General features: G+C 42.0%; 11 protein-coding genes and 2 long non-coding RNA genes across 15 annotated transcripts in view; 8 read left to right on the plus strand and 5 right to left on the minus strand.

Annotated features, from left to right (window-relative positions):
- Positions 1–1,250, plus strand: part of coq10a (coenzyme Q10A) — a 3,639-nt gene extending 2,389 nt beyond the window's left edge. The window contains exons 3-5 of the mRNA XM_088292198.1: positions 419–611; positions 749–850; positions 932–1,250. Of these exons, the coding sequence (XP_088148324.1) occupies positions 419–611; positions 749–850; positions 932–1,099 (463 nt within the window). The 3' untranslated portion in view covers positions 1,100–1,250. The remainder of the gene's footprint in view (positions 1–418; positions 612–748; positions 851–931) is intronic.
- A 2,703-nt stretch (positions 1,251–3,953) lies between these two features.
- Positions 3,954–17,256, minus strand: cs (citrate synthase). The gene is made up of 11 exons (XM_088291550.1): positions 17,077–17,256; positions 14,034–14,084; positions 12,755–12,862; positions 11,716–11,781; positions 11,232–11,363; positions 9,910–10,098; positions 8,321–8,520; positions 7,676–7,805; positions 7,488–7,589; positions 6,947–7,156; positions 3,954–5,470 (listed from the first exon to the last, which is right to left on the minus strand). The coding sequence occupies exons 1-11, from the start codon at positions 17,125–17,127 to the stop codon at positions 5,300–5,302; spliced, it is 1,410 nt and encodes a 469-aa protein (XP_088147676.1). The 5' UTR covers positions 17,128–17,256; the 3' UTR covers positions 3,954–5,299.
- On the plus strand, positions 14,979–25,293 carry LOC148339947 (uncharacterized). The gene is made up of 4 exons (XR_015842575.1): positions 14,979–15,100; positions 15,696–15,773; positions 23,605–23,694; positions 24,422–25,293. It is a non-coding gene; the product is annotated as an uncharacterized LOC148339947 (long non-coding RNA).
- Positions 18,093–53,470, minus strand: LOC148339948 (inactive dipeptidyl peptidase 10). Of its 2 annotated transcripts, XM_088291547.1 has the most exons (26): positions 53,338–53,470; positions 53,090–53,193; positions 42,863–42,977; positions 42,331–42,426; positions 40,437–40,531; positions 38,284–38,355; positions 32,267–32,319; positions 31,709–31,790; positions 30,552–30,672; positions 30,296–30,450; positions 29,782–29,879; positions 28,655–28,778; positions 28,323–28,364; positions 27,731–27,838; positions 27,214–27,305; positions 25,757–25,804; positions 24,442–24,560; positions 23,807–23,854; positions 22,761–22,859; positions 21,620–21,686; positions 21,322–21,516; positions 21,190–21,244; positions 20,999–21,098; positions 20,705–20,763; positions 19,727–19,799; positions 18,093–19,629 (listed from the first exon to the last, which is right to left on the minus strand). In XM_088291547.1, exons 3-26 carry the CDS (start codon positions 42,921–42,923, stop codon positions 19,412–19,414), a joined length of 2,280 nt encoding a protein of 759 aa, XP_088147673.1. In that variant the 5' UTR covers positions 42,924–42,977; positions 53,090–53,193; positions 53,338–53,470; the 3' UTR covers positions 18,093–19,411. The 2 variants fall into 2 exon arrangements, with proteins under 2 accessions (XP_088147673.1, XP_088147672.1); XM_088291546.1 differs by lacking the exons at positions 53,090–53,193; positions 53,338–53,470 and adding an exon at positions 51,551–51,723.
- Positions 53,471–53,563: 93 nt separating this feature from the next.
- Positions 53,564–60,482, plus strand: racgap1 (Rac GTPase activating protein 1). The gene is made up of 17 exons (XM_088291548.1): positions 53,564–53,742; positions 54,687–54,791; positions 55,487–55,689; positions 55,791–55,933; positions 56,165–56,234; positions 56,326–56,379; positions 56,452–56,529; positions 56,680–56,800; positions 56,999–57,141; positions 57,294–57,458; positions 57,706–57,801; positions 58,000–58,198; positions 58,313–58,418; positions 58,506–58,638; positions 58,944–59,067; positions 59,151–59,250; positions 59,832–60,482. Exons 2-17 carry the CDS (start codon positions 54,707–54,709, stop codon positions 59,902–59,904), a joined length of 1,893 nt encoding a protein of 630 aa, XP_088147674.1. The 5' UTR covers positions 53,564–53,742; positions 54,687–54,706; the 3' UTR covers positions 59,905–60,482.
- A 304-nt stretch (positions 60,483–60,786) lies between these two features.
- Positions 60,787–64,147, minus strand: LOC148339950 (uncharacterized). Its single transcript, XM_088291552.1, has 5 exons — positions 63,878–64,147; positions 62,476–62,581; positions 62,105–62,211; positions 61,144–61,356; positions 60,787–61,109 (listed from the first exon to the last, which is right to left on the minus strand). The coding sequence occupies exons 1-5, from the start codon at positions 64,032–64,034 to the stop codon at positions 60,850–60,852; spliced, it is 843 nt and encodes a 280-aa protein (XP_088147678.1). The 5' UTR covers positions 64,035–64,147; the 3' UTR covers positions 60,787–60,849.
- bin2a (bridging integrator 2a) lies at positions 62,621–70,913 on the plus strand. Its single transcript, XM_088291551.1, has 13 exons — positions 62,621–62,789; positions 65,406–65,501; positions 65,577–65,657; positions 65,777–65,831; positions 65,902–65,996; positions 66,760–66,855; positions 67,125–67,232; positions 67,316–67,401; positions 67,470–67,545; positions 67,637–67,719; positions 68,193–68,754; positions 69,611–69,670; positions 69,774–70,913. Exons 2-12 carry the CDS (start codon positions 65,418–65,420, stop codon positions 69,644–69,646), a joined length of 1,362 nt encoding a protein of 453 aa, XP_088147677.1. The 5' UTR covers positions 62,621–62,789; positions 65,406–65,417; the 3' UTR covers positions 69,647–69,670; positions 69,774–70,913.
- A 724-nt stretch (positions 70,914–71,637) lies between these two features.
- smagp (small cell adhesion glycoprotein) lies at positions 71,638–73,895 on the plus strand. The gene is made up of 4 exons (XM_088289667.1): positions 71,638–71,918; positions 72,945–72,989; positions 73,241–73,294; positions 73,380–73,895. Exons 2-4 carry the CDS (start codon positions 72,953–72,955, stop codon positions 73,550–73,552), a joined length of 264 nt encoding a protein of 87 aa, XP_088145793.1. The 5' UTR covers positions 71,638–71,918; positions 72,945–72,952; the 3' UTR covers positions 73,553–73,895.
- A 708-nt stretch (positions 73,896–74,603) lies between these two features.
- On the minus strand, positions 74,604–82,539 carry dazap2 (DAZ associated protein 2). The gene is made up of 4 exons (XM_088289666.1): positions 82,351–82,539; positions 79,139–79,257; positions 78,817–79,065; positions 74,604–78,338 (listed from the first exon to the last, which is right to left on the minus strand). The coding sequence occupies exons 1-4, from the start codon at positions 82,361–82,363 to the stop codon at positions 78,210–78,212; spliced, it is 510 nt and encodes a 169-aa protein (XP_088145792.1). The 5' UTR covers positions 82,364–82,539; the 3' UTR covers positions 74,604–78,209.
- A 2,147-nt stretch (positions 82,540–84,686) lies between these two features.
- pou6f1 (POU class 6 homeobox 1) lies at positions 84,687–96,150 on the plus strand. The gene is given in 13 exon segments (XM_088289665.1): positions 84,687–85,064; positions 85,628–85,710; positions 87,752–87,787; positions 87,789–87,831; positions 88,575–88,755; positions 88,843–88,964; positions 89,670–89,898; positions 90,579–90,844; positions 90,932–91,060; positions 93,041–93,274; positions 93,343–93,478; positions 93,564–93,732; positions 94,181–96,150. Coding segments are annotated over 12 exon segments (1,917 nt in total). The 5' UTR covers positions 84,687–85,064; positions 85,628–85,684; the 3' UTR covers positions 94,527–96,150.
- A 654-nt stretch (positions 96,151–96,804) lies between these two features.
- Positions 96,805–110,787, plus strand: tfcp2 (transcription factor CP2). Of its 2 annotated transcripts, XM_088290906.1 has the most exons (16): positions 96,805–97,119; positions 97,343–97,526; positions 98,763–98,911; positions 99,510–99,586; positions 100,382–100,487; positions 100,749–100,855; positions 101,017–101,169; positions 101,261–101,371; positions 101,710–101,798; positions 101,874–101,922; positions 102,316–102,409; positions 102,533–102,623; positions 102,718–102,824; positions 109,109–109,251; positions 109,761–109,812; positions 109,900–110,787. In XM_088290906.1, exons 2-16 carry the CDS (start codon positions 97,405–97,407, stop codon positions 109,935–109,937), a joined length of 1,488 nt encoding a protein of 495 aa, XP_088147032.1. In that variant the 5' UTR covers positions 96,805–97,119; positions 97,343–97,404; the 3' UTR covers positions 109,938–110,787. The 2 variants fall into 2 exon arrangements, with proteins under 2 accessions (XP_088147032.1, XP_088147034.1); XM_088290908.1 differs by lacking the exons at positions 109,109–109,251; positions 109,761–109,812; positions 109,900–110,787 and adding an exon at positions 108,562–109,099 and having other exon boundaries at positions 102,718–102,842.
- Positions 102,902–103,510, minus strand: LOC148339956 (uncharacterized). The gene is made up of 2 exons (XR_015842533.1): positions 103,337–103,510; positions 102,902–103,243 (listed from the first exon to the last, which is right to left on the minus strand). It is a non-coding gene; the product is annotated as an uncharacterized LOC148339956 (long non-coding RNA).
- A 732-nt stretch (positions 110,788–111,519) lies between the features above and the next one.
- On the plus strand, positions 111,520–121,624 carry csrnp2 (cysteine-serine-rich nuclear protein 2). Its single transcript, XM_088292059.1, has 5 exons — positions 111,520–112,112; positions 115,133–115,303; positions 115,391–115,653; positions 116,718–117,014; positions 117,902–121,624. The coding sequence occupies exons 2-5, from the start codon at positions 115,144–115,146 to the stop codon at positions 118,553–118,555; spliced, it is 1,374 nt and encodes a 457-aa protein (XP_088148185.1). The 5' UTR covers positions 111,520–112,112; positions 115,133–115,143; the 3' UTR covers positions 118,556–121,624.
- The last annotated feature ends 272 nt before the right edge of the window (positions 121,625–121,896 follow it).

Below are 121,896 nucleotides of genomic sequence, written 5' to 3' on the forward strand. Positions count from 1 at the left end.
TTTCTCTATGGTAACTTAACCAATGTTACAGTTGGATGTAAAAAATGATATATTGTTTTTTTTATTTACAATAAATGAACCAACTATATAATAAAAGTAATTATTAAAAAAATATTTGTAATGTTATACAATTACAATATATTAACCAATTATTTAATTTTGATTAAAAACACAAGAAATCAATTAACCAAGTAGACCATTGAATAATAATAAAAAAAACAATACATTTTATTGAACCATTTGTATCGGGAAGACCATTGAAATAAATGAAATGAATATTACATGACCCTTCATCTTCTAAAAATGCTGGATAAGCTTGATTTAAGGCGGGTGCGCTTAGCTATGCAGTATTGCTGGGCTGAGGCATGCGCTTGCCCCCCCCCCCTCTCCCTCCTGACCGTGTGGCATCTTACGGAAGGTACTCCATGTTGGAGATGTACGACGTGGTGGCCAACGTCGATGACTACAAGCTTTTTGTTCCGTGGTGCAAAAAGTCTCAGACCGTGGCCAAGCGGGCGGGCCACTGCAAGGCCCAGCTGGAGGTTGGCTTCCCGCCCGTCGTCGAGCGCTACACGTCCATGATCAGTTGCGTGCGGCCTCACTTGGTCAAGGTGGGTTCTTGGCAAGGTTCTGGTTAGCTTTACTTCAATTGCTGTTGGAAAGTTTTTGTAGCAATGAACATTAATTGAAATGGAGAATGTGAAGGTTTTCGATATCTGTTTGTTCTCCTGCCGCCGCCTGCCTCTAGGCCGTGTGCACGGACGGAAAGCTGTTCAACCACCTGGAGACCATTTGGCGTTTCAGTCCCGGCATTCCCGGCTACCCTCGTACCTGCACTGTCGACTTTTCCGTAAGTCCTCGCCTTCTTTGTGTGACATCTGCCGTGGACGTTTTGACATTTCCATGACCACGCCCGATCTCGCCTCTCCAGATATCATTTGAGTTCCGCTCCCTGCTGCACTCGCAGCTGGCCACCATGTTCTTCGACGAGGTGGTCAAACAGAACGTGGCCGCCTTCGAGCGGCGCGCCTCCAAGCTCTACGGCCCAGAGACTCGTATCCCGCGAGAGCTTATGTTCCACGAGATCCACCAGACGTGATGTTCTGCCACTAAACGCCCACCCTGCATGAAGCTGCTGCTTAAGTCTCCCCAGCCGCCCGCTCGCCCTCGCCCCCGTCTACCTCTACGGGGGGGACATACTTCAGCGAGTTCATGTATAAAACAAGTCACAAATACAATGTCAAACAAAATGCATTTATTTTTATTTTTTTAGTTCTTTTTAAAAGGCAAACAATCCTGAGTTGATTTTTAAGGGGAGAAAGTCCAATGTTTCATTGCAACCTCTAAAAACCGACTCCACGTCCTTCACTTTGAATTGCTTCGATACACTACTCACGAAAAGTTTGTTCACATCATTTGAATCAGGTGTCTTGCAGCTGGGAGTGCTGGAAAGCATGTAGGAAAGCAGCCCTCCACCGCAAAATTCACAACAGGTGTTTTAATTTTATTTTTATTTCCAAGTACACACACTTTTATTTCTTTCCGTGACCCTTCCAATGTCTGCTTTGCTGATGTCACCGTTGACTCAAAACTCAGTTTAGCTTTTAGAAAGCTTCTAGTACATTTTAGGTTCATGCTGAAAGTTCACTAATGTCCCAACTTTTTGTGAGTAGTCTATATGCTTTGCTGCTTTATAGTGAGCTTGGTGCTAAACACTTTAATTTATTTATGAACCAAGTATTTTTTTTTTTTCTTGATGGTGGGCCAGCGGATTTAATGTGCCATGTTTGGGACAATAAGAGGGTGTGAACAGGTTTGATTAAAGGGGCAACATTTTTTTTTCTGCACTTTGAATTTATCTGTTGTCATGTGTGATATTTGCATGCTTGTGCACATTTTTGGTAGCCCAGCAGTGTACCATCACATGCTTTGAGTCTGATAGCCAGTGCTTGAACTTTTCGCTTATCATCTCAGGAGGGTTATATGGGCTGCTGCTCGGTCACACCATAGACTATTCATTTCGCGTTTTTTTTTCCCTCCCCATCTGGAGAATGTCGGGAAAGAACGGCGTGCGATTACAGCTGCGGTAAATACGTTAGCAGTGCCGAGTCATTTATTCTTTTGTAACCTAAAACATTTTCATCATATAATCTTTAATGTTAAATTTCCATGGAATATGGGTGTGCGTGGAAAATATATTTTAAAATTGGGGGAAAATTTTGAAAAAGAAAAATCTGCGAATATGCAGAACCGTGGTTGTTGATGTGTCAATATTATTAATTAAGATATCCGATATGTGGCAAATGAGCATATGACAAGAAAGCTCTGAAGTTGACAGCGTTTACACTAACCGTACTTTTGGGCTATAAAAAAAATCTCCATATTTTTGTCTTTTATTTATGCACGTCTGTTGTAATTTGTGTTTGTCTGCTGCTCACATATTGATTGTAAGACTAACAAAACATGAAGAGACTTTTGTTACCAAAGGTCTATGAATTCTATTTTTTGGATTACCTCACCTACTTGGCCAAGCTCGAAAACAATTCGCCAATTTGATGTGGCAAAATGAATCAATCAGTAGTTTTGGAGGGGAAGAATATTAAGTGTTTCTTTGCTGCTTGGCAATTTTGTGTCGTCGAGCTTTTTTTTTTTTTTCCCATCTGCAGGGAGAACAGTCGCAAGGCAGGAAAATATTACAAGCACCTGTTCGTTATTATGATGTCCTTATGTTGTATAAAGGCTGAAAGTGTACCTTAGAGACGATACTGTAAATAAATAAAGTTCCTTATTTTCAGTGTGTGCCGCTTCTGAGTCGTTAATCCATCGAGCCGGCCGTGCTCCATCTTCAGCCACCTAGAAGTAGGTGTGACGTCATGATGCGACATCCTGAGGCGCTTTTCCTCATTTGGGCTACAGGTGAGCTCGCGACCAGTTGACTCGGGCCGAGAGGCGGGGCGTATCCTGAACTGGTCACCAGCCAATCGCAGGGCAGCTTCCTTGTCATTTTTAAGGGAAGCAGACCTGGGTGGCGGCATGCGGGCTGGTTATTAATATCCTTGCACATAGAGTAAGGAGGGCTCGTGTAACTGAGGAAGGCCAAAGTGCCTTTTGGTGCCATGACGCACAAACTCACGTCGTTAAAGACGTGTTGTCGAGATGGGCATATTCACGATACTCAATTGGAGGGTTGGGAATATTCACATTGATTTGTCAAAGGGTTGGTTGGTTTTACGATTATTTAAATCCTTAAAAAATTGTACATTAATCAATCCAAAATTTAACTCCCAACGCTCTAATTCAGTGTTTTTTCATTATTAAAAATAAATCCTGAATTGGAGATTAAATCTTAAATCATTGCCATTATGAAGAACGAAAAAATTTAATTATTTGGTAAACAAAATATTGAATAAAAACAATGTTTGATCATTTAGATTCTTCAAAATAGCTGCAGGCACCTTTTGCCTAGTTAAGAGCTCCTCAGTCAGCCTTACAATCTGGTTGATTCTCTATGACCTGAAATGACTTTCAGTTCACAGCTGTGCATTATCAAGTGTTAATAGCTTGAATTTATTTGTCTCAATGTGTTTGAGACAATTTGACTGCTACTGTCAGTAAATTACAAAATAGTACTTTCCTTTATTTATATATATGAAGCTCAACACTGGCACACAACACTGGAAACAGGAGTTCAGAACATTAAATGACCCCCCCCTTCTTTGTATGTGTGTGTGGGGATTGATTTACTTCATTTGTGAAATTTGTTCTGTCATTACTATACTCTTTAAAGAAAAATAAACGGAACTGTGTTTCCCCCCAACAAAAGAAAAGTGGTTTCTCTTATTAAGCCTACCACCAAAAAGTAGTTGTAGAACACTAGTGTTAAAAACATTAGGGGTTCCAAAGGGTGTGATTTTATCCCAACATTTCATTTAGTGATTAAAAAGCAGACGAGGCAGTGTTAATAAAAACCTTTATTTTTATGTTTTTTTTAAAAGTTGTTTTCCAGTATTTCTTGCCCTGTCTGACCCATCCAGCCCCCTGAAGCGCATCTGATGAACCCATCTTACATTTCATTCTCATTTACAACCATCCTGTTCCTCTACGATCAAAATAACAAATGCAACGATACGAGACACAAGGAGCAAAAAAAAAAAAAAAAAAATTCTGAGGCATAAATGGAGTGTTGACACACAGTCACAGGTGAGCAGGCTGTCTTGGCAGCGGAGCTCAAGAGCAAGCTTGAAAACACCCGGGGGAAAAAAAAAAAAGGACAAAAACACAAATGTACACGGTAGCTGCGGTTTCTATCCGAGAGACTGAACTAAGACACAGTTGGTACTCGGTGTGGTTGTTACAAGCAGAACTTATACATATATAGAACCTATGTACACAAAGTATAAATAAAACCACATGACCCAACCATGATAGTTCAACACATATCTAACACCACTAAGCTCAGGAAGAAGGGACACAATCAAGCAAGGGAGCGAGCGGTGGCGAGTTGGGGTCTCTGGCTTCAAAGAACGAGATCCAATCAATAAGCGAATGCTCATTTTGGAAAAGCGCTCGTGTGGACCAAAAAAATACGAATAAAAAATGTAAAAGCAACATACAATTACGAGGACGAATCCCACTTTGGATTCAAGCTTACTCTTATGCGTCACAACGCTTGCCCACCACTGTGTCAGTCACCAGGGTTAAACTAGCGCTGGGTTCCAGCAAATAAGGGGGGGTTATTTTGATCGTAAAGGGAAGACTGGCCAGCACTTAAAAACAACAAAAAGACAGTTTTAGATTGAAAGCGGCTTTTTTTTTTTTTTTAAGTGTTTTATGAACAGCTTGATCACGGTGAGAATGGTGAAAACTGGAGTGCTCATAAATGGGAGTGAAACGTTGCCAATGGCAGAAGAGCGGCGGGGATGCATAGAAGAAACCAAAGCGACTTGTCAACGGATTGCTGGGGGATGTGGCCTTTAGCCGTCAAAACAAATACAAAGGAAGTGCAATTAATTCACTCCCACGATTCCCTTTGAGTGTCACGCTTAATTCATAGCGAGGACTTGCGAGGCTAGCTTAAAAAAAATATGAGTCTATGTCTATGTGTGTGGAAGTTTCACCTCCTGAGGAGGCAACAGGACAACTAGCAGTTTTTGTGTGTAATGACATTAAAAGTATATTGTCTCTTTAAATCCGGTGGAATTCCGGGGATGGACCAGGGAAGGTCGGGGGTTGTCAACTCATCGTAATCTGTCATGTTTGCGCCTCCTCCCACCACTAAAACTCCTCGCACGGTCAGGGATCAACCCGACTTGCCGCCGACCAGAGACATGAGTCCATTCGTGCTCATGGACTTGGGGCGCTCCAGCGGGAAGCCCAGGGCTCGACTCCACACCAGCTGGGCCAGCACACCGAGAGCCCGCGACACTCCGAACAGCACCGTGTAGTAGTTCATCTCCGTCATTCCGTAGTACTATCGACAGGGGAGTACAGAGGCATGGTCAGGTTCGATCGCAGGAACCCTCATTGGCCAAAACTTTTATTCACACAAATATGCATTTCCTAAATAGTGGCCACGGCTGTACACTCCCAACCAATGTGTTATCAGGTGTCCCATTATCCACCTTCCCTTAATTAATGAGAAAATCATTTATTTCCTGCTAAAATCTACACCAACTACATATAGTGATAGTGCAGTGAATCCCTATTTTTCCAGGTTTGTTAGCTAATTCACTCCCTTTTTAACCTATCCAGTTTTTACTCATACCAAATAATACTTTGGCGCCATCTGGTGGAACCTTAGTGTTTGTTCGGTTTTCAGCCTTTGATATGCCGTTATATCGCCATCCAGCACGCCTCGTGCAGTCAAACGTGAAACTTGGTTTGTTTCTGCTTCTCTCCCAATATACTGAAACGACCAATAGCCTGCACGTAGTCTAATTTTCCATTACAATCTGCCTGTATTGGCTAACATTCACTTTATGTGTAAACATCAAAAGGTGACTGAGTAAAGTTGCAGTATGCAGATTTGTTGGCCATGCGTGACGACTCGTCATTTTGTGCTAGCGTATTTAGGCCTGGATGCTAGCTAATCCCAGTGATAAACATCATGTGATGATGTTTTGTTACCATCCATTCGTTTTAAGTGCATAGCTGCCATCTTGTGGCATCTAATACAATTACAAACCCCTTTTAGAGGGGGGGAGTCAGGGGCAATTACTCACTTGGTCCAGATTCACTGCAATGGAAAATTCAATCATACATTGATTTCCATCCATTCATATGTAACAGTCTCACATATCTGACTAGCTGAATAAAAACTAATTAAAATATTGAGTATGTTTGTGGTTTGATTAAATAAGATGAAGTCAGACATGATCATCTTCCTAGGATGAGAGATGACAAAAGTTGTCTAAGTACAGTCCATGGTTAGTGAAGTCAATGGGACGTGACTTTTACAGGTAAAAGAGAAGATCAGATATATTTTTGAACAACCACAGTGTAAGATGCTTTTAATTGAATAGTTGTTGTCCTTCATTTAGGAATATTAAATAGTTTTTAATTAGCAACGTGACGACTGGCCGCCATCTTGGTGGAATTTCCTGAAAGGGAATGAGTGACTTAATGAAATATAAAATCTTCTTCCAAAGCCACTGTTGCAAACCAAAACAGTAGAAAATATCCAATTACAATTGAGTAAATAATCATCGGCCAGTATAACCACAGAAAGATCGTTTAGTGCTGGTGACATTTTTACATGCATACCTATTATATAAGTGGAAATGTTGCGCCCACCCAAGTGTCCCTTTTAGTGAAATTCCATTAATCCGTCACAGCACAAACAAACCAAAAAAAAAAGCTTTATTGCCTTTTGTGCGTTTTACATGAGCGCCATCCTGCTTGTGTTAACCCATCACTTGACAACCACTGAGTCTCGGTAAGCACTCACCTGCAGCAGAACGCCACTGTGGGCGTCCACATTGGGCCAAGGGTTCTTGGCCTTGCCCTGCTCCAGAAGCACATCGGGGACAATCTTGTAGAGCTGGGCCACCATTTTGAACATGGGGTCGTTGGGCAGGTGCTTGAGAGCAAACTCGCGCTGGCAGGTGTAACGAGGGTCCGTCTTCCTGAGGACAGCGTGACCGTAGCCTGGCACCACCTGATGCAAAGATTGCATTAAATGTTATTGGTTGCTGCATTGGCAAGTTTTAGTAATAACATTGGAATTGGAGCATGTGACAGCTGGGAACAAATCTATTCAATTTTATTGCTACTTAAAATTGATAACCAGTTACTAACTGTGTTGGTTTAATGAGCGTTTTCACAGCAGTCACATTTTAAATTTAGTAGGATTGCACAAGTACAAAATACGTTCACAAAAACACGCACAAACCCACTTCATTGCAACACTAACCATTTGGTGTCAATCCAGCCCTAGAAGCTGCATGTCATTTACTTTCTATTCCATGGAAAGAACTGGCAGTATTTACCCTTCCGGACTTGAGCGTGTTCCAGATGTAATCCCTCATCCTCTCATCTGACACCTCCCCTCCAAGCTCCTTCTGCAATGCGGTCAGCCACACCAGCACCTCCTGGGAGACAAAGAGAAGCAGAGGACAGCACTGTCAGGACAAATAAGTCCTTGGAGTGAACGTGTAAAGGTCCGTCAATGACCAACCTGGTTTGCCAGACCGTGAAGAGGGCCAGCAAGACCGTTCATGGCGGCGCTGAAGGACAAGTAGGGGTCTGACAGGGCACTGCCCACCAAGTGGCTGGTGTGGGCACTGACATTGCCTCCTTCGTGGTCACTGTCACATGACACAAGCGTTAGCTTGTCTTCGGCATGCAAATTTGATCATTTCAAACTACTTATGCTAGAAGCGACAACGAACAGGGACAATGAAATTATTTCGAAAATATTTCATTTTTTGTTTTGCCCCTCCATTATAGTATTTGCTATAATTTTACTCTACTTCTAAAAAAAAACACTTAGAACTTGACCATTTTAACTCATTCACGACCAGCCCAGTAAAAAAAAAAAAGGATTTTGACGTATTTATCCGTCAATGGTATTGAATGAGTTAAACTGGAAATGAAATTGTGCTGTAGATACTTCTATATTATAATAGTGGTGTAAATAAATAGAGCTTCCCTATACTATAGAAATGACTGAATCTAAATAGTTACATTGCCTTAAACTAAAAACCCTGACGTGTTCTTTGTGGACTTCGCTGACAGCATTTACTTTGTTTTATTTATATACATTGTTTATTTGGTTCAGTCAAATAGAAGACATCTCTGGCCCCAGGGCAGAGCGTGTTACCTGTGGATAGTGAGGTAGAGTCTCATGAGCTCGGTAAACTGGGTGTCACTGTAACCCAGCATGTTGGTAAAATTGTGAGACCAGTCCAAGTTGGAGTCGATGGCTCCGATGCTGCTGCCTTCACGGTACAGGTTGCGGTAGATCTTGGCCGCAATGCAAGGCAGCTTGGCGATCAAGTCCATGGAGTCTTCATACACGTACTAAGAAATCCAGTGAGAGGTGAATGTCTCACGAGATGTTGTGATGTCACACCAGTTTGTGCAAGCGTGTTATTTAGGCGAGTACGCTAGCTATCTAACTAATTATCCTCTTCGTTTGAGTGCTTTGTCACCTTCATGTGGAATTACTTTTAGGGAGGGTGTCAGTAATTAAGATGGTCCCGATCTCTTGCGGATAGCCGTGTTAACTGTATATTTTTGTCTTCCATTCAAATGCAAATTGTGCTTTAGGTAACTTGTTTGAAAATTCAGGGGTTTCCATCGTTTTTTTTTTCTGTGCTGTCGTCTAATCGTACATGGCATTAGTTTTTTTTTTCTTAACGAAAGACCATTTCGACCAAGAACGGCTCTAAGACTTCTTATGATGAATACAAAAAAGGAATCTCATTTTCCCTTGCCCTGATGCGGATTACTGAGGACTCCCTTTGGAGCCAGGCATGGAGGCGGGGCTTGAATGTGAGCGTCTAGTGGCCCGGCCTGCACAGCAAGAAAGGACAACATGGGTCCCTATGACAGGCAGATAAGCTCTGACTAGATATAGTCGGACCCGCCTCCACACACAGCTTCGGCTCTGGAACCAGTCCTCTCGACAAGGGCTGGACTCTTTTCCACCATGAGAGACGCAAAGCAGGTGTGGGCATATTATTGTCCCCCTGGCTTAGCGCCTGTACACTGAGGTTCAGCTCGGTGGACGAGAGGGTAGTTTCCCTCTGCCTTCCAGTCGGAGAGATGAGGCCTGACTGTTGTTTGTGCCAATGTCTAGCATCTAGCTTGGGAACACATCGTGATATCCAAGAGGAGCTGGATGATGTAGCTGGGGAGAGGGAAATCTGGGCTTCCCTGCTTAGGATGCTGCCCACGTGACATGGATAAAATATTTTCATTTGCTAAAAAGGACAATAATTAACGGCAAAGCCTCTAATTCATGTGATTAATGTTGTTGATCGTCCCATTACAATTAAATGCATCGCTGAGTTCTTAGTCAATTAATGGGTCTCTTGTGGTCTCCTGCAGGCATGAAAATTCGGTTGTTGCAATATCAAATTAAGCCAATCTAATAACAAAAGGGATGTAGAATTAGAATTAGAAATCCCTTTATTGTCATTGTACTCAAGAGTGCAACGAGATTAGAGGTAGGGTTGCTGATTATTTGTTCTTGGTAGTCAAAGAATGGACTACAAAGCACACCGGATTAAAAGCCACAATGGGTAAATTCAGCCACTAAAAAATGTATTTATATAGATGCATTGCAGCTTATATTCCAGAAAGTGTTTTTTTTTAACCTACATACTGTGTACAAAGATGTGTTAACATTAATTTTAAACAGGACACATGAACTTGCTTCAGGCCAATGTAAGCATGACAACTCACCTCCCAATATTTGGACTTATGTACGCCCTCAGAATAGGCGCGTGCGAAGCTGCTCTCACTGTTCAGGGCCGTGATGGCGGCACTAAACTGAGACATTGGATGCAGATTGGTGGGGAAGTTGTCCAACATGGTGACGACGTGCGACGGGAGCGCCGCTCTCTTCGCCCACTCTTTGGACACCCAGCTCACCTAGCAAACAGGAGCGTGCAGGGTCACACATTTTAGGCACATCTGTCTTACATCTAACTTGACCGACATGAACAGTCAAGAAGACGTTACTCTCTCTCAGACGGGTTCAATTTAAAGGTAATCAGAATCAGAAATCCCTTTATTGTCATTGTAATCATTCTACCTTGCCCGTATCTTCAGCGATAAAGGCTATAAAAAACTTTTTCCTCAGCAATAAATGTGTCAGACTGCTTCATTCATAAATGATCACCAGACACTTCACAGCGCCTTCATGTTTAGAACCAAGCAATTGCGTTGTTTTACAATCGTCTGCAGTCACGTACTGTACAGCGTGTTCCCAATGTGTGTTTTAAACTGCATTTTAGTGCCAGGTCCATTTGTCTATTGTTTAGTCATCTGCAAGGCTCATTAAAAACACATTTCCACTGCTTGAAAATAGACACCTGTCTCTTTGGGGAAGAATAAAATGGTAGTACTGTATTTTCAAGACCACAAGGCGCACTGCATTAGAAGGCGTTGTCTCAGTCACAGATGCTTTTTTTGTATATACCACATACCTATGACTCACCTTATTATTGGGCGCAAAGATAGTACAACATCCGCCAGCTTAAATAAATACAGTAGCATACATGAACGCTAAAGCGTACACCAACTAGCATGCAAGCTGGCGCACGTTTTTAAAAAGGCAACGGAACAAAACTGAGTTCAGTTGTACATTTTTGAAGTATTTAACACAATAGGTTCCTTCTCTTCAGTGTCAGTCAGTCTCGTTGTCGTGCAGCTCCCCAGAAATGATGCTGACTTTTGCGAAAGCTCGAGCAGTGCAAGCAGACACATTAGGGGCTAACGTGGCTTGGAATTCCTTCGTCAAGCATCCCGGAATGATTTGCTGCACTACAGTACGTACGGGGGGCTTGCCTGTAGCGTCCGCATGCTGCCCTCAGTCACGGTCTCCTTTCCTCTATATAAGCAGTGTGTCAGCAGGAAATGTTCCCAGTCAGTCAATCGGAGCGTATTATTGGATGTCCCGTCCACTTTGGAGAAAATTTAAGACTTAAGTGTGCCTCAAGCTTGTGAAAATATGGTACAAGGAAGGGTTTTCTGTTGCTCAAATGTCCCACCCGGACTCTCACCTGCTCCTCAGTGGGCACCTGTCCTGTGACCAGCAGCCAGAAGAGGCCCTCGGGCAGCGGCTCCTCACCTCCTTCAGCTTTGGGCAATAACTTCTGACACTCTGGGATGCTATAGCCTCGGAAGCGGATGCCCTGTAAAGGAACGGAAAGTACCAAGTGTCAATCCAGTCTACTAATAGTTGTTTTTTATTCTTTTGTCTTTAATGGAGGGTCTTATTGGTGTAATTGTGATTAATGATAATGTCAGTATCCAATTTCCCTCAGGGGAGCTATCAAATCTATAATCATGGGAAATATATTGTCATAAATGCCAACAATATATTTTTTGGTCCATGTTATGATGACCATTAAAACACATTCCAAATGAAAGCCAGGGTAAAGCCATCTCTGGAAAAATAGTCACAAATCAATTATGAAGGAAGGTTTTAAGGAAAACTGCAGTATCCCGGAAAGCCATGGGAAAACGGGAGCTTTCAACACTGACCTCATCAGGATCCAGCACAGAGGTCTCATATACCAGACCCTTCATCCCCCTCATACCTCCATACACCTGGAAAAGAAAAACACAAGGGCACTTTAAACAATAAATAAATACACAGAAATGTCTAATTAAATATTACCATTATTCAGATTATATATGCATGCTAAAATACTTGATTGGTGTGTTGAATGGGGTGAGCGCTAACAAAAGTGTGAAGTCAGTGGTTGCTCTTTTCAGGCCATACTAATGCAACCGCTTCCTGTCATTCCAACAAAAGACTGTTTCTCAATGTTTCTTGCCAGTACATGTGTAGACATGTGACTCACAATGTGCTGGGCAAGTACTTATCAAATAGCAAAGTCCATTCTTTGGCTATGATTTGCTGGTACATTGCATCAAGTTGTGAAACGCACGCGTTTTAAAAGATCCAAAAAAGGTCACTGTGCCACTGGGCAACCTTGCGTTGCAGTCATTAGCTGCCACGGAGTGAGCAACTCACTCCATTGGTGACCTTGGCAAGATGACCTGATTGATACCTGATATGCAGCTCAGACAGATGAAGTGGGGTAACTAACCCGTGTTACGCTTCATGGTTTACCTCGTGTTGCCAAAATTAACAACACAAAACTATGCTTACTGGACATATTGCGTTATGTCTAGTCGATGACGCTGTGGCGAGGCAAGATAAGGCAATGTGCTTCCAACACCGAAAAGCATTTGCACACAGAAGAGCTGAAGCTGTTGGAGAACCGGTAAAGTTAAGTTAGATTTACTGATTTTTGTGCATGGGATTAGGCAGGCACATGGGTGTGGGTTATTTCTGAATGGCCATGGGAATGTGAAAAATTTGTGAACCACTGGTTTTTGACATTATGTTAGGAAGAAAACTTGAAATAACCTTGGCAAAACAATTCTATCAGCATGCTGCAAATTTCCTGGTATGTCGTGAACATTTTTTTTTGTTACACAAAAACAACACTGGATTTATTTTATTAACCGTGCGACAGAAATGAATTTGATGAAGAGTTACAGGTCTGCTCACCATGTCCACAGTAATCTGCCCTATGTTGGTTTTGCCATACTGCTGCTTAAAGTTCTTGATCCTGCTCTGTTCTTTCGGGATGAGGTCTGACAGAGCATCCTTCAGATTCTGCAATTGAAAAGAAACCAAACAAACACACTTGAAGAAGGCACATATTAAGACCCAGTCCCAAAATAGCACACTGCTAAAATAAGCTCAGAGGTTCACCCAACAGACTGACTGTAAACATTTGACCAAAGTATTGATCACTTGCTCGACAAAGGTCAGCACAAAACTGGCGTTTTTCTGAGCAGAAGAACGCTGCCTTGAACAGTTGGAGGTTTGCACCGATATATGTGAACATCTCATCGTTGACGGAACTTTGGGATGTCTGAAGACCACAAACTAGTTGAGACTTATTGGCTTTTCACACTGCACTTAGCAACGCGCTGTCGATGGACCCATTCATTAACCGGGTTTACGCGCACCAATTTTCTTTGTCATTTCCGTGGAAGATCATTTCAACTGAAGGTCTCTGGTCAACTGTTTACGCTTGACGTGATCTATTCCGATCCGGGTTATTCATATGACACCATATTTACAAACAACTGCTTTACAAATGTATGACATGCGCAGATCTATGTAAACATCACAAAATTCATCATTATGAGATTTTATAGACCAGCAGTCTATTTACAACGTAGTTGCGAATATCCCACCGTTGGGAATCTGATTGTAATTCCATTTGGATTTGGGCTGTTTATTCCAATTGAGTTGTTTCTATCCAACATTTTCATTTGGTTTGGGCATTCCCAACCCAGCGATCGAGTATGTGTCACAAAGTTTTGATGACAGAACGGCAGGCGCATCAGAGCGGGAGGCGCGAGGTGGGCCAATGAATTGAAAAATGTTTGATTCAAAAGCGTTGCGGTGCTTCCAGATGGCACATCTAATTGGATAGGGGCTGGTGGAGCGATTTCAGAGTGCTAACAGTAATAGATCAACCAGCGGGAATCTCCTGTTATCTCCTGGTTGGCGATACAAGCAGTTCCAAATGTGGCCAGCTTGCACCGGAGCACTGCTGCCCTAGAAGACTGCCCTGCAGCGAACACCATGGAAACCAAGTGCAGTGGGAGAAGGTCTTAAATTACAAGACAAGCCTGATCCGAATTGACTGATTTTTACTTTAGCACAGAGAATCAAATTGACTGCTACAGATGATAAAAATGACTTTTGGCGTTCTTCAACGACACTGGGGACATAATTGAAGAAAATCGAAATGGGGGTCGAGAGAACTTACTGTTGTGGAGGCGCTGGCGTTTCGAGCTGCTGTAATGAAGTAGGTGGCATTCTGCGGCACAAGAAAAGAAGAATGTTACAATTGTCCCACATTTTCAAATTAGGAACACAGCTAGAAACCGAGCAAGATAAACCAATTTTAAAAGTCAATCATTTTTCGACAGCAATATTTTATGTGACAAATTTGTAAATAAAATCTAAGAAATTACAGAATCTAAAACTGATAGATCAAAGTACTGAACGTCATCATAATCATATAGGACAAAAGGGATCGAAGCTTTTACCGCACTCCACATTGTCAATAAAACAATCAATAAGAGATGTAAATAAATCCCCACCCAATTCTCATGAATAAATAAACTTTATTCGTCTGAGCTGGCTTTTCATAAACGCATAGATAAAATGTCCCTGTGGGAAGGCCCATTTTCATGCTGTCCATTTACAGCTGTGGTCTACTGTTTGCAAACACCGTAGGCATCAATGTCATTATCGGAGCTTTTAATGGTTACTTTTTTAAAGTTCTTTTTCCATGGTGGAATGATTATACAATATTTTGTATATCGTCTAACCTACATTTTGACTCTCCACGCGTAGCACCGTGGTATAAAAAAAGTCACCCCTGGCCCACATTGCCAGTGAAAGCTGACTCTTCTGTAAGGTCTTTAAAGCAACAACCGAAGGAGGAATGTCTGGTTGAAGGGGTTTGGGTCAATTGGCGCTGCGCCAACTGGTATGATGCATAACCACAACCTAATTGGAGGGGATGTCACCAGAGGGTTGTCCAAAACAAAAAGTATGATCTTATGTCAACACACACGGCAGAGGGGCGATTATGTAACAGTCAGGAAGTGCTTAAATATGGAACATTAGTCATTGCCCACTTCCTGGGAGGAGCGCATTACAAAAGGACATGAAAACTTTGTGCAGTTGGGTTTAAACGTTCAAGTATCATTTCCTGACAAGGACATTTATTGATTCAACTGGAAAGAGTCCCACGCTACAAGGGGCAGGTCGACTTCCACTTGCACGGAACTTTGCGCCTGTTCTTTCTTCATTGTCAAAAAACAGGTATCAGAGATCATCTAACAGGTCTCCAAATAAAGTGTTCTTGCTTCAAGCTGTTTATAGTATTTGACACTTCCAGTCGTTTTTTACACTGAAGGTGACACATGAACGAGTGAATTTAACATTATATAGGTCGCCATTTATTTTACTGTAATTATAACCCTTTTATTATACTTAACAATTATGTTAAAAAAAAATCTGATCATTAACGATGGTAGGACAGAACCTTTGTGAAGTGAACGAGATTGTATTTGCCAGAATGACTTATTTTGCAGCTCATATCAATGACATCGCCGATCGATCGGCAAATTAGGACATTACAAATGATCACCAATTTTGTATAATATGCAAAATACTTTCCGATCTGACCGGTTGATCAGATCTGTGTAAAGTCTAGGGGACAATATAAACATGATTCCTTCACTAGAGCGAACCCCTTTATACTCGGGGTTCAGCCACATGGATTCATCTGCTCGCAGATTTTTTTTTAATATATTTAATTTTTGTTTTTGGGGGTGAGACAACCACTATAAACCCTCTCATCCTTCACCCTGCGGAAAGTTCTGCACTCACCCCACTAGAAACTTTACTTTTACAGATGCTACCTCTGCTGTGCAAGCAGTGGGAGTTGCTGCCATGACATCAACTGTGACTTGTGGTGGTGTCAACTGTCAAGGTAATTACAGTTTACTAATATCACACAGATTATCCCTTTGTGCAGAATTTACTTTGGAGGACGGATTCATTGAGAAACGCATTGTTCGAGAAATTATGGAATCATAAATAAATGCAAGGTCTTTGAGCAGAAAAAAAAACAGTGCAGTGAGGAGACCATTATTTTATACAACTTTCAATCAGAGAAAAGTTCCTCTCCAATTACAGGTTCACTTAGGTTTACATGTTCTAAATGTGTGAAGCACCAGGGTTTTTGCCACATTTGCGACTTTACAACCAGGGCTTGTTATGCAAGAACAACAATAAAGAGCCAACCAGGGCAGAGCCTTACCCAAGGAAGTAGAAAGAGGTGAGTGTGACAGAGGTTATCTGGAAATTGTCCCCATTATGAAGCCTGATAACCATTGCAGTTTGTACGGCATGGTACATAAAGATTACCTGGTGGATTTTCATGCAGTTTTAGGTGATAACAGGTAATTCAGTGAATATTGCGATCAGTGGAGTACACCACACTAGGTTAAAAGTCTTAAGAAGGTTGTAGTCAGTGAAGACCGGCAATGCACATGATAATTTATAGACACTATATGAAAAGTGCTTTTTTTTACAGCTCCAGCTGTTGTGAAATGCGCTATATACGTAAATTGTATTGTATTGTATTATCTTAGGGGCAAAAGCATTATACACCCTCCGGTGTCTATATACAGTAACACACAATTTACTACTAGGCCTGATGCACATTTTGTGAAATGTAGAGAAATACTTTTCAAACTATGGCAAATCTAAAGAAGCAATTACTGTTGAAAGTCTGCAATAAAGTCTTTAGAGGGTCTTATCACAGGATATTAGGTTAAGTAATGGGACATTTTTAAGTGAAGGTCAACATGGTGGTGGAGACTTATTCAGGGTGTCATAGCACTGCAAGTCTACATTACAACACCAATTAAATTCAGACAGTATCACAGTTTATCAAAGGTGAAATCATTAGTCAATTTCACGAGCTAATTTTTGCACATATTAACTTGTACAAACATGTCACGCTTCTGATTTTTCATAAAGGAACATCGACATAGTAATATTTGTTAACGCAATTAAAAACACCGATTAACAGCGTTGGTGAATTGAATGAAACGGTCATAGTTGGATGAGTCTCTACACAGCATTAATCCATATCACAGACCACCGTAGCCTCACAATGTGGCCGTCGGAGCTAACATTAGCTACCTTGTCGTTAGCTTGCTAACTTCGGTTTGACGGCTTAAGCAACGGCGATAAAGTAACACGGAGGCCGCGCGACGTCCTCTTACCTTGGAATTGAGGAGTTTGGGCGCAAGCCTGCTGACGGTCAGGAACGACATTGTATCTGTGTTCAAGTGTTAAGTCTGCTGTGTTCTCGGTCGATCAAGAAGCCGCTGCCGGTACACCACGGAGCCGCTTGAAGGTGCCCCTCCAAAGAACAGAAGGTTGAAGAGGGATTCAGGCCCGCAAGTAGCATCGATTCTGATTGGACGATTGACCGGAAACGTGTAAGTGCGTAGAGGCCTGTGATTGGCTAGAGAACCGTTGCGCCCATGTTCATTTGACGGCATCAATGGCGCTATAAGAACATAACTGGATGGTCAACATCTGACAAAAGTTGTTCAACTTTACCTTAATTTCTTAATTCCTGACAGGGCTGATAGATATGAAAACAAATTCAAGGGTGTTTTTATAATAAAAACCTACAATAACTACTAACATTTAAAATTAAATTCTAATCCCCCCACTTCAGTTCTTAAATAACAGTGAAATTACCCAATGTAGAACTGTACACACATACTACGAAATGATTTAAATAACTTCCTGTATGATTGATTAGTAATAATAACTAGTGCTGTAACTAACAAATCTTTTTTTACCCTCTCGAATGTGCCATTAATTACTCTGCTAATTGCCCTGCCTCTTTTTTCTAGGTAGAATATTTTGTGTCAACCAATTTTTGTAGTCGATTTAGCTGGGTTAGCAGGTTCTTTTTCCGAGTCCTAAAAATAACGTATAATAAATAAATAATAACACGTGGTTAAAGATAATTTGAGCTAATTTGTTTCAGGACTGTGTCTCAAACTGATATCCCTTTGCACAAATAAGCAGCCAAGAAGTCTGGCTCTTTAGTTAAAAAAATTGTTTAGGTCTATCTAGAGCAATAATGAATAATATTGTTGCAGTGCCATTGATGCAGTGCCATTGATGCACTGTTGCGTGTAGGTATAGGGGAATACCAATCACCTCTAATGGCCCATTTCAAATACTATCACCTCACCACAATGACCACAAGGAAATGCAATTTGTTGTAAAAGGAGATTTTAATTGTCAAGGTTTTGCTGAAAAACAAAATGCTTGATGTGGCGAATCAGGGGCATGCAATTGTTTCCCATAGATTGATGAACTGAACCACTTTCTTTCACCAGTAAATTCAGTTACGTCTCATGCATGAAGAGAGACTCATTTAAATGTTGGTGATACGCTTCCAGTGTAGTCTTTGAGTCAGTGCTTGTTGTATAATTCATCCAGAATACAACTGCATTGTTTATTACATTAATTCACATTGTCAAAGCAGTCCATTTGACGCATGTATTTTGGCACAAATGCTTGGTGCTATTTATGTAGCGTAAAAAATGTCTGTCACGATAACTCTCACCTTATAAGGATGGATCCTTTCAACCAGCATGTAAGTAAAATGACTCATTATTTTGTAATTCAGCCCTGTTGCACTCTGAATATGAAACCTGTAAAGCCTCTTTGTCTCAGAATGTAATATTATACTACAAACCATGATGACAAAACACAGAAAATGCAATCTACTTCACATCATGCAGTCTTTAGGTACACTTTAAAACCTGTAAACATTTGGCAAAATCATCAGCCTACTTCTTCTCACATATACAGTGGATATAGAAAGTTGCAGCAGTGGTCCCCAACCACCGGGCTGTATCAATAGAATAAAAAAAAATGTTGATTAATGATTGCTGGTCTACGAAAAGTTGCTGGTGGTCAAAAGGTCAGGGACCACTAGAGAGAGAATATAAAGCATGCACAATAAGCATCTTGTTTCAGTAGAAGTCTATCTGCACAACATGTCTTGACTTGAAACTATTTGTAGTCTTTCAGGCACAGGCACTCCCAATGTGATGGATGGCGAGGGCGCAGTCCCCTTCTGGGCCCCCACAAATTTTGAATTATTTGCTTCAGCTTTTCTGGCAGACATGATGATTTTTTGGGGGATTAAAATGTAGTGAAAAGCAACCAGTTCAGGGTGTACCCCGCCTACTGGACGAAGACAGCTGGGATATGCTCCAGCACCCCCGCGACCTTTGCGAAGAGAAGCGAAATAGATAATGGATGGATGTTGTGAAAAAGTTAAAAACAACACAAGGGTGTGTTCACTTTCTATACCCACTGTATCTTGTAAACAAACAGATTTTCAAGCAGACAGTAAACATCAGAAACAATTGTGTGCAATAGGTGGACTAAACCTCCATTTTCCAGAAGTTGTAGGCGCTGATTTGCTTGACTGAAAGTGTTTGGTCCACACTCCTGAACTCCACGCCACATTCATCAGAATAGCATGTAGACCTACAATAGTTCTTCCAGATTTGAGGACAGTCAATCATTGTCCTCCTCTTCATCTTCAACTGCATCCAAGAGGATGCTGTGCTTGAAGCAATTATGAAGGTAGTTGACCACCGTGCGCTGGAAATGCTGGATGCTGCGCGGTTCCCGCAATGTGTGGCCCTCATCTGGATACAGCTGCAGGGAGTAGTTGGCCTCCACCCTCACCAGTCGGCTCAGGAGCTCCGCGCTGTGCTGAAAGTGTACCCTAGCTGTGGTCAAACACACAACACATGTGCCCATAAGGATTATAGTAGGATGATCATCATTTTAACTGGTCAGGATTTCAAAAAGGTCGGGAATGTGTACCATCTGCAGTTCCGTGTAGAATAAGAAAGTTCTCATCTTTCAGTTTGCTGACCTCCTCCAGCAGAGAGGCAGACTGCAACAATACATTGGAATTAACTCAACAATAGCAAAAAATATAAGTTGTGGCAGGGCTGTACACATCTAAAAAAAAAAAAAATAAAAATAAAAATCAAATAATCACGATTATTTTAGCGATTAATTTAAATCACAATTATTCAATTTGATTATTTTTTGGGGGGTACAAAACAAAAAACTGCCTTAATGGAGACAAATGACATTCATTTTATCTTGAAATAAAAAAAATGTGTATGGTTTCCTTGTACAAACAAACAGTGCATTGGCGTTTACTTGCTTTACACTAACAAATTGCGATAGAACTGGTGTAACATCAAAATAAACAATTTCAATAAACGCCCACATTTTTTAATTTCGTATATGTACTAAAGTATTAGAAATGGTAAAATTATGACATTTTAACATTATTTTATCTATAGTAATATATACTGTATATAATATTTTATTTTATCATTAAGCCAATTTTGTAATAGTTGAGTCTGATAATCGCAATCGTAATTGAATTTCGATTAATTGCACAGCCCCAAATTGTGTCGTTCCAGTGTTTCAGATTAAAAATTTAACTCAACAATCACAAAAAAATTCAAGTTGTGTTATTACAGTGTTTCATATTATAACATTAAAATTCCCTCATAGGTGTAAATGATTACTAGAGCCCTAAAGTTTTTTATCGTATTATGCAAGGCTCCTCTAACCTCACCCACAACGACATCTCACAGCAAATACCACAACACATATGATAATAAAATGCTTTCAATAGTACCGCCAAGTGGCAAGAATAGCTGCGCACTAGTGCTGACAGGCAATATTGCAGTATATTTTATCACTAACCACAACCCCGCAATAGAGCCAAAGAATTAACCTGAATATCCAGTTCAAAACTTCGTGGCTTCTTAAGCTTACCGAGTAAACATGCTCCTCCTTTGTCGGAAAACCAAGATACCGTTCAGAGAATGCAGCGCCTGAAATGGTACAATGTACTTCATCATCCAGCTAAGTTACAATATAGGGTAGGTTATTGTTGGGTCGGTTGGTAAATAGAGTAGGTAGAAAGGTCAGTCAGTATAGTAGACCAAGTGATATGTAAGCAGGTTGGGAATACTTTCTCATAGTTGGGTCGTTGGGAAGATTGGATAGTTACATGCAGGAATCAAGATTAGAATAATATTAATGAAAGTAATAATGTCCATTACTTACTATAAAGCCTAAAATCCGTTATTGGTGCCAGAACAGCTGAGCATTGAAAGAGCTTCTCAGTTGCAGTTAACATTTTCAGCGTTAAGTGCCCACCAAATGCCTGTTCCGAAAACAAATGAATTTCATTGGAGATGTATTTTTTTGGGGCGTGATACTGTACCTGTTAAAAAAAAAAAAAAAAGAACTTTTACCTTGCCAAAGAGAGCCATGCGACGATCATCGATGTACGGCAACTTCATCAACAACCTGCAAATAAGTCATTTATTTAATCAGTTTTGTCGCCATTATTGACATGTTTGCTGTTGCTTTGGTGTGGCACCCACTCAACAACTTGCAAATGATCTTTGACGTTAAGTGACCCAAGCTTGCGTGGGTCCGTGGCGGCGGTCTTCTGTCCACGGCCGACCCCGCTCCAGCCATCCATCCACACCAATGCCACATTGTGTGAGCTGCAGAGGACCTGAGGCCAGCCTAGGGCAAATTCCTCCGTCACTGACTGACTGCCGGGATGGCTGTCTCTGAATGATGAGATCAGCAAGACGGCATTTGAAAGCTGAAAACTTTGAAGGGTTTGGGTGGGCGCTAAATAGGGGATGAGGGCCAGCAGATATGTTTACTTACACAATAATAAGCAGAGGATGTAGGTTAACCTCGTAACCTTGAGGTAAAGATAATTTCAGGTGCACATCTAAGGAAAGCAAACACAAAATTAAAGCTAAATACGGTGAGTGAAAAGTCCGATCTCACACCGTGGACTAGTGGTTAGCATGAGATGGTTCTGGGTTCGAATGACAACTAACGGTCATGATCCGTTTTGGTTGATTTTTGGTTTGATGTTCGGTTTCAGGTTTCCCTGTGGTTCTGTGTTTTGTCCAGGTGTTCCTCGTTGTCTCGTTAATTTGCTTGTATTTCGTTGCATGTTTCCTTCCAGTTCTTGTCAGGTCTGAGTCTGTCCTTTGACCGTACCACGTCCAAGTCCTTTTCCTTAGTCTTTGTTTGTTACTTTGATCCCTGTTATTTTGCACTTTGATCTTTTTGTTTATCCCCGGGTTTTTGATTTGCATTTTTATTTGAAATGAAATACCCCTTTGAACCACTCCCTGCCTCACTTTCCTGCATTTGGGTTCTCCAAAACCTCAACCTCCTTGCAAATCCTGACAGACCTGAAACTTAAGTCCTGTTTGAGTTTTATGACTTCCTTGAATGAGCTCTTCTCAAGTACGCTGGCTTGTCTGTGATGTTTTCAAAACCAAGTTCTGGTTCATGGGAGCCTCTAAAATAATTCACTGATGAGTAAATTCCCTCCCATCTTTACAAATCATGTTCTGGTGCATTACTACAGTTTAAGTGTTTTCGAAAACAATTACTTAAGGCTTAATTATGGAATTGGAATATGATTGCAGTAAAACAAGTAAATTAGTTTAATGCAGAATCTAAGCTATCAATGTGAAAAATGTGAGCGTTATGGCTCATGACTCAATGCCAGGTGATCAGTGCAGGTTGTTCCCCGTCTCTCGCCCAAAGTCAACTCAGACATGTTTTAGCAGCCATGTGACCCTGATCAGGATAAAAACAATTGGAAATTGATGGATAATTTTAAATGGAATGTCTCACACTTTGAATTGTACAAAAACTGGAAACAAGCTCTCAAAGTGAATGGCGCTTATTTCCTCGTGGTCAAAGAGACATTTTTGTCCAGAAACAGTCCAAGAGATCAGAAATCATATCAATCCATCAGAAATGATAGCAAATGCTGTCGTACCATGGTTATCAGCTGAAAGTGTCCTGAACAGAGTCTCAGGGAGACGCTTGTCTTCCAAGGCTTTGGACAGGGGGCTGTTGTCCTCCAAGACAACAAATCCTACAAAACATAACATATTAATTTTTATTTGAAAATGGAAAAGAATTCCAAAGGCTCAGAGCTACATACATTTGTATACAGTACGATGGAAAATTGATGGTAGGCTCAATGACAGGAAACTATAGGTAATCATTTTACTTGATGTGCTTTGAACAGGCAGCCACATTATTATTCTTATTTTATTCTCAACTTAAATGATCAAATTCTACTTTTTAACTAAAGAAACAACCAAAAGGGGCACAAATAAAAGCTCAACATTATTGATTAAAAGTAAATTTTGCCAGCTAAGAGGAACAGCGACACGTTTTATATTTTACAATCAAGGCGAGCCACAGGACAGAGAGAGGCAGTATAGGATCACCATGAAACGATTTTAGAAGCTCCAAAGTTTTTGAAGCAGTCGTGGGGTATTTGTGTTTGGTGATGTGTCCAATGTTCAGGCACCACATAAACGGTGCAGTACGTAGTGATGGAACATGACGCTTCAAATTTGCTTCATGAACCAGTTGTTGTATTTTTTGACTCCTCTAGATGGCACTGTTGTTTTAAATAAATGGCATGTGAGTGTACTTTCAACCCAATGGTGAACAGAGAGTGCTATCTAGAGGAGTAAAAAATGACAACTGATTCATGATCAAATCTGAAGCTTCATTTTACCATCACTAAGTACAAGTACATGAAGTGCTGCCTCCACAAGTAAAAATTTTATTGTCTTACGGCTGCTTTTTTTTTTTCTGAACTCCAGGCTCTGTTTCACAAATACCGGGGCTTGATTGACTAATTTCACACAGACAAGGACTAAGATGGCCTAACCATCCTGAGTGTTTGTATTTTGGTAAGTTGACGTGTTATTTAAACACCCATAAACGCTTTAAAATGAATATAAAAAGCCTCCTTGGCTTGATCAGATCAAACAATTTTTGCGTTCATGCAAAAGTGGTACTCACGGGAGGGATCCTTTAAGTTGTGGACTGTCACTTTCGGAATTCCTGGACCTGGAGAATATTTCAGATGTTAAACATTTTAAATCCTCTTGAAATGTGATTAAAAAAAAAAACATCCAAAAATGTCAACCCTCTGAAGTGAAACAACCCTGGGGTTGTACAATTTGTAATTTGACCGAAATTATCAGACAAAATACAGCTCTAAAGTCGCACAGAGGAGAACTAGACGTGTAACAATTTAGCTTAGCTCAGTTGAGCACCATTTTGCATTCTTCACAACACTTTTGTAAAACATTTCAAAAGGAGTAGCCTCATTCAGGGGCTTTAAGAGGAGAAGAAAAATATGCACAGGATGTTAATAACTGTGTAGTTAACAGTTGTTATCCAAGTTAAGATTTAGTTTTATTAAGCTCTGTTTTATTGTATTAACAAAGCTCTTTATTCTTGTGACCGCTGAAATGTCATAAAAATGTACATGAAGTTCTCAGTTTGACTCTCTAATGGGTCATTTCTATTCACAATATCCCAGGGAAATTTACAATAATTACGCAATACATTGTTTGGAAATATGACCAAAGCAGAGTATGACCAACTTTCTGCAACATTTGATGTTTGCAGGTTATGCGTCTGGCACTCACCCAGGCAGCGGAGAGTGAAGTGTGTGGAGTTGGGACTGAAATCGGCTTGAAAAAAGTGGCATCCCTCGAGGAGGTTACATGTGATGCACTGGCGTTGAAATGCTCCCTCCACATCCACGCTTGGAAACAACAAGAGATGCATTCACACACACACACACACACACACATTACAAGTATACGCACATTTAGATCGCTCCGCTAGTGGCTAAGTATTCTACATTGCCAAGCTTTGACGTTTGAGCATGCTATTGTTTGCCCCGTAAACACTGTGTCGCGGCAGTAAATAAATCTGGAAGTAAATTGCGACAAGACATTTGTTCAGTCGACAGTATATGTCGTATATTTTTTGTGCTTGTTGATGTGCTGTTAGATTTATGTTTTGTAAAATATGTGCCTTGGTTCAACAAAAGGCTGCTCTATGACACTCGGCGACAGCGTCTCCTGAGGCCTAAAGGCAAGTGGAACTTAATTTGCAGCACAAAAGAGTTCTTGTCATTCTGACCGTGTCAGTACACCCCAGCCGGAGGCACGCCACGTGAACTTGTACATTTTAAATTGTGTGAAAACCCTGTGATATGAAGTCGACAATTAGGAGCATACCATCAGAAGACGTACACTACATATGGTGAGATGTTTACATACAATTAATTTGGGCCTTTCCTGAACTGTTTTCTTGCACGGTGAAGTGTTTATAAACTGTACATGGTATGAAATGTGTTATTACGATATCCTGTTCATACGCTAATATTTGATTAAATGTCCGTGTTAATGTCAGGGGGTGTCGTTAATATTTTTCAACAGTGGGAATGTGAAGCCCTTTGAGACTTTTTTTTTTTGTGATTAAGGGCTATTAAAATTGGCTTGACTTGACCGGACACTTATTGAAGTTGGGGTTTTCAGAAGAACATTTCAGAAGCCACGTTTTCCATTTCATGACCATTCTTAACGTGTGATTGGGATCATTATCGTGTTGGGACGTCAAATTCTGCCCACATTTTAGCTGTCTGTTGAATTGAGGTCTGTTTGAAGCAAGCAAACGTATAAATGTGTATGTTGGATAATCATCCATCACTTGTTAAAAGCCCCAATTGAATCCAACATTCACGCCGATGATGACTCTCGGGTCTTTCTTCATTTACAGTTATGCAACTCCACATTGATGCATCTTGGTGATGGCAGTTTGCCCGGAGTTTGCAAGTGGGACATTGATCTGCATTTATTTTCCTTGTGATGGGGTAGAAATGTTGACTTGCCAGTTTTCTGGAATGCTGCATTAGTGTTTAAGTACAAACAAAATGCCATTTGTACAATTTACCTATAGAGGTGTCTGCCTTGTCTGGATTCTTCTGTACTCAGGAAATAGCTGGAGACAAAAAAAAAAACAAGACCAAGCTCGTTAAATAATAATAGTAATAATAATAGAAGTGATTTTCAGCTTTTTCCTGTTAGGAGTTACCGCAGCAAGTCACTCGGGTGGTATGTTTGAGACAGTTCTTACGCTGGGTGGCCTTCCTGATACGGCCCAGCCATTTTTATCTGGGCTTGGGACAAACAGTAGCAGGGAACCAACACAAAGCATAAAGCAGGGGTCTCAAACTAATTTTTTTCTTGGGCCACATCATAGTTATGGTGTCCCCCAGATGGCCGTTGTTATTGTGAGCCCATATTAATCCAAGAGAGCCGTGTATTATCGCATATACAAACTGTTCAACTATTTTCAATATTTTTAAGACTGGATTGTTTGCAAAAAAATGCTTGCAATATCTCAGTGAAGACAATTTGAAAACGTCACGGCCAGATCTAGCCCCCGGTCCTTGAGTTTGACACCTGTGGCATAAATGATATTACTGTTCTCCCTGACCAGGATTTCAACCTTGGTCAATCTGTCTCGAGTCATCAGTTTTACCCACTGAGTCATCCAGCCACTGATAAAAGCAGTAGTAATAAGAATAAGAATTAATAAAATCCACCCATCCAACTTCTCGACTGTGAAGTAGATATGGCAATCGCTCCATATTATTAATCAAAATACAAAACATCATTCTAACATTTTAGGACACTTTAATACAATTCAGAATTACCGGTAGTCTTATACAGTCTGATTTCTTTCGTCTGGAAAATTCTTTAATTTTCTTTAATTCAGCACGGAATTTGTGCAAAAGTATTAGGCCACTAATGGATTACAACAAAAAAGGGAAAAAGGTAGTTAAGTCTTTTTGTCGTTCTGTGTATGGACAGGAACTTCCTGATTCACAGAAAATTATCAGCAAAGACAAGCTACCATTATCAATTTGAGTGGGATGATGCCAAAGTAACGCCAACACAGAAAAATATCAAATAAAATTAAAAAAATTAAAAATCCACTTTTCTTTCCAGACTTTCCAGACTAAAATGCAATGACGTCATTATCCCATAATTCATTTTTTTCATTATTACATAATCCTGCTAACTGTACGTGCACTAATATTTACTGTTTTGCTATGTCAACATAGAATCTAATTGTGGTGCACAAGCACTTGCACAATCAGATTGCACAAATCTCTTTTCCATTCCTCGCTGCGCAAGGATGCTTGGACTGTGATCTGCGTCTGCTTGAGGGCTTGTCTCACACAGCTGGATAATGACAGAATTATGCAATAATCTTTACTCAAGCATGAGCATGCATTCACAAGCTCAAACATGTTGCTTTTCTGGCTCTTCTTTGCTAAAAGGCAAACAAATCCACTTACTTGTGATAGTGATCATTTAAAGAAAACAGGCCATGTCACTTACATCTTTCCAGCCTTCTCGTCCAGGGCGCAAAGTGAGGTGACATCCCAGCTTCCTGATGTCAAAAAGCGAGGAGGGCTGGACTGAATGGTGGGCTGCGTGCACATAAAAGATTGATAATAATAATAGTTGGCACAGGAACATTATGTGTAAGAAAGGGAGGACATTAAATAAACACTCAAGGAGAAAAACCCTAAATTGCATCTTCTCAATCACTAATTGGCCCAAATAGGAAGGGCTCACCTAATGGCAAATTCACTTAAGTGGTAATAAGAAATGACAAACAAGACATATGGTCTTTCTGTATCGTTTCTAAAAGCACCATTGCTCTTTTCTTCATTTGCCCCGCTTGGGTGAAAATTAAGCAAGCCTGACAAGGTGACTTTGGGCATGATCTATGTTTACTGAGGGAGAAAGTGCACTAAATACAAACATGACGCCTTGGTTTAGTTTGCCCCCGCTGAAGTGATAATGGACAATTTGGAGGGAATAAATGTTAATGAGCTTAAGACAGACGTACCTGGGCTGACAGAGCGGCGATGTGGCTGAACTCTCCACGGGCGCCCTGCTTGGCTGGAAGGATGGCGTAGAACATGGAGCCATCATCTGAGAATAGTGGCACATCCTGCTGAGATTTAAAAAAAAAAAAAGAGATTTAAAACACAGCCCAAAACATCAGACTTAAATCAGGAGAAGCACAGTCGTGATACATATATGGAATGTTGCGTAGTAAAATATTGTATTAAGTTAAAGGGGAGGTCAACCCCAAAATTATCGTGACAAGAATATTTTCTATGCATGCCCACTAGTCAAAACATGGCATTCGGATTAATATTGCTTTTGCGGAATCGGAGTTAAGCAGAAAAATCCACCTGTTTTCAGACATCGCAGGGGCGGCCATTTTGTCACTTTTGTTGATTGAAAATGACATCATAGTTGCTCAGGACTCGGATAACAACAAATCACGGCTCACATGTTTTCTGAAGCTGAGCTATGATTGGTCGTTTGCTGAGTTTGTGGAGCATTTTTATTTTTCATAATATTGGTCAGATTCAAATTAGTTTAGACACCAACGTGTGAAAGTGAAGAGGAGTAATAGGAATGTTTCATACCTGCCATTCCCTATGCATGACATCCATGGTCATCTTGTGTTTCTTTGGAGGGGAATAAATCCGAAATGTTAGTGCACTCAAAATGTTTATATGTTCGGGTGATTTTAAACGTCTTCTGTTAACAATGTGGTAAGGTGCGAAAGGAATCGTCTTGATTAATGGTCTTTAAACGCACCAAACATGTTACTGTTATGAATGATGAATTCATGTATGTTGTTTACCTAAATAAAATTTATACTTAAATTATTATTATTATATTTATAGCTGTGTGTCGAAGCAGAGAGAGCCACTGCTTACTAAAGAGGGGCGACTGATTGATGACGATCCCTCACCTCTGAGCACGCCCCCGTGGTGGCCTCGCACACGCAAAGTACTGATTGGTTCTGGGCCCGGTTCAGCCAACGAACCGCCAAGCGGGTGCTGCTGGTCCAGGTTACCATGGAAATGTAGCCTTCTCTGTAGGGAACCACAAAGGTGGATGTCAATTACACCATATGTAAAGTGCGTTGTTACAGCTCTAGCTATTGTGAAACGTGGTATTTAAATAAAGTTGTATTGCATTGTATAAGGAAAGAGACATTTAAACAATTAAAAATTGCATGGGGTGAGAAGTCCGATTCACAAGCCAATGAAAAACAGGCGGATCTGATTAAAGGTGAACACTGACGATTTTAGACTAGTTCCCCTCAGGTTTTTTAAATCATCGTGATTCATTACCTGTGTTGATATTTACTGAAATTTGAAATGCAGACACCAGAAATGCATGTCACCACAGGATTCAACCAAAGGAATGGACATGATTTTGTTTCACTTTTCACCATTACAGTCCGCTTGCACTGAAGCCAGGTAGCAGAGTGACCAACCCGATACAGCAGATGGAGCTACACCCACAGCAAGTGAGTGGAACAGTGCTGCCTTGCATAAATAAATGAATGAATGAATGAATGAATGAATGAATGAATAAATAAATACGTTAATAATGCATCAGATTTATGTAATGCTAAAATGAGAAGTCAACCAACAAAACTATGTTCTATGTGGGCCCACTAGTTGAAACACGGCATTCTGATTAATATTATGTTTGAGGAATATTAAGCAGTTAAGAAGTAAAATCCACATGATTTTAGCCATCTCAGGCGGCGGCCATTTTGCCACTTGCTGTCAACTCCAAATTACAGTTGCTCAGGGGGTAGGTAACAAGCAATCATAGCTCAGTTTCAGAAAACAGGTGAGCTGTAATTGGCTGTTACCTGGGCTCGGATCAACTGTGATGTCATTTTCAGTCGACAGAAGTGACAAAATGGTCGCCCCCTGACATGGTTAAAAACAGAATGCAATGTTTGGACTAGTAAAGGTACATAGAACATTTTATTACAAATAAAGTTTGTGGGTTGACTTCCCCTTTAAGATTGTTCAGCCTTGGCCAGGTTTGCTTGAAATTTAAAAAAGGTTGGCCTACCTGAGCCGGACTGAGTCGGGGGGCATCATCTCCACCGTGTGAGCCGGGCCATACAGGTTCACGACAAACAGGCTGACTGATGGGATATTGGAGCCGGCCTATAAGAGAATTATTAACTGCTGCATGTTAAATTACACAATTACATGCACACATTCTGTAATACGTTACTTGAACAAAAAACTATGGGGTGCGATATCTAATTTCACTGAATTGGTCCATCAATTATATTATTTATATACTCCAAATAATGCATCTTTGTTCATCTATCTACGTCAGCGGTGTATAGTTCAAGATAATTTTGCTTTATTACAGTGTGATGTACAGTGTGTTTCGTAAACTGTGCTTTGGCTCAATGAAGTTGAGTTTCTTAATATTGCCTTTATTAGTCCCACAATGGGGAAATTCGAGATTCGAACCCAGGCCTCCTGGGGAGACTGGGTCCTGAACGCGGCGCCTTAGACCACTCGGCCATACTTGCCATTAGCAATAAAACAGTACAATATACACAACCCACCTTGGGGTAGGGGAAGACCAGATTTGAGGGGTACAGGCCACCCAAAAACTGAGGTATTTCCACAAGGGGGGTGGCAGAATTGTTGATGCTGAGGTACGCCAGCCGGGCACCGTCCATGGACCACCAATGGGCAGCGTAAGACTGAAGCACCTCTTCTGTTTTGTTTCAAAATATGTATACAATAAAAATACATATCAAAAGCTTTATTTAAGATTGGCGTCTTGATTTAGTGTGGGCCAAAATGTGTAAATCCCACCCTCGTAAGTCCAGTCCGAGAGCCCGTTCACCACACTGTGCCGGTCGCCAGTGGATGTGAGACGCAGTTCTTGGCTCGTCACACTGGGCTTGTAGTAGATGTCTCCATCAAACACGAAGGCCTGGCAATGATACACACAAACCAAATCCTTTATCTAAGACAGTACAGTTATAGGTTTTGTAGCTGGCTGCAGGAACAAAGAAGGGAGCAGAACAACAACAAAGAGGGTTATGAAGTACTTGCCAGCACACGTGGTCAATTTCCAATTTCCAATGAATACATCTTTACTTGCCATGGTGAACATGATAAGTGTAGACCAAGATAAAGCAATTCAAACCATTTTCCATCAATAACTTGTCACCATTTAAAGTATCTCATTTTAACTCCAAATAATTTTCAACGCCATTTTGTTCTGAAAATGAAGAGATGATGGCCCAGTGGATGTTCTTAGGTGTATAACTGCTGTGTCCAAACTACGGTCCAAGGGTCTTTTGCAGCCCGTCATCCATTCTTTGGTGGTCCGCAGCGTATACTAAACTTTTGAAATGGCCTGCAATACTATTTAAAAAAAAAAATACAAAAAGGGTGGAACAGCTTTAGAAGTTTATCTGTCTAAATAGTGAAGGGTGTGTGAAATGGTGACGACCACTACTTCTAATAATAAACTTCTCTCAAATTGCAAAAACACAAAATAAATGACTGCTGAAATAGTAACAGGATTTCTCTTGGTCAATCTGGTCAACTTTATACACATTGCTCTAGTTTTGGTTCTGACGTGAAGATGGGATTCAGCTGCTACACAATGGAGGGACGGATCTTTTCTAGTGGGATAACGGGCCGCGGGTCACCCCCATCCCCCCCAAAAAATTCTACACTATTTACTTTATCACCATTAAAAGAAACCTCGTAGCAGTTGTTCAAAATATCGACATTATATAAACATTGTATGTGCTTGATAGATTGATTGGTTTTATCGTATTCAATAGGTTAAGAAAAGAAGACAAAACTGAGACCTGATTTGCTTTTTCTCCTCTCTTTTACTCCTCACACGGCAATGATGCTTCACCAATGACACATTGAAGGAAAACTCATCTTTAGCCCTGTCGTTTAAAGTCATCCTGAAGTGACGCAAATGACAGAATCAGTGATTGGCTCACCAGCTGGTTCCCCTGAGGCCCCCAGGAAGCATACTGCAACCCAGCCTCCTTCTTCACTGGTGGCCTAAGCTCCAGCAGATCCCTGCAACACACACAAAGCACCGCATGATGCATCCATTAGGGACCAGCATCCTTTTTAAAAGACCTCCAATGGCTGGTCTGCAACCTGGCCTGGGAAAGGCTGTTATGTCTGAGCAAGATGCAGAGAGGGGGGGAACAAAAAAAACGAGAGAATGACGTTGGTTCATGCAAGGGTGCAACATCTTCGATCCTTTTTTGGCTTCACTGCCTCGGGAAAAGCCTCCCCGGTACCACCAGGCGATGATCTGCTTCACAGCTCCTTGTTAAGTCCTTTTCTGAACAGCTCTCCAGCCTGTCCCTTTATTAATCATAAAATGCTGAAAATGATTCTCAGGCAGTGGAATCTGAGGAGAGAACACTAATGAATGAATGTATGTCTGACGCAAGCACGAGGCTCTGATCGGATGAGAGGAGTTGCTCAGTCTGCACGTCCGCCGGCATGCAGCCCATGCATTAAGCATTCAGGATTCCACCTACCCAGTGGCCACACTGTAGATAGCATAGGTGGCTGTGAAGGACTGAGAGAACACCTGAAAGAGGTAGAGCATATCATGCATACGGACTGTACGTCGGTTGGCTGCACATAGAGCAAAAAAAAAAGAAGAAAAACCTGCAAATACTTGTTTTTAGTTCAAGGGACCATTCCGAGTCTTCCCAAAACCACAAATGGAAAATATGTCAATTAAGAGTCAAGTTTGTTTTTCCTCCCATTACAAACTGATAATAAAAATATGCCGCAGCATGAATTTTTTTTAATTATTTGATTAAAAGCATTTCAAAAATATATTGTACACGGGCTCGCACGCCCATAAGAAGTTGTTTGGATAATGGATGGATGGATGAAATGACATTATTTTTCAATTTTAACACATGGTATGATTCAAAAGGATTTCATTAAAACGTAAATGTATTACCATTTAAAAAAAAAATCTAAATATTTGCTTTTCAACATTTTAATATACTGGGACCAGATGAATTGAAAAGTGATTTGAGGTTGTGGATCCTCGACCTGTACGCCTATCTCACCGTGGCGTGCACACAGTCCTGGCCAATAACAAGGCGCTCGAAAGCGACTATCCGAAGGGAGGCTACATTTCCTTGACAGTCATAGCTAGCTAGCTCACAAGTTCTTATACACTTAGGAAGAAGCGAGTCATACCAGAGCCGTATGTGTTAAGGGAAGTTTCATCTTCATTACATCATGACGGAAATTAGGCCTGAATTGGAAAACGTTGCAGCACAAGAGTACTCGAGGTGCAACTGAGGAAATAAAGGAATGATGTATAAAAAAAAACGTTTTTTGTCCAGACTGAAGGAAATAACCACCACAGAAAGATCTTTGTTGGCTGACATTTGTATAACGAGCATCAGCAGCTCCTAGAATAATTTAATTAACACGCTCAACCAGACTAATGACCAACATCATTGATGGATGTGTGGGTGTGTGTGTGGGGGGGGCCGTTTGTGTTGACGGCAATTGATTGCAGCATCACCTGATGAATTCAAGGTGATACATTGATCCTTCGCATTTTTTTTTCCACAAGAGGCTGAAAGGAGACAAATTGCCCACTGGTGTTTGAAAGCGTTCTAGAAAACAAGTCCCCATAGAAATTAAATGCCACATCCTCTACAAAGTACACTTTAAGAAGGGATATTGGATGTGTCCCTTTGTTGTATACGTTGGCGGGTGTGGAGTGACGCAGGATTAAGGGATTAATGTAGGTAAATATTGAAGCTCTTGAAGGGAAATTGGAAAGTAATTGAGCTGACATATAAAACTCCAAGCATGAGGTGGTAAGGCTATGTAAGCACACAAAACATGCCGGAGAAATGACATGCATTCTCAAGTTCAAATATGGCGGGCTGGAAACCATGAATTATTCCACTCACTATATTAATTTCCCTTTTATAAGATTTTAACATTGGAAAATATTTTACATCAGGTTCACTGTGGATTGGCATGTAGGCCACATACCCAGGGGTCTGGTTGTTCTGCCAACACATAGCTTTAAGAAGGACTGTTTTGACTCACAAACTCAAAATGCGTCACATGGTCTTAATATAGTCTGTGTCGCTGTTATACGTCATCAAGTCAACAGGGATGTAAAACTGCATGAATTATCACCAGGGATTTAGAACGGGGTCTCATACTGGCCAGGCTGAGTGGTAATAACTGTCTGTTTTTAATCCTTTTGCTTTGCTTCTAAAAAAAAATAAAAAATAAAAAAAAAAGTAAATGAAAGACATAATTCATCTTAAGTAACACTCTAAAAACACTTGAGGCAAAATAACCCAAAAATTCCACTCATTGGTTTCAATTCGACCCACCTTCTTGAATTATTTCCCATAAAACAAAATAATTTTTGGAACGTTGGTTAAAATTTAACCAAGTAGTGGATCCATCCATTTTCGTCACAAAACTCTGTTATTTTTAACCCAACAGTTTTTAGAGTGTGCTCCTATGCATTTAAGAGAATGTATGGATGGATATTGGTACTTGTGAACGGATCAACATACCGAAAACTAGAAAAACTAGTCTATGATTGATCAAATTTTCATAATCGCAATTTTGGCTGCCATGATTATATTAGCATTATCGACGATATTTAAATTTAAAATACGGGTTCTGCTGCATATCTAATCAAGCACATTCTCAACCAACACGTGCTTAAGGCATAATTAACAAGCGAGCGCACCCTGCAGCGTGAGCCTGCAGTCACTCCGTAGACTGAATGCAGCGAGTCATGCAAAGAGAAGAAAGTACAGAAAAAATGGAGTTGAGGAGCTGCATGGTCAGGCTTGTGCCCTGAATGGGATCATCGTCTGTCGACTGGATTTGGTAATTGACTCTGTAATACTGTAATTATTTAGTTAGCCCTTTTAAATGTTTATTTCCTCGATACATTTTTACATTTAGAATTTTATAAATATATATTATATATATATATATATATATATATTATTTAGCATTACATGAGTTTAATTTTACACCGAAAACTGTTTCCATTGTGTTTGTTGAAAAGTATTTTTTTTAAGCTAACAAATAGGAATAATTGAGAGTAATACATGTAATAGTAATCAAAACAATTGGAACAAACATGGAATTATCATTTTGGCCACAATCATGTAGTCGTACTGAAAACTCATCAATTCATTTGGTTACATTTTGCCAGGTGAAGATGTATGTTAGGAATCCCGAACATGACCACCCCCAAAATTCTGCTGACTTGAAATTAATGAAAAAGAGCCCACAACACCAGTTTCATTGATTGACAAAAAAATTCCATGATATGTCCGTCAATAGAGGACACACGATACAGTTCCCTAACAGAAAAAGTAAGTCTGCCATTTTGGTTTGAAGCGGCCATTTTGGGCAATTTCCTGAACTCATACTTTGAGAAAATTCTCCTGTGGAATTCCACAAAATGAGATCCAGTCTGAAGCAAATGTATTAGATAGATGGACGCCACTTAAATCGGTAAAGACCGGCGTCAACATTGGGTGATCTTCTCGAATATTCACCATAAAAGATGGTGCAGTATCTCATTCATTGCTACTTTCTGTTTTCACTGGAGCTACATTTACCACTTGGAAGTCAGCTAAGCAATGTTATAAAAGATTGCCTTCCATTCCATAAAGCTTTTATGATAGCAACAGACTGGCCCTAAAACCGATTCTTTTTACTTCAAATGTATTGCCACAGGCAGCGATTGACTTAGAGCCAGACCAGGGTGTACCCCACTGTATAGTCATGTGATAAAAAGCATGACTGTGGATGTTTGATGTATTTTTATAAGCATTGCATGCTTAAAAAAAAAGAAAAAAAAAAAAGAAAAGATGCTGTTCAACTGAGTGATAAATCAGTCCAGTGGTCCGAGGCCTCTTCATGATGACTGTTAAGTCCAGTGAAGTGCAGCCCAGCTCCTGACCTCACACCAAGGCTGAGTAACCGCACGGGAGTAAACACTCCATGGTTCAGTTGAACCAGATTGAAAAAGAAAAAAAAAACGGGAGCGAGGTCAGGCATGTACCAGGACCCAAGACCTGTGGAGCTGCGCTGTCAAGCTGAAAGCGGTTTGTGGTTGTATAAGGGTGGAAGTTTCTGCGTGATGCATGATCAATATAAGGTATTGTTAATTCAAGCCATTAATTGTGCACATTTCTCTGCTTTTAAGTTTAACACTCAGAATATCCATCCATTTTTTGCTTTTCATTATTCCTCAACTCCCTCCTCCCCCATCGGCATCTTTTGGATTCTCCTAATCCCAAAGGTCTTTGTGCTCACCTGTGCGTATCAGTCCCAGAACTCCAACCTCCCCCTCTTTTCTATTTGATTTTCATCTCATTTTCAAATTCTTTTTCCTCCCTCTAATGTCTTTTGAGGGTATTTTTCTTATTTCCCCCAATGATCCCGCCCCGATTCCCACGTGGCTAAATCTCCTTGACTTGCTTCCAAAATCTATTTATTGCAACCCAGCAGGCATCCCTGACAGCCAAATAGAAAACCAACTTTCCACACAGCTTCTTCAATTGGTTCTCTCTGCTGCAGTGCAACACAGTACGAACCTCTGCCATTCCCAAACAATAATCTCGCTGATGGATTTTAACTGGCTGGGATATCTAGTCACGGAATCCCATTTCCTCAAAGCCAATCAGCACCACTCCGACCTCCCCAATTCCTCCACGGCTACTTCCTCTCTCCTCCTGCTCGTGGCAGGGCTGCAGCAAACTGCACCAGTCAGCATAAATCGCCCCGAGATAGACAGAAAAGAAAGTGAGTGAAGCAGCTAAAGGAATCGGATGGTGGGGGAGCTGCGGTCCGGAAAACGGCAGAGGGTGAGCTCATGCTGTAACTCATGAATGCATGATTCAAGGTAGGCAGGTCAGCTCTCAGCCTCTCTTCGATTGTCTCATAATGTAGCCGCATACAAATGAGCGTGGCCCGAGTCTCATGACATCAAAGGAGATCTGGATCCATATCCATTTTCAATAGCGTTTGTACTCATTAGGGTTGCAGGTGAGCTGACTGGGTGAGAGACGGGGTACGCTTGGGACAGATTCGGTATGTGGGGAACGCCTACCAAAGCACGGGAAAAATAGCCAAACTGTGTGTTAACCAAAAAAAAAAACACCTTGCTGCCATTTGTGGACATAACATTGTCTGAATAATTAATTCGCAGGGTATGATGAGCGCTGTGGGCTCGTTAAATAACAAAGAGAATATGAAATGGTAGCTGAATCAGTGGTAAGCCCACACAGAGATAATGGCGTCAGTCCTGGTGTCAGTAAAAAACGCAAAAGGAACTTGCTGCTGGATTTCATTCCCTCCAAACTTGTTTTTATTTGCTTGTAAATTGCAACTCGACTTTCTATTGAGGAACGCGCCAGGCAGTTCGCTAAGATGCTTAAATAAAGATCCAAGCTGCTATGTAACGAACCCCCTGATGTTCATCGGAGGCTACCTCCCCATGCCATTCAAAGCAGCTTTTCACTTGGACCTCCCCACCGGAACAGCCGGACAGTTTCATTGCCTTCATCTCCATTCTGCCCCCTCCTGCTCCCCTCCAACAGTCTTCTCCAAAGAAATTCTTTCATCCTTCCTCACCAGCCTGCCATGTGTTGGCTTAAATATTTAGCCCCCCGCGTGCTCTCCCAGTCACTTGCTTTCGGTTTTATCGAGCCAAAGAGCGCTGCGGCATGACCTCGTCGGGACGGGGCACTTTCTTTGTGTTCACACCACCTGGATCTTCTTTTAAGATGTGAGCATCCATTGCAAGGATGGGGAACCTCTTTCATGTGGCTCACCATGCAAGTCTCAAATTAAATAAAACCTTAGAGCAGCTGTTTTAATAAGCCTCAAAACAATTGAGCTGCAATGCAGTATGCTAATAAATATTTGTTTGTTTGCAGAACTGCGGGCACTGAAATGTCCACTGGTTGGAATAAGGTTCATTTGCGATAGATAAATACTATTTGACTGGTTTAACATTTATAATTGTTGGTGTCTGGGAAGATAGGGGAGGCAAAATCATTCTTCACACACTCCACACCAAAGGATAATCGCCCATTTCTTAAAGCGCTTGATGAGGGGGCAGAAACTCACATTTTTGTTGTACCCTGCTTTTATACGACATGAAGTACTTCATTGCATGAATTTCACAACCTCGCCGCAAGCCAAAGACCCGCAGCATTGGGATTTTATGAATTCAGGTGGGTGGAAAATGACTGCACAGACTGGCTTCTGCCGGTGAGCATTGAATTCTAGCGTTCCAGAAGGTCAGATCGCTATCAAATATTATGTATTATTCAGTGGTTCCCTCTACTGACAAGAATGTGGAATGGTCCAAAATTCAGAGGCAAAAAAAAAAAAAAAAAAGCACTCCTCCATCTATTGTACAGCCCGAATATTGCACGTTTTGACAGGCGCGAGGGTGAAAAGGCCCATTGACTGCTTGCAGGTTTAATGTTAATTTGCAGTCTGAGAGACAACTCACCGGCTTAATGTTGTAAGCCAGCAGCACAAAGCTCCTGTCTGCTGAAACTTGGAATTTTGTGGTGGTCAGATCCTGAAAAAAGACACACAAATGATCAGAACACAAATGATTTCATCTTTGCTATGAATGAGTTGCTCCCATTTATTGCACTTGAACGGTGGAGCTCCCCACGGCAGTGCAATGGGACCCTTTGTTTTCTTTTAAAGCGATTACTGTTTTCTTTTATTCATACAGAAGTTATCTACATTTGGAGGGCAAGGGTTTTTTTTAAAGGGGAAAACAACCCCCAAATTTTCTTGACAAGAATATATCGTACGCAGGCCCACTCGTCGAAACATGGCGTTCTGATTTATATTGCGTTTGTGGAATATGAGTTAAGCAGTAAAATCCACCCGTTTTTGTCCATCTCAGGTGGCGACCATTTGGTCACTTGCTGTTGACTGTAAATGACATCACAGTCGCTCAGACAATGACCAATCATGGTTGAGCTTCAGAAAACAGGTGAGCTGTGATTGGTCGTAACCTGAGCCCGCAGCAACTGTGATGCAATTTTCAGTCGACAGAAAGTGACAAAATGGCCGCCCCCTGAGATAAAAAATAGGGTGGATTTTGCTGCTTAAGTCATATTTTTTTCAAAAACACAATATTAACCAGAATTCCTTGAGACAATGTATTTTTTGTTGTTTATTAATTAATTTCTACCCTCAATTTTTTGCTAGCTATTTTCCCAAAGCTACATATGTTAGCTTCAAACTTTGACATGACATATAATGTCTCTACCACAGTGTTGTGTCTAAGATCACCAGTATCTTTTTCAGAGCAGTCATTTTGACACCGGAAAATGAAAATAGTAGGAGACATACAGGTGTGTTTTTTGCACAGCTCTAGCCCACAAACTGGAATGTTGTATGTTTCATTGTGTGTTTTCTGGTTGTGCTGAATAAGTATAGAGCTATGTATATAACATCATTAAAGCGGCGCGAAAACATCTCATCTAATGGTGGCCCTTGTGCTCAATTCTTTGTATTCATTTATTTGGGGAGACCCAATTACACCTCTTGGCGCACGCCATATCCCAACACACTTCATCTTGAGCCTGGCAACAGCAGCCTGCGGTGACCCACATACTGTGAGAATGCTTGTGTCGCACATAGGCGGTTTTTACGAGAGATGATACCCTTGCTGGGGGAGAAAAAAAAAATCTCTTTGAAATAACACGAGTAGAAAAAGGAGCTACAGTATTTTCTGTCACGCTGCCAAACTATATTATGCTCTGACTACATCAGTGATTACGGCAATGCAGCGATAGCGATCAAATAACTGGGTTTGTCTGACATAAACTGACTTTTTAAATCGCGTAAACCAAACTCAATGCTATTTGTCCTTGTCGAGCAAACACATATTGATGAGCTATTGGCCCATTATATCCAACAGTTCCTCCTTAGTTGTCTTCATAGAGCACATTTATCAAAAATAGACAGTTGGGTAGTTTAAATGTCATTTGTGATTGAAGTTAAGTGTGTAACATCAAACAAATGTTCAATGTTGTGACACTCGCAAAATCAGAGTTAACCATGTTAGTATTTGGCCACCAGCGGAGTTGCATGTGTGTGACCAATCAACCATTCCGAAAACCAGGCAGTGATAGAAAGCAAAAAGATTGCCTGGAAAAGCCCACCAGAACACCTAAACTTTATTTGGTACGAATCCAATGCTTTTTAAATAGCAACTGGTGTGTCACTGACTCCCATTTAATATGAGCTTGAATGTGATTGGAGTTTTTTATTATTGTTAATACAACAACACCCCTGTTATGCGTCACGTTAATAGAATTTTTTAAAATTATTTCTAAGCTTTTTTAATTTCACAAAAAACTATTTGAAGAGAGCTGTGTGGTCTTTTTATATCAACGGTAGACATCTACTTCACAATTTGTCATTTCCAGCAAAAACTATAAAACTGCACCAGAAATAGATTGTAAACTACTAATTTTCCTTTATGGTAGTGTTTTGTTTTTTTATTACACAGGTGTTAACTCTTTAAATGTGACTTGAAATATTTCCTGTACCTTCAGTAAATGTTTTATATATGCTTTCGATTGAGCCTGTTCGGATTTAATTCACTTTACTTATCGTCATGTGTGCAGTACTTACCAGTGAAGTGTTGTCCAGCAGGGTGGTCATCAGGTTGTTCTTGAGGCTGAATGACAAGACGTGACCCTCTCTGGTGCGCAGAACCACTTCATTTTCTGACATTATGAAAGGGGACATATTAAGGAAAATGGAGGGAGTTATATACAAATAAATGAGTCTCAGGAGTGGCTATACGGCAACTGTTAAATTTAAAGGGGAAGATATTTTTCAATAAAGTATGTTCTAGCAGCCCCAATAGTCAAACACATATTATGATTAATATTTCGTTTGTGGGATGTGAATTATGTAGCAAAATCCACCTGTTGGTATCCATCCCAGGGCGTGGCCATTTTAGCACTCGCTATCGGCTGAAAATGACATCACACTGGCTCAGGGCTCAGATCACGACCAATCACGGTTCTCATAGAGCAGTTCTAATAAAGTTCTAATTCAATTTTGACAAAAGCATGTCAAAAACGTGTTCTCAAGACCAGAACGGGCAGTTCGTCCCACAGATGGAACGGTTGGGCAGAGGTTGGAGGACCAGAGGTTCCGAAAAAAAAAAAAAAAAGGACTGACTAAGCAAGAGCGGAAGTGGATTTTTATCCGTCCCTTTAAACGTCCCGAACCAAGTCAAGTACTGCGTGTACTGAATTCAAATATTTGACTCGGAGCAGATTGAAATCTTGAAATGCTGTTACATGAACTGCCCCTTTAACTGAGAGTTCAACTGATGAGTGATTCAGGGAGCGAGAAAGGGAGAGAGAGAGAGAGAAAGTGAGAGAGAGCAGAAGAAAAAGAGTGCCAAAAACACAGAAGGGATACGCGCAGTTGTGTGAAGAAGCAATTGAGAGCCAAAACAAACCCCGCATCTTAAGGCATGTTTAATTTGAGCAAAGTGATCAAGTGCAAATAATATCCATCCATCTCGACAGTGCGACTCCAGTCCGAGCTCATTTGTGAATTTGCCACGTGTGACAAATAATGCTCCGGTAAGCTCTGTAACTATTGCCGTTGTTTGGGGGGGAAATGAGTCTCCCAGTGTTTAGAATATGAATAATACCCCATTTAAAAGCGTGGAGACCCGCGACTATTAGTCCGAAGTGGCTAATTTATGTACAAATCTGTTTTTATGTCTAAATTTAGCCTATGAAACATTTACCGTGAGCTAACAACACGAAATGGACACTTTATTTTTAACGATTATTTTTACGAATAAAGACGGATGAGTGATGACGGAAGGGTGCCCAGGTCGCGGACGAAGGACCGACGGGCAAAATAGGGAAAAGTGCTCATCAGTGATCAAGACACTGTTTTAAATCTAAAAAGGAGAAAAAAAATAAACACATGTTGCATTAAAAGAACAGTAGCCTGCATTATTGCATGCATGACATGAAGCCCACCGATATGTGCAAGTCATGGTCAGGTTATTGAAGAACATTCTCGCTGTCTCTCTCACCCTGTCCAGCAAGGGACAGACAGAAAATAAGAGTGATGATCCCAGCCACCTCTGCAATTTTGTGTTGGATACCATTCAAAATCAATAGGCTCTCTTTTTGGATATGGAACAAGAATTACTTCTAAGTAATTACACATCAATATTAAATATAAAAACCGCCGGCTGACAACTGAGATGAGAAAACTAAAGGTACCAAAATAACTCATTGGTATAGTACGACAATTTGGTACCCTTACTGTCAGGAACCATGAACAGTTAAAGGATGACTAGAAGGGTGGACCAGGATCCAGTTGAGTAGGAAGGAGACATTATGTCCCGTGTTGTTCTTTAATTACCACGATGCCTTCCTTTATTGACTTCACTGGTGACTTGACAGTTTGATTTCATGCTATTGACGTAGCTGATGCAGCAGGATTACAAAGCACCGCTTGGTCCAATATAAAAAATGATCCTTACCGGTCAACCAGGCCACACAGGGGTCGTGAACTTTGAACTCCTCGCTCTCCAGGTCTTCCATAGTGAAAAGGGAGCGGCGTAATAAGTGAGATTCATCTGAAAATGAAGCCGGAAAGAAGAATCAGCCCAAGCTTTTGGTTTATTGCATAGTAAATGGTTAAGATTTTATTTAATACTTGTGGAAAAATGGAGATTGTTTGAAAATTAGATGTGTGGGGTAGTGGTGGAAAATGAAGCTTCAAATATGCTTCATGAACTAGTTGTTGTATTTTTTGACACCTCTAGATGGCACTGTTGTCTTAAATAAAGGGGTTTAAGAAATGGCAAGTGAGTGTACTTTCAACCCAATGGTGAACAGAGAGTGCCATCTAGAGGAGTAAAAAAATAAAAAAATAACAACTGATTCATGATCAAATATGAAGCTTCATTTTCCCATCACGAGTGTGAGGTGACTCATCAAGACTTGCATTACATTTGTTTTAATATGATGTGAATATTTCGATGCCCACTGTTTCCTTTCCATCATTCATACCAGGGGTGAGAAGGATGACGGAGAGAATGACCAACGACATGACAGCCAGTATCACCATCATGGCGATCCCGATGCCTTTCCAGTTCCGCGGTGGCCCGTCTGAACTCCCCAGCTCCTGTTCCATAAAAAGATCACACGCAATGAATGTGCACATTTGTGTGGCTTCACTTTCACTGTGGAACAACAATGTCTTCTTTCAAATCCCATCCATGTCCGAATGAAAGATGTGTTCTCTGTTATAAGATCAGACTTTCAAATGCTGCTGCGTGTTCGTCTGTGCCATCACTTTCAATCACAGTGCACTTCATTTAGCTTAACTGACTGATGGGCAAAGTGGTGCTGCTAAAACCAAATGTGATGTGTGAGGTGTGCTTGGAATTTTGATGAAGCTGGATTTATTAAACACAATTCCCCTGGATAGCGCTCTGGAATGCTGAGTGACGCTGTTAAATTGTGGACTGGAACGCATTGCGAAAACATGGCAGCATTTCACAATCCCAAGAGATATTAGGTAAAGGCAAATGATTGAATTTTCTGGATAGGAAAATTTCAAGAACAATTAATAAAATGAATTGTAATTTTTTCTTAGATGATAGAAGAAATGAAGGATTTATTTTCCCCAACAGGTAATCATCCCAGAGGATTTCTTCTGAAGGGGATAATAATAATTTGTCGGGCGGCATGGTAGCCGACTGGTCAGCACTTCGACAGCACGGTACAGAGGTTGTGGGTTTGATTCCCGCTCCGGAGCATTAACTACCAGTCACATCAGTGTTAGCTTTTGAGAACTGCCTCACAGTAGGGTGTTTGCCTTGTTTATGTGAGCAATGTCTCCACCAAAAAAAAAAACGTCACCGGCAAAATACTGTAAAGTGCAAAATGGAGCCGGAATCGAACCCACGACCTCGGCACTGTGAGGCCATCGCGCTAAGCAGTCATCCACCGTGGCGCCCGACAAAAACGGCCGCTGAAAGTTTTTTTTAAGTACACAAAAGTACAACAAAAACCTGCTTGAAAGCTTAGTGGAGTTGTGGTGCAACAATTTATCCGCTCCTCATACACATTGGAGTGCAGTATTTGTCAAAGTGAACTGCGGCGTCTTTTCCAGTGTGAGAGGCTGAAAACCAATTGTTGTCGGGAAACAAACAAACAGCAAAGGATGCGGATAATAGTCATCATTTAACTGAATATTAAATATTCGGATCATTATGTGAAACTGATTGTTAATTAATTGCATCTTGAAGCTATTATACGCTTTTATGAGACCTAAAATAATCCGAAAGTAAATCTTCATAATTCTTTTTAAATCTTTCCAAACACAGCAACGTGTCTCAAAGAGGAAATCAAGTCAAAACGTTTCCTTACGTGTTCTAAGCCGCCCAACTCGTCTACTGTGTTAGTTTTGCCTAGCGGGGCTGCATGGAGCGTATTATTGTAAAGATTTTTTTTTTTTTTACTTGACGCCCCCTCGCCTCTCTTCGAAAGTCAATAAAGCTCAAATGAGAGCATATCTCACTCACATCTCTACAACGTTGGCGGCATCACATTTAAGATGCATGCTTGCTCGTCATCATCAGTCACAATTAAAAACAATGCTGTGCCGTAGGCTGGCGCTGTTGCATTTTATCACAATGAGTGGCTGGCACCGCCGGCTGGAGTTCAATCATCCGGTGGCCGTTAAACTCAGCATTCATTACGCCTCGCCCAGCCTCGCCGCTCTGTGCCAGCAAGCAGGCCGGAAGCAAAGAGCGAAACAGACTGCGGCCCCTCCTTGCTCTATGGGGTGCACCAGCTCTATTTTGGGATCACTAATAATGACCATACGAGCATAAATAGTGCCAACTGATCTGCTTTCACAAATATAACACTTCATTTATAATTAAATCAAAACGCACACCGTAAAGTAGCCTTAATCATAATGCTTATTCAGCACCGTGTACATGACTGGCACTTGAATTAAATCCATCCGACTAAAAGAGCAGTTACTGAAAGGAAGCTTGACAAATGACAATCACGTGCTACGGTCTGAGATATATTTTATTGTTTAGTTCTATTTGCAATGCTGTCGTGACTCCACGATTAAACAGCAGGCAACAGAATATCACTCTCAGTCCTGCCTGTCAATAGACAAGAGGCAAAATCAAATCAGAACATCAGCAATTGGATGAAGTGGCTGCCGAAAGCGCAAGGACGTTCCTTTGTTTTGATAGCCGCTGTTTGGTCGTCAACTAAGTTGTAAAGTTAATCAAGCCAATGAGGCACTACTATTTGGCTGCAAGTGGCAGGTAGTGTCTCAAATTGTTTGCTGGCTAAATGGAACAAGTCCATGGCTCAGCATTACTACTCAACACAACAGAGGCATTGAAATGTAAGATGGGAGCATCCCGAGAGAGACGCTGCCAGCCTGGTAAATTGAATTAAAAATAAAAATTAATCTATTAATTGATTGTTGATTTTCAGCATAGCCGATCAAGAAAATTTTGTTCATTAAAAGCATTCCCGTAAATTCTCAGCCAATCTAATGCCAGACCATTTTCCATTGACCACCAGAAGACTAAATGGATCCGGCCCCATTATCTTGCCTTCACACCTATGGACCGTTTACAGTAAATGGTCAGTCAGCCATACCACTTAACAGTCAAGATGGGCCCCATTTAGGTGTGGTAGAAATGTTAATCAAGTGTTCAGGAAGAACCACATACAGATGAGAGGGAGTAATCAACTACCCTATGGTTCAACTGTAATTACTTCTGAGATGTCGAACCTGTGGGAAAGCCTGCTGGCTCTCCTCGAATCTTCATTCATTCATTCCACAGGTGTATATATACTGATGAGTTAAAACTACCAAGAAATAGCTGTGATTAAAGGTAATGCAATTTTTTACCAACACTTTCCCAAAAAATGAACATGTTAATTCCCCTGTCAAGGGTCACTGCAGCAAGTCACTCCCATGATATTGTTGCCACAGTTTTGACGCCAGGTGACCTTCCGCACACGGTGGAGATGATGCCCTGCGACTCGGTCAGGATCAGGTAGGCCAGAACTTGTTTAAATATGAAGCAAATCAGGCCACGGCCGAACAATATTAAAGGGGAAGTCAACCCCCCGAAATTATTTGCCAAAAAATGTTCCACGTGCCTTCATTAGTCTAAACATGGCATTTTGATTAATATTGTGTTTGTCGTTTGAGATAAGCAGCAAAATCCACTCGTTTTCAGCCATCTCACGGGGTGGCCACTTTGTCACTTTTGTCGACTGAACAATACATCACAGATGTTCAGGGCTCATGTAACGACGAATCACGGCGCACCTGTTTTCCGAAGCTAAGCCCAGCGCAAGTGTGAGTCCAACTCTAATGGACAAAAAAGGGTGGATTTTACTGCTTAACTTTTATTCCACAAATGCAATAATAATCTGAATGTCGTGTTTAGACCAGTGGGGCTGCATAGAACATATTTTTGTTGAGAATTATTTGGGGTTGACTTCCCCTTTAAGGATGGAACTGAGTGTTACTATCCACCCTGATTGGGATTTGATCCCAAGACCCCATGAACAAAGTCAGGCACCACCAACATCCAACATGCTACATTACATTGCCATCAGACACTTGGAAGCAAAATGTCCAGATATCATGGAGACTCAATATTCAGGGACAACTATGGATTATAGCCCCACCCCTGATTGTTTGATTTATTGTTCATTCATTCTCAGTCGCTAATTATTCAATGTGAAGGCTGAAGCATGCTCCTACATGCCCTACTGAAACTTAAGCATACGTCAAATTAAGGATACTGTACGTCACTACTAGAAGGTTCATAAGAGTACAGGGTTGTCCGTCATTTGGGGAAAAACGTGGATTTGGGCGAGCGGAAAATGAGTCCGCAGAGTGAAGAGAGATTTCCTGGCCACTGTCGCGTATGTGAGATAAATGCGCCATGAAAAGCGCTGGCTCAAGCAAATACGTGACAATTGAGCGAAGGAAGGATCTTAATCAAAATGCTGATGCACCAACCAGTTCTGATCAGAGCTTCAACACTCTGAAGAGAAGGCACTAGGTTTTGTTTTTTGTTTTTTTGTGCAAATCAGAGCCATACGCAGGATGTTGCTCTTTCGGTAGTTTAGTTTACTAACACCATTCCCTTCAACAATTCAGAAAACCTTTCCGATTGTATCGATCGTGCTTCCACTTCCCTACACTTAAGCGCTACAAACCAGACCGTGCACTTTCTAGGCACTGTGAAGATTTTATAAATTAGACTCAGGAGACTTTTTTAACTCCATCTTCTGTGTCTTTGAGGCATCGTGATTCCGACGATAAATCACATGAAGAGGAGCAGAGCAGGCAGTTGGGGGATACTGCTTTTGAATTTGCATATGCACAAAAAAAAACCTTCTCCACATCAGTCAAAGATGTTATATAAGTTATTTAAGAAGCAAGGCTACTAAAGGGCTTCCGTGGCAGATACGCCGCCCTCGGTATCTCCTACATGGCACTGACTTTAATGATGCGCTATAATTGCACACAAGGGAAAGCTGTAGATTAGCAAGTAGCCCACGGAAGATATCACCTTGTCAATATCTTGCTCGGGGCAAAGGTCGTCGTTCCGGCAGGCTGTAACTTTGTAGCGTTTGGAGGAACGGCTAACCAAGTGGCTCGCTTAATGAGATACAGCACCAGCGTCGTATTGATTCGCGGCTCAGCAATTCTTTTATTACATCGAGAAGAACATCATAGCGCCATCTTGTCATCACTCGGAGTCTTGTAACAGTTACCATGTAGGAAAAGAGCGTGCCACTCACTGGGTTGATATTTTAGGGGGTGGGGCTTGGAGGCATTTTTTTTTCCTGTGAGTGCTACTCCCAATCTGATGTTCTTTTTCTGCATACTGATACTTTTACTGGAGGAAACTGCAAATAAATATTCAATCTGCAAAAACAGCAAGGTTTCAGTGGCATCAGATAAAACAAAACCAAGCTAAAGTAGAGAACAGATCTACGCTAAGGCAGAAGAATACGAAACATGGTCTCCTGGCACGCTTGATCTTGTACTGCGGTAATGCAATTGGCTGGAAACCAGTCCAGGGTATAAACCGCCGTCTGAAGTCAGCCGGGATAGGCGCCTGGGACCCGAATGAGAGCTCAAGAAAATGGAAGGCTGGATGGATGAATGGTTACACTCATCCGGCCCAGTTCTGTGATGTGTATCACAAAGCGGAAACTTTTTCTCCCCACAGAGCCATCTGTTGAATATGATTGATCGCCCCGCTTGGTCCCAATCCAAGTCGTCTGTGGACTCACTAAGTAATTGGTAAGCAATCTCGCACTTTACAAACATATTTCTGAAAATGTGTTTGAAAACGGGCAAGTCTAATTTATATAATGTGACTATCCTCGAACTGAGTTAATCAGAGAAACCTCCAGAGTCACTTTCAAGAGTCTCGTCTACACAGGTCAGCCCTGTGTATTCTTGGACGCACAATTTAGCGATAGTTAACGTTGTCAGCTTCTGAAAAGCAGCACATTTTTATTGCTCTGTCAAATTGTCAAGCCTGGGGGCTGGCGTCATAGTCTGCACCGTAATTGACAAGAGTAACTCAGCGGTGTGATAATGCCTCTACAAGAGAAAAAAGAAGCCATGCTTTTATTTTATTATTATTTTTTTTTATCCGGTGCCACTCCACCTCTAGTCATCATATTGCAATCCCAAATCACCATTGGGCCAGCTATGTGGGACTGCGTGAGGTATGAGACAGGGCTGCAGGTTATTTCAATAAGACACAAAATATAGGGTGCGTACAGTTTATCAGAATTCTCCGTCATATCTAGCAAATGCTTGAAATTGAGGGGATGAAAAGCACGTCTCATTTATGAAGGTAATTATCGCAATGCCACCTTGTTAGATGAGGAGTTAAGTGACATTTTATAACCCAGTGATGCCACCTTGATTGAAAAAAAAAAACAAAAACAAAAAAACACGCTTTGCTTCATCAATCTTCATATTGACTGCGGCTGACTGTGGTGTGAAATGTCGCAACTTCTGCCAGCAATGTGGTGTCAGTGAGCCCAGTGAGAGACAATAAAGCAGCAGGATTATTCCTCGGGTGCTGCACTCAAGTTTGCCTGAGATGTCATCATGTCAAAGTAAAAGCACACAAAGTTCTTTCTTGTGTGACTTCCCCACAGATCTCGCTGGCCTCTGCGTGCCGTTACAAGTCGTTGTTTCAAACCCTTTTCTCCACTGGGACCACCACCAGCACGAGGGGGAGAGTTCGCTTGATAATACAGTATGTGGTCATTAGTCCACTTGGTGAACTTTTTGGATGAGTTGTTTAGTTAATTAGTTAGTTATTCTTTCAATCTGTGTGTGTTGTTGCCAAACGGGGCAGCGACCATATAGCAAATCGTTCAAACTGCGGTCGGAAACCAAATCTGCATAGCAGATGGCAGCCACTGTTGTGTGCGATGTCTGCAGGGAGCCATTCCAGTTTTGAATCGCTTTGGAATCAGCCATGCATAGAATTACTCAGGTCTGAGAGTTTACCACAAATTTAAGTGACCTTTGATGTATTGCAGAGCAGCGTTAATGACCCTTCATGGGTTTTATCAATAACTACAAGAGGAGACCATCCAGCATCTTTAGGTGCTTTTCCACATTTTTTTTTTTTTTTTTGGAACGACACACAAATAAAAATCTGTTCAGGACTGCAAGTAAATATCTATCACCCTAAAATGTGATTTACTGTCATGTTCTGTGTCGTTTGAATTTGTTAAGTATTTAGTTTCAAGTTTTCCTTGAGCTCCTTTGTCGGTTTGTCTCGTTGCGTTATTGGGTCCACCTGTGCTCGTCATCACAGTTTCTAGTGTGACATAATCAGCCTCCCCCCAACCCTTTGTGTCTTGTCCATGTGTTCCTCGTTTTCTCGTCAATTTGACTATTTAAATCCGTGCTTTCTTTCAGTCCGTGTCGGTTCATTGTGCTGTGTCTGTGAACGTCTTTTGTTTATCCCCAAGTCAAGTCCTTTTTTCCCTAGTGTTTGTTTTGATACTTGTTGTTTTGTACTTTAGCTTTTTTTTTTCAGATCCCAGTTCCTTGTATGTGTTGAACTACTCCCTGTTTCCCTTCAGTTAGGTCCTTCTCCATGAAAAACAATGACAATCTTTTTTTATTGTTATTCTTTTTTTTTTCATTTTAGAATGAAAAATAGTTTTTTGGGTTACGGCTACTCCATGCTATCAATATTTAACTATTGTACAAACACTTCAGTAACTTCCAGAGATGCTGTAGCAGGGCAGGCAACGCAGGCATTCTCCTGGGGTCCTCAGTTGCAGGAGTCCCCGAGAGAGTGCCAACATTAATCTTCATCAATGACAAAGCACTGCAATATAATGTGTCACTGTTGGGAGTCCCTCGCATAGGGCCCCTTACTAGCTGTTGCTGCCTGGCAGCTGCTGCGTAGTTAGGGACAACGAAAGAGACATTGGTCCAAATTAGTGATACAACTACACTGTAAAAAAAAAAAAAGACAACTTGTATTTTTGTGTGTGGAGAGGGGGGGGTTGTAGTCTCATTCTTGCCCTGGCGATTACCAAATCTGCTCATGTAAAACAGCGGAGTTGCAGTTACTCTCCTTGTCTTGAGAAGGAAATGCATGCTTGCCAGCCATAAAAACAGAATGAAGACAACGATTTCCTCAACTAGTTACCTCCACTGTAATATTGACTTCAGTGAGGTTAAATCACAATTGTGTGACTTTTGGCTTGTCTCAGCCCAGGGTGATTTAAAAATGTGAGATTGTTTGAAACATGATTATCTGGATAACTACAGATGTACATGTTTACAAATGCAATATGCATCAAACGGATCAAATATAATTCCAGCAAGATATGCTAATGGGTATACACGGTAAGACAAGTCATTATTCCCAGAGCTGTGCTGTTCTCTGGGGAGGGAGGTGACAAATTTTTAAAAAAGGGTTCTAATTTATGTTCTAATTAACACACAAAATGCATTTCTTATGAACGTCATTCTTCACTCTGAAAAAAAAACTAAACAAGTAAGTGAGTAAAACATTAAACTAATATCCAGCTTGACTTTATCATTAAACTTAGTGATTACATCATAACTGGCAATGTTATTAGAATACAGAAATATGTTTTTGGAACACCCTGCACAAAATAAAATTGTAATAACTGCTGTTTAAATACAGTATCATTGATTATTTTTGTTATACAGTAATGATTTAATAGCTAATTATTTTTAATACATATTTCCACACAAACAAAAATGATGTTGGCCCCAAAGGCATTCAGCAGTTAAGCTTTTCAGTCGCAAAAGTGATATTTACGATAATTAAAGTAAGTGAAACAAATTAGTAAATGGGGCACACAGACATTATTCAAGGCACCAATGAGGGGACTCAGATGCTCCATATCGAGTTCTTGCGGTTGTACGCAAGCAAAGCAGAAAGCCTTTTATCGATGCAAATGAAAGGCGAAACATCTGCACCGCATACGGTGTTACGAAAATGATCACGTTTCTAGAAACAAAGTCTGATTCGATGCTCACCCTGTTGTGGTCATTCACCGGGAATTATCAAGCGCACAAAACCGGGGTGGAGGATTTCACATAAGCGCGTGCGCGCGCACGCTCTCACAAACACACGCACCCACATTAATAAAGACACGTACCAGCTCCGTGGTCATGTTTTGTTGAGTTGTGGCAATCATCGTGTTTTCGGAATCCAACAAAGCGCTGCAGCCTCCGTGCGTTTTCGTGTGTGCGCGCGTACGTGTGCGCGTGTTCGCAAAAGCCGCCGAGCATCTGCACGGTCTCCGCTTCTTGCAAGTTTGTCCTCATCGGGTTGGTGGTGCCACCCCCTCCCCCCTGCCTTACTCTCCCCACCTCCCTCATGCGGGTCACTCTTCTTCATTCATTTCCCACAATCCGTTTAAGGACTCCTTATCTATTTAAAGATGAATCACGGAGGGGGTCAGTAGTATTTCGATACCAGATAGTTGAGTGGTGGTCTCATTGCCGATAATGATATACATATGTTATATACCTATGTGGAATATTGATCTAATATTTGCTGATTCCTGCAGCAGCAAATAGCGTGTTTAAGGGGTCCTCGTATTACGACGCAGTTCCATTCCTACGTGACAACCCAATTTGCAGAGCTGGGCATTCCATTCCGGGGGCGGAACAGTCCAGCCCTCCGTACACCCATTTTTGCGTAGGATGTGTGGTGACAAATTTTAAAAAAGGGTTAGATTAATAAAGGTCGAGGCAGATTTTAGTCCGGCCTATACAACAAAAATTTCCCCTCCGAACGCGTCAAAAGCGCCTACACTAACTGATTGTGTTTGAAGAGACGTGAACATTCAAGGGTGCCAATATTTCCTAATTCTGACATCACGTAACATGCTGCTACTTGGGGCATACCATTCACATGAGTGGGACAAAACCACATACAGATAGAACAGAGGGGAAGTGGGGAATAACACCACATAATTCGGGCTGCATAAAATTGTGGCGAGCCAGATCTGGCCCCCAGGCCTTGAGTTTGACACCTGTGTAATCGGCGATGTGAACATGTTGTTGACATGAATTGAAGTAATGTTCGCACAACAATTTGCTTGCTAAGTTGTATTTTTTGCTCATTTTGGGCCAAACTATTATATAAAGTGGGGCAATTTCACTGTACGGATGATTTATTGCATGCGGAAATGACAACACTGTCACAGCAGCACACAGGTGGGGGTTGCAGTTCTCCGTAGTCATTGATCAAGATTAAATGCTTTCTATATTCCCCTATCCCGGATTATCATTAAAGAAGAGGTGATTACTTTTTATTTTTCATTTAAAACTATTCCCAGGTACCTTAATAATGTGATTCTGACAAAATAACCCAAGAATCAAGAGTTATTTTTTTAAATTTACACTTTTAGACAACTTATTTGTTCTCTTACTAAAGTCCAACTGTTTTAGTGGCTGGCTGCCTCAAGGTGGTGAGCCAGCCTTTGGACTTTCTTCTTCCGTGTCGTCGGCAGTGTGCACCCTGGCCAGTTGCTTGCTAGTCCTTATGGAAGCAAAGTCAGCAGTGTTGGGGGGGGGGGGGAGTGAGCGCCCTCAACGATGACCGCATGTTTGTGGCGCATAAACACATAACTCTTGCCCTCCCATCTATGCTAATCTGTGAACCTAAAAAGAAATGAAGCTCTCCTTACCTTGTGTGAAATCACCACAGCTGAACCATATCCTCCCAGATACACGTTCTGAGACGCCGCAACTGGGCAGGTAATTCAAGAAATGCTTGGGTTGACATTTGCCCCTATCAATGACAAAACAATGGCACCGCTTTATACACCGAAACGATAAAATGTCTGAGTAACAAGAGACGGATAATATTGGTCTACAACAATGACACACATGGAAACTCGTGCATAAATCAAATCTCCTTAAAAGGGCTCCTTACTATAGCAGGCTTGTCAAACACACCAACAACAAAATGCCTCGGTGATATGACATTCGGGTTTGTTTACTAGTGCTATTGTGTTTTCCTTTTTCTCCCTTTTTCCCACCCGGAAGTATGTGTGATATCATTGAAAGTCCCCAATGATAATGCTTTTAATTTGAAGGATTTTACCGGAAGCGTATTGTGCTTTATTTTCCGGCCGTGACGTAGTGGCGTCCAGTGGAGCGGTGCTCTTTGCTCATTGGCTGATGGCTAAATTTTAAATATACACGCGCCCGTTGTAGTAGGCAGTTATGGTGAGGAAGTTGCTATTTGGCTGGTGAAAGCTTCAAGGGCCCCGTGCCGGTGCGATTACAATCTCGCTAGTTTGTCGTCGGTTATTTCTCTAACATCGCTCAGAAAGCAGTAAGTAAATGGCACTTTCTTTTCTTTCTTTTTTTGTGCCTGTGTTTGTGTATCTGATGGTGTTCCGTTCACAACGCTCTACTGTCTGACTCACTGGTTTAACCGTCTTGTACTTCATATTCTCTCTGAATTGCATTAACGTTGTGACGAAAACAAGGCGATTTAGAGATTCTAAACCACCAGCTACTGTAAAAAATACGTATTTTTATTGTTTTTGTGAATGCGTTCCAGAAAGATGTCTATTTTCACTATCTTTTAATTATTAAAACAAGCAAGAAAAAAAAACGAATTGCGATTCAAAGAGGTGACGTGAGCGTTAATATGCCAGCCTCGCTTAACTTTTTTTTCCCCTTCCCTAAAAATGCTACAAGTCTCAATGCCACAAAAGTGAGCAAATTAAAGAAGCTAGAATTGGACAGTACTTCAAATGGCGGTCACCAACATAGTGCCCGCGGGCATCAAATGGTATCTAACTACAAGAGTAGCCTGCAGGTATTTTCTAAACGGCAGTGGTTATTTTGCTGGCAGTGAAAACAGTTCGCCACTGTCACCAGAGCTTGGACATTGTGGTTTCCTATGAATGTTTTTAGTCAGTTAATTGGAATCTGTGTTCAACTCTCACTCACGGGATCCACTTATGTTTACAAATCACACTAGAAAGAAAATCGCTCTTTCATTACGTTACATGTAGAGCGGGTCTTCAGTTTATTTATAAGTTCTTTTCCTATGATGGTTGTGGACCGGTGCTGTATGACTATGTTCTGTGTTTTTATTATGCATGACTAGTTCATTACATGACATTGTAACATAGGGTTTTTGTGGTTCCTCCATCCCTAATAACTTCATGACTTTTGTCAGCCTCATGCATCTTTTGTCTTGTCTTTGACTCAGCAATCTTGACATCAGTGTAAGTAAACCATACTCTCTATCATGCTTTCTTCCAGTTTGCCCCAAAAAAAACACCATGGAGAACGCTGTGCTGAACCTCCAGAATTTGTATGAGAAAATGCGGTCGCAGGTTCAACTTCTCACTGAGGGTGTGGAACCCAGTGAGTAGCACTTTTCTTCTTGATCTTCAGTCTATTACCATAGAAAACTGTGACAAACTTTAATGCCACTTAATTTATACAGCACTTAAAAAAAACAACAACAACCGCAGCTGTGACAAATTTCTGTACATAAGATAAAACATATTTAAAATAGACAAGAAAAGCTCCCTTCTCATTGGTATTTGGTATACTGAAGGTCCTGAGATTTTTTTCCAACTTGTTGCAAAGTCTACGCATTGAAAAGTAATTTGTTGATGACAGAGACCGTCATGCGGTTGCTTTGATGCTGAAATCGGATGCTCACCTCGTGACGGTAGCATGCGTAGCATCACTTGCCCTGGCTGCAACCTCTGTGGATGTCGGCCGGCTCCAAATTTGTCGCATCATAGACGTATATTTTCTGCGAAAAGCAAAACATCATTGCTTAAACAGTGTTTCGTACAAATGGCGGAGACAATTTATAGAACTGCTCGAAACGGGCTGCAGATTCACATGCACCCACAACAGCAACCCCAAATATTCTATCAAAGAAATTCACAGCTAAAATGCTTTAAATAATTAAAGGTTAGCACAATGCAGAATGGACACTAAATGGTAAAGAGTAGTAAATTACATGTAAATGGGGAAAAAAAAACACTCTGCCTACAGACAACCACCTCTTTGAAGTTCAAACAAAGTTCTCATCTTGCCGCCAGGCTTCATTCTCATGGCTCAGAACTTTGAAGACTGCCGATGCAAATGGCTGATGGCGGAGGAAAATCTCAAATCCTGCAAGGAGATTCTCACCAAAACTGAGACTGAGAAGGGTTCCTTGGAGGTCAAACTGAAGCATGCCCGCAACCAAGTGGACGTGGAGATTCGGCGCAGGCAGAAGGCTGAAGCCGATTGTGATAAACTGGTGTGTGTGACTGTGGCGCATTTGTTTGCAATGACTTGTTCTCTCGATTTTGTTTCAGAACATGTTTGAATGGTTTATTTCACAATCTCTGTGTGGTACAGGACCGTCAGATTCAGTTGATAAGTGATCTTCTAACAAGCGAGGGCTCCTCCAATAGTATCCAGCTGAGTGCGGAGCAGCGCTCGGCTCTGGCCTCTCTCAACATGCACGGCCAGGGAGCGGCCGCTCAGAATACCAGCCGAAGGTGACGACCACATCTACACAGCAGTCTTGACGTTTGTTTGCAAGTGACGTTGTCTTGACGCCTCATGCTCAGACGTGAAACGTTTGCATATGCCCACAGTTGCATATTATCTTTATAGTAAACGTAATGTTCAGGAATGACTCCGTTATCAAACCAAACGTCTCCTCAGTTCACTGTTGGCATTGTTTTCCCTTTTTCCCCTCAACCATTTTTATTTTTAATGTTCTCTAGGCTGACCACCATCGATGAATCTGGCTCCATCATGTCTGATATCAGCTATGACAAAACTGACGACTCTCTTGTAAGTTACTTTTATTGAATGTTTAAACTCACTCTTTCATCAACAACAACAACAATCACGTGGCATATGATTGTACTTGTCCTCTTAATAGGATTGGGACACCTCGACTACGAGGCCAGTGCGGCTCAGGAAGCGTCAAAAGAGGGTATGTCGGCGCCCTTGTTTAAAATGTGCTCATCTGAAGAGTTCATGATAAACATTTCCATATGCATTTCAGCGCTCTTCTCGACATCATGTTGACGGTCCGTCAGGGGTTTCTAAAAGGACTCGATCAACCACTGTCACACAGGAGGGGGTAAAATATTTAATTTTTAAGAAATGCAATGAAATCGTAGTGTTCTCATGTTAACATCATCTGCAAAACTATGCTCATCTCCACGCCTACAGTAACTTTCCACTTGTACGTAGTTTGAGTGGAATTAAGCTTTTGTTGTTTGTCCGACAGGTAAATGAGAGCCTTGTGACCACCACCACCACCGTGACTGTCCCGGTGGACGGCGGCCCTGTTGAGGCAGTTGCTACCATCGAAACGATTCCTTATTGGACTCGTAGCAGGAGAAAGACTGGTAAATATGCTACTAAAGTTTTACTTTGGCTTTTAATAAATAAATATTACTGGATGCCTCCACTCAAATGAATGGCACCATTTGAGTTTCCAGTCCTTATGTTTTCCCCCCTCTCTCTGAAATTAGTACATGTATCCCACTGTTCAATTATTGGGTTGAGTCTGCTACATCCCCGCTCATCATATTTGTCTGACTCAGCTGCCATGGAGTGGGACTCGGAGTCTGTCACGTCTGAGGATGTTTTCAAGCAACCCGTCAACTCCGAGGCGGAGAACAAAAATGAGCCTAGCACGCCGCACAAAAACAAAGGTGTTCGTCAGCATGAGTTTGTCTCCAAAACGGTGAGAATATGTACATTGTTCAACCTTTTGGAACCAATTATGTTGTTTATTAGTTTTAGCTTGAGATTGTTGCACAGGTCTCATTGATTTTAAAAGAATATAATAGCGCAGATGAAGTTGAGTTCTTGTCTCACATCATTTGGCTTTTCCAGGTCATCAAGCCCGAGTCCTGCGTGCCTTGTGGGAAGAGGATTAAATTTGGCAAAATTGCCTTGAGGTGCTACGACTGCCGGGTTGTTTCACACCCGGAATGTCGAGACCGATGCCCTCTGCCGTGCATCCCCAACCTGGGCAACACACCTGTGAAAATTGGGGAGGTGAGCCAATGCAAAGCATCGCGCTATTCAGCTTAGCTTACCAGGCAACTTTTTTTCCCTCTGGGTATAACCATGTAGTTTCATGTTGAGGTCATATAGTAGTTTAAACACTTTTTGAAATGTTCTTTTGGAGCACGAAACTTATTAGGAAAGACTAATTACGTCAGGTAGGCTTCTTCCATTGTTGATTAAAATCTCACAGTGGAAATTTGTGATCCTTTTATTGAAATTTGTTGTTTGTGTCCAGGGCGTGCTTGCAGACTACGTTCCAGACATTTCACCAAAGATTCCCTCTCTTGTGGTGCACTGCATTGGTGAGATTGAGCAACGAGGACTGCATGAGGTATGGGGCATTTTCTTCTTTATTCACCTTTTATATCCCAGTTGCTCTTGTTCCACCATGTCTGCGAAAGCATCGATTTATACTATATCCTTGTTTGTTTTTGACTTCTTTCTTTGTACTGTTTTTATATCTAAAATGTAGTATGTATGCATCAAAATAAAAATGAAAACATTATTAACAACCCCTCCCAACTTTTAGGCTGGACTGTACCGACTGTCCGGTGCTGATCGCACAGTGAAGGAGCTGAAGGAGAAGTTTCTACGCAGCAAAACTGTTCCTGTGCTGAGCAAAGTGGACGACATTCACGCCATCACTGGCCTCCTCAAGCACTTCCTGCGCAACCTCAAGGAACCTCTCCTCACCTTTCACCTGAACCGGCCTTTCATGGACGCAGCCGGTAATATACAGTAGCTAGTCGGAAAAAACAAAACAACATACTATGTGTTTGCATTTGTTTCCTTCAACGTAAAGTAACAATTGCTTCTTTGGAATGCATTCCTTGATATCTCAGAGGCTTCAGATGACGACAACAGCATAGCATTGATGTACCAAACCGTCAGTCTCCTGCCACATGCTAATAGAGACACTCTCGCCTTCTTGATCCTCCACCTTCAGAGGTTAGCGGCTGCCATCTGTCGGATATTTGATTTCTTTCCCTTTGTGTTTTGTCAACAAGACCCACTGTCTGTGATAACATATTTTAGAGTGGCTGAGAGTTCAGTCACAAAGATGGACATCAGTAACCTGGCACGGGTGTTTGGTCCCACAATTGTGGGCCATGCTGTTCCCAGCCCGGACCCCATGACTATTCTACAGGACACCAAACGACAACCAAAGGTATGAACGTTTGCATTGCCAACTCAACATAATTTTGTGTGGAACATTACATGGACCAAACATGGCATCGTGTTTGGCAGGTAGCTACTCCTTTGCTAAGAAGTAGCAAGGTGGTTATTAGGATGTTACCGAAAATGTGCCAATAGTTTGTTACACACTATGCACATCACAAAAGAGTAAAAAGCCTCAATTAAAAAAAAACACCCAAAACGTAATTCCCAACTCTTGCTCGGAGCATCTTTTTAATCGTGATGAAAAGTGAGGCCGGCAATGCTTGGCGGTGGTTCTCACCCCTTTCTGCTCAGGTTGTGGAGCGTCTTCTGAACATGCCAGTGAGTTTCTGGACCCAGTATGTTAAGTCAGAAAACGAGCAGCCACGCTCGGATCACCTGGTCATCCAGAACTCAAACTGCTACACTCCCGATAGAGGTGAGAATTCATCGGGAAGGCCGCAGTCTGTCCAGAGAAGGGGCGGTCCTGGGTCCTACTCTTAACTTTATCTTCTGTCCCAGTGACTTTGCTCGGCCCCCTGACGACTCCGGAGCAGCAGATGAATAAAACACCGTCCTCTAGCTCGCTGACGCAGCGCTTTAAGTCCTCGCTGACGCCCAGGTAAGAACCAGACTCCTCTGACGTTATAATCTTTAATAGTTGTTCTCGGTTCCAACTTGCTGGGTTTGTAAACGTGATCATTAACAACTTTAGCATGGAACCAACACAAAGCAACCATAGCAACTTGAAACGTCTACGTCTTTTGCGTTGCACACAATTTCTTCAAGAGCGGCCAAGGATCACAATATTATGTTTAGGATTTGTTTGCATGCATATTTTTTTTTAATAAATAAATAATATACAGTATGTCTGCGATTGGCTGACAACCAGTCCAGGCTGTACCCCATTATTTCCTTATGATTGACACGCCACTAATTAGCATACGTATTTACATCATAGTAACGTCAGTCAATTGTGTCTTGAGTCAAATCGTGCGAATGCAGCTTTGATTCTCAGCCTGATATTTTGTGTGCAGGTTGGCCAAAATGGGACATCTCCCCACCCTTATTTTATAGAAGTTATGAAGTCCTTTTTTTTTTTTTTTTCTTCCCTGCCTTCCTATCGCCAATGACATTTTAATCAGTGAGTTGTTTCCTTTTAACTGACCGTATTGTTGCAATTGCGTGTGTTTGTTTTGAAAGGTTTGGGAGCAAGAGCAAGTCTGCAGCGGCACTTCCTCAAGGGAGGTTCTTTCCATCTCCATTACTCAAGTAATCCAGATGATCTAACACCACCTCAGCTACTCTTGTTGTCTTTTAATGTGTCACGTCACAAAAAGATGTTCTTTCCTTGTTTTACCTGTTTTCAAAACTACTTTTTTTGTTTTTCAAAATCAGACTGAGCGACTCCTCTGCACACATGATAATTGTGCATGTTTGAAATATGGAAAGTGACCTACACCAACCTGCCATATTATGACCACTTGCGTAAAGTCAAATACAAGAGCTGAATCACACATTCTGCCTTTTATGCAATGTTGAGTTTTCACAATATTCCTTGTGATTGAGATGTGCATTTTGGATGAGCTCATTTAACTGAGGCAACTAAAATAGATTGCGTAAGTGGTCTTAATGTCACAGATGGTTTGTAAATCTCCATTTGATCATTTCTTTAGACAGCTTTTCAACTCATGTGTCACTCAGAAGTAGAAAAGCGCACTTTTTGGCATTTCATTATTGTAGGTACACGGGCCTGTTTTAGGTTTACTGCAGTTGAATTTTGTATACGTTTAGAGAACTGTGCTGTTTGTATAATCTTTCACTTCGTTAAAATATACCATTTAGAAAACGTAAGCTTCTCGTGTCATTTATGCTTGATGTTTTGTGTGTGCGCTAAATTCTCACAGCAGCACCATTACACTGAAATTTGTATTTTCAAAATGTTTCGGGCCCCACGGAAGTGGGGAAAAAAGTAAAATTAGGATTTAAAAAAATATTGAAAAATTATATTACTTTGACATCACTCATGTTGGCACATGTTACTTTGATGAAGACTTTTTAAAAACAAAGCTTTTTCAAAAAGCTAGATCATCAAGCAGACAATTGTATTGGCAAATGACATTATTCCTGTTAAGAAATGCCAAACAAAGACTTTTTCAGAAAGGATGTCATTTATTTATTATTATATAATTTATTTATTTATTGGATGTATATTATCATGTCAAAACTTTGGCCATGGCCACAGTAGAGGAATCTTCTTGAGATAGTCCTGGAAGGCTGGGTCCGCCCCCCACTTTTTCAAAGCCTGTCTTTCCAGGATGGGAATGCCGCTAACGTGGCGCAGCAGAAACCAGACAAATAGCGGCGACGCTACACTCAGATACTGAGGACCTTGCATCACAGATGAGGCGGAGAGCCACAAACCCGACCAATGCAGTATCTCTCCAAAATAGTTGGGGTGTCTGCTATAAGCCCACAACCCTGCGGGGAAATAAAAGAAAATGTTCGTGAGGACCTGATGCAGTTTCCTGCCTGTGTTTAACAGGTTTACTCACAGCGTTATCAGGGTCGCCTTTGAAAATCCACTTCTGTTGGTCAGCAATGGCCTCTGTGGCAAATCCTATGCCCCACAGGGTCCAGCCGACATAGTCCCGTGTTCCCAGAGGAGTGTTGCGCTTTTCACTGTTGAGCATAAGGGTGGGCAGTAGAGTCACAAACACCCACACAGCTGAAAAAAATTAAAGATTTTTTTTTTTTAAACAATAAAGAGGTCATATTGTTCTTCTGCTCTATTGCAGTTAATTGTCCACAGCCCCATTTTATAGATTTAATTGATCTTTGTTTTTAATGGGCTGTGTGAGACGTCAAAAGCAGTTGAAAAAGCCATTTGCAATGTAAACACAGCTGGGGATGTAAGTGGGCAGAACTCGAGTGAGTAATGAAACCGTCAACATGTTTCACATGTGTAAACATTTATTGTGACTGAATTTTTTTATATACTTGAGCAACATTTGAATTATATAATGCTCTTACATATATAATATATATTATAAATATTCTTAACTCCTTCACCACCAGCCCAGATAAAATGAATGCACTTTTTGACTTCTATAGCCGTCAAAGGCAGTGAATTAATTAACTTTCAGACCAAGTGTAAACTTGACTTAATTAAACACTCAGAATTATATGACCGCATTGGCTGCGTTTTGAGCTCCAGCTCCTGGTGACATGGGAGAATGTGTGATCTGTTTTCTGTTTGACCACACTTTATAACTGCAGCAATTCCTGTGTGTTTACGCATTAACCCTTGAATGTTATTGCACTCCAGCAAGATGGCAGTCTTCAAGTCTGTACACAAATCCCCTCTGTATAATTTCAGATATTTGAAAAAGAAGTGGATATAAGTTTTTAGGTGATATTTGTAAAATAAATAAATAAATAAAAATCAATAGAGACACCCAAGCGGCATTGCGTACCTTGAATAGTCCAGTAAACAAAGAAAGTCCCGGGGCTGCCTCGGACATTGTTAAACCTTCGATCCTGACCGTCCTTCAAGATCCGCATGAAGAGGAATGTACCCAGCCTGTGTGAAAAAAAATGTTGTTAACCACCAGTTGCATTAACCTAGACATTACTTATTAACCAGACTTTAGAGTTTCTTCGTTGACCTCTGTAGCCCATCTGAAATTCAATTCTCCTTGCATTGGGAGAAATAGTGAGGTGTCTATGATAAACCACCAACCCGCACACCCCCTCCGAGGAACAAAATGCAGGACTGTTGCATCATCACATTGTATTTTATTATGGCTCTCAGGCAAAAAAACTAACCCGTGCCAAGGGAACGTACCTGAGCCCCCATGCCGTCACCAGCCCAGTCTGAACATTCTGACGAAGATGGGCTGCCCCTCCCCACAGGCGGCTCAGGTGGGCGAGCAGTATAAATGTGCCAGATCCTGAAAAAGACCAGTCCAGAGAATCACACATAGGCTGGCTCGCTGCCGAGTAAGGCGTGTGTTCATCAATCTTTTACTCAGGAAACGACGGGTAATTGGTTCCAAGGTTCAAGGGTGACACCGCCCAGAAGCACAGTGAAGAGGCGACAAGTGACGGGAACGGGTGACACTGAAGTGTCAAGGTGAAATCGGACGGCCACATTGAAAGGTAAGCCAAGTGATTGACTCGTAACAATGGATTAAAGCAGTGGTTCTTAAATGTCGCAACCAATTTTTGGGCGACAATGAAAATGCACTGTTCAAAACTAGCCTCTGAAAACATGTAGATCATAAGTAAACATTACACATGCTTTATGTACATGTTCAACGTGCCTTTCAGATATAATACAATTAAATATATGAGGTGTATTAAATTTGACTTGATCTTGGCACTGATCTCTTACTTTTAGGAAATTCCCGTACCCAATCTTTGAGAAGTCCGTGTGGCACAGATTCTTTACACTCCAAGTAATAACATTTCTGACACGAGTTCAAATGTTATATTCCAAATAAAAGTTCAACCTGGGAAGCAGTTTAGAGCGGCGACGCAACCCGAATTTGAGCGCACATCAGAACGTGTCGTCGACCGTCTCTAACCTACACTACGCGGCAGTAAAGTCAGAATTACGGCATATATTTCTATGAAATATTTTCCAGTTCAAAGAAAAACTCTAAGTGCTAAGTGAGAATGCCTTCTTGTACCGCATGATCACATATTCTAAAGTAATTCATTGCGCGTCGTTCGGAACTTCGAAACGTCGTAAAACGAGGCCCACTTTTCAGTTTTACAGTACCTTTCTTGATCCACCAGGTGACAATCGAGTCAGTTTGCATAAGTATGTATTTGTTCACGCCCTCACATTTTCCCTTCTTCCATTCCTGCGTTTAAATGATGAAATTATGCAAATGAAAAAACAATCACCCTTATTCTTTTTGTATTTTTTTCTCATTTTCAAACGGAAAATAACAGCCCCCAATTATTATTATTATTATTATTGATTGTGATGGGATGAACATGCTGCTCCCACCCTTCCTTCTAACTCGTCATCAATGCGCACCATTGAGAAGGTTGTTTCACAACAGCTTTTCTAATGCGATTAACACGCAGACTCCATTTGCATTGTTACGGAACGCAAAAACAAATTAAGCTACATCAGATCAAAAGATCATTTTAATTGATGAACCAGCGTCAGATTTTATAACAAGTGCGCGCAGGGATAGGGGAGAATGGAGAAGAAGTTTAGTTTTTGTTTTTACCTGCCAAGTCGTAGAACTTTTCGGTTTTCAGTGCTGCCGCCAGTGCCCAGCCGGCCCATTGGATACCGAGATCGGCAACGGCACATTTGGCCACCGTGCTCCCCATGATAAAGTCACTCAGGTCGGCCAGCAACTGTGTTGTCGGAGACTTTGTCATGGGGCCACTCCTCTTTCGTAGTTAGCAGGGGAGGGGAAGAAAATCATAAATTTACCGGTCATAGTTCGGCGCCACCATGTTGTTGATAGGACGATATTGGTTGCAAGGGATTGTGGGTAACGTAGTCATTCGAGCAAAAGAACGTCTTCTTTTGAAAATGTAAATAAAAGGGTATATAACAAAGTTCCTTTACATAAAAGAGAAATATTTTTCTTAGTCTATATGGGGTTTTGAGCCGTACTGGGACCTGTTTGGCCGCCACATTATAGCACTGTCTGTGTTTCAATTGTTTTGTTGTTTTTTAATGTATCTCACTAAATTAAAACGTGTTATTTAATATATCGTTGTTTTTTGGGTTTTAATTTTGAGTCATACTACTCCAGGGATGAGGAATTTAAATGATGGAGCTGGGCCACAATTTTCTATTAGAACTGAGGGGCATAACAAACTTAATATTTTACATTTTTCGTAAGACATTTCTAAATAATATTTTAAATTTTTCGTAATACATTTGAAAATGCATCAATTTAAGCGCTACTATTCAAGAACAAAGGGTTTGAAGAAAACAACAACAAACCCTTATACTGTGATTTTTCTACATAGTGATTTTTTAGCAGCACAAAAGGCTCTTGCACATAAAAATTTGTATTCAATGATGGCAGAAATATGTTGAACACCAAACCATAATTAAATGCAAAAACTAATTGTGTGATTTATTTTTCCACATACATCAACTCACTAAAAATTAAAATTTTACTGTGGCACTATGTTTGCAGATTATGTCATTACCAGTGCAGAAGAAAAAAAACCATTAGGCCAACTGATGTTGTGGCAGAGTGGTGATATTACAACTTATATGAAAACTATACATTGTATTTCAACGATACTGTGGATTTCCACTATTTGCGAGGGATGGGGACCGGACCCACTCATGAATAGTGAAAATCCTATAAAAGCATTGGAGAGAGGACAAAAATGAAAACCCACAATATTCTACAATGCAGTGGAATTTCCAATATACATTTTCCAAGGAAAATGCGGGTTTGTTGCCCCCATAAAAAGAGAACAAAAAATAAATTGAGCAAAAAAATTTAAAAAATGTATGCAAATAGGTGAATTTAAAACAAGAACATTTGTATGTCCTGAGCCTTGAGTTTTCAGGGGTCCATTATAGTAGGAGAAACATACAGGAAACATGTTCATAATCCCAACTATAACCCCAATTTGTTTTTCTTTTGTTTGTTTTTTTCATAACATTCGTTAAGGGCCCACTCAAAGTATGGTTGTGGTCCGCAGTCTTCCAAATTACACTCTATTGTCAAACAAAAGTAGAATAAATGACTGTTGTAGTTGTTGTTATATCATACTCAGACAAGACAAACAATGGCGGATCGCACAAGTCCTAAAGGCAGCACCGGAGACTTTGCCAAAAAAGTCCAAAGACAGCTGAGCCGAGGAAAAGCAAAGGTACACATCTCAAATGGTGACATTTAAAGATGACAAATATTGCCTGTTGTTTATTTTTACTTATATTTCTTGCAGGTACTGCAGAAGCTTGGCAAGTCAGAAGAGACTAGGGATGATGAATTCGAACACAATGTCCAACTGTTCTATGACCAGCAGGTAATAGTGAAAAAATGAAGTAGTTATTCCGTGTGAATTGATGGATTTATTTTTGGTAAAGAACAAATAAGGAAAGGTAGAGTACCTGACATTTAGTCTGACTTCTTGTCTGTCGGCAGTCTGATGGCAACAGAATATACAAAGACCTGAGGAACTACATAGAAGCAGTCAGAGGTGACTGACTGAAGCACGATGTTGGATTGTGTGTGCTTTTGTCTCACTTTGCCACTTCTGCTCCCCTCAGACATGCGGGAAGCCTCAAGACGTCTTTCGCAGTCTTTGTTCGACGTTTACGAAAGCGACTGGGTGGGACAAGAAGACATTGGAGCCATAGTGGAGGTCATGCCTGACACGAGCTTTGTTCATACTCGAGCTGTTGGAGTAAACCAGGCGTGGGCAAACTACGGCCTGGGGGCCACATGCGGCCCGTTAAATGTTTTAATCCGGCCTGCAGTTCTTGAAAAAAATTAAATGAATAAACCTTGTTCATGTTTTATTTTCTAAATATTGTGGTTTTTCAAAGGCATATATATTGTTGTGATGCTTTTGTTCATTTTCATTTCAAATTAAATGGATTTTTTTTCTCCGATGAGGCGAGGTTACCAAAACACTCCATCCATCTGCTCCTGGCCCCTCTGTCACATTTTAGAATCCATCGTGGCCCGACAATCCAAAAGTTTGCCCACCCCTGGCGTAAACCTTACTAGATATGTTTTAACGTTTATCGGCGTGATACTCTAATTAAGGCTTGAAGTCACCATGCTCTTGTGCGCACTTTTAAGGCGCAGTTTTTTTTCTTCAGAATTACCATTCCATCCAACGGGCCAAGCAATGCGAATTTGTTCCATCATGTCGTTAGCGTCATGTTCTGGTGTTGCTGACATCAATACATCATCATCATCATCAACTGTTATTGTTGGGCCTACAAATGGAGCTTTTGGAAAAATTTTGTCACCTGTGCGATTAAACACGTGTTATTGTTGTCTTTTTTTTTTTTAACTCAGTATATTCTTTTGACAGCATGGAGGAGTAGTCTTTAAAACGTCACAGCAGCCTACTCCACTTCCTGTTTCTCATTTTATATATCATATTTCTCTTTAAGGGGGAGGACCTTCTCTGGAATGACCACGAGGTGAAGCTATTGGACCAAGCCGTTCGGACCATGGAGTGCTATGTGGGTCAGTTCCCAGATGTCAGAGTAGGTTAACACAAGACACACAATACTGTATGACAACTGCACGGATATAATCAGAGCTGTGTCATAGATTGTGCCTTTAAAAAGATAGTCATGTTCAATTTTCATGTCATTGTCATTTTGAATGGATCATTTTGATCAATTTATCATGACATGAATCCATATTGTCATTATTATTTTTGTAAAGGCAGAAATGTAGATGCTTGTTAGATTATGTCGGTGTACCTAATGAAGTGGCCGGTGCATGGATATTTATGTGTGATTTTTTTTAGGAGAAAGTGTCAAAGAGGGGAAGGAAACTGGTGGACTACGATTCATCCCGTCACCACCTGGAGGCCCTACAGACGGCCAAGAAGCGAGATGACATCAAAATCAACAAGGTTGTCCAAAATACTCAGAGTAAATTCTCCCAAAATTTTCTGTGTAAAATAAAATGAACTTTTTTTTCTTCTTTTTTTGGCAGGCCGAAGAATTGATGAACGGCGCTAAACATGTCTACGAAGGAATCAATAATGAGCTGAAAGAGGAGCTCCCTGTGCTGCATGAAAGGTCTTTTTAGATTTATTTTACAGTCATCTTCCTACGGCATCACCTTAATTGCTTTTTTCGTATCTCAGCCGCATTGGATGCTACGTGACGGTCTTCTCTGCGATCTCAAGCTTACGAGACATCTTCTATAAGGAAATGCGAACGGTGCGCTTTCTTAGCATTGACAAATGACAGCAACAAAAAAACAAATAAATTATAAAATATCTCTTTTTAAAGCCAAAATCCTCTCTTTTAGCTCAACATGGATCTGCACAATGTGGTGAAGGAACTGCAGGCTCAGCATCCAGAGAAAGTGTTTGCCATCAAGGGAATGCAAAGGTTAGTTACTTTTGATATTTTTGTGGCATGCAAAAAAAAAAAAAACAATTTTTTAATCTAAATTAATCAGATGGGAAGTCATAGGGCACATATAGAGACAGACACCTATTCACAAGCGTTTCCATTCTGCTTGGATGGAAGTCAGGTGTGGAACCCACTACACCATCGCAATTAAATCACTGCATTGCTCACTGAAGTCAGCCAACTTTGAAATTGAATTATTGGAAGGATACATCTATAGTACTGAATATTAAATTGAACCTCTCTTTTTTTCATTTGAAATGCCGACTTGAGATGTGTATAACCATGTTATTATTATAGCTATGAAGCGTATTACTGACATATTTTAGCATCTAGTGCTGGAAAGCGATTACATTTTTTTAACCAACTCTCTCTAACTCACTCGCTGACTTTTACACGAATGACAAGTAGAGATTTTGCATGCGAGCCCGATATCTTTGTCTTTGCTTAAGGTATGGCTCCTTGAGGAGAAGAACCCTGATATCCCCCAAGGCTTGGAAGGCCAGTTTCTCCGAGTTCCACAGGAGCTATAGTCCAAAAAGTGGCCAGAGATTTAGTTTCAGGTCCCCGGAAAAACCTCGCCACAGCACTCTATCTCGAGAGAGCGGCGCCTACGGAGTCTCGCCGCCGTCGCCTCCTGCGGAGAGCGCCACTGAGTCGAGGGCTTCGAGCCGCATTGAGATACATGATCTTTGCGTGCAAGAGGATGCTGTGGAGGCCGCGAGCAAGCCCAAGTCCGAAAAAGAAAACACTAATCAGGAGGATGAGGAGGAGGGTTTGAAGGGTGAAGAATCTGAAGCGAAGATTCCCGCACAAGCGGAGGAGAAGCGAGACGACGGTCCGCCAAGCGAGAGCAGCAGTGAGCTGAACGACTCATGCGACTCTGAGAGTTTGGAGCTCCAGCTGACCGCAGGAGATGACGCGTCACTGCATGACGACAGCCGCGAAGCGCCCAAGGCCAACGGACTGGAGAACGGGGACGTTCCGGGATTGAACACTGAAGAGCTGGACAAGGTTTGACTTTTGCTTTCCACAATTCGGAGACCTTTAGAAGTTGTTTCCTCGGGCTACATTTGAAGGCTCAATATATATTTCTTGGAAGTTTGACAAGCCACAGTCCTTCTAAATTAGTTAAGTTTGGTTTTAAAAGGAGGCTTCAAAATCGTGACATATCAAGTCACTGCTTTCGCCACTGGTGGATGTTATGAGAGAAATATTGGAAAATCAAATAAAGAATCTGCGAATAAACAAATTTGTGCGTGGAAAACTGTGAATATGCAGGCTGGGGCTGTAGTTTTAAGTAAGGTGTCATATCACTAATCACCACTAGATGGCAGATGTGACTAGTTGTGTTTCCAGCGGGTTTTACAATTTACTGCCAATTTTTTTTTGCGGATTTGGAATGATGTGTGGGATATTATCATATATTATTATATCTTTGATATTAAAATTTTGAGTGAGTTCGTTTCATGACAAACATTATTTCATGTTTTTGTACAACAGTTTTGTGCTTTCCTTGAATGGTCATTTTTATACAAGAGAGAGAGCCTTTTGCACGGCACAAAACTGTTGTACAAGAAATTAACAATAATTGCAAGAGTTCATTTTTGGACATTATTTTCACCAAAATGAACTCACTCAACATTTCAATATTACAGAGGTACTATGTTTGTTCTGCATCCCCTTTCAAACCCACCCACAAATTATAAGACCTACTTGTGTGGGCCACCACTTGCCCATTCCTGGAGTATCACATTTGTGCCTTGCCCAGCCCAAACACACACGCACACACACACACGGCTGTTTAAGAATCCCTGTTTATAAATATTTTGTTACGTCCCCGAATACACAAATTTTGTTGTCCTTCTAGGTGACTTCTGCAGACTCCAAGAGTACAGAGGTCTAACTACTCCACTCTCTAAGCCTCAAGGTTTGTGCTCTTCACATGAAATAGGTTAGCTTTTGCCCCCCCCCCCCTTTTTTTTTTTGTCTGCGCTTGACTTTTCCCTCATGTCATGTCTTGATGTGAGCAGCTGAGGGGGACGGAAGACGGAAGCCAGCAGCTGCAGAGGAGGGATGAACAAGAAAGCATCTGTTGTTGTCGTCGAACACCCTCCCACATTCTCCGCATCTTTTTTTAGTTTTGCCCACTTTTGTGGACACACAGCATGGACACAATCAGGATATGTAAGATTTTAGTACAAAGGTAGATTTTAATCCATAATTCAAAACTAAAATAATGCTGTAAATAGTTGACTAATTTATGAATCGCTGTGAAATGCAATATGCCAATCTTCATATATGCAAGGGATGGGCAAAATAATTGTTGAATTGCGTATAATTAAATTATTAATAAATAATTAAAATCATTAATTAATTAAATGAAGTATAAATTGAGGCAACATGGAATGTACCAGGCCAGCACGATGACAGGGATTGGTCAGCATGTCTGCCTCACAGTTGAGAGGTCATGGCTTCATATTTCATCGCCGACCATCCTGTGTGAGTTTGCAAGTTCTCTCCGTGCTTGTGTGGGCTTTCAGTTTCCAGCTCCCTTCCACATATCCAAATCATGCACGCTATGCTCATTGAAGACTCTAAATTTTCCATGTGAATGTTTATTTGTCTACATGTGCCGGTGACCAGTTCAGGGTACACCCCTCTTGCCCAAAGTCAGCTCTGGGTCACCAATAACACTGATGAGGACATTAAAAAAAAATGGATGGATGGAGTGCACTATTAGGCTACGAGAGATGCTGGCCAAAGAAAAAACAACATGACATATTATAAATCAATAATGTATTTAAAAAAATATGAACAATTAGCTATCAATTATTTGCAATTGTTTATTAAGTTGAATGCCCACCTCTGTTATAATTGTTAACAATTCATCATCCACATTCTCTTCATATTAACATATCCTCACATTAGATTGAAAGAAATTATTGTTTCCAAAAAGCAACCCACGTATTGTCAAAATAAAGTTTATCGGGTATTAAGTCAACATTAGCCTTGTCATTCAGTTTGGTGATTATATTTCTGCCGCAAGTAAAAGATGATCCAGATGTGATGTGGTGCACTCATTCTAATTTGAACTTATTTTTTAAAGGTAACCATACTTCTGAAGAAGCCATTTATTTCTTAAATAGTTGACTTTGAATTCCATCATGACTTTTGCCAGTTTTGCACATCTCTGTTGTGAGTGAATTGTGACAATATTAACAGCATTGATTATTGTTGCTTTTGTACACTGCGTTATATGTACAACTTCGGTTAATTGTCATTGTAGTACTACCTTGCATCGTTAATTACGCTCAGTACTAATTTGTTTGTTTTACATATAAATATTGTTATAGTGGCTTCCAGCTTGTTTACTAAAGTGGCTAAAACTACCAGCAAGACAAATTCCTTGAGTTTTCAAAATAGTAGACCAAAAACTGTGACTCCGATACAGGCGGGTATGTATTTACAACTCTACAGTACATAGCCTATCACATTTCACAGTGTCAATTTGCACTATTTTAAAATAGTATTACAAATAAATAAAATAAATACGTGGTCACGTGGTACAATCAGGCGCGCTCAGTTGCCTCCTGTATTGTTTTTCATATGTTGTATATTTTATGCGCTATAAGTGTTTTTCATCTCAATGTTTACTGTAATTACGACTTGAGTATTGTGATTGTGTAAATTAGTGGTGTATCACGTCTCGTCCCGACCTACGTACGCAATAGAAAATATCGATATCGATGACCAAAATAGCCTGGTCCACATCGAAGCTCGAGAGTGGTGATCTTTAGAACACACGATCTTTGCACGGCAAAGGTGGGAGGGGCTGGTAGGCGCTCACTGCGGAAATCAAATGTCGGTTCCGCGTTTTTAACTTGAGAGCTTTGCACTTCATTGTCAACAATCTTTGCACATAGGAAAGGGGAGGGGCTGCGGACGCTCGTGCACGTTGCGCTCATTGTGGAAGTCACGAGCGCTTTGAAAACGAGTTGGATAACGACAAAAAAAAATAAATCCAAGACGCCACTTTTAATGCCGCCGGTTAAATTTTTGTAAACGTTACACGAGACTTGATGTACTTTTGACAGGAGTGAGTCTCACTTTTCTCCACTGTCGAAGTTTGCAAAGCGCCGACTAGCTTTGCCTGTTTGTTGGTGGCACGCGCCCAGGTAAGCTCGTGAGAAAGGCGGCGCTGCTCAATGCTACAAAATGAACAGTTTGGACGTTTCCATCAAAACTGGCTACACTTCAAGTCACTTTTGTGTCCATTTTGCTAAATGCTAAAGAAATTCAAAGATAATGGAAATTCCTTTGACTTAACAGGAAATGCATAAGACAACGAAGTCAGCTAAAATTTGCGGCGCTAACGAACGAAAATGGCGATGTTGACGATTATCTTTCGTATGCGTATTGGTTTTTTTTTGCTTGCCACTAACTTTCGTTCTCTGTGCGGGTTCTGTTCTGGCCGAACAGACTTGACGAAAAGTGAGTTTACTTTGGCACAGTAGACTAGGATCAATAATTGCAAAATGTATAGTTTTCAAAACCGGAGTATTAAGGAGAAAATAAAAAAAACAGTCCCATTACTCAATATGAACCATTAGACAAAACGTGGTTCAAAGATAAATGCATTAATGATCATCTGGAAAGCAAATAAAAAGTTTTAACTTGATTGCACATTAGTAAATATAACGCATTCTACACATTTTGCATAAAAGAAAAATACATATTGGAATGCAATGTGAACATTAAATCAGACAGCATACTTGTTTCCTACACGAGATGAAACAATTAATCGACAACTAATCGAGTGTCATATTAATTGATCAATATTTTTGATCGTTAAGTAAATGTTTAGACACCTTGTTTAACTTAAAATTGTCCAAATCGTCAGAATTTTAGCCTCTTAATAGTAAATATCTAATTTCTGGAATCCTTCATGAACGCAGACTGACTACACTGGTCAACCGCAAATTTTAACAAGGGATTGCTTCACGTGACTCTTATCGTATTTTTTATGCTGATTTGATAAAAGTGTTTTTTTGGTACATTAGGTTTTTGGGACACTTTCATTTTTGGGGGTTTTAAGTTTGATTTATAAAAACTTGCGCTATGTGGATTTTACCTTGCATTGTAATTTTTATAAAGTGGTAGCGTTGTTTATTAAACTGGCACCTTTTAATTTTGTCTTTCAGCTATCGACATGGCAACGCAATTGCCAATTGCCACAGTGGAAAACAGTAAGACTACTTTGGTACTGTTACAAATTCTGCCTCTTTTTTTTTTCTTTTTTTTTTATTGCTCGCCCTAATGCTATCATCCAGCCACATGGCTGATGCTCCTCAAATGTGTTGTTTGTTTTCATACCACCACATATGAACTCATCACATGACCTAGAAAGAGTGGGCATTTTATCTATTCCTAGCCCAAGTTGTATGCTGCATGCTCACTCCACACATGAACGGAAGAGCTCAGTCTTGTTTCATTGTAGTTACAGCGGTGACATCTCCAGCCCGCTTAGAACCAGACACCACAGTTATCGCAGGTAAATATTTTCCTCACGATTGTGCTCTGTTGTCAGTGACAGCGATTTGACGCGTTTGAATCCCTCTCGTGTGCCCGCCCCGCAGTGGTAGCGACACTCATCGCGTTGACGGTGGTCCTGCTGGCCGTGCTGTTGTATCACTACATGTGCCACAACAAGGGGGACTACAGGACCACAGGTGAGCTGGCCCCCGGCGAGGACCTCGACGAGGATGCCGGTAATCAGGCTGCCAGCGAAAAGAAGGAATACTTTATTTGAGAAACTGAACGCTACTCAAAGGAGGAGTCCGAAGGAGGACGGCACACCAGCGGAATGCATTTCTGAAGAAAATGTTGTGAGTGGGTGAAACCAAAGAAAATTATTTTGTGAGTGTTGTTTTTTTAGGACGTGTCGCATGTGGCGGACGTGCATGAAATCGGTGGAAATATGTTAACATGATCTTTATTATATTATATATTGTGTTACAATATTTATCAAACATGCCTCTTGGGGTAGGGACCCCATCCTGTTTAATTTTTTTTATGATTCCTGACATGCTTCAATTTGACCTCCATGTTTGACATAAATATGGAAGGCAATAAAAATGCTTTGGGAAAACGTATGTTCATTTTGTAGACAGAATTGCAAAATGTTTTCAGCGTTAATTTATGTGGGAAATCAGAAACACCTCTGCTGTTATCTTTAAGTTTTTTGTTGAGCAAACAAATTCTACTTGAAAGCAAACAAGTTGCGTACATTTGACAAAAAGTCAAATGTAGATCAGAACAGGTCAGATAAAAATTCTTTATGGCAAAATCAACCCCAAAACATTATTTGCAATAAAATGTTCTGTGTGCCTTCCCTAGTCGAAAGATGGCATTCCAATTGATAATGCGTTTTTGGAATATGAATTAAGTAGCAAAAGCCATCTTGGGTGGCCATTTTTTCACTTGAAATGAAAATGACATCACAGTTGCTCATGGCACAGATAATAACCAATCATGGTTCAGCTTAAAAAAAAAATAGTTGAGCCGTGATGGGTCATTACTGAAAAACGTGCGGATTTTCCTGCTTAACTCAAATTCCCTAAATGCAATATTAATCAGAATGCCATGTTTCCACTAGTGGGCTTGGATAGAACAAATTCTTGTAAAGAAAATGTTTGCGTTGACTTCCCTTTAATGGTGCAGTTTTTCCCAACCACCAGGCTGCAAAAAAAAAAAAAGTGCTTTTAGTTTCCACTCAGAAATTAAGTGTGAGCAACTGTGTAAAATCTTTACGACCCGGGAATTTGTCAGTGAGGGGGGAAAAAAAGACATTAATTCTCTCATCACATTACAAAAAAACAAATGTCCTTTATTTAGCAGTGTGCCCCATTGAATACATTACATATGTGAATAAATTTAAACAACAAACTTCTCAAATGTCCAAAATAACCTTTATTCTAAACTTACACTTTTAAATCTTAAGTTTAGTATAAAAAAGTTAAGTGCACCTAAGTTGTTGACACTCGTCTCCTTAAGTCATCTGAAAAGACAGAACGTGTGCATAATAAGTCCATCGTTGCTTTAGCGCTGCGTCTATCTTTTTCTCTTTTTTTGTGTTTTTTTTTTTTTTTTTTAAATACAAAACATCGGAAAGAGAATCCCTGAACCAGGAATGTCCGTGATCCTTTAACAGAGAGGAAGTCTGTCGGGTTGTGGTTGGCATTACTGCTGCGATCGTACAGGAAGTACTTCATATTGCTGACACCACCGTCACAAAGGAAAAAAATGAAAATAAATAAATGGGGCAGTTCAAGTTTTGGAAGCTGAGCCCCCCGTTTTCCTCAGGAACTTTTTGCCTTAATGACCGTTGCCACCGCTCCTTTTCCACAGCAGCCACATCATCGTGACAAGAACTGGGAGAGTTTTTTTTTTCTTTTTTTCTCCTGTGGCTACAGCAGCCAAAACCTGAACACGGTTAGTCGGATACCCAGTGAACATATGCAAACAGCAACTTCCTGTTCAGATAGTGTAGTGAAAAAAAATGCTTAACTGACAGCATACAGACTGAAAGTCTCATGAGTGCCTTTTGGTTCAACTCTGGTAGCAAACATGAGTGCCGGAAACCAGCAATTATCTACTCCTGGTTGTCATGGAAATTGTTTTAAACAGATTCTTCCAACTGTCTAGGATCTTAATGATGAGTGAGTGGAGACGTCAAATTTCCTCTAGAGGGCAATGTGACAAAAAAAAAGAGCGTTTTAGGGGCGTTCATCATGATGCAGCGTTTGATGCTGACAGGGATCCAGCGTGGTGATTGGCTAAGCCCAGTCACGTGTCTCCATTTTGCGACAAATCCCCTTTATATTTCCTTCGAATTTGATCTCATAGTTCAAGGAATATAATTGTCACCCCCCAGACTTTCATGGCCTATATACTAACTTGACATGACAACATTAATGTTAGACGCAAGTCAAACATACGCTAATCGTTCTTTTCCGATTGGATGCTGACAGCAGTAAAGCCTCTTAGCGCAATATTTCACAGTTTTTCCTAATACACACACACCCGAAACCTTTATGGGGAAAAAATTACCACCAACCTCTTGTCTGGAATTGGTCATATTCATTAAGCAGTGAATCTCAGGTTTCATTAAATGAGTTGTAAGGTGCAAATTAAAAGATGATGAAACTCACAGTTTTGTTTTAACAATTGTGTGGGGGGGAAAATCCCATAACTGATTACTGGAGATATAAAATGTCATTGATTTCTTTGGTACAAGTGACTTGTAGTGATATTTCTTTTATTTTATTTTTTAAAACAAACATATTAATGAGCGTCACTAACGTGAAGAACCTTTTGTAATGTGCCGAATTGAAAACGGGTCAAAAAGGGGGCCTTTTCCTCAAGTAAATGAAATGCAAATCAAACAATTGGAATACTTGCGCATTTCAGACATTTAGTGGATCAACTCTGGGTATCCGACAGCAAAACAAGAAAAAAAATTAACAAGCTACAAATGTTACAGCAACCAGCCTGTCCCAGTCAACTCATTTGGATTCACAAAATCTCTTTCCATTTTCCTTTGAACGTTTTGTTTCTTTAAATGGGGACGATCCCCAGTGCTCTTTGGCACTTGACTATGTTAAATCTACACGTTGCCCAACAAGGTACAGTAAACCACTTTTTCTGCAAGTGCATTTTTGCATTTCTTTAAGTTTTTTTTTTTTATTCCGACTTGCTTGCTTCTTTTTTTTTTTTTTTTTTTAAACCGTGTAAATGACAAGTTCAATCTAGCTCGATGCATTTTTTTTGTTTTCTTGAGAATTTCTTGTGATAGTCATACTGGTATTTACATGGAAATACAACATCTATAAGTTTTAACTACACTAAAAGGAAGAAATAAAACACACACTGGGATTTTTTTATCTTGCGTTCAACTTTGTAATTGCGTTTCACTTTCACCATTAAGCAGCTCGACTATCACAAACTACATGAATGTGGCTCTAAATATTGCCTGCGGTCTTTTCTATAGATGCTGATTTAAGTGTGACGTTTCGGTCTCTAAACTGGTGATTTTCAACTGGTTGGTCAAAAAGAATTCAAAAAAGGATTTTGTGCGCAGCCAATGTTGATTTTAATAAGAAGCACAAATAACACCTGAAATGCTGATTTAAATGTGGACTTTTGTACACTGAAGGTATAAAGGGACACAAACTCTAGTGTGTCCTACATAGTAAATATTTTTTTTCTAAATAATATTTGGGTACTTTTATTTTTTACATTTACTTGACTTTGTTGTCATGTCCCTCCTCAGTTTGTGCTCCATTGCAGCAATGTCTAATTTTTTACCTTGTTTCGTTGGAGTAATTTTGATCAATTGACTTTATTCCTCAGATCCTTGCAATGCGCTCCGATATGAAAAATATTTTGGTTTTATATCTGATAAAATGGCCGTGAAAAAAAATGTGTGAGACCAGTTGAGAACTTCTGGTGTAGACTTTCTCAAAGACGCGACAATTTTATTTATTTATTTTTTTAAACCAAGTTGTGATGGTCTTGGTCGGTCGGTGATGCTGTTTCCAAATCTTGATCCCTTCAGGGGGATGTTGAGTCAAGCACGTTCTTTACAATATAATCAATGTGCACCCACAAGTCTAAACATGGTATTCTGATTAACCTGACGTCTGTAGAATATGAATTCAGCAGAAAAATCCATCCGTTTTTATCCCTCTCAGGTGGCGGCCATTTTATCTTGTACAGTTGGTATCAACTGAAAATGACATCACAGAGCTCAAGCTTGCGAATGTCACGTGACCGAAACCAGAAAACAGGTGAGCTGTGACGGTCGTTACCTAAGACCTTAGGCACTATGATGTCATTTTCAGTCCACAGCAAGTGATGAAATGGCCGCCCCCTGAGGTGGATGAAAATGGTTGGATGCGTCTACTTAATTCCTTTTCCACAAATGCAATATTAATCAGAATGCCGTCATTAGATTAGTTGGGGGGGGCGTAGAACATATCATATCGACAAGAACATTTTTTTTTTACTTGACTTCCTCTTTAAATTGATTTTACAGCATTACCGTAGAGAGCCTAACCCTTGCGAAATCTATCGAGTTTAGCCACCTGGCTAACCTGCTCAACCACTAGTGTCACACCACAGGCCACCATTCTTGTGAACCTGGAATGACCTAAACTAAAACTGAAGCGAAACACAATGAAAGACTATGGGATGGATTCTACAACGTTAAATAGTTTACGTTGGTCATTAGATCGCTAGGTTACAAGTGGAGTACTGTACCTTTCACAAGGGCTCGAAAACATTACATTCCATTAGGTGATATCAGTATTGTGGCTAAGCAGCCTAAAGGAGGAAAGGGGGAGGTACGTGATGTTGGGGAAGGGGCGGGCGCTGGATTGGGTGTAGGCGTGAGGGAGCAGCTGTTGTTACCAGATGGTGTAACCCCCGCTGGAGCCGCCCAAGAAGAAGTTGTTCTTGCGCTGCGTCATGACCACGTTGGCACCCTGCATGGCTGCCAGTTGAGCCGCATTTGGGGCGTGCCCAGGGGGTGGGGGCTGAGGGGAAATAGAAGAGACCATCAATTCAATCGCTCCGCAAGTCTACAAAGGAGCAGTCCCGGGGAGGCGGTAGCTTTATTTTGCACGTTTGTTAATTTACAATACAAATGAAGCCTAAATTCTGAGAAAGTTATTTTTAATTTTTTTTAATTTGGGATTTAAATTTTCTTTTGCGGCATCACTGTTCTTAAGTCAGAAATAAAATTTCTTTAAAATGATCTGTCATTGGTTTAATATGAATTTTACTCATCAAAAGTATAAGTGGTATCAGTTACTTGGTATCGGTACTCAATTTTTTGGTGGAAATTATGTTTCTAAGTATAATTAGGTTTTAAGTAGCAAAACAGGCAATTCAAAATTTCTTTCTCGAAGGATGTCTTATTTGCTTGGCTCTGAACCCTCACAAGTAGCCAAAGTTCATGAAAATCTTCGTTTCCCCGATGATGTGTCAACATATCTGCCGAAAAACACTCACTGGGATGGAAACGCTGCTTCCGGCTGTAAAGCGAGCGCCAGCATCAAAGCCACTCTCAACCATCACGGTGGAACCAGGGGGGTACATGGCCCCCATGGGATAGTAAGCCAGGGGGACGTTCTGGGCCATCGGCCCGACGGGCATCTGCGGCTGCATGGGCATGTAGACCTGAGTGCCGACATAGGGGGAGGACATCTGAGGCATCTGGCCGGTCACCTGAGGGGGGAGCATATATCTGGGCTGGTAGATCTGCAGAAACACACAGGAAGTTGTTGTTAACACGTTCAACAACTGTGCTCATCGCCACCACCGCTATGGTTACCTCAGAGTATGCGGGAGGCGTGTCCGTGTAAGGAGGCGCCTGAGGAGATATTTGCATAGCAGGGGAGTAAACGGGGGCGGTGGTCTGCTGAGGGTAAACACTCTGCTGTGGATATGACCCTGCAACACAACATTTAACTTTAACACACGCACACACATACTGGACAAATCAAACATGAGAGTGTCGAAATAGTGATGGAGTTTGTTTTGGTCATCATCCATCGCCATCCTTCCTTCTACATTTGAAAAGGATGCGTGGTGGGATTATGGAAGAATCAAAATTGTATGCAAATGAGCCGGAATGCTTGTTTATAGATATGTGCCCTGCGATTGGCTGGCAAACGTTCCAGGCATAGTCGACTCAACACCACCTGTCACCCCAGAGTCAGTCGGATTAGGCTCCAACTCACCCTTGACCCTAAATGTGCACAAGCGCTCCAGAAAATGGATGGATTGACAGTGAATTTTGCTTGAGGAATTATAAGAAGTATTAAAAAATTAATCAAATTTAAATCTAAAATGTAATATAGTAGAGTGCGATTTTAAAATTGCAGAGGCTGCAATTTTGGGGAAACAAACGGCTTCATTTCTGTTGGTCAATAAGCTCATATGCATTTTTTTAGTGTCCAGATAGTTCAGTGCTTAAGAAGTGCAGTTCACATGTTTATATTTTGTTGTTTGGCATGAAATGTGAAAAAGACACAGACTTGTTTGTATTATTGCTGTCATCTGATTACATCACATAGACCGCCATTTTGTTAAGTTGTCATTGTGAGTGCTTAAAAGAATGTGTTTCATGACTTTTTCATATTCGTGGTTCATGAGCCTTTATTTTAGCAGGAGCCTAACCTATAACACAAAAATATTTATGGAAAATAAACACGCAGGTTGCATGTGCTTGTTAAAAATCACATCGGACGAGGACCATGAAAAAAATAATCGCATATTAAATCGCAATCTCAACATTGCTGGAAAAAAAAGTTCTTCCACTCTAATAAGTATTAATAAAAAGAAAATCAAAACATAAAATATATTCCCATTATGTGAATAATCAAATAATATGAAAATACACACATTACATCAAGAGAATCTTTAGTCATGGTGACTTTTGGTTCATCCAATCCTGGGACGAGTAGCGAGTCACTTGCATGATTTGCTTTTAGCCTCTAATTATGAAGACAATGTTAGAATTTCAAGGAACGAATGTCACATGTCATCATCTTAAAGAGAGGAGCAGTCTAACAATGAGAACAGCGGATCTTTTTTATCAAGTCAAAAAAAACAAATGGAGCAATTTGCCATGTGGGAGTTACATCACAATATTATGAGAAAAACAAGTTTATGACTGGTGAACGGCAGAAACACAACATTTAGAGTTCCGCAGGAAACTAGCAAATTCACACCAAAGGTCTGAGAATTATTATTTCTTTACTATACACATTTTCTTTGTTCTTCTATCCAAGTCTGTGACATATGGTGACAATTAGAACGATTAAATGTTCTTCTACTAATTGGCAGATCAGTATAATTTACCCAGTAGTATACATCATCATTTAATCTTTTTTTGGGGGGGTTGGGAATTTTATTATTTATTTTTATTTTTATATTATAGCGACACGTGCTCTGGCTCATTAAACGTTGTGAAACAATGCTCTAGAGCAGTGATTCTCAACCTTTTTTCAGTGATATAGAAAATATTTTTATATAATATGTTTTTAGTTTTTAAAAAATATGACGGTAAACATGCCATCAGTGTCTGATTTATTCAACTTTAGAGCCTTTCAAACTTCATTTGCGCCACATAAAAATGATCAACAAAATGTCCTCTTTTTGATCATAGAAGAAATCTGTTATCAGGTCTTCAGCGATAGTGAATGGCTTCTTGGCTGTAGCTACGAGCAAAGACACCACATGAGAGGCTTCCACATCATATCTTGAGATGATCTGAATTTAGAGTTTCCTCTTGTTACCAACTTGACATCCATGTTTCATCTTAAAATGGTGCTGCGGATGCACTGGCTTCATGCAACTGTAAAGAATCTTTTCACCACAGAAAAAAAAAACAGTGCCTCGGGTTTGCTGCAATTTGTTTGTGTAAAGCCAAATAAAATATAGTCTAAAACATACAACTGGAATTTTGCCAGTTGCCCTGGTTTGGCCTTCTTATACATTTATGCCTTAGTTTTGTTCGGAAGACTTACGTTCCAACCACGACTCCATTGTTTGCATTTTCAAGTGATTGACAGGTAACGAGAGGTGGCACGTGACAAGTCGGGTCGAACCATTTTTGTTTGGGGGAGAATCTGTGTGTTTTTTAAATAATGAAATTGAATAACCTACTGAAAATAAAATTATTTTTACGACCTTATATTTTCCTGAAACATTTAATCAATGCAATAATTACTTTGAAAGTATTTTTTCATGTTTGTTTGTTTTATTTAAAATCTCACGTACCCCCTGGAGTTCCTTCAAGTACCCCCAGGGGTACGCGTACCCCCTTTGAGAACCGCTGCACTAGAGAACTTTATTAGTTGATTAGGGTTACATCATTAAATGTTTAATTCAAACACTCAAAAAAATACGTAAATTTTTACTCACTGCTCACCAGCCCTCAATTTAATGTAGGTGCACGTTATTGGTGGTTGAGACGCGACCTCGTTAAAAATCGACGAGCGTCTGAACATTGCGTTTTATAATGGACCCCGACTCCAGTATATGAAAAGGACGATTTTAGATTTCTTGCTATTTCATGAGAAACAAATACGCAAACAGCAATTATTAAAACCACAATAGCCCACGCTGATTAAAATAACGTACCTTGGCCTATGTTCAAGTGAGCAAGCTATGATACTGACTATTAATATAATTTTGTTTTACAGGCATAAAGTCCCTTGCTACTCTGGGAAAATGAAACCAAAAACAGGTCGTCTAAACCAGACTACAATCTTACATTATCGCCTGATGGTAAACAATACGACATAGTATGATCACATATTCGTTCGTTTGTCCTACATCGTGTTTTAACCTTTAATCTGACATTATAAACCGCTACAACGCAACCTGCGCCGCAGAAATTCCGACGGCCACGGTCAGTGTATTGTTATGTAGCCCGCCTCGATTTTCCAAAACAACTAGCTAGCATTGCTACCTTTAGCCGTGGCGACGCAGAGCGACAAAAAACAAAAAACTCGGAAATATGTGCGGATGAAATACCTTTGTTGTTCATTGTTTCGGTCCGGTTCGAAGTTCGGAGGATGTCTGAGTATCGCTGGGGACTCTGCGTATCTTGTCACAGAGTCGGTGAAACGAACAGGTTTACGGCCGTGAATGGCAACTTCCTTGTTTTTCTGCTTCTTGTTGTTGTGGCTAGCGGTGACGTCATCTGCTCTCGTTCGGCGGTCGTGCGCGGCTCCTTGGTTTTCACTTGGCGCGCCTCCTACCGGTCGACGTTTGAGATGACGAGTGAATGGTGAACGTCAACTCTTGGACGGAAATAGATAGACAGACAGACAGACGGACGGACGGACGAATAGACAGACCGACAGACAGACAAATAGACAGATAGACAGAAAGATAGATAGATAGATAGATATATAAATAGATAGATTGATAGATAGAAATAGCTATTTTGCTAAATTTACCTTCAAGTATATATTATTAATAATAAATTAGATTTATCTAGGTAAAGAGACGGCTGTATTTCTCACAATAATTTTCAACAATGATTTAACAAGGCAGGAACCAAATAAATACTGTATCAATATGCAAGAATTAATCTCTAGAAATGACTTCTCGCAAATTTTGCGTCCCACGAAGATTAAGAACCTCTTTTCCAAGAGAGTCCTGGCCAAGAGGAAGTAAAAAGTTCCAGTTTCAACGCAATTCAAAATGATGTACAAATCAGGTTCAAATGTTTCAGGTTAAGTAAGCTGTCTGAAGTGTTCTCAGTCTGGATTTAAAGTTATTCAATATGATGAATTCCATTACTTTTAAATCCTTTTGCAACAATTTCCATGTGGAACGGGCATTAAAGACAAAAGCCCATTTTCCAAACTCGGTGTAGGCAAATGGAACAGTTAGCCACAACGTGTCATTTGAATGCAAACTGTAAGAATCAACAACAATCTTGGTGTGAAAAAGTTACAAATGTAAGTCGCAGTAGTCCAAGAATGGCATTGCAAATAAAAGCGTAGCAGTGAGCCAACCGCCTGGTGAACAAAGAAGGCCATCCCACTCGAGAATACAATTGACAATGATGGGTCAAGGCTCTGCATTGAGCAATAAACCACAGAGAAGCCTGATACACAGAGTTTGTCTTTAGAGTTTATATATAACAGGTCTGCATAAACTAAAAGGGGTGAAGTTGCAGTGACAAGGAACTTTTTAACCTCAAAAGAAAAACATTCATTTAAGAAGAATAAAACAAAACAGGTTTCAATTAGAGTTTCTTTCCAGGATTCTCAACATGGTGAAGATATGTGTACAGATAAACCAACCCCAATTTAATTTCCATCAAGAGTGGATACTATGGAGAGTACTTGCGGATCCTTCTGATCACATGTATGACATTTTTTGGAAATCAAATCACTGATGAGCAAAGGTTCCGCTGCTTTTGTCTCACAAGAAGGGCAGCGGCTTCGTCTTGGGGCAAAGGACGTAGGAGCTGCTTCGCCAATGTTGCATTAATGCATTTATTTTTTTGTTTATTAAACCATCCATCCATCATCTGTACCGCTTCTTTTCACAAGGGTCGTGGGGGTGCAGGAGCCTACCCCAGCTATCTTTGGGCAGTAGGCGATGTACACACTGAACTGGTTGCCAGCCAATCGCAGGGCACACATAGACGAACAACCAGTCGTGCTCACACTCATACCTAGAGGCAATTTAGAGTTTCCAATCAACCAGCCATGGATGTTTTTGGAATGTGGGAGGAAACCGGAGTACCCAGAGGAAACCTACGCAGGCACGGGGAGAACATGCAAACTCCACACAGGAAGTATTTAGTAAACCAGAATATGCAAATAAAAAAGCCAAGGGTAAAAAAAACACAAAAGCAAATAAATATATTTCAGAAATACGTGACTAAAGGGTGACATCATCAGAAGGCCCGCAGGCCACCGAAGGACCCCGATACAATCTAGTACCCTAGAATTGGCCCTGCTAACATGTAGGAAAAGGAACATCCATGCAAGCAGAGAGAGCATGCAAACGCCACAAGTAGGCCAGAGCCAAGAGTCAAACCTAACATCACAACCGTGATGCAGGAGCAACCACTGTACTGACTGTCCCGTTCAATAATAAAAGAAAAATTATATTTTACACGTCTAATATATTATTATTGACACACACCCACACGTACCGTTGTTGATCGCCTGCATTATTTTATTGCATCACCTCTGTTGAGATAAATACAGCAAAGCAACCATCAAATCCGAAGTATTCATACGTACCTGAAACAAAAGTTAAACAAGAATAGCATAGGTAGATGAGTTTGCGTTCAAATTATGCAACTCCCGTAAGCGCCGTCGTCTGTCCCACATTTGGTGCGCTGGCCCTTTAAGAGCGCTACGGCGCCTCTCAACTCGCGGCAGACATTTTCAATGCAAGGTTTTTTTTCTTGCATAAATTATGTTCATGACGTAGTGGCGAAAAGGGCACATTTCTGGCGATTTCCACCGACTTTGTGCCTCACATGGGAGCTTGTGAGGCGCCTGGAGTCTTTTTTTGGAGGGTGGGGGGGATGAGCCCAAGTGTTGGCATCGCGGCGAGGCGAGACGAGAGGCCAGATCCCCCAAAACATTGCAGCCCTCCTTCTTATCAATGCAAATGGCTTTTGTGTGTGCAGCCACTGCGCCTGTCTGGGAGCTGAGATGCATTTTTAATTAGCTGCGACTGAACCAAACTGTGACAAGGACCTTTTAGAACCGGTAAGTTGGCCGTTTAAAAATGACAAAAGAAAAAAAAAATACTCATAAAAAGCACGACTCGAGTCGCCTCGTTCGCGCGCAGCAGTCAAACTGCGACTGGAAATGAGTTTGGGTTAATATGCAATGTTCGCAATTAGCATAATTTATATATTTATGACAAAAAGACACCAATTCATAACGGTGAATATGGTAGTCTGGTGGTGATGTCCTAAAGTGACCGAGTAGACTTTTATTGGTTCGAAATGGGAGGCGGGGGGTGAGGCGGGGGGGGTTGCATGGAGCGACGAGACCATTAACACCCGCTAAACTTTTGGCACATCCGCATGTCTTAACTGCACAACTATCACACTGATTTTATTTTTGGCGTTCATTTTTTGCATTCGCCTCATGCCTTACATCAGTGGAAGTTCTCCAGCCCCCATCTTCTCTGCAGCCAAGTGCAACACAGTGGGGCCTGTTTATAGGCCCCTCTAAATAGTCTGCCCCATAAATAGCCAAGAATACTAAACGTTTCCATTAAAGTGAGTATATTCAAAGAGACAAATTTGACTGTTTATTTGCAGCCCAGGAGGATAGAGGGGGTTGCCAAGCCATGAAGTCCCAGGACCTTCGTGTCAGAGATGTCCCGCTTGCTGTCAACGAGCAGGTAACTTTCTTTGCAAAGAACGCCTTCTACTTCTGCAGACAGTTCAAATTTACATAGAAAACTCAGAACAAAATTCCACCAGGGTAATTTCTTCGATGTGCATTTGCGAGTGGCACTGCCATTGAACGTGACACCCATATATCACAAATAAATCGATCTACAAGAAAGAATAGTAGTAAAACAAGTTATGGGAGAGGTAGAAACAAAATATTAGGGCGGAACGATTTTAGGAAAAAAATTATGTTGCGTTTATTTTATTTATTTTTTGCCGGATATTGCGATTTTGATTTGATCTGTGATTTTCTTCACAATGTAAAGTAAAATTTACAAACATGACAGAAAATTCCATTAAAAACAATCAAATGTTTTACTCTAATAATGCAAGGACACTAAAAGAGGTTTTGTGAGGGGGCATTTTTTTCTCAAGTTTTTAAAACTACTTAGTATAATATTGTATTTATGGGTCATTGTGTATATGAAAATGCATTTTTTTAAACGGCAAAATGTTTTGCATTTCTACTAATCTACATGTTCTATAAAAATAAATGAGACCTATTATTGTGTAGAGCTCAAAACTCTGGTACAAAATAATGTAAATATTGATGTGATTATAAATATTTTATATATGTTTGACATCGAACCACTTCATCATGATGACATCATCCGTTTCCGTCCGAGAGCGTCTGCTAAATTGCTAAGTTGCCGTCAACTTATTTTACGTCTACATACGTATTGATTGAAATACAAAATTTCTGTTCTTAGATGCTGGATCTCCGCCCTGACGTGGTTTTAGTCAGACTTCTGTTATAAGTCGACTGTACACCTTATTTTGGGCCTTTTCTGACTTTGTATTTCACTTTAGCGATTAGCACGGTTTGCGACTTCTTGTTCACCCCCTCGGATAAAACGCTACTTGTTAGTGAGGTACTTTATGTGCCTCCTCCATGGTGACACACATGATGATCCACATCACGCAACTCGTTGCTGCTGCTGTCCACGGGCTTGCATATTGTACAAATCAAGCTTGGCGCTAGTTAGCTTGGCGCCTAACATCCAAACAGCCGCAAAATAAATTACTTCCGGGACAAAGGGTGACAGCGTGACGCTTTTTTTTTTTTTTTTAATCAGTACGAGAGTTGGTTAGTGTGACTTGCTTCATCAGCGTGGGGCACAAGTGCTCTTAAAAAAAAACGCAGCTTTGACGACCTCCAAATTGTGTTGTCTGAGATCGCAATTTTGGTCCCAAAACGATATATCGTTCAACCAAATGAGACACTTTATGCAAATAACCAACACAACCATTTTCTCCTCTATTTGTATCGCCCAACAGCACAAGCTTCAGGTTGCTTCCTAATTTGCTATTGTTCTGTCTCACACCACGGAGTCAGTGGCTGTTTACCACCCGCGTAAAGATTTCCGATTGTCATTGTTGAAAAAGTTCAACATTTACAATTGTTGGTCCGTTTTATGAGCTGATGGGGGGTGGGGAAATCATTTTGAACACACCACACTACAGGACAAATCATTTAGAAACATCCAACAATCAGGTCTTTGCTGACTTTGATCAACAGGGTGGGAAATGCTCAAATTTAGCCTGATTATCGTTAGTGTGTAAACTTCGTTAGGGGTGTAGAATTCCTAATCACAATTTTCGGTGCATAATACATGCCAGTGGTTCTTACTTACACCTGTCATTATTTTTCTTGAAACAAAAAGTTTCGAGAGTCCGCTTTGAAGCTTGCAAAAATGTGTAAAAACAACATTGCATCGTTGTTGACTCCCTGTTCTACTTTGTATGCTTTATGTATGATAAATTTCGCCCCGGCAGCACTTTGCTTTTTTTCATGGTCTAAAAACGGGCTGTTGTGTGTGGTGGGAAGCATTGCTCTTTACTGGCGTGCCAAGGGATGTTTGAAAGAAAGCACTGCTTGAGCTGCTTGTTGGCTGATGCTTACCATTGTTTGTTTGTTTGTTTATGTTGCTGTACTCATGCTCCCCTCATTTGTATTTTAACATGCTCGGCTTCTTTGTCCTCCTTCAGCTGTTCACTGTCTGAGCGCAGAAGTCTTTTTTCAGCCATTTAAACCCCGCCATTTGAAATTCCCTGCCAGTGGCAACCAGGTATGCATCCTCTTTTCTTTCTTTCTCTGTCTCTCCCTTTCTCATTCTCTCTCTCTCTCTCTCTCTCTCTCTCTCTCTGTGTTTGTCTCTGTCTCTCTTGCTCTCTCGCTATCTGCATCTTGGTCTTCAGTCACCTCGCATCACAACCTTTCATATTTGCATTTCTTTCAAATCAAATTACTGGGTTAGTCTGGATGAGACTTTTCATATACAAGTAAACCCAGTCCATATTGTACCAAATCTAATTTTGCAAATTGAGACGGAATAGTGTTGTTTTAAGTTCAGTTATACAGCATCAGATGAATGCACCAAGGTTCGACCCCTGGAGTTTTACATATTCATAAACCGGTGATGGGCATAATTAAAATTGCTATAAAGTCACGCCTTTAAATAAGTGTTGCATTTTCAGTTTTATAATGACGGTGAGATTTATGTGGCGTCTTTCCTCCCCCAAATTTCTCAAACTCCGAATTGTACGGCAGCTGAGATATTTTCCACAGTTGCGCTGCTTTCTCCGTCATCAATTATTCATCTTCAACTGGAATCTTTTCAGGTTAGGCCTCGTTAGCTCCAAGTGTGATATTTTCCTACTTTGTCTTGAATGCAGCATAATGGCCTCACATGGGTACTAACTGTGATTGAGTTTTGTAGTTTGTCCATCGCAGAATTACAAATGATCAATAGACCAGAATAAAACGTGAGTCAGTCTTCTGTTTGTTACTTGACCATCCCTTTGCCTTCAGGTCATCGTGATGTCTGGCCATGAGACGATACGTGTGCTCGAGGTCGAGGTTGATGCGTCTATTTCTTCATCGATACCTGAAGGGAAGAGGAGTGAGGGCAAAACAGAGGAGGGAGGGGCCCAACCTGAGGCTAGCGGCCCACGGGACCTCCATGTTGCACCCCAGAACACCGGGGGAGTTGGTAAGCTGAAGCCACACCTTTTGATTTTCAATTTGCATGTGAACGAAATGCGCCAGCCTGGTCGCCTCACCCGCTGTGCTCCTGCAGTAGCTGGCAAAGGGCAAGTGACATCAGAAGCGGCGCCAACCGACGCCGTGCAAACCCTCATTCCGACGGTGCCCATCAGTGTATCCTTGCCGCAGCCCGTCCCCGTGCAAGGTTGTCCGCAGGTATGGCTTTAGGTGTTCATGTTCATGTTCATGTTCAAGTCAACATCATGTAAGATGAATAGTTAGATGAATCAAATTCCACATGATTAACAATCAATTGGTTTTTAGCATGCAGTTAGTTATTGGCACATATTTGGATCACTTTTTGAACATGGTCAACAAATTACGAGCAAGTTGATCGTTAGAATAATTGATGTGACACATCATTGATGCAAACATAAAGTTTGTCAAATTCCACACAACAACGTTATCAAAAATCAGTTAATGAGCAACGTGTATCATAATTAACATACAATGTAATAACATATAATCACTTAATTGGTTTTCTTTCACATGGGCGACAAAATTATTAACATGTAATCGATGTAAAATGAGCTTGTTAATACAAACATGAAAGGAATCAAATTGCACGCGCTTCACAAGCTATTAACATTTAATTAAATATTAACATGTAATCAAATAGAATATTATGCATCCATCCATTTTCCACTCTATAAAAAAGTTGGGTGAAAATTTCAAGACGACACACTTTGATAACATTTTAAGTTGGGCAATTCAACAAAATATTTGATGTTTTACTTCTGTCAAAATTGTCTTTCTTGCATTTCACAAGATTTGTTGAACTAATTGTCTAAAGATATAAGTAAATACAACTCAGCCAATTGTTTTGTGTGTACTGAATTAATGTGTGATTTAACCACGCAGGTTCTGTCCCAAGAAAATTTGGCCACTCTGATGACTGGCATGTTGGCCCAGACCGGCTCCCTGGGCCAGCCTCTGCTCATCCCCATCAGTATGGCGGGCTCCATCGGGGGCCAAGGGGGTCTGGCTGTTCTCACCCTGCCCACTACTAACGTGGCCACTCTATCTGGACTTGCCGCCGCCGCCACACAGCCGGCAAACCTCCTTAAACTGCCCTTTGCCGGCCTTCAAGGTAATGATCATGGTGACGGTCGACAAGCATAATGCTGCCAATTGAGTCTTGATCGGTGCATGTAGGTCAAAACTTATTTTATGATTCTTATATTATATTAGCCATTAAACTATCATGCTTTGATAACGTGGGCGGCGGGCCTCGTGTCGATCTATGCGCCGCACAAATTAGTTTCGACCCTTGAAACAAATGTCGGACTGCCATTAAACCCGGGAGCCCCTGTAGAGTAATCTCATGTTCAGCTGATTTACGCTTAAACATCGTGCTCTTGGTAGGGCTGCACGATTACGCTAATCAAATTTTAATCAAGATTTTGTTTGCCAGCGTTAAGATAATGGCATATTTATTCAGTTTTAGCCATTAGTAAATTTAACATTTTCAGGTAATTCTAAATGATCATTTATTCTAAAATGATAATCAATTAATTTTAAAATATGATTTTGCCCTGAAAAGTGTTTACTTATTGTTCATTGGAAAGTAATAGTGTGTGTTTTACTTAACTTAACTCATTAACTACCAGCCAAGTAAAAAAAAAAAAAAAAAAAGATTTTTGACGTATTTAGCCGTCAATGGCAGTAAATGAGATAATGAATAATGGTAATAACCATGATTAAAATATTGACCAAAATAATGGTGATTATCATTTTGGCTGACCTCGCTCTTGATCATTTTCCCCTCAGCTGCAACGGTTCTAAATTCAGTTCAGCCTCCGCTACAAACCAGCACGCAGGCAGTGTTCCAGCCTCCAGTAGGTTCCATACAGCCGGTGCAGACAGCCTTTCAGCAACCTTGCAGTGGCTTGACATCTCCGTCGACACCAGCCGCCATCATCTCTGCTGCTCAAGAGGCAGTGGCTCAAGCCGCACCAGCAGCAACCGTGGCTGCTCAGTCCAACATATCGGTGGCTGCTCTGCAGACAGCAGGACTCGCTATCAATCCCGCACTTGTAAGGAAGTCGAAACTGAGATCTCACTATTGCACATTCCTTTACTCTTCAGTTGTTCGTGAAGGACATTATTTTTCTTCTGCTCAGATCAACGCTGCATCGCTTGGAGCGCAGACCCAGTTTCTTAGTTCCCTCACCTCCAGTCCCATTATCACCAATGCCATGTCCAACATGGCAGGCATCACCAGCCAGATCCTGACAACCACACAGGGGCAGGTTGGTCCAAACCTAAATCTTCAAACATCTTAAAAATAAGTCTCGGTTGGTGACTTGTGCAGACTTGGCTGGAAAAATATCCCAAGATGGATTTTGTGCTACTATCAAAATGACTAATACTTGTATGACAGCGAAAGAGAGAACTCAGTCTAGAATTTTTCCCCCTTTTATTATCTTATGGAAATATGTCAGAGCCAGGGGAGAAGTTCATAATAGTACACAGGCCGTTCCAAATACAAAGGAGATTAGCGTTATTAGGAAGTACGTTCTCGAGTATGTACTTTGGAAGATCATACTCCGCTGGACCTAATTAACAAATAATGAACTGTGCAATGTCAATTGCACTTAATTTGCACGCACAATTTCCTCCATCTTTACGTCCTGTTGTGTGTGCTTTCTGAGTGCAAAAGGGACGCAATACTTGAGTGAATTTGGCCCTCTGTGTTATTAGGAAATGAATTTTGTTTTCTCTTATAGTCTGTCGCTGGACTTCAACCATCGCTTGACAATGGCCGATCTAAGAGACGAGGTGTCTAATCTTGAGCAGAAAAACTTAGTGCGGGTGGCATATATTATGTAAATTACAATTGCAGAATGGCGCTCTCACATGCACGTTATCAGAAATGGGCCGAAAAGAAGAGATTTACTTGTTTATTTAATGTCACCCTTGATGGCTGGCCAGTCATTCCGGAGATCCGACCACGGTATCTTAATACAAGCAATTCAAAAGTTAAGTTCATTTTATGTCCTCTTGGAATGAAAGCTTACATATAATGTCTGGTCCCTAAATACCACATGATGATGATAAGCTGTTATTATTGCTAAGAAAGAAAAAAGGTTTAGCGTTAAGAATAACTGATTTTAGGTGAATGATGTGTTTTTGGCCTTGATGTTGTTGCAAAACCATATCATGTATCAAATTGCTACTACCAATGTCAAGTAATACGACGACTTGAAGCCCTTTTAACACCTTGAAGACGTGACCAACCCTGACTTCTAAACAAAGACACGGGGGCAGGTAGGATGGTACTGAGCTCAGTTAGCATGCACCCTCATTCTGGAAAAGAAAAGTGTGTTGTGGCCACAATGACGAATACTAAGCCCTCTTTTCTCATCCTCAAGCACGGTATGTCGTCTTGGTCCCAGTACTAATGGCCGACTGTATTGTCACATTTTCTTATTCACAAGCACATATGTGTCCTGCAATCAGTTTGACCACTGACACAAACTTGGCAAACTGTCAGTTGTGACTTGACCGAGCGGCCTCATAGATATGTCTGACTTTGGATGAAACGTTTGAGGGTCCGAGAATCTGAGTTCATTTGTTGTTGCGTGTCTTTAATTTCACTAAAATGAAAAAGTTGATTGATTTATGTAAGACAGATATTAATTATCACTCATGTCATGAATTAGTTTCGTTAATATATTTAAGGAGCGTAATAGTCCGGGTGGTGGAGGTGGATACCGAGTCAGATGTATCATTGGAGATTTTGACAAACACTCTGGCAATTATGTGCCGCACAGTCTGCCGTAATGGATAAGGCGTCTTGACTTTGTGTCCGCAAATTGCCGGTCAAGTCTCTTTGTGTTCATGGTGCTTTAATTAATTTTTCCGAAAATGAAGAGTAAAGTCCGACTCCCGGACTTGAATGAAGCTCCATTACGTGATGTCCTTCTTGAAATAATTGCATTTTCTGTCAAAGGATTGATTAAATGAATAAGAAAATGTCGGTGGGATGCATTGCCGTCATCGATGACAATGTGCTTTATTGAAAGGTATCTTTTTTTTTTTTAAGTGGCTTGACATGCCTCTATATGGTATAATCTCTGTGACTGGTAGTGCCCTTAAAAATCCGTTTTCAGTCTTGTACCATCATTCAAAATCCAATTTTGACAGTTTCTAATCATCGCTAATCAGAAGTGGTTTGCTTATTTCCCGCCTATTCTGCCTTTTTTTTTTTTTTTTTACACTGTTCCCAGGTGATAGGAACGCTTCCTTTGTTGGTAAACCCAGCCTCGCTGGCTGGGGGCGCTGCCACTCCGACCCTCCCCCTCCAGGGTCTGCAGGTCCAGACGGTCACCCCGCAGTTGCTCCTGAACACCCAGGGCCAAATTTTTGCTGCGGTCGGGAACGGGGCCGCCGCGGTCACAGCTTCTGCTGCTGTTCTTCCCAAAGCTGCCGTCCCATCCACACCCACCAAACCAGCCGCCCAGGTACACACGATGCCATCTTACGTATTTAGCATCTTTGACTGGTTCTGTTTGTACGTGATCCCTTGCAGGTGCCGGCAACAGCTGCCTCCCAGTTGCCAGTTGTCATAGCCCCACAGCTGTCGGTACTCAAGAGCACCACCTCGCCATCATCGTCGCTCCCCATCACCTTTGGTGATATGGCAAAAGTGGGCCAGCTTGTCAGCAGTATGTACATCTGCTCCTCTGATGCAAACACAGATTAACTCCACTCCAGTTTTATGAACCATATATATTCCTCTCCCTCTGGCAGAGCCTCATCAGGCCGCCAGCAGTGAGGAGGGCATCAATCTGGAAGAAATCCGAGAGTTTGCCAAGAATTTCAAAATCCGGCGGCTCTCGTTGGGACTGACGCAGACTCAAGTGGGACAGGCCCTGACTGCCACAGAGGGCCCGGCCTACAGCCAGTCCGCCATATGCAGGTGAATTATACGTTTTTGTCATCTTTTATGCAAACAGGAAAGGGCATTTAACACATTTCCATTGAGAGGGAACAATTAATTCAATTCCCTCGAAGTTATTCACCAACCTCGTAAATCTTTACAACAGTCTTGTTTGCACCGTTAGATGTACTTTTACGGCAAGCTTTGTTCTGCTCCGTTAAATTTATGTTTTGTATTCGATGCAACTTAAAGTGTCGTGTAATCAACGTGATTGTTCGTCCCACCAATTATTGATGACATACTTAAGAGATTTAGTCTGCCCACGCCTGCTCTAACCAGAAAATTATACTATTCACTGTCATAGAGTATCATTTGTGTCATTAGTATTTTTTTTTTTTTTACACAAACAAAATAACTTTCATGATCCAATGCTCAGAGGTCCTAAAAAAAAAAATCACGTGTTAAATGAAAAGTCTTTCCGCTACAGGTTTGAAAAGCTGGACATCACGCCGAAGAGCGCCCAGAAATTGAAGCCGGTGTTGGAGAAATGGCTTGCCGAAGCCGAGCACTGGAACCAGAAGGGCCAGCAGAACCTGATGGAATTCGTGGGTGGAGAACCGTCAAAGAAACGCAAGCGGCGCACCAGTTTCACGCCTCAAGCAATCGAAGCCCTCAACTCTTACTTCGAGAAGAACTCGCTGCCGACGGGCCAGGAGATCACGGAAATTGCAAAGGAGCTAAACTACGACCGAGAGGTGGTGCGGGTTTGGTTCTGCAACCGGCGACAGACGCTGAAAAACACGAGCAAGATTAACATTTTCCAGGTTCAGTAGAAAATGGAATGCTGCTGATTTTGCTGTAAATACAAGAACATGAAGTTACACATAATTGAAGACTCTGTGCAAGTACAGTGCTAAAGTGAGTCCTTGGGTTCTAAGGCGGAGTGTATGTGTGCATGGTCCTCCTATTATTGATAACATCAATTTGTTAAGTGGAATTATTCTTCATAGTTGAGTACAGTGGAACCTCTTATGTGGAACATACCATTTTTCCTTTCAGGAGAAATACCTCCAAAATCCGCGCAAAATGTCAAAGTTTGAATATGACACGACATTGCAGGACCTCTGTTCAGCTTGTTTAAAAAAAAAACTCTTGAGTGTTTTGCTTTTTCTTTGGCCTGTTGTAATAATTTTGCAATAGGACTTCACTCTCGCCACCATGCATGACATCATTTGGTGTCAAAAGTAGGACTGTTGTTTTACACTGACAAACTTATTTTTACACTTGTATGACAGTTAAGAATGTTAAAAGGCTCCTTTGAAAAGTGCCAATACGGTTATTAAAGATGTATTTTGAAGGTGACAGTTTGACCCTGGCATGGGCAAAATTGCTTCAAATCGGAGTGGTTTCAGAGGTTCCACTGTATCAAGTGTATTGCCATAACGGTCGATTCCATTTGCTGCTTGTCGATGCAGCCACAAAATCCTGCAACTGGTCAGGGACAATCATCTGTTTGGTGTTTCTTGATAATCATAAAAGCTGAAGTCAACTGTGTTGATTTTTTTTTAATATATATATACTTTCATACTAGTTGTTGATGTTTGAAGTTGGTACAAGTCCGAGTTAATTTTAGGCTTTTGCATATGCAAACTTTGTGTTTGTCATTAACCTGTATGATTTCGTCCCGATGTATTGCTGTTTTTGTGCATCCTCTGTCTTTTTTTAAGTGATAACAGACCTTGTTCTTCGTCTCAAGTCAGATAAGTTCTTCGTTTTATGAAAAATAATTCACAATTTAACTTGGCGGGGAAAAAACAGTAACATTTTAGAGACGTTTAATGGGTCTTGTTTGAATAGATTTGATGGAATTACATATGAGTTACAGTATGTGCAATGAATTGAGTGTGTTGCATGTGCTGTAGGACCCTCCCGTACTAACTGGCAATTATGTTTAACCATTTTGTTAATTGTCAAGGATTCTTTGCACTTTATTGACGCCTGAGGAGGTAAAAAAATGTTACAAATTGTTTTGTACCGCAAAAATTACAACCATGTTGGTGGGCTTTATGAGTTTCTGAATTTTACAGTGTTTCGATATTGAAATGTAGCAACACTCCTAACACAGAGCAGTTACTCTTATGCAAATTAAATGTGAATCGTCTTAGGTTACTTGTAGATGGTTAAACCATGATGCCATACAATAAGTAACTAGTTCTTTGCTATTCTGAGAAGGCAATCATGCATCTATTAGACAACAAGTCAGTTTGGTTATGCTTGCTCTTTGCTTTTTGAGGTGAAATATTGTTAAATAACATTATACTAAGTTATATATTAAAAAATCTGAATTAGAGAAATATGGTATCTATAACTTCTTGACTGTAAATTAATGCCTCCTCAAAAGTGAGGAAAAAAATGTTTTTTTTGTAAAATGTAAATAAACTGTCTTTACTAATTAATGATTGTTGTTTTGTGGTTATGCATGTTCATGTTTAGACCGATTGATACTCACAATGGCAAAATGCATTTATTGGGATAGATGCAGACTAGAACTGGTGTAGAATAAATTTTTGCTCAAGGGCCACGTTTGTTTTGTTTTTTAGCCTTTTGTAGATGTGGTTAAAACAGGGAATTGTTTGATGTAATGTAATGTAAATATTTAATTGTAGCACAATGTGAGTTAATTCTCAATTTTATTTAAAATTAATTATGTTAAATGTCTATATAAAACGGTTTTGTTTACGAATTTATGTTATTTACAATAACTATTGCTCAAATGTTGAATGAGATAAATTAATTTAAAAAATAATATACATCGTGATTAACCAATTTGGTAGAGAAATGACGATGAATAGAAATATTGTAAATTGGTAATTCTATTAAGATAAATTATATGTTTATTAAAAATACACATAGGTAAACAATCATTCATACCCATATTCATCCCTATGGAAAATGTCGAGCCTTCAGTGAACTAAGCATGCATGTTTTAGGTCAACCTACGCAAACACGTTTAAGACATGCCAACTCCACACAAGAGCCTTCCTGTCCGAAATTGTTTAGAAAATGTTTCTTCGACGGTAGGGGGCAGCATTGTACTTAATAAATAATACACGAAGAAGAGCCATATGCGGAAATTACGACAGCTCCTAAGCGAAATAAATAAACAAAAGGAACATATAGTTCGACATTTTACGTTATTTTTTGGTTCACTTTCGGTTAAAAATATGCGTGTTGGGAATTGTAATATGTTGTCGTGAAGACTCACGTACAGTAGCCACGACGCGCTAATTTTTCGGATGTCAGTGGCTAGCTGTTTAGCGTGTCTAGCTCGACATGTTTATTTTAGTACTGGAGCGACGGCACACGGCATGATGGCATGAAAACCTCGCACTATTAGCAAGCAGCTGCGCTCCGCTTCGCCGTAAGGTAAACTGTGCAGAGCACAAACTGGTCAAATTAAAATACTTTGTAATGTAGATAGATAACAGTGTTGCGTAATGTATTGTTTTACAGTTCCGTTAAAGTTCACAGCACCGCTAATACTGAATTACCGTTAGAACTTGCTCGCCATTATTTCCTATTCTTGTCTTTTAGAAAAACAACTTGTTACAGTCATGAAGAAGCTTAACTTTAGTTTTCTTCATCGAAGGTTGAAACTTGATTGAGGGTACTATCAGAACCGAACCCCATTGAGATCTGCACGCAATCATCATGGCTTGGGCTCTGAAGTTGCCTCTCTCCGACGAAGTGATTGAGTCGGGACTGGTCCAGGACTTTGATGCCAGCCTGTCGGGCATCGGTCAGGAGCTCGGTGCTGGGGCATACAGCATGAGGTACTGAAGCTGTTTTAACGCAACAGGACACTGATACTAAAGCTGTTATTATGAAGTCACAGTAATGCGTTTGACTCTGCTTCGGATGTCACCAATTTGCATTTTTACCTTGGGAATCGGAGCTTGCCAAGGGACGTGTCCTTAAAGCCATCCATACACTGAGCAACGTAACTGAACTGATCTAAACATGAAGTTGCGTTGTAACATACACGTGGTTCTGCAACTAATGGTGATCTGTTTCCTACCATCCACAACTGGCTTGCCAGTGAATGGAGTTGCAATGGCACAGAGAAATGCTAGGACATATCACACGATCTTGCAAAAATTTCAGCGCTGGGGGCCATTTGCAGATTGTACTTTGTTAGCAGTTGCCCAGTTGTGTAACAAAACCAGCCCTTAAATGATTACATTCTGCCCATTAAATTCTAGACAGTGCAACTATAATTTCAACCTACTACCAGTGCAGCCAGGAAATTTGCTAATTTCTTTTTTAAATAATTAAATTAATTAATTTTTGTTGTTGTTGTTGTTGACAAACATCTGCTCCACACATCAGCTACTGTTTCAGTAATATGGTGAAAAAGAGTGAAATGAATCAATAATTTGAAGGTAAATTTACAGTGTGTGCCCCTAAATCTAATTGTGCTCCTATAATCTTAGGTTAGGGTCCATTGTGCTCCTAGTAAAAAAAAAAGTTTGTTCAGGGCCTTACAAGCCTTTACAATTTATAGTCTGTGACTGACCCTTGCATGCCTACTTGTGATTCGGTACTGGAACAAAAAAAAATGACAACTGCAGTCCTTAAAAAAAAATTTCTTTTGTTAATTTTAGTGAGATACTTTATATCTATTTTTTGCCTTGTTTTCAAAATGTGTGACACTTTGTAAATGCTGTTTAATGTTGTATTTTTAATGATGTGAAGCAACTTCTGCCTAAAATGCACTGTACATCGTAAATAAAGCTGCTTGGTCTTGCCTTTATAACAGAGACATATTCTCCCCTCTGTTCCATTGTCAAGCTGTTCTGCTTCACAATCTACTGTTTGCACTGTAAATTGCTCTGTTGAGAAGAGAAGTGCGAGTCAGCATGGATACTTCGATATTTGCTAGCGTTGCTTTGATTATGATTAATGAACTGCAGCAGGGAACGTCCAGTAGGGAATAAAAAAATTACACTTACATCCATTGCACTTCTGTAAATGTCCTAACAGTTGTTCTGTGTTTATCTAACCTTTAGCGACGTACTTGCCCTCCCCATTTTCAAACAAGAGGAGTCCAACTTGCCTCCGGACACTGACAAGATCCTTCCCTTCCAGTATGTTCTGTGTGCTGCTACCTCGCCAGCTGTTAAACTGCATGATGAAACACTCACCTACCTCAATCAAGGTCAGCACGTGGATACCAGACTTTATAGTTAATACATTTTAAAATGGTGACTCTCGTTTGTGACGTGATAATTCAGTGTGTGATTGACTTCTTGTGACTGACAACATGTGGGACAATTTGGTTTGGTTCGATTCAGTGGGATTACGATTCTGTGGAGTACAGCTCAATTTGAGAGGGTATGGTGCGATGAGTTTTTGTTGAAAGTAGACTGTTTACTGTTTGAAATAACTTGTCAGTACTGTCATTGTGGCTTTTCCTTCAAAGAGAATTTTCAAAGACTGTAGAATACGTTTATTTGTGGCTTTTATTGTGTTTATTAATAGGCAACAACATGTCAAAGCTCTCCAAAACCCAAACTATGCATGTTAATACAATAAGAAACAACAAATCATCAGCAACATAAAATCATACTTGATTTTAGATTTACTCTGAAACAATTGAATTCCTGTTACATAATCTTTGGTAATAATTTCAAATTAGAGCAATTTGGAAGTGGATAGTTCCCAACGTTGATGTTCCGTTGTATTAGTTAAGATCATAAAGTGTGGTGTTTTTCTATGCTAACCATGTGTTATTCTCTGTGAACTTGTCATTACAGGGCAGTCCTATGAAATTATCATGCTTGATAATCGGAAAATTGGTGAACTTCCGGAAATCTCTGGTAAAATGGTTAAGGTGTGTAAATTGGGTACCTGTATAAAAAAATATTTTGTGTTTGTGTGTATTATTTTTGCCATGGATGTCCATTGAGCAAGGCTTCAATATCATCTTTAATAATGGATTGCCAAGAATGTTGATGATCATATGGAATATTATCCATGTATCTTTGCTATCGCTAAACTTATATTGCCTTGGTGACATGTCCTAAAACAAAAAAAAAAAAGCATAATCGCTGGCAGCAGAAAAAAGAGTGTTCAAATTGTTTATCACAATTTTTTTTTTGCCTAAACATGCTGGCAATACGATAGAAATGAAAAGAAAAATTCAAGCAGACATCAGATAGATTATAATGAGGGAATTGTGGCTTTATTTTTTTATTTTCCACATTCTCTAGTCTAAATCATGTGATGACTTTGTAATCTGAGTCCTGTGGTTACAGTACAGACTGAGGCTCCAGCACTTTCTCATGATAACCTAACTGCAGTCAAGGTCTGTTTTTTTATGTCTTTTTTTTTTTTAGGCCTAGGACTGCTAGTGTGAAAACAACAGTTGCCTCGTTTTAAACTACATGACGCTGGTCACACAGTTCCCTTCAAAATTGATCAAATAGAATATCATCGGATTGTAAATCGACATGAATAAAAAATGTAATTGCGATCTACACAAATGAAAATTCCCATGATAAATTAATTCCTTTCCCTCAGGATTGTCCTTATGTGCCCACCCTTTCAGCAACATTAAAACAAATCTTTTGCAAATAATAATATAATATGTAATAATAAGTAATGTGCAAATGTGTGTCATACACAGAGCATCATTCGCGTGGTGTTTCACGACCGCCGACTTCAATACACGGAGCACCAGCAGCTCGAGGGCTGGCGCTGGAACAGGCCCGGTGATCGCATCCTGGACCTGGGTGAGTGCCTTAGAAGTGTCGATGACTTTTGTTGTTCCATACTGCTCTCGTATATTGAATGGAAGCAGTGTTATTGAAACAAATCATCTTATACGTTGATAACAATTTGAAACAGTTAAGAAAAGCTTGGAGCCAGTGTCACAAAATCAGGACATTGATATAATCCATTTTTACCACTCGCTGTTCTTTTTAAACGACCACCCAATATTTGCAACAACAACTTCTTTTGTTCAAAGCCTGTTGTGCATTGATCTGTTGCAGATATCCCAATGTCGGTCGGCATTATCGACCCACGGGCTAACCCTACTCAACTTAACACTGTGGAGTTCCTCTGGGAACCGTCAAAACGAACCTCCGTTTTTATCCAGGTAGCATGCTCGTTCTGATTGACTTCCTCTTCTTGTTGTGGTTGCGCACCTTTGCCCAAAATATTCAGTTGAAATTAGTAAAATAGTTTTACAAGTGTAACAATTTGTCACGCTTATGTGTCTCCTTTCTGCATCGTCTGTATGCTTTTCAACAATGCTAGGTTCACTGCATCAGCACAGAATTTACCATGCGTAAACACGGCGGGGAAAAAGGGGTTCCCTTCCGCATCCAGATCGACACGTTCAAAGAGAACGAGAGCAGCGAGTACACCGAGCACCTCCATTCCGCCTCCTGCCAGGTCAAAGTTTTCAAGGTGATGAGCGGAATGCCGAAACCCCTGACAAGTCCAAACTCACACGCTTGCTGGTGTGTGTGGATGTGCAGTCACATGTCACCTCGTTCAGCCTAAAGGTGCTGACAGAAAGCAGAAGACCGACAGGGAAAAGATGGAGAAGAGGGCACCACAAGAGAAGGAGAAATATCAGCCCACGTATGAAACTACAATCCTCACAGAGGTTAGTGTATTAATAACCTTGCTTTAAAGTTCATGAAAATAAATCAAAGTTTTATTTAGAGCGGTGCAGAAATGTGTCCTTATCAAATGTAATGGGAGTATTGTTGTTGCCAAAATGATTGCTCTGTGTACTCAACTCTTGCTCCAAGCCAGCTATTTCCTAAAGCCAGCTAATATATTCAAATAATTCCCTCGTAAACCCATTTCTGATCATCAAGTATGTGAACACCCCCTAAACGCCTCCTGAACCTTCCTTGTTCTGTCGGACCAGCAGCCTTGGCACCTCAATGCACAACAGGCCCACTTGATGCATTAACAGAACCTTTGGACTCTTGACAGTGTTCCCCTTGGCCCGAGGTCACGTACGTCAACAACTCCCCATCGCCGGGCTTCAACAGCACACAGAACAGCTTCCCAGTTGCAGAAGGGTAAGAAAGTGTTCTTGGCGCCATCTCAGGCTTTTTATTTCCTAACACAGTCATTCCATTTTTCATCCTTTTTAGAAACGGATCGCCAAATCACCAGCCTGAGCCTGTTGTTCAAGTAGCTGACGTGAGTTCAAGTGACGTTATCGCATTGCCAGTCTAAAAATGTGCCGTTGTTAAATCCTTAAATTAGGCACGGTTATACTTCTCTTTCCATGGAGACGTTAATGGGATTCCAATTGTAATCATTCCGAATGATGATCCCCGGTCACTTGTTTTTTCACATGTGACGTGATTGTTTTCCATTGCGTGAATCAGATCAGCCCTGTGACACACGTAGCGCAATGTAACCATCACGTCATTTGTCAAGATGGAGTTCATTCGCGTGTTTCGCACAGTTGTTGTAATGAACACTTTGATGCAAAAACATGCTGCATGTACTTTAAAACAAGTTCTGTTGTTGCCGTTTTCAAGTGCGTATCCAACAAGGCCACTAATGAGACTTTGTTTTCCTCTTAAGAATTTGTTACCTGCGGCGACACCACAAGATGCACAACAGTGGCTTCTCCGAAACCGCTTCTCACCCTTCTCTCGGCTCTTCACCAACTTCTCAGGTAAAAATTCTGCTACAGAGTGCAGCAAGAATTATGTTGTATGTAAAACCTGTTTTTTACCAAACCTGCATGGACATGTTTGGGTTCTCCTATGATTGTTAAGTTTTGATTTGTCATTACCAGGAGCAGACCTGTTGAAGCTCACCAGGGAGGATGTCATCCAGATCTGTGGCCCAGCAGACGGCATACGACTATTCAATGCGCTAAAAGGACGGTGAGTACAGCTAGACACGTGCGATTGGTCAGCGGAGAACGGGAGTAACAGAAACCGCGCCTTTTAATTGTACTGCTGTATGTGTTGCGGACAGGGTGGTCCGTCCGAGGTTAACCATCTACGTGTGCCAGGAGTCGCCGCAGGCACGCGATCAGCAGACCAAACATGAGAACGGAGATGCCGCAAACAACACTTTCTTTAGTCAGTGCACATTGCCTTGTTTTTGTAACGGTTCAGGGAACCGTGATAAAGGAAAACTGGACCCAAGAGCAAGCGAGGATGGTTGAGGAGGATTTATTGAAGGGTTCGGGGGGAGAGGAACGGGTGCCGGGAGCAGGGCAGGAGGACAGGTGGAGGAGCGGCGAGTCAGCGCCGGGGTGCTCGCTGGGGTGGCGAGATGTGCGCTCGCGGAGGTGCAGCGGAGACGGCGCGCTGAGTGTGCACCGGCGCTGTGGCGGGAGGAACGCGGGCGCGGAGAGCGGCGTGGAGGCGAAGGCGGCGGCGAGCCGGCGGAGGCGGAGAAGGGCAGGCAGGCGGCGTACGGGCGTACGAGGTGCGATCGACGCTCCGGGGCTCGGCGGCTGGCGGCGGAGGATCGGGCTCGGGCTGGCGCTGGGCGGCTGGAGGGAGAGCGAGGAAAGACAATGGTTAACTCGGGTTTCATAACAAAGGCGCGGACGTGCACGAGGCGAACGTCGACGTGGACCGGGTACCGAAGTAGGTAACGGAATAATCCGGCGTCTGGCTCCTGGCAGCGCTGAGCTTTAAACCCCCGCGGTGATTGCTGATGATGGGCAGCAGGTGCGCAGGAGCCGACGCCCTCTCCGGTCGGAGGCGTGCCTGGCGGAAAACAGCCGGAACCTAGGGAAAAGGGAAAAAGCTTGGCAGGCCCCCTAACCCGAACCCCCACAGTACCCCCCCCTCAACGGACGCCTCCTGGCGTCCTTCCTGGTTTGTCCGGGTGTGTGGCGTAAAACTCCCGGATCGGGGAGTCGTCAATGAAGAGCTTGCGGGAGATCCAAGAACGTTCCTCCGGACCGTAACCCTCCCAGTCCACGAGGAACTGAAACCCCCTCCCCCGACGTCTAACGTCCAACACTTTGGAGACCGTGAAGGCTGGGTGGTCGTCGATCATCAGGGGGGGTGGAGGGGAGATGGTCGGAGGGCTTAGGACGCTGGAAGAGACCGGCTTGAGGAGAGAAACGTGGAAGGTGGGGTGGATCTTGAGGGAATCGGGGAGCTTTAGTCTGACAGAACAGGGGTTAATGATCTTGGTGATGGGAAAGGGACCAATGTAGCGCGGAGACAGCTTACGTGAATCGGTCTGGAGGGGAAGGTCGCGGGTCGAGAGCCAGACCTGCTGACCGGGCTGGTAGTCGGGAGCTGGGGTTCGACGACGGTCCGCCAGGCGCTTGTTGCGTTGCGCCGAGCGGGTGAGGGAGGCCTTGACCTCTGCCCAGACGGCCTTGGCCCGACTGATGTGTTCCTCCACCGAGGGAACCGCCACTGCACGCTCCTGCTCCGCAAAAAGGGGAGGTTGGTAGCCAAGACAGGCCATGAACGGCGACATACCTGTCGAGGCGCAGGAGAGGGAGTTGTGGGCGTACTCGATCCATGCGAGAGCCTCGCTCCATGTCTCGGGGTTCCGGGCCACCACGCACCGCAGCGCTGCCTCCAGGTGTTGATTGGCCCGCTCGGTCTGCCCGTTGGTCTGCGGGTGGTAACCGGAGGAAAGGCTGGCAGTGGCGCCCACTGCCTTACAGAACTCCCTCCAGACCTGGGAAGAGAACTGGGGGCCCCGGTCGGAGACGATGTCTTGCGGGAGGCCATGGAGCCGGAAAACGTGCTGGGTCAGGAGTGTGGCTGTCTCCAAGGCGGTGGGTAGCTTGGGAAGGGGAACGAAGTGGACGCTCTTGGAGAAGCGGTCGATAATGGTGAGGATAACTGTGTGTCCTTTGGACGAAGGAAGACCCGTGACGAAGTCCACAGCGATGTGGGACCAGGGGCGGCTCGGGATAGGCAGAGGGTGGAGAAGACCGGCCGGAGCCGAGTGTGAGGCCTTTCCGCGGGCGCAAACCGAGCAGGCCAGCACGAATTCTCGCGTGTCTTTTGTCATACTGGGCCACCAGAAGTGCGCTTGGAGGAAGCGAAGGGTGCGCGTGACGCCAGGGTGGCAGGTGAGCGAGGAGGAGTGCCCCCACTGGAGGACCTGGGAGCGTGCGGCATCGGGGACGAAGAGGAGGTCCGAGGGGTCAGGTCGGGGATCGGGTTGGGTTTTCTGCGCCTCGCGAACCGTGCGCTCGATCTCCCAGGAGGCCGCCCCCAGGAGACAGGAGGACGGGAGAATGGTCTGTGTGGTCTCTGGACTGGCAGGCGGAGCGAACATCCGGGAGAGGGCGTCCGCCTTGCCGTTGTTCGACCCGGGACGGAAGGAAAGGGTGAAGTTGAATCGGCTCAAGAAGAGGTGCCAACGGGCTTGACGGGGGTTCATCCGCTTGGCTGACTGCAGGTAGGCCAGATTTTTGTGGTCGGTCCAGACGAGGAAGGGGACGGCGGTGCCCTCCAGCCAGTGCCGCCACTCCTGGAGAGCCCAGACGACTGCCAGCAACTCCCGATTGCCGACGTCATAGTTCTTCTCGACGGGGGACAGGCGTCGGGAGAAGAAGGCGCATGGATGAGTCTTCTGGGTGTCGGGGTCCCGCTGGGAGAGCACCGCTCCCGCCCCCGTGTCGGAAGCATCCACCTCCACCACGAACTGGAGTGCGGGATCGGGGTGTCTGAGGACCGGAGCGCTGGTGAAGGCTTCCTTTAGATGCCCGAAAGCTTGAGCCGCTCCCGAAGTCCACTGAAAGGGGGTGAGGGTGGAGGTGAGGGCCGTGAGAGGACTAGCAACCTTGCTGTAATTGCGGATGAATCGACGGTAGAAATTAGCGAACCCCAGGAAGCGTTGGAGTTCCTTGCGATTAGTGGGAGTAGGCCACTCCACCACCGCCTGGATCTTGGCGGGATCCGGCTGGAGTTGACCCTGGGCGATGACGTAGCCCAGGAAATGGATCGATGGGACGTGGAACTCGCATTTCTCCGGTTTCACGAACAGGCGGTTTTCCAGCAGGCGCTGGAGGACTGATCGGACGTGGCGGCGGTGGTCCTCGAGGGATCGGGAGAAGATGAGGATGTCATCCAGGTAAATAAAGACGAAACGGTTGAGCATATCCCGGAGAATGTCGGTCATGAGAGCTTGAAAAACGGCGGGGGCGTTGGTGAGGCCGAAGGGCATGACGAGATACTCAAAATGTCCAAGGGGGGTATTGAAGGCCGTCTTCCATTCATCGCCCTCGCGGATGCGGACCAAATGGTAGGCGTTCCGGAGATCGAGCTTGGAGAAGACCTGGGCTTCGCAGAGGGGCTCGAACGAGGGGTCTATGAGGGGCAGAGAGGTCTTATTTTTGACTGTGATGCCGTTGAGAGCCTTGAAATCAATGCAAGGGCGAAGGGAGGAGTCTTTCTTCTTGACAAAAAAGAAACCCGCTCCCAGGGGCGAGGAAGAGGGCCGAATCAGACCGGCCGCCAGGGAGTCGCGGATGTAGGTCTCGAGGGCCTCCTTCTCGGGACGGGAGATGTTGTACAGCCGGGAGCTGGGCAGCGGAGCTCCGGGAAAGAGGTCTATGGCGCAGTCATAGGGCCGATGGGGAGGAAGGGTGCGGGCGAGGTCTTTGCAAAAAACCTGGGCCAGGTCATGGTAGTCCGTGGGGACGGACGCCAGGTCGGGTGGAGCCGGGGAGCGAGGAACCGATCGGGGAGCGGGGTCGGCGGACAGAAGGCACTGTGAGTGGCAAAGCTCGCTCCACCCGGTGATTGCACATCTCCTCCAGTCTATCGCGGGGTTGTGTAGCTGGAGCCACGGGAAACCCAGGACCAGGGGGACTTGTGGCGAGTGGATTAGGAGGAGCTGGATGGTCTCCCGGTGGTTACCGGAAACAATAAGGGTTAGGGGTCCCGTTTGATGGAAGACCTGGGAGATGAGGCGTCCATCCAGAGCCACCACGCGCCGTGGGGAAGGGAGAGGCTCCAGGGGGACACCCAGCCGGCGAGCCAGAGCCAGGTCCAGGAAGTTCCCATCCGCTCCGGAGTCCACCAGTACGGCGACCGAGAGGGATTGGGTCTGCCAGAGGAGGCGGGCTGGGATGGACATGCGTGAAGAGGAGCCCGTAGCTGACACGTTATGGCTCGCCGCGGGACTCCTGATCAGCGGCGAGCCCCCTCTTTTGGCTTCACGTGGCAAGCGGCGATGTAGTGACCGGGGTTGCCACAATAGAGGCATAGGTGGCTCGAGAGGCGCCTCTGGCGTTCCTGAGGATCCAGGCGGGTTCTCCCCAGCTGCATGGGCTCCTCCTGTCCGACGGGAGGCGTAACCGGTAGTCGCGGAGGGAAGTCGACGGGAGGTGCGGGAGCGCGTGCCGCCGGACGGGGCGACCTACGCGTCCGCTCGGACTGCCGCTCCCGCAACCGGTTGTCTACCTTAATAGCCAGGGCAATGAGGTCTTCGAGAGAGGCGGTCTCATCCCGAACGGCCAGCTCATCCTTGAGCTGGTCCATCAGCCCGTTGAGGAACACTCCCCGAAGGGCGGGCTCGTTCCACCCGCACTCGTGGGCGAGAATGCGGAACTCCACCGAAAAGTCGGCGGCGGAGCGGGAACCCTGCCGGAGTGCGAGCAATCGGCGGGTGGCCTCGCGCCCCTTGACGGGATGGTCGAATACCCGCCGCAACTCTTGGCAGAAGTGGGAGTAGGAGGCCATCGCCGGGGCCGATGCCTCCCACAAAGCGGTGGCCCATTTCGCGGCGCGGCCGCGGAGCAGGTTCACCATGTAGGCGATGCGAGCTCGATCGGTCGGGTAACTTTGGGGTTGGAGATCGAACACCAACGAGGTGCTCAATATGAACTGGCTACAAGAGCCCAGATCACCGGAAAACGGCTCGGGAGTGGGGACATGGGGTTCCCTGCCGCTCGAAGAGAACACGGCGGGCGGAGGAGGGGGAGAAGGGACCGGGGAGGTGCCCTCCGGGAGGCCGGAAGCAGAGGGAAGAGAGCTGACCTGCTTCGAAAGGAGTGCGAGTTGGTGGTGGAGAGCCTGGACGGAGTCCATGAACTCCTGCATCATCCTCTCGTGTCTTCCCAGCTGTCTGCCTTGGTGGGAGAGGGCCTCTTGGAGGGAATCCGAGCTCGCTGGGTCCATTGGGGCCGGATTATTCTGTAACGGTTCAGGGAACCGTGATAAAGGAAAACTGGACCCAAGAGCAAGCGAGGATGGTTGAGGAGGATTTATTGAAGGGTTCGGGGGGAGAGGAACGGGTGCCGGGAGCAGGGCAGGAGGACAGGTGGAGGAGCGGCGAGTCAGCGCCGGGGTGCTCGCTGGGGTGGCGAGATGTGCGCTCGCGGAGGTGCAGCGGAGACGGCGCGCTGAGTGTGCACCGGCGCTGTGGCGGGAGGAACGCGGGCGCGGAGAGCGGCGTGGAGGCGAAGGCGGCGGCGAGCCGGCGGAGGCGGAGAAGGGCAGGCAGGCGGCGTACGGGCGTACGAGGTGCGATCGACGCTCCGGGGCTCGGCGGCTGGCGGCGGAGGATCGGGCTCGGGCTGGCGCTGGGCGGCTGGAGGGAGAGCGAGGAAAGACAATGGTTAACTCGGGTTTCATAACAAAGGCGCGGACGTGCACGAGGCGAACGTCGACGTGGACCGGGTACCGAAGTAGGTAACGGAATAATCCGGCGTCTGGCTCCTGGCAGCGCTGAGCTTTAAACCCCCGCGGTGATTGCTGATGATGGGCAGCAGGTGCGCAGGAGCCGACGCCCTCTCCGGTCGGAGGCGTGCCTGGCGGAAAACAGCCGGAACCTAGGGAAAAGGGAAAAAGCTTGGCAGGCCCCCTAACCCGAACCCCCACAGTTTTCCCTTGTAAAAAAGAAAGTACAGTAAGAATGTGACGTGTTTAGATGGAAATTTCTGGATTTTTTTCCCAGGTTGCAAATGAAAAGTGATTAATGATTATTTTCTATGATTATCCAGTTTTTTTCTTACATCAGACAGTCCTGTAACGAAGAGAGCATTTATTTCCACAATATTTTTGTTTTCCTAAAATACCTTTGTGTGTTTACTCCGGTTTCCTCCCACATTCCAAAAACATGCATGGCAGGCCGATTGAACACTCTAAATTTCCCCTAAGTATGAGTGTGAGCACGGATGGTTGTTCGTCTCTGTGTGCCCTGCGATTGGCTGGCAACCAGTTCAGGGTGTCCCCCGCCTACTGCCCGAAGAGAGCTGGGATAGGCTCCAGCACCCCCTGCAACCCTTGTGAGGACAAGCGGTACAGATAATGAATGGACTGATATTCCGACAATTCCCCAAATAATCGAGCTGCTTAGTTTTGAACTAACATCCCTCCCTTAATGTTCAGAATTATTGACGGACGCAGTTTGTCTTTCCCGCTTGCAGTATATCATGCAATCTACCTGGAGGAGCTGACTGCTACCGAGCTGACAGAGAAGATCGCTCAGCTCTTCAACATTTCACCCCGACAGATCAACCAGATCTTTAAACAGGGTCCTACTGGCATCCACGTGCTAGTCAGTGATGAGGTGAGCGCCCGAATTTTGACATTCATCCATCATGTGTCAGATATTCTAAATTATTGTTTCCTCGGAATCTTCCGAGTCATGGGCGGACAAACGCTGTGTTGTAGTGCTTCTTATGTAAATTAAAAACGCTCACAATCAAAAAGTATTTTCCATAATGTGTGCGCTTTAAGAATTGCTGTTTGGGTTACCACAAACATGAACACATTTATTCTTTGGCTACCTTTGCCACCATATGCTTCATGCAATCAAAATCAGGAGGGTTCCATATTTTGACATGAAGATTTGAAGGTTGGATCGCCACTAGAAGTCTACTGATTTTTTTTTTTTCTGTCGGCGCTCATTCAAAATCCTGAATGATGGTTGATGAAGGTGGCGCCGAATGCATTTGGAAGCATTTGCATTCATTATTTTCCTTTGTCATCTGCCTGCATGCATTGGTGCACTTGCTGTGAGTAATTTGCCTTCCCGTTTGCATTTTGAAAAATGTTCTCTCTTCTTCTACGTCTTAGATGATTCAAAACTTCCAGGATGAAGTTTGTTTTGTTCTGGACACGATGAAAGGTATTTGTTCAATTGATCTGTCAACATTTTCTCAATTGAGTGACATTTTTTTTCCTTTCTTTGCCGTGACTTTTGTTGTTGTTGCAGACGACTCAAATGACGGCTACCACATCATCCTAAAGTGAACCTGAACCAGTCGGCCCTTTCGTCTATCCAGCTTCACCCTCCTCGCTCTTCCCGGATCACATGGAGACGCCGCAGGAAGCCTCTTGAGGCTGCTCGGCAGAACCCGAAGCACCTGGTCTCTTCTTGTCTTACTTGGGGGGGGGGTGATCTGTTACCACGGTGACGAAGCGTATCTCCCACTCTCAACCTGCTGTTCTCTCCCCAACATGGCTGTGTTTTCCTCCACCTTTTACTATGTCTCCAGAGTGAGTTTGGCGAGTGTGACCGCTGCGTCTGGTGTGCCAAATGTCGGCGCTTTAGAAAGTTTTCTTTCTTTCAACGAGAAAAAAAAATGCAAACAGAAACTCAACTCAAATTAATAGTAAGCGAATACTTTGTGCAAAGTCTGAAAAAAACCAGCTAACAGCTGGTTACGTCAGGGGCTTGAAGGGGAAGTGAAATCTAGATATTAACACTTCTAGTAGTTGCACTAATTCTGGGACTTCGAATAGTGACTAAAAATGATGGAGTTGTTGAGCAAGAAACAAACGATTTTAATTAGCCTTTCTTAGGCAACATTACTTTTAAATAGATTATTAGTAGTAATTATTTTCCTAACAAAACACCTATTACATTCAGAATTTTGAAGTCTTTATATTTATCCATCCAAATCCTAGCAATACAAGGGGCACACCAGAGTCGCGTGTGAAAGTTTACGTTCTGCCCTTGCTTTCATGATCAATTAGATGTTTTAGATATCATTCCCATCTTGTCAGCCTTGATACATACGCAACCTTGTTACTATTCACCACATTGTCTCTGAAATACCAGCAAAATTAAACATCTTTTCTAAAAAAACAAAACAAAAAACAACAACCTTTGTCAATTATTGTAGTATGTGGTACTCTTGTCAGTTTGAAAAATACCCTTGGACACCATTTCTGGAAGTTTGGTATCAGTTGCTACTACTACGTAATAATAATAATTTATTTGAAACATGCACATGGGTAATTATGCCCTCAAACAGTAATCTAAAAATACACATTTATACATTAATAATCTTTCAGTTGTATAGTGCCTTTCCTCAAAGCGCTTCACACTACTGCCACACTACTGCCAATCTACCTGCTGTTGACACACCATCAGGAGCAACAACTATCTTGCTCAAGGATACTTCAACATGGTTGCAATGGCCGGGGAACGAACCCGCAATCTCTCTGTTGGTAAATGCCCACTCTGCCAAGAAATGCAGAAGAAATCTTTTTTAAACACACCACCTTCAAAGAAACGTCTCGTACTCTGAAGTAGGGTAAGTGATCATCCTTTACACTATTTGGAGGAACGACATTGTTAGAAGCTATACAAGGTTGAAGGAAATTGTTAGTAGCCTGTTTTTCCATTGAAGAGCTAAGCCAGTCAGTCAATTGTTAATTTTTTCACTTTTGGTTTCCAATTTCAAGTGGAAAAAACTAATAATGGATGGATTACTAATCGTTTTAAGTATAACACGTGAACAAAGACATAACACCAAACACTCAATTTCCCAGCATCCCTTGGCGCAGACGCTACACGTGACGTCACGGGTAGTGTATATACGCATCCGCCGGGAGGAATTTCTGCCTGCCATTGTTACATTCTAGCGACCGGGGCCGGCCGGGGCGAAACCGGCACGAAGACCGTCTTCTCGCCCCAAAGACGGCCGCGGCAATTGACACCGGAACCGCGTGAACAGCGAGAAGACGAAGCTCAGCCCTGTGCACCGTTCCCCGCTCAGTGAGTGTGTTGGAGAGGATGTGAGCGAGGGAGGGAGGAAAAACGACCACGACTAAAGATGTCAGCGGGTTTCTCCATTTAAAAAGCCCCTGACAAGACCAAGAAAATATTTCCGATTTAAAAAGAAACATCTTCATAGAACCCCCTGGTAACGTGACGGCACCTTTGATGTCCTTAAACTCCATCCTAAAGAAGGCTGCAGTTCGTTTTTTCCGTTCTTCGGAACAATGAGTTTCGAACCAAGTAGCCTCCTCCAGCCTCATTGAAGAAGTGGTACGCATAGACAATCACTTTTAAAGCAATCGCTGCTGGTTTCCGCACCAAAAAGACGCCTCGCAGGGTGTTTAACATAATACATGAACAGAGAGGAAGAGAAAAGAGCAACGAGCTGGTTGCATTCACGCTCCCCGTTTGTGACCCAGGTAAGAAAAGAAGCTTCTTTTGTCATCGTGAGCGTGCTTATGCCTCCTGCAGTGTGCACGTGAAAAGTATTTATTTGCATATCGTTACAATCATTAAGTGCTCTGGTATATCTACTGACTGTCCGAACCACAGAGCACAATGCTGCTCCTGCTTAAAATTCTGTAAACTGCACCGTCATCAGCAGCTTCTATCTCCGTTCATCCTTTATTAATTGGTCATTAATCTTTAGTCTAAAGTCACGTATTCGTTCACGGTTCACATAAAGCCAAATCGCATAGAAAATAGGCTATGCATATTCCCAAATGATAGTTTTTAACTTTAAGAGATTTTGATTGGATGGCAAAGGGTGACAGAAGACATTCCACTTGGAAATCAAATGAATGATTACTGCACACATTCTGACAGCTTCTCCAGGGGGTTTAAATGCGGTAAAAATGCTGCAATACAAGGTCGCTTGACAGTACTGTATTTGGTTCTCTTGTTAAAAATGACAGCATCATTCAGGAGATGCAGCATTGCCCAAACTGATGGCCTAGCATCCCAAAATTTTATTGGGTCACAGTCATATGCTGTGCAATTTTTTTTTTCAAGGAGACATCATTTCCTGGTAAAAGCTCTTTATGATTTGTGTTTGTTGTAATGCATTCGTTAGTATATTGATGTTACGGCAATACTGTACTTGGTCCCCTGGAAGCTCTACAGTGGGACAGGGTCCGTTCCAGAATTCTGGTTGACATAAGATTTGCTCCCATAAGAAATAATGAAAAACTCCAAGGTCAGCTGTTGTCTTTATAAAACCATCAAGAGCTGTGCCAGAAAAATCCCATGGCTGGGGTCACAAAAGATAAAAAAAAATCCAAACTACTACAAGCTTTCCACTTCTAAGTAATCCCCCTAGGGTCTAACGGGACTTTCCCAGCCTTCTCCGCCACATCATGCACTCCTGGAATGTTTCTCCAACATCTTCCAAAAATGCCCCATTGATGACCCGCTTGAGTTTGGTAATGTTGGAATTTTTTTTTACATGTAGCCAGGTTAGGTGAGTTGGGATGTTGCACCAGCACTGCGATGTTATTCTCAGGCAGGAACCGTAGGATGCTCAAGGAAGTTGTCATGGTAATAAGATGTAATAATCAGAATCAACTTTATTGGCCAAGAATGAAAAAACACTCAGAGTATTTGTCCACTCGTTGGAGCCGCTTTAGTACCACAGTAAATAAGCCACTATAACAAAATGAACATTTAAGTCAAATTCATAAACATCTCATCATTAATCGAGATAAAGTGTCCAGTAGTGAGGTGATACAGTTGCTGCAGTTAAATGAACAATCCCCTCAAGATGCTCCGTTGTTCACTTTATATATTATTTTTCTCACATGCCATATTGATATTTAGAATGTCATTTTTTTTTTTAAAAGTCCTCTTCCCTTTTTTTAACAAACACAAGAAATAAATATAACCATTTCGCAGTAAGCAATATCAGATGTATGTATTATACATACCGGTAAATGTTTTGCATTTCGGTTTCCAAAGGTTTCCACGCATTACAACAATAATGGCATTATCACTTTAGAGTTTCATGTTTCAAGACACAATGATTTGTCAACATGTGGGCTGTATTTCTTCCGCAGTAAACTTATCTCAACAGTATATGAATAATTAAATACATTATATATAAGAAGTAAAGCTTACCAACCTGAATGAAGCATTTTTCCTCCCCAAATTAGAGCATTCGCTTTTTTGAAAGTTGAGTTCTACTACGTCGTGATGTTAGATTAAATTTGATGAATTGTTCTGTCCTAGCCCTAGCTGCTTTTGCTGAATTCTTCAACTTTGACAACAATATAACATCAAAAAAAGAATAGCAATGAGCTGGTTTTCGCCTTAAATGTCAGCTTTCTAAAATCTGATAAACGCCAGCACAAAACAATCCAAAAATGACTTCTGAGTATTTTTGAGGGGAGTTTTTTCTCTGTACACATCATTTTGCAATCCGGAACTATTAAATAAGTGCCAGTGTTCAAACCATTGGTGAGTCACTTAGCAATATAAAATATTCAGCTGTGGGGTAAAACCGCCAACCATAATTATTAATTATAATTTTTTATTAATTATTATTTCCTACACACGCTGATATTGCTTTTGACGCTTTTTGAACACGCCCTCCTTTCTTCACGGGGTGATGATGAAGCAGGTCCCATGGGGTCCTCACATCCTGGTTAAGTCACCATGGTAACGGTGGTGCTTTTTCCTCACCAACTCATGGCTTTTGTGAACAAATGCGCGTATGACATGTTAAACCTGGCCTGCTTTAAAATGCACAGTCAATCATCACTCCCAGTTGGAGTTAATTGAAATGCTTAGTCATAGCACCAGGACGAGCTCTAAAGTAGGCATTATTTTGTGTTATGCAATATTATAACGCTCTGATTTATCCCGCTGCTTTGAAGATGGATTTTCCATGATTTTAAAATGGTGCTCTGTCACGTTTCCATTCCGACACCCGCAAAAACACTGACGTGTGCACGGAGCAACTTGAAGTTGAATTTGAAATGCACTTCCATGTTAGCTAGTTGCCATGGTGATGCCTTCAGACAAAATTAGTTCAGAAAGCAAAGTAAAAAAAAAAGGTTTAGTTTCACAAAGCTATGATAACACTTTTTTCTTGTGTCTCTGTCTCCAGTTATTTATTTTGTTGATTTTTTTTTATATATATATATTTTGCACATGAGCAATTAAAAGATCGGTCTATTATATATGAATTTTCTCTAAATTGTCCACAGATGTGAACGTGAGTGTGAATGGTTTTGTTGGCCTGCAACAAGTCCAAGATAGGCTCCAGCTCACTTTTCATCTTAATATGGTGAAAATGGCTGGCTGGACGGCCAGATGAGTTTTCTCCATGGTTGATTATGGAAGTTTAGCTTGTCTGGACACCTAGCTCCAATTTTTGCATGCAACAGTTTTTTTTTCTTTCCTTTTTGCCTTGGTCATGACTGGTGCCGCCCTGTGCCCTCAGACACAGTTTCCATGGAGGCAGGTTCATCCCTCAGCCTCAAACGACGATATGAAGAGGTGGACAACGTCTCTCCCTTTTCTACCCCCAAAGACTCTGACGATGACATCTCCAGCAGCGACAGTGCTGACAGCTGTGACAGCCTCAACCCCCCCTCCAGGACAGAATTCACTCGTAAGGAACAACAAAACAAAACAAAAATCTGTGGAAATATCACAAAAAAGCATTCACGTCCATCCTGAATGTTTATTTCTCCCCCAGCCACCTCAATCCTCAGACAGCACAAGCTGTCTCCGGGAGGGAAGCGCGTGCGTTTTGATGCGGTGACGGTGTATTATTTCCCCCGGAGGCAGGGCTTCACTAGCGTGCCCAGCCAGGGGGGCAGCTCGCTGGGCATGGCCCACAACCATTCGTCCATCCGACGTTACACGCTGGGCGAGTTTGCTCGGGAGCAGGAGAGCAGTCACCGACACGCATTGCGCCAACACTTGCGCCAGGAGAAGCTCAACGCCCGCAAGCTGAAGGTACGATGTTGACGCCAGCCTCTACGCCACTTTATTAGGTACATTTGAAATGGCCTGCTCGTTCTTTGGTCCGGTCCCACCGAGAATGGATATTATGGAAGAGTTTTTTTTTTTTTTTTTTTTTTTTTTTTAAACAATATTTTGTATTGCTTTTTCACGCATTATACACATGACAACAACAACAACAGCAAACAAACAAACAGAATAAAATAAAATAAAATAAAATAGGCATCTTCACATTATGTTATAGCACAGTCGCTGGTTGAGCGCCCCACTGGCCCACAAAATTCTGTAAAGGTTTCCACATTTCCTCAAACTCCTCTGCTCTCCCTCTCATGACATACGTCAGTTTTTCCATCGCCATATTATTTGTCAGTTCTTTTAACCAGTGATCCAGTGAAGGTGCGTCCATTTTTTTCCCAGTATAATGCAATAATCCTCCTGGCCTGTAGAAATCCAAAGTCAATCAAAGTTTTATGGAAGCGTTACTGCATATTAAAAGAGTCCTTTGTTGTGGTCATGTAGCTTTTTTACCCCAAAAATTGGTTGATCAAATTTTTGATAAATTCACAGGGAAGCTTCACTTGCGTCTGACTGGGCTGCACACGCGCTCACAAGCTTCCTGGCATCCAAGTTTATTCTGTTGAAAGCCTTGACATAATGAGAGAACTGTGGCGGATTTCATCAAAATGTGACAGTGAGGTGAAAACATACTGTCTGGCATATGTGATATTGCTCCTTTGAGCGTCTGGGACGCAGCAGCCCTGTCCCCCACAGCTTTTCATGGTTTCTGTAATGGAGGATGAAAAGGCTGAGCAAGACAAAAAAAAAAAGAGGTTCAATTCTTGCAGAAAAATTCATTTCGAGCAAAGAGGCCTAGCAACCTAGCAAAAGGAGTACAACATGGGCTTAGCAGTTGATTTTCCGGGGGAAAAAAGGGAGGAATCTGCTAGGGCCGTGTTTTCCCAACCTTATCAAGCCGAGGCACATATTTCACATCAGTATCTGTATTTGTTTTTACGCCACACTTTATTGACTTTACCTGGTTTGACTGTCACACACAGCTGACCAGAAACGGCACAGTGGAGTGCGCCCAAGCCGAACTGCTTACTCTGGATGACGTTTCGGATGAGGACCTCGATGTGGACGCCGTGGAGGTGGACGACTGCTTCTTTCTTCAGCCGCTGCCCACCAAGCGACGCAGAGCCCTTCTGCGAGCTTCCGGAATCGCTCGCATTGACGCCCGGGAAAAAACGGAGCTCCGAGCCATCCGCCTGTCCCGGGAAGAATGTGGCTGCGACTGTCGTCTATACTGCGACCCTCGACACTGTGGCTGCAGCCAGGCCGGTATCAAGTGCCAGGTAGGATGGCCACCTTTGAAATTTGAACCGTTGGGTTGTCATTCCTATCGAACTGGAAAAAGCTGGATTTACGCTGCACGGTTAAAATAATACAATTCCGATTTGGTTTTTGCTCTCAAGTAGCACAGCTGAGATGTGCATTATAGAATCGAGACTCTATGCAGAGGCGGGTTGGACCCATTTTTGGTCATTTCTCAGGTGAGTGCAGGCCAGCGGACAAGCATTTTTTTGGCGACAGTCGAAGCTGGCCCATGGGGTTCCAAAAACATCAATGTAAACTTAATGTTCTTTCCGAAACTAAGGCTATTTTCCGTTTTATTTATGACATGAAATGACCAAAAGTAAACATTGAAGAGTTGAGTCTCATCTGTTGTAATTTACACAAGTACAGAGAAAAAAACCCCATATATTTTTAAGGGTGATTTTACAGGGCTATATTATATTAGCAAGCATCTTATACTTGGGAAATGACGGTAAATAATGTTGTCTAAAAGCGACCGTGATAGGGTCTTCATTTAGAACTTGATGTGAACAGAATATTATTGATATATTAAAAGAGCTACTCATGCAACTGACAAAATCAGAAAAAAAAATCCCCACCAATGAAACCTTTCCTTACATTTGCATTAACACAAATTATTTTTTAAAAACTAAGCGAGATGGACGGAAATGCCCTGGATTGAGATGAGAACAGAAAGTTAATATTTATATGCGTTATGTAATATTTACTCCAGTGTCGTTAGTGCCTGCTGTTGACATTTGTGGAGTTACTCGTTCGTGCAAGTTGGCAGTTCCTTCCGTGTAAATGTGGACCTGCAGTGTAAATCCAGTTCAAGAGGGGCAGAAGAATCGAGACAAAAAATAGCAAGACCTGTTTCCTACTTCAGGTGGACAGAATGTCCTTCCCATGTGGATGCTCCAGAGATGGCTGCGGAAACTTAGCGGGCCGGGTCGAGTTCAACCCTCTTCGTGTCCGAACGCACTACCTGCACACCATCATGAAATTGGACCTGGAGAAGAGGAGGGTGCTGCTACAAGTGCCCGGGGAGACGTACGGCGAGTCGGACCGGGTGTCCTCCCCGTTTTCTACTTGCCCCGCATCGCCGATCCCGGAAGAGGGCGGGCTGCGCGCATGTGTCTTGGAAGCGGAGGAGGACATCCTTGAGCGGGAGAACGAGACCGCCGTATTACACTTGCAGAGCGCCGAGGAGCAGGAGAGGCGGGCGGAGGAGCCGCAGGTGGAGGAGGTTCTCCTGCAGGGTCCTTTCCCAACCGGGACTGCCGTTCTCTGCATCAACCAAGAGGAGGAGAGTCCCACAGATCTTCTTAGAGACTCCGCCCCTCTCCACTACTACCAACTCAGCTCCATCGAGCCAGTCGTCCTGGAGCCGACAGAGGAGGAGGTTCAACAGGTAGCCGGAGACGAGTGTTTAGCCGGCCGCTTTCAAAGTGACCATTCGAAGCTCCACCATCATGAAGAGTGTCTAGAAGAAAGCGCAGAAGCAGCGGTGGCGACGCACCCGCTTCCTCCTGACGTTTAGTCCGAGCTTTGCGAGTTTTGCACAAATAAAAGACATTTCGCCTCGAACTTAGTTGCATTCGCGGAGCACATGGAGATCGGGATTCGTATGCTGCGGGATATGCAGTCACATGACTTTCTTTGTGACTTGTGTTGGGGGTGGTAAACAGCCTTATGCAAAAAAAAAAAAAAATGCAGGAGAAAGTCCTGCTTGTTAACTTTGGAAGTATCCAAAAGAAAAAAAAAAAGGAGTGACATAGCTAACGCTTTGTATCGCAGCAGACGTGTCTGAGCTGTAGTCAAGCCAAATGACGGCGTAAACTGACCTAATAATCCTGGAAATACTTGTTTTCTTGTGTACTGTAAGCGTTTGTGTGATTACGAGGCCGAGCTGCCGTTGTTTCTGCACACGGCGACATAGCTTCACAAACGCCATCTTTGTGACGTAGTTGCGATGCCTGTGATATTATTACGTCTTTGTGTGATGGATCTCTTGTGGATGAGGTGCTGCTGGAAAAAGTTGACTTTCATCCACCTGGAGTTGTGCTTGCGCTTATTTTAACATGACATTCACCATGCTGCTGAAATTCCGCGTGATCTTTAAATGTTTACATACGGATCGCAAACCGCTCGCCACTCTGGCCCCCTTCTCGACAGACGGATAGTTGGACTTTGTATTCGGCAAGGGGAAATTAAAGATTGGTCTAGACTCTTGGTCTAGATGTCAATCCTGTTCCCAGACTGGACCTCTTCCAGTGTGTCCTCAAACAACCCCTAGATTACAATGCCTACAGTCCTATTCTAGTAGTTGAACACTCCTGTTCCGGTGTGTAACCGTTGACCTGCTCTAGAGTGTAATGTTTGCCACTCCCCTACAAAGCAGGGATGAGCAAGTACCAGTACCAGGTATCCTTATCAGGCCCATACCGTCTTATTTTAAGGTACCGGGTATTTCTGGAAGCTGCTGATACTAGCCACCGATACTTGACATTGAGTAAGTCCTCTTTAACGGTAGTTGCAGCAGTTTAACACATCTGTAAATTATCGTGTCAGAAAGAAAAGCCATTGCTAATTTCTTTGTCATTGTGTTCAATTTTATATATCAAAAGTACGCGATGCATTGGTACTCTGTATCGGTGAGTACTGAGAGAGTGAAAACTCGTACTAGTATTGGTCTGAAAAGAAGTGGTGATAAACATCCCTAATACAATACAATTTTATTTATATCGCGCATTTCGCAACAGTTCTAATATCGCTGTCGAAAGTCAAACCTCTGAGTGAGTGCAACCTAAAACACGCGTATGAGCAGTGCAGATATGTCATTGTTCTAGATTTTAATGCCACAACCTGTATGTTGTCACCTAACCATACTCTAGAGCAGGTGTGGGCAAACTACGGCCCGGGGGCCACATGCGGCCCATTAAACATTTTAATCCGGCCCGCCAAACTTGAACAAAATGAAATGAATAAACCATTGTTAATGTTTTATTTTTTAAATATTGTGGCTTTTCAAAGACATATATTTTGTTGTAATGCTTTTGTTCACTTTCATTCAAAGATAAATGTATTTTTTTTTCTCCGATGAGATGAGGTTACCAAAACACTCCATCCATCTGCTCCTGGTCCGGCCAATCTGTCAAATTTTAGAACCCATTGTGGCCCGCCAATCCAAAATTTGCCCGCCCCTGTTCTAGAGGATAAAATGAGGCTCGTCCGAGCCTAACGTCAGGCTAGATCTAGAGCGTTAACACTGGAACTGTTATGAGTTGCCTTGGTTCTGTTCGAGAGGTCAACTTGTCTCGGAGTGTAGCCTGGGGTGTATTTGTATTCAAATCCTGGGCCAGACCTGGAATCCAAATCAGAATCTAGGCGAGAGTGTAGCACGAGTGTGACACTGAGCCAGTCCTTCTAACTGTTCTAGAATCAAACCTTAACTGGCTGTAGAAAATCAGCTTGGGCTTTCTGATGTTCTGAAATAAAACTTTTCAAGATTCTCAAGGCGCTCATACAGCATACCACTAGACATGTTCTAGAATCTCGGTCCTTGGGAAAGCTCTTGCTCCAGAGTGCAACTCCAGGCTGTTAAGTCCTGCTCCAGAGTGTTACGGCTAATTTGTCCTCAAGTTACCCTGACCTGTTCTACAGAAAAGCCTTCGATATGTTCAAGAGGGGTACCTCAGACCTGTTACGGTTAACATTTCCACAAGTCTGGCAACACCAACCCGTTCTAGGGTACCAGGCTTGGTCTTTTCAAGAGTGTAACACAAGGTCTGTTGGGCGGTGTGTGGTCAGTCCGATGACATTTTGAAAGCTTCAAGATCCCTCACATGAATAATGAAGTATATCTATTGAAGCTTGTTTAGCGTAACGACTGATTTTTGTAACGTCGTCTCTGACCAAGAGATATGTCACATGAAGAAAAGAGCTTTTAAAGAAAAATGTGACATTGTGTGATGCAGCTTGATAAGTGTGTGTATGTGTGTGTGTCTACAGATGTACTGTATTTAGGGGGCTTGGGAAGCATAATAATGAGGAAATACTTTGTTTTGGAAAGGTGCTCATGTTACAGACTTGACTGCTCTTTCTCTCAAGATTTTGTAACTCTTCATGCGGGAGGTCAAGGAAGGCGACACATTTTTGTGCTTATGATAAAATCTTGTCTGTGACTTTTTAACTTTTGTGCTATTTAAATGTCATTTAGAAACAAAAAAAAAAATACAATCACTAAACCATCTTTTTTTTAATGTGCTAACATATATGAGATGTTGGTGTAATTACTTGCCTTTTATTTTATTTTATTTTTTGTCTTAATCCAAGTGTGCTTCACCAAAGCAGTGGTCTTCACCCTCCTGAGAAGAGGACTCTGTCTTTGTGGCCTCCCCTTCATCACGCTTGGCTGTTTGCGATCTCTTTTAGCCTGGGACCACTGCACAAGTATATGTGTGTGAGCAAAAGATAAGTGTGATTGTTGGAATGCTGGAAAGACTTATAAAAGAGCTGTCATGAGCCTCTCTCATGAAGCCGTTCCCTAAAAGTGGACAAAATAAGGTCTTTTTCTATATAAAAATAAATAAAGTGCACATTTACGAAAGATCTGTGTTGTTTATTTTAAATGTACTCACACACTTCTCAATGTTTGCTATTCTCAAATTACCCAAGTAATTCTGAAGAAAAACCGCAAACAAAGGAAACTTAGTGAGACTCACTTATTACTACTCTCACTTAGTGTCAGAAACTCGTTGTAGATAAATCCCAAAAATATATTGTGGTATTTTTTTTATTTTGTTTTCATACTTATTTTATTGTGGCTGCATTTATAACACGTTTCATACACGTTTTCATGTTTAAAAAAAAAACAACGTT

The sequence above is a fragment of the Idiotropiscis lumnitzeri genome, chromosome 3 (assembly GCF_059441095.1).
Source record: "Idiotropiscis lumnitzeri isolate Australia: NSW breed Sydney's pygmy pipehorse chromosome 3, RoL_Ilum_1.0, whole genome shotgun sequence".
Taxonomy (NCBI): Eukaryota; Metazoa; Chordata; class Actinopteri; order Syngnathiformes; family Syngnathidae; genus Idiotropiscis; species Idiotropiscis lumnitzeri.

Bases quoted from the DNA above. Each gene is read 5' to 3' on its own strand.
- LOC148339950 (XM_088291552.1), bottom strand. From the start codon at position 64,034: ATGACAAAGTCTCCGACAACACAGTTGCTGGCCGACCTGAGTGACTTT. The intron at 62,582-63,877 runs GTAAAAACAAAA...GGTCTTTTTCAG, and splicing joins AAAGTTCTACGACTTGGCAG to GATCTGGCACATTTATACTG. The intron at 61,357-62,104 runs GTACGCAATGCC...AATTTTTTTCAG, and splicing joins TGTTTACTGGACTATTCAAG to CTGTGTGGGTGTTTGTGACT.
- csrnp2 (XM_088292059.1), top strand. From the start codon at position 115,144: ATGGAGGCAGGTTCATCCCTCAGCCTCAAACGACGATATGAAGAGGTG. The intron at 115,304-115,390 runs GTAAGGAACAAC...TTTCTCCCCCAG, and splicing joins CTCCAGGACAGAATTCACTC to CCACCTCAATCCTCAGACAG. The intron at 117,015-117,901 runs GTAGGATGGCCA...TTCCTACTTCAG, and splicing joins AGGCCGGTATCAAGTGCCAG to GTGGACAGAATGTCCTTCCC.
- racgap1 (XM_088291548.1), top strand. From the start codon at position 54,707: ATGGAGAACGCTGTGCTGAACCTCCAGAATTTGTATGAGAAAATGCGG. The intron at 55,934-56,164 runs GTGACGACCACA...AATGTTCTCTAG, and splicing joins GCTCAGAATACCAGCCGAAG to GCTGACCACCATCGATGAAT. The intron at 59,068-59,150 runs GTGAGAATTCAT...CTTCTGTCCCAG, and splicing joins CTGCTACACTCCCGATAGAG to TGACTTTGCTCGGCCCCCTG.
- bin2a (XM_088291551.1), top strand. From the start codon at position 65,418: ATGGCGGATCGCACAAGTCCTAAAGGCAGCACCGGAGACTTTGCCAAA. The intron at 66,856-67,124 runs GTAGGTTAACAC...GATTTTTTTTAG, and splicing joins GTCAGTTCCCAGATGTCAGA to GAGAAAGTGTCAAAGAGGGG. The intron at 67,720-68,192 runs GTTAGTTACTTT...TCTTTGCTTAAG, and splicing joins GCCATCAAGGGAATGCAAAG to GTATGGCTCCTTGAGGAGAA.
- tfcp2 (XM_088290906.1), top strand. From the start codon at position 97,405: ATGGCTTGGGCTCTGAAGTTGCCTCTCTCCGACGAAGTGATTGAGTCG. The intron at 101,372-101,709 runs GTTAGTGTATTA...GACTCTTGACAG, and splicing joins AAACTACAATCCTCACAGAG to TGTTCCCCTTGGCCCGAGGT. The intron at 102,410-102,532 runs GTAAAAATTCTG...TGTCATTACCAG, and splicing joins GCTCTTCACCAACTTCTCAG to GAGCAGACCTGTTGAAGCTC.
- smagp (XM_088289667.1), top strand. From the start codon at position 72,953: ATGGCAACGCAATTGCCAATTGCCACAGTGGAAAACA. The intron at 72,990-73,240 runs GTAAGACTACTT...GTTTCATTGTAG, and splicing joins AATTGCCACAGTGGAAAACA to TTACAGCGGTGACATCTCCA. The intron at 73,295-73,379 runs GTAAATATTTTC...CCCGCCCCGCAG, and splicing joins AGACACCACAGTTATCGCAG to TGGTAGCGACACTCATCGCG.
- LOC148339948 (XM_088291546.1), bottom strand. From the start codon at position 51,589: ATGATTGCCACAACTCAACAAAACATGACCACGGAGCTG. The intron at 38,356-40,436 runs GTAAGTACTGCA...GTCTTTTTTCAG, and splicing joins TGCTGGACAACACTTCACTG to GATCTGACCACCACAAAATT. The intron at 25,805-27,213 runs GTAAGTGACATG...TTTTGTCTCCAG, and splicing joins GACGAGAAGGCTGGAAAGAT to CTATTTCCTGAGTACAGAAG.
- dazap2 (XM_088289666.1), bottom strand. The intron at 79,066-79,138 runs GTAACCATAGCG...GTGTTTCTGCAG, and splicing joins CGCCTCCCGCATACTCTGAG to ATCTACCAGCCCAGATATAT. The intron at 78,339-78,816 runs GTGAGTGTTTTT...ATTTCCCCTCAG, and splicing joins GAAGCAGCGTTTCCATCCCA to CCCCCACCCCCTGGGCACGC.
- cs (XM_088291550.1), bottom strand. From the start codon at position 17,127: ATGTCGTTCCTGACCGTCAGCAGGCTTGCGCCCAAACTCCTCAATTCC. The intron at 11,782-12,754 runs GTGAGCAGACCT...TTTCTTTTCCAG, and splicing joins GGCAGATTACTGTGGACATG to GTGTATGGAGGTATGAGGGG. The intron at 11,364-11,715 runs GTCAGTGTTGAA...GTTCCTTTACAG, and splicing joins CTGTGCTGGATCCTGATGAG to GGCATCCGCTTCCGAGGCTA.